This window comes from Anomaloglossus baeobatrachus, chromosome 11, assembly GCF_048569485.1.
Source record: "Anomaloglossus baeobatrachus isolate aAnoBae1 chromosome 11, aAnoBae1.hap1, whole genome shotgun sequence".
Lineage (NCBI taxonomy): Eukaryota > Metazoa > Chordata > Amphibia > Anura > Aromobatidae > Anomaloglossus > Anomaloglossus baeobatrachus.
The window spans coordinates 119,527,742-119,671,920 of NC_134363.1; the positions used below are offsets into that span (position 1 = coordinate 119,527,742).

The window sequence follows — 144,179 nt, forward strand, 5'->3', positions numbered from 1 at the left end:
CCAGTGCAAGCCCCCCAAACGTGCATCGCCCCCTGCCCAGTGCGAATCCCTCCAAACGTACAGCGTCGCCCCCTGCCCAGTGCAAACCCCCCCAAACGTACAGCATCACCCCTGCCCAGTGCGAGCTCCCCCAAACGTGCAGCGTCGCCCCCTGCCCAGTGTGAACCCCCAAACGCACAGCATCACCCCTGCCCAGTGCGAGCCCCCCCAAACGTGCAGCGTCGCCCCCTGCCCAGTGTGAACCCCCAAACGCACAGCATCACCCCTGCCCAGTGCGAGCCCCCCCCCCCCAACGTGCAATATCTCCTCCTGCAAGCACCCCTCCCCAATCATGCAGCGTTGCCTCCTGCAAGCACCGACAAACATGCAACGTCACCCACTGCCCTGTACCCCATTCCTTATGGAAGCCTCCACTGCACCGTGCTCACAGCTTCAGTACATTGCCCGTGAGATATACACGACCTGCAGCCCCCAGTAGTGACAGGAAACACTTTTTTTTTTTTTTCTGCCCCCAAAATACAGTGTAAAACCCCAGATTTATAACTAATGAGTAAAAGCTGATTTCCCACCTCAGGGTCAGGATCCGTCCACTCTGCAGGAGGCCGAGCACTGCTGCTTCCCACTCACAGATCTGCACGGAGGAGGCCCCGCCCCTCCTGGTGATGTTGTTCCCTCAAGAAATCATCTCCTCTGTAGACGCTGCGCTGCCGCCTCTGCGCTGCGGCCCTGACTTTCGGGTTGCAGTGTGATCAGCTGACCTGGTCACATTACAGCCGTGTCTCTGACCGGGAAGTCAGCTCCGGCGGTCAGGACAATGGATTAGGACCCGGCCGGCGCGCTGCAGTTTCTTGACTTGACAGCTGCTCTCAGAGAATGGACAGTTTGGTTTTTTTTACCTCTGTATTACGTCCAGTATTGGTGAGTTTTTTACCTCAGTAAAGTCTACATGCACACCTTAAGTATTTGGTCTGTTTTTTCAGTATTAAGGCCCCGTGCACACATTGAATATTTGGTGAGGTTTTTTCTTACCTCAGTATTAAAGGGAACCTGTCATCAGGAATTTGGCTTTCAACCTAAACGTTTCCCCCTCTGCAGCTCGTGGGCTGCATTCTAGGAAGGTTTTTGTACTTTTTGTGCCCCTTTTTAAAGCAAAATAAACACTTTATAAACTTGTACCTTTCTGTTTGAAAATCTTGTTAATTTTCCATGGGGGCGGGCCGTGTGGCGTCCGTTGCTGTAGCTTACGCCGTCCCCCATGCTCCAAATCATGCCTCATAACGCCGCCCACTGCGCCGAGGTCCCGTGCACGCCGGGACACCTAGTGACGTGGTCGCAGGCACGAGAGTATGGGCGGCGCTGTGATTGCATCGCAAGTGCGCGACCATACTCTCGTGTGCGCGCTCTCCCCTCTGTACGTCGCTCAGATCCTCTGCTTCTCCTGTGCTCCGCTCCTCCCATCTATTTCCTGCTGCAGGGTACGATGGGAAGGAGGTGACGTCGGGCCGGCGCAGAACGCTGGAGGCAGTGGGGAAAGGGCGGGCACGAGAGTATGGGCGGGCACTTGCGATGCAATCACAGCGCCGCCCATATTCTCGTGCATGCGACCACGTCACTAGGTGTCCCGGCGTGCACGGGACCTCGGCGCAGTGGGCGGCGTTATGAGGCATGATTTGGAGCATGGGGGACGGCGTAAGCTACAGCAACGGACGCCACACGGCCCGCCCCCATGGATGATTTACAAGATTTTCAAACAGAAAGGTACAAGTTTATAAAGTGTTTATTTTGGTTTAAAAAGGGGCACAAAAAGTACAAAAACCTTCCTAGAATGCAGCCCACGAGCTGCAGAGGGGGAAACGTTTAGGTTGAAAGCCAAATTCCTGATGACAGGTTCCCTTTAAGGCCACGTGCAGATGTTCAGTATTTGGTGAGCTTTTTACTCAGTATTAAGGCCAGGTGCAGATGTTCTGTATTTGGTGAGCTTTTTACCTCAGTATTAAGGCCACGAGCAGACGTTTAGTATTTGGTGAGCTTTTTACCACATTATTAAGGCCACGTGTACATGTTCAGTGTTTGAGGTTTTTTTTTTTTTTACCTCAGTATTAAGGCCTCATGCACTCATTGAATATTTGATGAGGTTTTTTTACCTCAGTATTAAGGCCACGTACCGATGTTCAGTATTTGGTGAGTTTGTTACCTCAGTATTAAGGCCAGGTGCAGATGTTCTGTATTTGGTGAGCTTTTTACCTCAGTATTAAGGCCAGGTGCAGATGTTCGGTATCTGGTGAGCTTTTTACCTCAGTATTAAGGCCAGGTGCAGATGTTCGGTATCTGGTGAGCTTTTTACCTCAGTATTAAGGCCAGGTGCAGATGTTCTGTATTTGGTGAGCTTTTTACCTCAGTATTAAGGCCAGGTGCAGATGTTCGGTATTTGGTGAGCTTTTTACCTTAGTATTAAAGCCATGTGCACACATTGAATATTTGGTGAGGGTTTTTGCTTACCTCAGTATTAAGGCCACGTGTACATGTTCAGTATTGGTGAGGTTTTTTTACCTCCAGTATTAAGGCCACGAGCAGACGTTTAGTATTTGGTGAGCTTTTTACCACATTATTAAGGCCACGTGCACATGTTCAGTGTTTGAGGTTTTTTTTTTTTTTACCTCAGTATTAAGGCCTCATGCACTCATTGAATATTTGATGAGGTTTTTTTACCTCAGTATTAAGGCCACGTGCCGATGTTCAGTATATGGTGAGTTTGTTACCTCAGTATTAAGGCCATGTGCACACATTAAATATTTGGTGAGGTTTTTTTTTGTACCTCAGAATTACGACCATGTGCACACGCAGGGGCGTAACTACCGCGGTCGCAGCGGTCGCCATTGCAACCGGGCCCGGGCGGTTTGGGGCCCGCAGCCGCCCAGCAGATCAGTAGTCAGCTCCTTTCTGTGAGAGGGGAGCTGCGCTGTTCTGCCGCATACCACGCGGCGCGGGGCCCGCTATATAACCCGGTCACCGCCGCTGAAACCGGGCCCCCCTGTCTGGTGTCAGCGGTGGCGTCACTGCACTCCCGTCACCTCACGCTGCTTTGATATTGCATAGAGCGACGCCGGCGTCGCTCTATGCACATCAGTCTTCCCCCGTGCCTGCGTGGTGACGTCACTCCTGTACGACTGTGTGTGGTGAGAGCACAGGAGGACGCCGACCGGAGCCACGGGGGAACGAGGACAGAAGTGACGACGAGCAGCAATGAAACAAGTAGAGGACAGAGGTGAGGTGGAAGGAAAAGATATGTGAGTACTTGTTTTTTTTGTTTTTTTTTTTAATAAATCAGTGAGTGCACGGGGAGGCTGGCTGCAGGACACATGGAGTCCTTGGGGGGGCTTGGCTGCATCACACATGGAGGCCGTGGGACAGCTGGCTGCATGACACATGGAGGCCGTGCGAGAGCTGGCTTCATGACACATGGATGCCCTGGGGGGGGGGGGGGCTTGCTGCATGACATATGGAGTCCTTGGGGGGTGGCTGGCTGCATGACACATGGAAGTCTGGAGCCAAGTGTCTGCATCATTATCTTGTACCCCGAGTGTCAGTGTCATTATCCCGTACCCTAAGTGGCGGTGTACGTGGAGGGGGGGCCCCGGTCCAAATTTTGCACCAGGGCCCATCAAACTGTAGTTACGCAACTATGCACACGTTTAGTATTTGAGCTTTTTAGGCCATGTGCGCACGCTGCGTTTTTCGCAGCATTTTTGCGCGATTTTCGGGTACGTTTTTGGTCTAAAAACTGCATGACTTTGCTTCTCCAGCAAAGTCTATAAGTTTTCATTTTTGCTGTCCGCACAGTGCATTTTGTATTAGGCTAAGTTCACACTTCAGTTGTTTTGCATCAGTTACAATCCGTCGCCTTGGGGAATTACGGTATCCTGCAAAATATTTTGCAGGAATCCAGTATTTCCCCATAGACTTCTATTAGTGACGGATTGCGACTGATGACACTGCGTTGCATCCGCTGCGTCGCGGTCCGTCGTTTTTGACTGACCGCCGAGCGGGGAGCAACGCAGAATGTAACGTTTTTCGGGCCGTCAAAATAAGCGTGCCCCGCAGGAATCCGTTGCCATCCGCAAGCTTGTAATGTATGTCTATGGTGCTGGATTCCGTCGTAATCCGTCTTACGACGGAATCCAGCTCAGGATTCCGTCATGCTGTACTGAGCATGCCCAGCATGTTTGGCACACCCCCTGGGCTGTCCCAAACACAAACGGATCATGACTGATCCGTCAAAAAACGGACGCATAACGGATGTAACGGACGCAACGGATTAGTTTTTTCACAGGATTCCTGTGAAAGGAATCCTGTAAAAAACACATCCGTTGCATCAGTTGACATCTTGAAAACGACTGATCCGTTGCTGACGGACCTGACGGATTTAAAACAACTGAAGTGTGAACTTAGCCTTAAGTGCGTTTTTGTGGTGACCACAAAGATGCAATATGTCAATTATTTCTGCATTTTTTCCAGCGTTTTTCACCCATGCAATGCATTGGAAAAAACGCAGCAAAAAACACAAACTCATGTGGTTTTTTTTGGTGTGTTTTTATCGCGGGTGCGTTATTGTGCGTTTTTTGTGGCCAAAAACGCTGCATCTTTGTGGTCACAAAAAAAACACAGTGTGCGCACATAGCCTTACCAAAGTATTAAGGCCACGTGCACACATTGAGTATTTGGTGAGCTTTTACCTTAGCATTAAGGCCATGTGCACGCGTGTAGTATTTGGTGAGCTTTTACCTCAGTAGTAAGGCCATGTGCACACGTTTAGTGTTTGGTGAGCTTTTACCTCAGTATTAAAGCCACGTGCACACATTTAGTATTTGGTGAGCTTTTACCTCAGTATTAGGCCCCTTTCACACGTCAGTGATTCTGGTACGTTTGTGCTTTTTTTTAAACGTACCAGAATCACTGACATACGCAGACCCATTATAAGGAATGGGTCTGCTCACACGTCAGTAATTTTTCACTGCACGTGTCTCCGTGCGGCGTACCCGCGTGTGCGTGATTGCCGCACGGAGACATGTCCATTTTTTTCTGGCATCACTGATGTCCCACGGACCACGCAGTGGTGTGATCCGTGAGACACGTGCCAGAAAAAAACGTGCTTTTAAAATAAAAAACATTTTTACTCACCCGGCTTCAGCGGCGCTCTCTGCAGCCCGTACAGCTTGCTGCTTCTGAGCCGGCTCATTACTGTCGCGCATATTCATGATGCGCGACACAGCCGACCCGGAAGCAGTTGCTGTGGGGGTCAGCGCCGGCCGGATGCTGCACCGCGGGAGCGTTCAGCACCATGGAGAGCGGGAGTGGGCACAGGTGAGTTGATTTCTAAGTGCAATCACGGGCCACGGAGAACGGAGCCCGGATTGCACTTAGACAACCCACGTGTGCCGTAATTCACGGCACACGGAGGGACATGTGCGTGTTTTATACGCCAGTGAAAAACGTCAGTGTTTTTCACTGACGTGTGAAACGGGCCTAAAGGCCACGTGCACATGTCCAGTATTTGCTGAGTTTTTTTTACCTACAGGATTTGTAGCCAAAACCGTGAGAGAGTAGAAAATACAGAAGTGGTGGTGATGTGTTTCTAGTATACTTTTCTTCTGCTTGTCCAACTCCTGGTTTTGGCAACAAATACTGAGGTAAAAAAACTCACCAAATATTCACTGTGTACACGAGGCCTTACAAATACTGAGTTAAAAAACCTCATCAAGTGCTCAACGTGTGCACGTGGCCTAATACTGAGGTAAAATACTGACCAAATATGCAGCGTGTGTGCATGGTCATACAGTCAGACTAATGACACCCAACAAGTGGTAATGGTCATTGTTGTTTCAAGAAATTTGCATAAATCCACAGTATGGGCAAATATTAGAAATACTGTATTATATATTATCAGATAAATATGCTTCTTTCTCCACATATCAACCACTTCTTCCATTATCCCTGCTTATTCTGAAGTATAACTCAAACCAAAATGATTTCAAAACAGTGAATTGTCAGGTTACAGCGCTTTTTAGAATTTATGAAGAACAAAGGGGAAGAAGTGAGCAGAACTCAGCATAGACACACAAAGTTGTGCTACAGTTTCAAGCCACTGTTATACATCAGTGCTGTATTCACAGCCACACAGTTCAGTACTGCTGTGTAATATCCCCCTATTCTGCTGTGTAATGTCCCCCATGCTGCTGTGTAATATCCCTCATTGAGCTGTATAATATCCCCCATGCTGCAGTGTAATATCCCCCATTCGGCTGTATATTGTCCCCCCCTGCTGCTGTATAATGTCCTTCACGCTACTGTATAATATTCGCCATTCTGCTGCATGTGTCCCATGCTATGAAAATTTCAAAAAACTTCCATGAGCAAATAACAGGCATGAAATTGCTCCCAAGAGTCAAAACACCATATGATAAAATGTAAAAAAAATTCTATCTTTTATTAGAAAACCATTTTTTAAAAAATATAAATATTACGATATCTAACATTATAATTTCTGGGAACAAAAAAATGCTTAAAAAGACAGGATTATTCGACAAAGGCAGATATCAGAGGGACCACTAAAGGCTATAATTAAATATCCATCAAATGATGACGAAAAAAATGAACAAGGTGCCAGAAAAATAATTAAATGCAGGGCATTTCTATTATTAAAGTTCCATTAGCAGATATCTATTTAATAGTAAGGTGCATAGTGCTAAAAAAGAAATGCTGCAGCAGAGACAGCAAAGAGGAAGTACTTAGAGAGGGATATTAAATACCTAGAATTAGGGTCCGTGGAACTCGTCAGCCTTCAGCCCGACGCGCATTTCATCTTGCGATAGACTTTCTCAGGTTGGGGGTAGTGAAGCGAATGAGTGTGGGTTGTAGAAAAAACAGCTATTTATGCAAGAGAAAGTGTAGATCCGGCGCGGATGAATTTCTAATTTGCAGCCTGGAAATAGCTGGATATGGTGGCGCACAAGTCATGTGACCAGTCTCCGTATCATGTGACTTCCGGCCGTCGGTTGTGGAACGCAATCACAACTACTGTTCAGGAAGAGACGGTGGTCAATGCCTGATGCCCAATATGCTTGTGGCTGCAGAAGTCAACAAGGAGGTAACACACCTGTGCACACATCCAGATGTGCAACTGGGAATTATGTCTAATGCAAAAGGTTTTTCAAGGACGGATAAAGCAAAAAAAAAATGCACTAACATTAGTAATGCGATGTCATACAAAAAAAAAGTATGAACAGAAAAACTGTATGTAATACAGTGAAAAAGAAAAGAAAATATGAAAAATATAAAAATATGTATAAATGAGGTGAATGCTAGATGTGTAGAACAATATGTGGGGAAAAGCAATCATAAAATGTCTATGAGAAGAATGAAATATTATACATGAAATACAGTATGACAAAAAAATGGTAGAGTAAAAGAGGACCGTAGGAAGAAAAATGTGTAAAAGGTCAGTGTATGTAAAGAAGTGCCAAAGAAGTGTGTAAAGTGTAATTCATGCAAAATAATGAGTGTATGAATATATGCAACAAATGGATGAAAGTGCAAAAAAAGTGTGTAGTATGTGATATGTGATATGTGAGCGTATGAGCTTTCAGGAACATGAATACTGTAATAAACTTGATGAAATTGAAAAATAATAATAAACCCCCAGCAGTAAAATATATATGTACAGTATATATGCAATTAAAGAATTAAAGTGCAAAAATGTATAGTATGTGACGTGTGTGCGGATGAGCTTGCAGGAACATGAATACTGTAATAAAATTGATGAAATTGAAAAATAATAATAAATCCCCAGCAGTAAAATATATATGTACAATATATATGCAATTAAAGAATTAAAGTGCAAAAATGTATAGTATGTGAGATGTGTACGGATGAGCTTGCATGAACATGAACACTGTGATATACCGTATTTTTTGCACTATAAGACTCACTTTTTTCCCCCCAAATGTTGGGGGAAAGTGTGGGGTACGTCTTATAGTCTGAATGTTGGGCATGACTGCGGGGAATGAGGGTGCTGAGGTGGAGCGGGTCATCGGGGGCATGGGCAGGCTGTAGCAGCGCCTGCCGTGACCATGTGCGCCCGCTCATTTCATATGCACACCCAACATCTCACCCACCATCTATCACGCTGAAGCCGGCGCTGACAGGTGGGTGGTTGATGCGCGCATTCTAAACAGCCGGCCCACATGATCACCCCTGGCAACTACAGCCTGGAGTGATCATGTGTAAATAAACGTTCATACTCATCTTTCCTCGCTCCACGCAGCATCGCTCCTCCTCCCGTTTGTGCCAGCAGCAGCGCCGCTGACCTGTGTAGAGCCGTCCACGATCCCTGCAGCATCGCTCATCCTCCTGTCTGCCGGCCGCGGCTGTGTAGAGACTAGTGGTGCGCAACGCGGAGCGCTTCCATCTCTAGGCTTTGTGTACCGGCGCCCCAGGTATTACCGCTGACTTCTGTTAGCCGCTCACCCGGCGATTACCTTTAAGCTTCTAGGTACAGGGCGTATATCCGGTCATCACCGCATGCCTACCCATCGCTTCCACCCGCAGGCTTTGTTTACCAGGCGTCCAAGGTATTATTCCTGACCTTCAGTGTTAGCCGTTCATCCGGCGATTATTTTTAGGTCACCTGACACAGGGCGCATATTTGGTCACTTTTGTCTGTTTACCCACTGTACTACCTCTGTGTACTGGCTCTATTTTCTATTTATAACCACATCATTGTGTCATATGGAAATGCAAAATTCCATTTTTTTAATATATTTGTCTTAATAAAAATTACCTTTTAACTTTTTCACCTTTAAAACTCCTTTGTCCTCCTTTGTTTCGATGGGGGTGTATATAGCAGGATGCGGCCATATGCCAGGATGGGGTATATAGCAGGATGCGGCCATATGCCAGGATGGGGTATATAGCAGGATGCGGCCATATGCCAGGATGGGGTATATAGCAGGATGCGGCCATATGCTAGGATGGGGTATATAGCAGGATGGGGCCATATGCTAGGATGGGGTATATAGCAGGATGGGGCCATATGCTAGGATGGGGTATATAGCAGGATGGGGGTATATAGCAGGATGCCCGCCATATGCCAGGATGGCGGTATATAGCAGAATGCTGCCATATGGCAGGATCGGGTATATAACAGGATGCGGCCATATGCCAGGATGGCAGTATGTAGCAGGATGCGGCCATATGCCAGGATGGGGTATATAGCAGGATGCGGCCATATGCCAGGATGGGCCATATAGCATGATGCGGCCATATAGCATTATGGGGGTATATAGCAGGATGGGGTTATATAGCAGGATGGGGTTATATAGCAGGATGCGGCCATATGCCAGGATGGGGGTATATAGCAGGATGCGGCCATATGCCAGGATGGGGTATATAGAAGGATGCGGCCATATGCCAGGATAGGGGTATATAGCAGGATGCGGCCATATACCAGAATGGGGGTATATAGCAGGATGCGGCCATGTGCCAGGATGGGGTATATAGCAGGATGCGGCCATATGCCAGGATGGGGTATATAGCAGGATGCGGCCATATTCCAGGATGGGGTATATAGCAGGATGCAGCCATATGCTAGGATGGGGTATATAGCAGGATGGGGCCATATGCTAGGATGGAGTATATAGCAGGATGGGGCCATATGCTAGGATGGGGTATATAGCAGGATGGGGGTATATAGCAGGATGCCCGCCATATGCCAGGATGGCGGTATATAGCAGGATGCGGCCATATGCCAGGATGGGGTATATAACAGGATGCGGCCATATGCCAGGATGGCAGTATGTAGCAGGGTGCGGCCATATGCCAGGATGGCAGTATGTAGCAGGATGCGGCCATATGCCAGGATGGGGTATATAGCAGGATGCGGCCATATGCCAGGACGGCTGAATGTAGCAGGATGCGGCCATATGCCAGGATGGGGTATATAGCAGGATGCGGCCATATGCCAGGATGGCAGTATGTAGCAGGATGCGGCCATATGCCAGGATGGCAGTATGTAGCAGGATGCGGCCATATGCCAGGATGGGGTATATAGAAGGATGCGGCCATATGCCAGGATGGGGTATATAGAAGGATGCGGCCATATGCCAGGATGGGGGTATATATCAGGATGCGGCCATATGCCAGGATGGGGTATATAGCAGGATGCGGCCATATGCCAGGATGGGGTATATAGAAGGATGCGGCCATATGCCAGGATGGCAGTATGTAGCAGGATGCGGCCATATGCCAGGATGGGGTATATAGCAGGATGCGGCCATATGCCAGGATGGGGTATATAGAAGGATGCGGCCATATGCCAGGATGGCAGTATGTAGCAGGATGCGGCCATATGCCAGGATGGGGTATATAGCAGGATGCGGCCATATGCCAGGATGGCAGTATGTAGCAGGATGCGGCCATATGCCAGGATGGGGTATATAGAAGGATTCGGCCATATGCCAGGATGGCAGTATGTAGCAGGATGCGGCCATATGCCAGGATGGGGTATATAGCAGGATGCGGCCATATGCCAGGATGGCAGTATGTAGCAGGATGCGGCCATATGCCAGGATGGGGTATATAGAAGGATTCGGCCATATGCCAGGATGGCAGTATGTAGCAGGATGCGGCCATATGCCAGGATGGGGTATATAGCAGGATGCGGCCATATGCCAGGATGGGGTATATAGAAGGATGCGGCCATATGCCAGGATGGCAGTATGTAGCAGGATGCGGCCATATGCCAGGATGGGGTATATAGCAGGATGCGGCCATATGCCAGGATGGGGTATATAGAAGGATGCGGCCATATGCCAGGATGGCAGTATGTAGCAGGATGCGGCCATATGCCAGGATGGCAGTATGTAGCAGGATGCGGCCATATGCCAGGATGGCAGTATGTAGCAGGATGCGGCCATATGCCAGGATGGGGTATATAGCAGGATGCGGCCATATGCCAGGATGGCAGTATGTAGCAGGATGCGGCCATATGCCAGGATGGGGTATATAGCAGGATGCGGCCATATGCCAGGATGGCAGTATGTAGCAGGATGCGGCCATATGCCAGGATGGCAGTATGTAGCAGGATGCGGCCATATGCCAGGATGGGGTATATAGCAGGATGCGGCCATATGCCAGGATGGGCCATATAGCATGATGCGGCCATATAGCATTATGGGGGTATATAGCAGGATGGGGTTATATAGCAGGATGCGGCCATATGCCAGGATGGGGTATATAGAAGGATGCGGCCATATGCCAGGATGGGGGTGTATATCAGGATGAGGCCATACACCAGGATGGGGTATATAGCAGGATGTGGCCATATGCCAGGATAGGGGTATATAGCAGGATGCGGCCATATACCAGAATGGGGGTATATAGCAGGATGCGGCCATATGCCAGGATGGGGTATATAGCAGGATGCGGCCATATGCCAGGATGGGGTATATAGCAGGATGCGGCCATATGCCAGGATGGGGTATATAGCAGGATGCGGCCATATGCTAGGATGGGGTATATAGCAGGATGGGGCCATATGCTAGGATGGAGTATATAGCAGGATGGGGCCATATGCTAGGATGGGGTATATAGCAGGATGGGGGTATATAGCAGGATGCCCGCCATATGCCAGGATGGCGGTATATAGCAGGATGCTGCCATATGCCAGGATGGGGTATATAACAGGATGCGGCCATATGCCAGGATGGCAGTATGTAGCAGGATGCGGCCATATGCCAGGATGGGGTATATAGCAGGATGCGGCCATATGCCAGGATGGGCCATATAGCATGATGCGGCCATATAGCATTATGGGGGTATATAGCAGGATGGGGTTATATAGCAGGATGCGGCCATATGCCAGGATGGGGGTATATAGCAGGATGCGGCCATATGCCAGGATGGGGTATATAGAAGGATGCGGCCATATGCCAGGATGGGGGTGTATAGCAGGATGAGGCCATACACCAGGATGGGGTATATAGCAGGATGCGGCCATATGCCAGGATAGGGGTATATAGCAGGATGCGGCCATATGCGAGGATGGGGGTATATAGCAGGATGCGGCCATATGCCAGGATTGGGGTATATAGCAGGATGTGGCCATATGCCAGGATGGGGGTATATAGCAGGATGCAGCCATATGCCAGGATGGGGGTATATAGCAAGATGCGGCCATATGCCAGGATGGGGGTATATAGCAAGATGCGGCCATATGCCAGGATGGGGGTATATAGCAGGATGCGGCCATATGCCAGGATGGGGGTATATAGCAGGATGCGGCCATATGCCAGGATGGGGGTATATAGCAGGATGCGGCCATATACCAGGATGGGGGTATATAGCAGGATGCGGCCATATGCCAGGATGGGGGTATATACAGTGCTGGCCAAAAGTATTGGCACCCCTGCAATTCTGTCAGAGAATACTCAGTTTCTTCCTGAAAATGATTGCAATCACAAATTCTTTGGTATTATTATCTTCATTTATTTTGCTTGCAATGAAAACACACAAAAGAGAATGAAACAAAAATCAACTTGTTAATCATTTCACACAAAACTCCAAAAATGGGCCAGACAAAAGTATTGGCACCCTTAGCCTAATACTTAGTTGCACAACCTTTAGCCAAAATAACTGCAAACAACCTCTTCCGGTAGCCATGAATGAGTTTCTTACAATGCTCTGCTGGAATTTTAGACCATTTTTCTTTGGCAAACTGCTCCAGGTCCCTGAGATTTGAAGGGTGCCTTCTTCAAACTGCCATTTTGAGATCTCTCCACAGGTGTTCTATGGGATTCAGGTCTGGACTCATTGCTGGCCACTTTAGTAGTCTCCAGTGCTTTCTCTCAAACCATTTTCTAGTGCTTTTTGAAGTGTGTTTTGGGTCATTGTCCTGCTGGAAGACCCATGACCTCTGAGGGAGACCCAGCTTTCTCACACTGGGCTCTACATTATGCTGCAAAATTTGTTGGTAGTCTTCAGACTTCATAATGCCATGCACTCGGTCAAGCAGCACAGTGCCAGAGGCAGCAAAGCAAACCCAAAACATCAGGGAACCTCCACCATGTTTGACTGTAGGGACCGTGTTCTTTTCTTTGAATGCCTCTTTTTTTTTTTTTTTTTTTTCCTTTAAACTCTATGTTGATGATTTTTCATCTGACCAGAGAACATTCAACATCCAACTTGGCTTTATGACAATTTTTTTTTTTTTTTTTCATTGAAGACAAATTAAATGAAGATAATAGTACCAAAGAATTTGTGATTGCAATCATTTTCAGGAAGAAACTGAGTATTCTCTGACAGAATTCAGGGGTGCCAATACTTTTGGCCAGCACTGTAGCAGGATGCAGCCATATGCCAGAATGGGGGTATATAGCAGGATGCGGCCATATGCCAGGATGGGGGTTGTTACGCTCACCGAGGGGCGGCGAGCATCCGGGGGTGGACCCACTGGACCGTGCACCGGACTCCCTTGAGAAAGCGACCAGCAGCGAACCCCTATACAGGGACTGTGTGGTGCCTCCCCAAAGGGCCTAAATGCACGGCAGCCAGGAACCGGTAGCAGTAGTCTCTTTAAGGCCAGGTATAGCACAGGTGTGACGTCCACAACAGGTAGAACACGGGTATGGCACAGGTGACGTCCACAGCAGGTATAGCACAGGTGACGTCCACAGCAGGTATGGCACAGGTGACGTCCACAGCAGGTATGGCACAGGTGGCACTATGGCGAGACAAAGAATTAGGAACAAGTAGCTGGTGCGCAGATACAAGCAATAGTACACAAGGGGCCTGGATACTAGCAATGGACTATTAGGAGCGTTGCTCGGGCGCCTTCTGTTGGGGAAGGCGAACTTAAATGCCCTTTTGGTAACAGGTGACCTCTGAGGTCACTTCCAGGTAATGGGACGCTACCACTTTAAGAAAAGGGGTGTGGCCTCACGCGTAGCCTAAGATCACTTACTGCAGATCTGTTTGTGGCCAGGAGGCAGGAAGAGGCTGCAGCAGCTTTTAGAGCAGAGCGTATGACCCGGGAGTGAGTAGGAAGCACAGCAGGACCTGAATCAAGAGCAGAGCCTGCAGAGCCATGGGACAGGTAAGAGGAAGGACGTCGCTGCCAGAGGCTGGGACCGGGAGTGCACATGGGAGCCATGCTGGTGCTGGGCAGATGAAAGGAAAAGCGCCCCCTCGGAATCTGGTGGGACCGGGCGCTACAGGGGTATATAGCAGGATGGGGGTATATAGCAGGATGTGGCAATATACCAGGATGGGGTATATAGCAGGATGGGAGCACATACCAGGATGGCAGTATATAGCAGGATGGGGGCTATACCAGGATGAGGGACATATATATATATATATATATATATATATATATATATATATATATATATATATATATATATATATATATATATATATATATATATATATATATATATATAAGGCAGGAGGATCATATACAAGGCAGAAGGGTCATTTCCAGGATGGGGTACCTTAGTAGAGAATTTGGGGACATTACCCCCATAAGGCCCTGTGTGCACTTGCCGGTTTTTGCCGCGGATTTCCCGCGGATTTACTGCATGTTTTGCTGCAGAAAATTTTCATAACATTTCTGCAGTGATTCCCCAGCAAATCCTATGGGAAAACAAGCTGTGCGCACTATGCGGATTTTGACAGCTGCATATTTTGCCGTGGGATTCCCGCAGCAAAAACAATTGCATGTCACTTCTTTTCCCAGATGGCTGCGCCATTTCACTCCATTGACTGTAATGTAATCGTGAAATTCCGCAGGGAATAACGCAGGTAGAAAATTCTGTGCAGTTCATTGCGTTTTCCTGCGTTATTCCCTGTGGTATTTTGCTTTTTCGGGACATAATGTTCATCACTGCCCTGCGTTTTGCAGGGAAGTGATGTCATTATGACAGGAAGAGGAAGCTGAGCCGAGAGTAAACACACACATATCAAACACAGACATATAGAAAACACACACATGACACTCACACACACAGACATATAGAATACACATAGAAATGAAACGTACATATAAAAAAAAACAACAAACGTGGTTTACGCTGTATTTTTTCCGTCCAGCTGAGGTAAACACACAGCAGCGGCCCGGTATTCTCAGGCTGGGGAGGGCGAGGGCAATGGTTAATGCTACCCTCCTCCCGCAGCTGAGAATATCAGCCACAGCTGCCCCGGGACTGTCGCATCCATTATGCGACAGTCCCGGAGTGTCCCCGGCTCTTCCAGATTGCCGTGATGCGGTGGCAATCCAGGTAATAAGGAGTTAAATGGCAGCAGATCGCTGCCATTTAAGTCCAGGCTTAATCATGGCAGTGTCTATGAGACAGCTTTCGTGATTAACCCGTAAGTAAAGTGAATAAACACACACACACCGAAAAATCCTTTTTTTTAAACAAAAGACAAAAAGCCCCTCTTTCACCCCTTTATTAACCCCTCCAACACACAGCTCCTGCGAAAATCCACCGAGGTCCCACGACGCTTGCATCCAGCTGCGACTGACACACTGTACTGAATGCAGCCTTGTAACGAGCCTGCAGAGGTAACTACAGGACATTTCTTACGGTCGGTAATGTGAACACACCACTGACCGTGAGAACTGCAGCGTGTCCTCACAGGGACTCTATCTAATGATTATCTATCTATCTATCTCTCTATCTATCCATTATCTATCTATTTCTCTATCTATCTATATCAGAAGGAAATTACCTATTTTTTTTCTTCCAATGTGCTTTATTGCATTAAATGCATTAAAACACATGTTCCAACCCGCGGAAAAAACGCACCGAAACCGCACCAAAACGCAATAAAACGCATGCGGATTTCGGTGCGGTTTTTTCCCGCGGGTTCGGTAATCTTTCAGTGTCTGCGGAATTTTCTTAAGAAAATTACTTTTTCCAGTGCACACAGGGCCTAACCGTGTCAGCAGCAGATCCTCGCCCCCTAACAGTGTGTCATGACCACATTTTTTGCTTAAAATATTATTTTCCTATTTTCCTCCTCTGAAACCAGGGTGCGTCTTATAGTCCGAAAAATACGGTATGTGATTAAAAAAAAAAAAAAAAATTAACAATAATAGATGCCCACCACTCGAATAATAATAAAGTAATGGATGAAGAAAAAGTCCAAGAAAATAAGGAAAAAACAAAAATCCAGAGGGAGGTGTCCTGTTGATAATATACGGTAGGTGATGCAAATCCATATGCAGAAAAGTGTCCCATGTAATAATGAAAAAATATGTCAGATAGTCCTTATTCTGGATAATTCTGTAATGCATAGTGATGAGATCCCCTTTCTTCAATCATGGACCTTCTCATAAAAGAAATGTATTTTTCTTTTTTAGGACGCTCAAGATTCAGCATACTCCTCAACCCCTCACTGACTACCAAACACCAGATAACAGCGGCACAAGCGTGGAGTATTAAGTATAAACTATGTAAAGAAAATATTAAAAACAAAATTAAAATATGTACAAATATAAAAACAACCACCCCTCACCCCATGAACACAGTTATTGTACTAGGGAAGTCCCATTATGGAAAATTAAAAAAATGCACTAAAGCCAAAATTTTCATTTAAGACAAAAGGATTGATCATGTTGATTCTATAGATCCATTTACTCTCTATACGTGCCAGAATTTTGGCTAGGTTGCCTCCTCTAGTACTCAAACAAACCTGATCAATTGCCATAACCTTTAGTAAGCTTGAATTGCATTGGTGATGATGGAAAAAGTGTCTACCAAGAGTGGGAAGTGTCCTCAGTGGCTTTTCCTTAGTCAATGTCCCTAATATGTTCGCGGATCCGTATCCTAAGTTGCCTCGTGGTCATTCCTATATAAATTTTCTCGCAGGGGCATTTGGCCCATTAAATAACGCCCTTTGATGTGCAATTTAGAAGATGTTGTATTTCAAAGGTTCGAGAGTGGTCAACATTATGGAAATTCTTACTCTTAATCATACTGGGACAGGTCTAACAGTGTCCAGAAGGGTAAAAGCCCTTAACAGATAGCCAGTTAGCCTGAGATTCTTTCTTGTTTAGGGTTAAAATGGCTATGGATCAAGATGTCCCTTAGGTTTCTGGATCTCCGAGCTGTCATTATTGATGGAATAGTCTGGTAAACTTTGTTTATACAAAAGATCATTTCTTTGTGAATTCTTGGTCCACAAATATTCTTGCCTAATGCACTTGTGACCTTAACTTCTCTCTCTAACTCTAGAATATAGGTCTTTAGAGTGTTTCTCAAAAGATGACTTGGTAGAGCAGATCCTTCTTGCTCTGAGGAACTGACTAGTGGATATGCTGTACTTCTAATAGTAGAAGGTAAGTGTGAAGAATTGGCCTGCAACAATGAATTGGCCGTTTCCTTTCTAAAAATTTCAGTAGAAATGTCACCATTGTCGCAAATGTTTATTTTAATGTTGAGGAAATCAATGCTTTTGCCATATTTATGACAATTTTACATTGATATTGTAGTGTTCAACTGGGCCATTAGACTGTCAAGCTCATGAATTGTACCCTCCAATACAAAGAGCATGTAATCAATATACCTCATCCATTGTTGTGCTTTTTTTCATTTAAGGTATGGGTTCACTGATGAAGATCTCAAGTTCCCAAGCACTAATGAAAAGGTTTGCATACGAAAAGGTGCACACCGCCCCCATCACGGTCCCTTGCGTCTGGAGGTAAATTTGTTTATGAAAACAGAAACGTGTGTTAAAATAAATTCTAGCCATGTCAATAATAGTGTGGCCATTTTGGCATCCAAATTACTATTGCGGAGTAACCAAGCAGTAGCCGAGAGGCCATCGTGATGCCTTATGGAGGTATATAAAGCCTCAACATCTGCTGTAACTAAGATCATGTTATCTGGCAGATTGAGATGGTCCAGGCTTTGTAATGCTGCTGTGGAGTCTTTGATGTAAGAATGTAGGGTTGAAAACCAAAGGTTTTTTGACAATGATCTATTGTGTGACATATTTCACTCCATTCCAAAATGTGCAATAGTTCCACTTTGTACTGAGGTAGTGGATTACATGTTAATTTCTTATAACAGGTGTCACGAACAGCCGGGTGGGGGTCTCGCTGTTCACCAATTTGGACAATAAGTTAATGAGGCTGCTGAGCTACTAATGCCAAATGTCCGCACCGTCGCATTTACAATCATGATATTCTGCACAGACACCCCATGTGACTCAGGGAACATCATAGACTATGTTTTGATGGGAAAATTTAACCCCTCGCTTTAGTTACTCTTGAAAAAACATGCCTCCATTAAAGTCAATGGAGCTGCGAGCTATTAGATTATTATTAGGAGCTGTAATTGGTTGCTATAGGAAGAAAATAAATTGTTAGTATAAGAAGTTTGTGTGAGGTAATAAGATGTCGGTGGAGACACGGATGGAGAGAGAGACAGAAAGAGATAGAGAGACCGACAGTGGAAGAGGCAGACAGAGGCAGACAGACAGACAGACAGAGAAGGGGAACGTGACAGACTGGGAACGATGTACCTAGGATTTCACTGTGTTGAGCACCTTTGCTGGCTGCCGGCAGTGTTTTCTCTGGCTGGTCTCCTCAAGATCAGTGATTGTTTTGTCTTGCAGAACTGGAACAATACAGACCTGGAACGAGACAGACAGAGAGAGACTAATACAGAGACAGACAGAGAGACTGATACAGACAGACAGAGACTATGAGAGAGACCGTTACTATCCCAGGCGACGCCCGGGTACTACAGCTATTGTGTGTATATGTATATGTGTATATATATATATATATATATATATATATATATATATATATATATATATATATATATATATATATATATTATAATATACAGCAATCATTTTGCATAGAGCAGAATAGAGCATTTCTATTTCAAATAGAGCAGAAGATAAGAGATGGTAAATTTTATATAATTCCAGACAGTGGACACACGAACCGCTCACCACAATGGAAGTCAGTCATATTAATTCCACCAGATGAGTATCCTTGGTCCCAGCACGGTTCATGGCAGCCAGCCGTATATAGACAAGAAGCAAGCAGGGGAAGGATTCATCTTAGACTCTAAGGATTTGAATAAAAGGCATTTCTTTATTTCAGCTTGTTAAACCTAATGAAGGCGTACTGCCGAAACGTGTAGTTTTTTTTTTCTTCATCTACCATCTGTCAGTGTTATCAGCCGGTGTCATTATACTTTTTTTATATATATATATATATATATATATATATATATATATATATATATATATATATATATATTCTTTATCGCTCCTAATTGGGAGACCCAGACAATTGGGTGTATAGCTACTGCCTCCGGAGGCCACACAAAGTATTACACTTAAAAGTGTAAGGCCCCTCCCCTTCTGGCTATACACCCTCCCGTGGGATCACGGGCTCCTCAGTTTTCATGCTTTGTGCGAAGGAGGCACACATACACGCATAGCTTCACTGTTTAGTCAGCAGCAGCTGCTGACTATGTCGGATGGACGAAAAGAGGGCCCATACTAGGGCCCCCAGCATGCTCCCTTCTCACCCCACTTTTTGTCGGCGGTGTTTGTTAAGGTTGAGGTACCCATTGCGGGTACGGAGGCTGGAGCCCACATGCTGCATCCTTCCCCATCCCCCTTAGGGCTCTGGGTGAAGTGGGATTTTATCGGTCTCCAGGCACTGAGACCGTGCTCCATCCACAGCCCCTGAGAACCTGCTGGAATGGAGCTGAGTATCGTCAGGGACAGGCCCTGCTACGTCAAGGTACTCTGTGTCCCCGTACATATCGCGCGCACACCGCAGCGTTGCTGGGTGTGTTAGTGCGCCGGGGACAACAGCGCTGCTGCGCTGGTGCCATTCCTATCTGCAGCTTTGCTGAGAGGGGACACGTATTTGGAACTGCCGCGCGGCCGCTGCTGTCAGTTTTTTCGCTGCGGCGCGGCTGGGACTTGTGGTGCGCCGGGGACTTCCGCGCTGGCCGTGCATATATCACGGCCGCGCTTATTACTCGAGTCCCCGGCTTCTGCGGCCTAGTTTCGTTTCGTTCCCGCCCCCAGGCCTGCCAGTCAGGGGAAGGGCGGGACGCTATTCAGAACGTCAGCGCAGAGGGCTGGAGTCTGCTTTGCATACTCCAGCCCTCACACTGGGTACAGTGGGACGCCAGTTTCCCGCACTTTGTTTGAGGCACGCCCACGGTCCGCCCCTCTTCACAGGACGCCGGCAGCCATTCCTGATCTGCAGTCTGAGCTGGAGAGAGGAGACTGGGAGACCCAGACACGGGATTCTGGTGCCCACACACCCGCTTTTCAGCGGGCGGTAAGCTGCCCTCAAGGGCTGACCCCCACTGGTGCTGAAGTGTATATTGTATTTTATGCTTGCAGCTTTACATTGCACTGTACGGTCGCAGGGGCTTCTCTGCTATATACCCTCCTAGATTTCTCAGAGGACACAACAGCATGTCGACCGCAAAAAGCAAAGGTGCCAAGGCACAGGCTTTCTATGCTGCTTGTACCGCATGTGGGGCTGTTCTACCGGCAGGTTCCACTGACCCCCACTGTGTGCAGTGCTCGGCCCCTGTGGCACTTGCTCGGCCGGGGCCTCTGCTGGAGGTGACCCAGGCAGAACCTCCTGTGAATACTGTCCAGGTGACAGGGACGGAGTTTGCAGTCTTTGCTGACAGATTGTCTGTGACTATGACTAAAATTCTTGAAACATTGCAGTCTAGACCAGTAGCTCAGGCCATGGACTCTGTTAACTCATTGCTCCCTGGTCCCCCTCAGTTGGAACAGTTCCGGGATCCGGGGGTGTCTCTTGCATCCCAGGGTGATGGCTCTGACACGGACGACAGTCCCAGACAGCCTAAACGAGCTCGCTATGAGCGGCCCTCGACTTCATCACACTGGTCAGGGTCCCAGCAGGAGGACTCTCTGTATGATGAGGCGGAGATAGCTGGTCAGGATTCTGATCCTGAGACCGCTCTCAATTTGGATACTCCTGATGGTGACGCCATAGTGAATGATCTTATAGCGTCCATCAATAAAATGCTGGACATTTCTCCACCTGCTCTTCCTGTGGAGGAGACAGCTTCACAGCAGGAGAAATTCCATTTCAGGTATCCCAAGCGTAAATTAAGTGTATTTCTGGACCACTCGGACTTTAGAGAGGCAATCCAGAAACACCACGCTTATCCGGATAAGCGTTTTTCCAAACGGCTTAAGGATACACGTTATCCTTTTCCCCCGGACGTGGTCAAAGGTTGGACCCAGTGTCCCAAGGTGGATCCTCCAATCTCCAGGCTTGCAGCTAGATCCTTAGTTGCAGTGGAAGATGGGGCGGCACTTAAAGATGCCACTGACAGGCAGATGGAGCTCTGGTTGAAATCCATCTATGAAGCTATCGGCGCGTCGTTTGCTCCAGCATTCGCAGCCGTATGGGCACTCCAAGCTATTTCAGCTGGCCTTACACAGATTGACACGGTCACACGTACATCTGCTCCGCAGGTGGCACCCTTAACCTCTCAAATGTCTGCATTTGCGTCTTACGCGATTAATGCTGTCCTAGACTCTACGAGCCGTACGGCAGTGGCATCCGCCAACTCCGTAGTTTTACGCAGAGCCTTGTGGTTAAGAGAATGGAAGGCAGATTCTGCTTCCAAAAAGTGTTTAACCAGTTTGCCATTTTCTCGTGACCGACTGTTTGGGGAGCGCTTAGATGAAATCATTAAACACTCCAAGGGTAAAGATTCATCTTTACCTCAGCCCAGACAAAATAAACCCCAACAGAGGAGGGGACAGTCGGGGTTTCGGTCCTTTCGAGGCTCAGGCAGGTCCCAATTCTCCTCGTCCAAAAGGACTCAAAAGGATCAGAGGAGCTCAGATTCTTGGCGGACTCAGTCACGCCCAAAAAAGACAGCCGGAAGACCCGCTACCAAGGCGGCTTCCTCATGACTTTCGGCCTCCTCTCTCCGCATCCTCGGTCGGTGGCAGGCTCTCCCGCTTTGGCGACATTTGGCTGCCACAGGTCACAGACCGTTGGGTGAGAGACATTCTGTCTCACGGGTACAGGATAGAGTTCAGCTCTCGTCCTCCAACTCGCTTCTTCAGAACTTCTCCACCTCCCGACCGAGCCGATGCTCTGCGGCTAGCGGTGTCCACTCTAAAAGCGGAAGGAGTGGTGACCCCCGTTCCTCTTCAGGAACAAGGTCACGGTTTTTACTCCAACTTGTTTGTGGTGCCAAAAAAGGACGGGTCATTCCGTCCCGTTCTGGATCTAAAACTGCTCAACAAGCACGTAAAAACCAGGCGGTTCCGAATGGAATCCCTTCGCTCCGTCATCGCCTCAATGTCTCAAGGAGATTTCCTAGCATCTATAGACATCAAGGATGCCTATCTCCACGTGCCGATTGCTTCAGAGCACCAGCGTTTTCTACGCTTTGTTATAGGAGACGAACACCTTCAGTTCGTAGCTCTGCCTTTCGGGCTGGCGACAGCCCCACGGGTCTTCACCAAGGTCATGGCAGCAGTAGTAGCAGTCCTGCACTCTCAAGGTCACTCCGTGATCCCGTATTTGGACGATCTACTTGTCAAGGCACCCTCTCAAGAGGCATGCCAGCACAGCCTGAACGTTGCGCTGGAGACTCTCCAGAGTTTCGGGTGGATCATCAACTTTTCAAAGTCAAATCTGACTCCGACCCAATCGCTAACATACCTTGGCATGGAGTTCCATACTCTCTCAGCGATAGTGAAGCTTCCGCTGGACAAACAGCGTTCACTACAGACAGGGGTGCAATCTCTCCTTCAAGGCCAGTCTCACCCCTTGAGACGCCTCATGCACTTCCTAGGGAAGATGGTAGCAGCAATGGAAGCAGTCCCTTTCGCGCAGTTTCATTTCCGTCCACTACAATGGGACATTCTCCGCCAATGGGACGGGAAGTCGACGTCCCTCGACAGAGACGTCTCCCTTTCTCAGGCGGCCAAGGAATCTCTTCGGTGGTGGCTTCTTCCCACCGTCTTGTCGAAAGGAAAGTCCTTTCTACCCCCATCCTGGGAGGTAGTCACGACAGACGCGAGTCTATCAGGGTGGGGAGCAGTGTTTCTCCACCACAGGGCTCAAGGGACGTGGACTCAGGAAGAGTCCACTCTTCAGATCAATGTTCTAGAAATCAGAGCAGTGTATCTTGCCCTACAAGCCTTCCAGCAGTGGCTGGAAGGCAAGCAGATCCGAATTCAGTCGGACAACTCCACAGCGGTAGCGTACATCAACCACCAAGGCGGAACACGCAGTCGGCAAGCCTTCCAGGAAGTCCGACGGATTCTGACGTGGGTGGAAGACACGGCTTCCACCATATCCGCAGTTCACATCCCAGGCGTGGAAAACTGGGAAGCAGACTTCCTCAGTCGCCAGGGTATGGACGCAGGGGAATGGTCCCTTCACCCGGACGTGTTTCAGGAGATCTGTCGCCGCTGGGGGATGCCGGACGTCGACCTGATGGCGTCACGGCACAACAACAAGGTCCCGACTTTCATGGCACGGTCTCACGATCACCGAGCTCTGGCGGCAGACGCCTTAGTTCAAGATTGGTCGCAATTCCGGCTACCTTATGTGTTCCCGCCTCTGGCATTGTTACCCAGAGTGCTGCGCAAGATCAGGGCCGACTGCCGTCGCGCCATCCTCGTCGCTCCAGACTGGCCGAGGAGATCGTGGTACCCAGATCTCTGGCACCTCACGGTAGGCCAACCATGGGCACTACCAGAACGACCAGACTTGCTATCTCAAGGGCCGTTTTTCCACCTGAATTCTGCGGCCCTGAACCTGACTGTGTGGCCATTGAGTCCTGGATCCTAGCGTCTTCAGGATTATCTCGGGAGGTTATTACCACCATGAGACAGGCTAGAAAACCATCCTCCGCCAAGATCTACCTCAGGACGTGGAAGATATTCTTATCTTTGTGCGCTGCTCAGGGAGTTTCTCCCTGGCCTTTTGCATTGCCTACTTTTCTTTCCTTCCTGCAATCCGGGTTGGAAAAAGGTTTGTCGCTCAGTTCCCTTAAAGGACAAGTCTCAGCGCTATCTGTATTTTTTCAGAAACGCCTAGCACGACTTACTCAGGTACGCACGTTCCTGCAAGGAGTTTGTCATATCGTCCCTCCTTACAAGCGGCCGTTAGAGCCCTGGGATCTGAACAAGGTTCTAATTGCCCTCCAGAAGCCGCCTTTCGAGCCTATGAAGGATGTTTCCCTTTCTCGTCTTTCACAGAAAGTGGCCTTTCTAGTTGCGGTCACGTCTCTTCGGAGAGTGTCCGAGCTAGCGGCGCTCTCATGCAAATCTCCCTTCCTAGTGTTTCACCAGGACAAGGTGGTTCTACGTCCGATTCCTGAGTTTCTCCCTAAGGTGGTATCCCCCTTTCATCTCAATCAGGATGTCACATTACCTTCCTTGTGTCCTCATCCAGTTCATCAATTTGAGAAAGGTTTGCATTTGTTGGATCTGGTCAGAGCACTCAGAATCTACATTTCCCGCACGGCGCCCTTACGCCGTTCGGATGCACTCTTTGTCCTTGTCGCTGGTCAGCGTAAAGGGTCGCAAGCTTCCAAATCCACCCTGGCTCGGTGGATCAAGGAACCAATTCTTGAAGCCTACCGTTCTGCGGGGCTTCCGGTTCCTTCAGGGCTGAAGGCCCATTCTACCAGAGCCGTGGGTGCGTCCTGGGCTTTACGGCACCAGGCTACGGCTCAGCAGGTGTGCCAGGCAGCTACCTGGTCGAGTCTGCACACCTTTACCAAGCATTATCAGGTGCATACCTACGCTTCGGCGGACGCCAGCCTAGGTAGACAAGTCCTTCAGGCGGCGGTTGCCCACCTGTAGGACAGGGCTGTTTGACAGCCCTATCACGAGGTATTCTTTTACCCACCCAGGGACTGCTTTTGGACGTCCCAATTGTCTGGGTCTCCCAATTAGGAGCGATAAAGAAGAAGGGAATTTTGTTTACTTACCGTAAATTCCTTTTCTTCTAGCTCCAATTGGGAGACCCAGCACCCGCCCTGTTTTCTTAGGGATTTTTGTTTTTTTCGGGTACACATGTTGTTCATGTTGAATAGTTTCAGTTCTCCGATGTTTCTTCGGATTGAATTTGTCTTTAAAACTGTTATTGGCTTTCCTCCTTCTTGCTTTTGCACTAAAACTGAGGAGCCCGTGATCCCACGGGAGGGTGTATAGCCAGAAGGGGAGGGGCCTTACACTTTTAAGTGTAATACTTTGTGTGGCCTCCGGAGGCAGTAGCTATACACCCAATTGTCTGGGTCTCCCAATTGGAGCTAGAAGAAAAGGAATTTACGGTAAGTAAACAAAATTCCCTTCTTTTAACAAGTTGAAATAAAGCAATGCCTTTTATGATCTGTTTTTATTGAATTTTCACAACAAAACAAACAGCCTTGTAAAAAATAGTAAGAAAGTAGTAAAATAGAAGAGAGAAGATTAAATGGACAATTTGCATGTATGGTCCCACTCCGGATCGACCCATCCTATATCCTCCATTACATATAGTGACTAAAATGCTAATCAAGATCTTATCATTTACTCTACAATAACATTGCTCTCTATATGACCAATTCCAAAATATTTCGAATTCACTATCTTACTCTAATTTGAAACTATGCTATTTTCCTATTGTTCGGTCTGGGGAGGATCATAAGCTTTGCCCCCTTGTTAACAGAATGTCTTCTGCCTGGCGAGGACAAGAGTGAAGATCGAAAAAAAGTGTACGTGATAGTAGGGGGTAAGCTTTGCGTCCACGGTGTAGGGTAATGAAGTTCCAGAGGGGATTTGATTACTGAGGATGTGTATGAGGCAGAACAGGGAGAAGTGAGATGTTCTAGTGTAAGAGGAAAAAGTACCAAGAGAGAGAAGGAAGGGAAAAGAAAGAGAACAAAGAAGAAAACAATATATATAGGAGAAAGGGAGAGGGAAGAAAAACACGCACAAAAAAAAAAAAAAAAAGGGGGGAGGTGGAGTGCGTGGTTTGGAGGGGGCTATATGAAGACGGGGAGATTAGGGGAGAGGGGTAGAGAGGGGGAGAGAGAGGTGATGGGGTTAAGGGTAGATGTGACTTGCCCTTAGATTCTCCTTTACTGAGGCAGTAACCTCGAGAAGTCCTGAGTTTCCTTAAACATGATCCAAGGTTGCTAAATCCGGGTGTAGGTGTCAGTAGTGTCATTGGCTATTTTAGAAAGTTCTTCCATTAGGGCTATGTGTGAGAATTCTTTAAACCAGTCCCCAACAGGTGGCGTCTCCGTCCTCCGCCAGTATCTGGGAATTACTGATCTAGCTGCAATCAGGCAAAACCTGAGGAGATCTCTTTTTTGTGCCCCGATGGAGCCTGGCAGCATAGAGAGAATCGCCACCTGAGGGATAGGTCTGACCTGGGTTCCTGTAATTCTCGTGTAGGCCCCGAATACCGCGTCCCAGAAGGGTTTGAGTTTATCGCATTTCCACCATATGTGGGACATTGTCCCCTTTCCAATTCCACAGCGCCAGCATTTATCCGGAACTGAAGGAAATAGCTTGTGAATTTTGGTAGGGCAGAGGTACCACCGTGCCAGAATCTTGTAATTCTTTTCCTGAGCAAATCCTGCCACCGACATTTTATGTGTAAAGAGGAAAGCTTTTTGTCTGTCCCCTTTGAAAACGTAGTTCCCAATTCCCTTTCCCATGCCTGGACATAGTCCGGGTCCGGGTGATCAGGCTGTCCGTTAAGGTGTTTATATATCACTGAGATCAGATGGGGGGGTGGTGAATCCCTTAGGAACAAACCTTCAAACGCTGTTGGCGACGTCAGGTGAGGGTGTTGGCCCTCGGCCCTCCATTTCCCCAAAAAGGACCGCAGCTGTACATACTGCAACCAAGAGAGTTTCATGGGAGAATTCCTTGCCTCTAACTGTTCTCACGTGGGGATATGTGTCCTGTAGTAAGTGAGCCACTCGAAGATCAGAGTTTTGTTCCAACGAAGGAACCTCTCCACCCCCAACGCAGGAGGAAACTCCGGGTTGTTGAAGATAGGGGTCAATGGGCTGAGGGGTTTAGTCAGCCTGCTGTTTGTTCTCAAACTATCCCACAACGACAACGTTGCCTTCACCAAAACCCCCTTGGGTTCAATATGTATCTTATCCCGTTGTCCCACCCATGGGAGGTTCTTCAGAGGTGTCTGTGTGCAATTTTGCTCCAGTTCCACTCACTGTATTGCGTCTGTCTGGAAGTGCCAGTCAAACAATCTGAGCAACACAGACGCCTGGTGATAAGGTCGTAGATTTGGCAAAACCGCCCCCCCCCTCTTGCTTGTGTCTAGTACGGGTGAGGAACTTTATTGTGGGTTTTGCTTGCTTCCATATAAATTTTGTAAGAGCGGATTTCATGGTTTTAAAAAAGCTTATTGGAGGGTTGATGGGTACAGCCTGGAATACATGTAAGAATCTTGGGAGGATGTCCATTTTAAAGGTGTTAATTCTTCCAAACCAAGATAGAGGTTTTTTATTATATGTGTTGAGGTTCCTAAGGGTCTTGTCTAATAGGGTTTGGTAATTTAGTGTGTACAGTTTACTGAGGTCGGAAGGTATCTGAATTCCCAGGTACTTTAATGAGTGTGCCTACCACTTGAATGGGAAGTTGTTTTGGGATCTTTGGACTTCCGACGCTGGCAATGAAATGTTTAGGGCTTCCGTTTTTTTGTAGTTGACCTTGAAGTTACTGAGGTCCCCATAACGTTCAAATTCCATCATAATTGAGGGGAAGGTGATATGGGGTTCTGAGATATATAGCAACAAGTCATCTGCATAAAGGGCCGTTTTGTATTGTTTCCCAGCCACACTTAGACCCCGCACACTGGGGTTCTTCCTGATAGCCATTGCTAAATGTTCCATAACAGTGGCATAGATCAATGGGGATAGCGGGCATCCCTGTCTAGTACCATTGTGGATCTGGAATGGGGTTGAGAGGGAGCCATTAGCTTTCATCCGTGCTGTAGGGCCGTTGTAGAGGGCCATTATTTTAGTTAAGAAACCTCCCCTCAGTCCAATCTGTTTAACGCCTTAACGACCGCGGGCAGTAAAATTACGTCCTAAATGTCATAATGTTACTGCCCGCGGTCCTCCGGCGGCAGCATGCCGCGATCGGCGCACATCTCAGCTGATTTTCACAGCTGAGATGTGTGCCTGCTAGGCACGAGCCGAATCGTTATCTGCTCGTGCCGATTAACCCCTTAAATGGCGCTGTCAATATGTGACAGCGCCATTATAAGCGCGATCGCGGTAAACTTTTACTTACCGCCCGATACCGGAAGTCACGTGACGTGATCACGTGACTTCCGATAGTTGTCATGGTAGCACAGGGTAATGTGATCACTCCTGTACTACACATGACTTGCTTTCACTTTCGCTGTGCCAGCGGCACAGCAAAAGAGAAAGAGAGTGTATCTGCTGTTTACAGCTGTGTAGCTGTGATCAGCAGATACTGCAGAGCGATCGGATTGCTGATCGCAATAGTCCCCTAAAGGGACTAGTAAAGTAAAAAAAAAAGTAAATTTTTTTTAAAAAATTAAAAAAAAACAAAAAAACCTAAAAGTTCAAATCACCCCCCATTCACCCCATTGAAAATTAAAGGGTTAAAAAAATAAATATACACACTTTCGGTATCGCCGCATTCAGAAACGCCCGATCTATCAAAATATAAAATCAATTAATCTGATCAGTATACGGCGTAGCGTCAAAAAAATTCCAAACGTCAAAACAACGTTTTTTTGTGGCCACAACTTTTGCGCAAAATGCAATAAGAGGCGATCAAAACGTAGCATCTGTGCAAAAATGGTACCGTTAAAAACGTCAGCTCGAGACACAAAAAATAAGCCATCACTGAGCCATAGATCCCGAAAAATGAGAATGCTACGGGTCACGGAATATGGCGTAAAACGTGCGCCACTTTTTTCGGAGAAACTTCCGATTTTTTTTTAACCCCTTATATAAAAGTAAACCTATACATGTTTGGTGTCTACGAACTCGCACTGACCTGAGGCATCACACCCACACATCAGTTTTACCATATAGTGAACACAGTGAATAAAATATCTCAAAAACCTTAGTGCTATCGCACTTTTTTTGCAATTTTTCTGCATTTGTAACTTTCTTTATCGTTCCTTTGGGAGACCCAGACCATGGGTCTTTAGCTTCTGCCTCCGGAGGACACAAAGTACTACACTTAAAAGTGTAGCTCCTCCCTCTGAGCTTATACACCCCCTGGTGAGCAGACCCAGCCAGTTTATCGCTTTGTGTTCAGGAGGCATACATCCACACATGCATTCTCATATGATTTTTTCCTTTTGGAACGAGATTGAAGAAGTGCGGGTCCACGTCTGGACCCCCGGCATGTCCCTTCTCACCCCACTGTGTCGGCGGTGTTGTAAGGTTGATTTCCTAGGCTGGAGCCTTACATGCCGTGCTCCTTCACCATCCCTCCTGGGCTATGGCTTGAAGTAGGAGCCAGCACGGTCTCCATGCTTGGCAGGAGACCGGTCTCCATCCGCAGCCCTTCAGGACCTTGCTGGACTGGAGCACTCATCCCCAGGGACCTGGCCCTGCGTCTCAGCAGCTAAGTACCTGAGACGTTTATATTTCAGGGTCCCTGTACTTTATTGTTGGGGGCGAGTGTGCTTATTGTGTTTACTAACATTTCCGGCGGCTTCTCTGGCTGTCGCCTGAGAACCGCGCCGATGGTGCCTGTGCGTCGGCCGCGCCGCTCAAATTTAGGCCCCGGCTTCGCCGGAGGCCTAGTTTCTGTTTCACTGCCCTCGGATGTCACTCATGCAGAGGGACAGGCTCGGCTCCTCCGGCGGCCGTTCTGTACAGGGGAGGGACACTCCCTACTGCAGTGTGTGTCCCCTCCCCTGTAGGTCCCTATGGCCCTCCAGATCCCGCTGCTCAAGGGGTCCGGGCTTCGGGATCTGGAGGGCACACAACACCGCTCTGCACAGCACAGCGGTCTGGTAAGCCACAACCGGCTCTGGTTGTGGACCTCTGTATATACTCTCTGGGGTTCATTCTCTGGCAGAGCCCCCACTCCAGCAGCATGTCTCACACGAGGAGCAAGGCTCCAAAGCTTTACTCTGTATGCGCTGCATGTAAGCTCCTGCTGCCTGAACCGAGCACCTATCCACATTGTGATGCCTGCTCTACCTTGGCGGTGCCACAGCCTGGAGTCTCTCTCCCAGTGGTCTCTCAGGCTGCTCCTGCTCCTGTGGCTGAGCCCCCGGCTTGGGTAGAATCCTTTTGTAATACTATTGTATGTTCTGAGGATCTCGATAGCGTTAGGGCAATGACAACCAGAGACGAGTTCTTGGTACAAAGATGTTTATAATATGTAACCACGATAGGTACACAAAACGGAACAAACACAGTAGAACAATAACACACGAAATACCTTCCCGGATCGGAGCGAAGGGAATTCCCGGGGCCACGCACCGGACTCCCCCAGGGAGACCACCAAGAGCGAACCCCTATACAGGGACTGTCTGGCAATCACCCCGGAAGGCCTAAATGCGCAGCAGCCGGGACACAAGGGGCAAAAGGTAAAGTCCAGAAGTGTCCGTACGGGATGATAGTCCAGAGTGGTTACGAACCAGAAGGAACCGGGCAAAAGTGCTGACCAAAGACGGCAGACGGAGTCCGGGCACAGCTGGATGAAACCGGGTAAGGTCCAGAGTCGGCGTCGGTGGTCTTTCAGGAGGATCCAAAAGTCAATCAGGAAATAGGAGCAGCAAAGCAGGAGCACACAGCAAGCAGTATACTCAGGCACTGGACTAGGCTTAGAGGCGGCCTTTTAAGCAGCTAGACAGGAAGTAGGGCAACAGAACAGTAAACTCCATGTTAACCGAGGGCAAGCTCTTTCAAAAGAGAACTGGAAATCCCGGAAACCTGACACCTTTTCTAGGTCTATCACCCAGTCTTTTGCCGACTCCATGGGACTTCTGTCCAGGACTTTGCTGAATATGCATCAGCCCCCCTCACAGGGTGCCTCTGCTGCTAGGGCTCTCTCAGGACCGGAGCTCACAGAGGATTCATCATCAGGTCCCAGACCCCGTCCTCCTAAGAAGAGACGTAGGGTTCCCTCTCCCTCCTCCTCCCGCGGCTCTGATTCATGAGCGGACTCGCAGGATGAGGAGGATGCCTTTACAGGAGGCTCGGAGGCTAACTCCATGTACCCCATTGATCTGTCCGAAAGTGACTCAGATCTTAGTGACTTGATTGCTTCCATTAATTCTGTACTGGATCTCAATCCGCCAGTATCAGAGGAGCAACCCTCTCTGGCAGAAAAGCACCAGTTTACCTCGCCTAAGAGGGCAAAAAGTGTGTTCTTTAACTACTCCAGTTTTCAGGCCGCTGTGTCCAAGCCCAGGGCCTGTCCTGACAAACGCTTCCCAAAGCGTGGTTCTGATGACCGTTTTCCCTTTCCACCTGAGGTGGTCAAGGAGTGGGCTCAGTCCCCAAAGGTAGACCCCCCCGGTGTCTAGGCTCTCAGCCCGGACCGTTGTGTCGGTGGCTGATGGCACCTCACTTAAGGATTCCACTGACCGTCAGATTGACCTTCTGGCCAAGTCCGTATATGAAGCGGCGGGGGCCTCGTTTTCCCCGACTTTTGCAGCAGTGTGGGCTCTCAAAGCCATCTCTGCTTCTCTAGAGGAGATGCATTCCCTCACCAGGGAATCTATGCCCGAAATGGTTGCCTTGACTTCCCAAGCTTCAGCTTTTTCATCCTATGCCATGTCTGCCATGCTGGAGGCTTCTCACCGCACTGCGGTGGCTTCGGCTAATTCCCTCGCTATCCGCAGGATCTTGTGGCTTCGAGAGTGGAAGGCAGATGCTTCTTCAAAGAAGTACCTTGCTGGGCTCCCTTTTGCTGGGTCCCGGCTGTTCGGGAACAGCTGGATGAAATTATTAAGGAAGCTACTGGCGGGAAGAGTACTTCCATGCCACAAACCAAAGCCAGGAAACCTGCCCAGGGTAGGAATCAGTCGAGGTTTCGCTCCTTTCGTTCCTCCTACTGGTCGTCCTCTAAGCCCTCGGCCTCGTCCACTAACTCAGCCAAGGACTAGAAATCCAACTGGCGCCCAAAAGCGCGTCCACAGAAGACCGCAGGAGGTGCTGCCACTAAGGCAGCCTCCTCGTGACTATCTGCCCACTCCAGCAACGTCCTTAGTCGGTGGCAGGCTTTCCCACTTTGGCGACGCTTGGTTTCAACACGTCTCCGATCAGTGGGTGAGAGATATCATCACCCACGGCTACAGGATAGAATTCTCTTCCAGACCGCCAAACAGATTTTTTTCTCTCAACTCCCCCTTGCTCCAAGGCCGCCGCCTTCTCACAGGCCGTGGCATCCTTGCAGGCCAACGGAGTAATTGTACCGGTTCCCGCCCGGGAACGGTTCAGAGGTTTCTACTCAAATCTCTTCCTAGTCCCCAAAAAGGATGGTACATTCCGGCCCATCCTGGATCTCAAGCTTCTCAACAAGCATGTTCAGGTGCGGCACTTCCGCATGGAGTCTCTGCGATCAGTCATTGCCTCAATGACCCAAGGGGATTTCCTGGCATCCATCGACATCAGAGATGCCTATCTGCATGTGCCAATTGCAGTTTCACACCAGCGTTGGCTACGTTTTGCAATCGGAGAAGATCATTTCCAATTTGTGGCTCTCCCCTTCGGGTTGGCCACAGCCCCTCGGGTATTCACCAAGGTCATGTCAGCAGTGATTGCGGTTCTGCACCTACAGGGGTTGGCAGTGATTCCTCACCTGGACGACCTTCTAGTCAAGGCTTCATCCAGCGCAGACTGTCAGCGGAGTGTCTCGCTCACTCTCGCCACTCTAGCCCAATTCGGGTGGCTGGTCAATCTGCCCAAATCCACTCTGACACTGACCCAGAGTCTCACGTACCTAGGGATGCAGTTCGAGACTTTGCCGGCACTTGTGAAGTTGCCCTTAGTCAAACAGCAGTCCCTCCAACTGGCAGTGCGCTCTCTGCTGAGGCCCCGCCGTTATACCCTCAGGCGTCTGATGCAGGTGCTGGGTCAAATGGTGGCGTCAATGGAAGCTGTCCCCTTTGCCCAGTTCTATCTGCGCCCCCTGCAGCTGGACATTCTCCGCTGTTGGGACAAGCGGCCTTCCTCCTTACACAGGTTAGTGGCTCTGTCGCCACAGACCAGGAGCTCTCTTCAGTGGTGGCTTAGGCCCCTCTCTCTGTCCCAGGGGCGCTCCTTCCTGGCCCCGTCCTGGGTGATCCTCACCACGGATGCCAGTCTATCCGGCTGGGGAGCGGTATGTCTCCACCACAGAGCACAGGGCACTTGGACTCCGTCCGAGTCAGTTCTTTCAATCAATGTGCTGGAAACCAGAGCCGTGCTTCTAGCTCTCCTAGCTTTTCACCACCTGTTGGCGGGCAGGCACATTCGAGTCCAGTCAGACAACGCGACAGCGGTTGCCTACATCAATCACCAAGGCGGGACACGCAGCCGCCTGGCAATGTTGGAGGTACAACGCATCCTTCAATGGGTGGAGGACTCCAAGTCCACTATATCCGCAGTCCACATCCCAGGCGTGGAAAACTGGGAGGCAGATTATCTCAGCCGTCAAACCGTGGACGGTGGCGAGTGGTCCCTGCACCCGGCAGTGTTTCAGTCAATCTGCCGCAAATGGGGCACTCCGGACGTGGACCTAATGGCATCCCGTCACAACAACAAAGTTCCTGTTTACGTGGCTCGCTCCCACGATCCTCAGGCATTCGCCGCGGACGCTCTGGTTCTAGACTGGTCCCAGTTTCGTCTGTCCTACGTGTTTCCCCCTCTAGCCCTCTTGCCCAGAGTCCTGCGCAAGATCAGAATGGAGGGCCCTCGAGTCATCCTCATTGCACCGGACTGGCCCAGGCGAGCTTGGTATCCAGACCTGCTCCATCTGTCCGTAGAGATGCCGTGGCATCTCCTGGACCGTCCAGACCTACTCTCGCAAGGTCCGTTTTTCCGCCTGAATTCTGCGGCTCTCAAATTGACGGCGTGGCTCTTGAGTCCTGGATTTTGACGGCTTCTGGTATTCCTCCTGAAGTCATCTCCACTATGACTCGGGCCCGTAAGTCTTCTTCCGCTAAGATCTATCACAAGACTTGGAGAATTTTCCTGTCCTGTTGTCGCTCTATCGACCATCCTCCTTGGCCTTTCTCCTTGCCGACCCTTCTGTCTTTTCTACAGTCCGGTCTGCAGCTAGGCCTGTCCCTCAACTCTCTCAAGGGACAAGTCTCAGCTCTGTCAGTTCTGTTCCAGCGCCGTCTCGCTCGGCTGGCTCAGGTCCGCACCTTCATGCAGGGCGCGTCTCACATCATTCCGCCTTACCGGCGGCCCTTAGATCCCTGGGACCTTAATTTGGTTCTCACGGTTCTGCAGAAACCTCCCTTTGAGCCTCTTAGGGAAGTTTCCTTGTATCGTCTTTCACAGAAAGTGGCCTTTCTGGTGGCCATAACTTCCCTCAGGAGAGTCTCTGATTTGGCTGCGCTCTCTTCGGAGTCACCTTTTTTGGTTTTTCATCAAGACAAGGTGGTTCTCCGTCCGACTCCGGACTTTCTTCCTAAGGTGGTCTCTCCTTTCCACCTTAACCAGGACATTACCCTACCTTCCTTTTGTCCGGCTCCTGTTCATCGCTTTGAAAAAGCGCTGCATACTCTGGATCTGGTGCGTGCTCTCTGGATCTATGTGTCTCGCACCGCTGCACTTAGGCGGTGCACTTCTCTTTTCGTGCTAACCACAGGTCGGCGCAAGGGCCTCTCTGCTTCTAAGCTTACCTTAGCCCGTTGGATTAGATCGACCATTTCGGACGCCTACCAGAGTACTCAGGTGCCTCCCCCGCCGGGGATCAAGGCACACTCGACCAGAGCTGTCGGTGCCTCTTGGGCTTTTAGGCACCAGGCTACGGCTCAACAAGTCTGTCAGGCTGCCACTTGGACTAGCCTGCATACCTTTTCGAAGCACTACCAAGTACATGCTCATGCTTCGGCAGATGCGAGCTTGGGCAGACGCATCCTTCAGGCGGCTGTCGCCCATTTGTGAAGTTAGGTTCTGCCTACTTCTTAGTTTTTTTCTGTTTATTTCCCACCCAGGGACTGCTTTGGAACGTCCCATGGTCTGGGTCTCCCAAAGGAACGATAAAGAAAAAGAGAATTTTGTTTACTTACCGTAAATTCTTTTTCTTATAGTTCCGTATTGGGAGACCCAGCACCCTCCCTGTTGCCTGTTGGCAATTTTCTTGTTCCGCGTGTTCTCACCGGCTGTTGTCGTGGACAGAGTCTCCGGTTGTTCCGGCTCTTGCTCTGTTCTACTTGTGGGTGGCTATTCTCCTTCAGCTTTTGCACTAAACTGGCTGGGTCTGCTCACCAGGGGGTGTATAAGCTCAGAGGGAGGAGCTACACTTTTAAGTGTAGTACTTTGTGTGTCCTCCGGAGGCAGAAGCTAAACACCCATGGTCTGGGTCTCCCAATACGGAACTATAAGAAAAAGAATTTACGGTAAGTAAACAAAATTCTCTTTTTTTTTGCTGTTTTCCAGTACATTATATGGTAAAACTGATGGTTTCATTTAAAAGTACAGCTCGTTCCGCAAAAAATGAGCCCTCACATGACCATATTGACTGAAAAATAAAAAAGTTACGTCTCTCAGAAAAAGAATGGCGAAAAAAAAAACGGAAAGCAAAAAATCGTCCGGTCTTGAAGGGGTTAAGGGCCGCCTCCATAAAACCCCAGTGTACGCGGTCAAAGGCCGCCTCGGCATCTATTGATAATAGGCCCACTCCACCCGGGCACGCCCCCGCCCCAGCGATTAACGAGATAGTCTTACTCACATTGTCCCTTGCCTCGTGTCCCTGTATAAATCCCACCTGGTCCGAGTGTATTATGTCTGGAAGTATCGGTGACAGTCTATTGGTTAGTAGTTTTGCAAAGATTTTGATGTCTACGTTAATCAACGAGATTGGGCGATAGTTTGAGACCATCGTGGGGTCTTTCTCTGGTTTGGGTATTACGACTACGTGGGCCTCCAATGATTATGGGGCAAACCCGTTGGTATATGTGACTGAGTTAAACACCTTTGTCATAAAGGGTGTAAGTTTGTCTCTAAAAATTTTAAAAAATAATGGGGAAAACCCGTCTGGTCCAGGGCTCTTTCCGCTAGGTGTATTATTGAGAGCTTCCTCTACCTCCGCCTCAGTGAACTGTTCCTCAAGCTGTGCTGATACTTTGTCCCCTATTACCGGGAGGGCTGTGTCTATTATGTATTCTTCTTCCCGCCTTTGAAATTCCTGGGGATCCAGGTCTGAGAATTTTCCTTTGATATTGTATAAGTTGGAGTAAAATGTTTTCATTATGTCTAGGATTTCTACAGGGTTGTGTTCCTCTGTCCCATTTGGGTGCCTTATTCGGGGGATGTATTTAGTCTGTATATGGGGATGTAGGAGGCGTGACATTGGGCGACCACATTTAACCGAATAGTTGTAAAGGGTCTTTTTGAACTGATTTTTGAATCTAAGGTAACTGAGATTTAAAATGGATTTCAGTTCATCTCTGCATTTAGTGAGTTCTATCAGTGTTTCTGAAGATGGTGTACCCTTGTGATGAGTTTCTAATATTTGAATTTGGGCCAGGAGGTTCCTCACCTTAGCCTCTTTAGCCTTTTTGATGCGTGATCCCTGTATTTTATAAAAGTGCCTTTCAGGACACATTTCAGAGCCTCCCACTTAATGGGGTATGGTGTGCTGTCCCAAGCATGTACTGAAAGGAATGAGCCAATTGAGTCTCCAATATCCGCCACGCACGTGGGATCCCAAAGCAAAGTGTTGTTGAGTCTCCAACTCCAGTTCTGCTCAGGTCTATCCGGTGGGGACAGTTTCAGAAAAATTGGTGTGTGGTCTGACCACACGAAATTGTCGATGGAGGGGCTGGGTTGCCATTTGAGAGCGTGGTAACTTATTAGAAAAAAGTCAATTCTACTATATGAATTGTGGGGGTTTGAGAAAAATGTATAATCTTTTCCCTGGGGGTTCATTATCCTCCAGATGTCTACCAACTGCAGTCTATGTATTTCTTTTTTCAACGCCCGCAGGGACCCTTCCGGGACAGCGCTCCTCCCCGATGTGGTGTCCACCCTCGGGTTCAATGTTAGGTTGAAGTCTCCTCCTATCACCACCACCCCCTCAGAAAACCTGGTTAAGGTTTTCAGGAAGGAACCGCACGCTATTGCTTGATTCTGACTCGGCGAGTACCATCCCGCCACTGTGTAAAGAGTTGAGTCGATTCTGATTTTTATCATAATGAATCTGCCATCGGGGTCTATAATTGAGTCAACTACTGAGTGACCCAGGTTTTTATGAATCGCTATGGAGACCTTCCTGGAACGCGATTCCGAGTTGGAACTGTGGAACCATTCGGTAAACTATCTATCTTTGATGTTAGGGACATGACCCGTTTTAAAGTGTGTTTCCTCTAGGATGAGTATCTGGATCTTTTGTTTATGCACGCCATATAGAACCTGTGATCGTTTCTGCGGGGTGTTGAAGCCTCGAATGTTAATGGATCTGAAGTTTAGAGATGCCATGTTCTCCAGTCACTGTCGTGTCAAGACTTTGTAGGGCCTGTGTATCTACTGATGTGTATTGGTAACTGGGGAACAAGGGTAGGATGGGGAGAGGAGAAGGGGGTGGAATAGAGAAGGAGAAAAAAAAAGGGGGGGGGTAGGGGAAGAAAGAGAAGAGGGTGGTTGATAGGGAAGTGGAAAAAAAAGAGCTCAGAGTTTTTAAAGAATCAGGAAGAATAGGGTATTGAAGTAGGAGGTAGTAGGGCGTCCCCTAAAGGAGGGGTACCCCCAGAGTCAGAGGGTATGGGGGAAGTAGTTTTCCTACTGTACCGCATCCAGCGAGGTCAAACTCCCCCTGTTAGTAGCGAGCTTTCCACCGAGGAGATCTCCCCCCAGACCGACAGAACCACAATCTGAAACTCAAAACATATCAACAGTTATCTCATAACCACCGCTCTGGGTAAAGTCATGATATCATAAACAACAAAAAAAGATTTTTAAATAGTGTATCGAACACTCTGCGTAGAGAGGCAATCGCCCCACATTTTTCCCATTCCCCCCCCCCCCACCTCTTCCTCAATTTTTTCAAGTGACTACCACTGTCTCTAAGGCGGCGGACTTAACTGCCCCTATGATGGTCTTCTCGTCTTTGATCACACTATTTGCACTCCTCCCTCCATCTCCGCCTCAGATAAGACAGTCTCATCAGTTTCTTCGGGGGGAGAAATAATGGGTGTCCCTGTGAACGAAAAACTGGTAATGACTTGGAAAGCGATGACCTCTCAGCGCGCAACTCCAATCTCAGTGATCATCCCCCCTCCTTCTGGGGTCCCGCCTTCTCTGAGGAAGCGGCGGTGCTGGGTGTGGGGGTCCCCCTCCCAAAAGGCCTGAGGGCAGCTGGGGCCAGTCCGTGACCTCCACCGGCGGAAGGCGTAAAGCTGCAGTAAAGGCGTTGATTCCTCTGGGATGGCTGAGGGTGTGGACTACCATCTTGTCAGACCCTTAGGCGGAACGGGAATCCACACGTGTATGGCATGTTGTGTCGCCAGAGGACGTCCAAAAGAGGTCTCAGCGCCTTCCGTTTTTGCAGTGTCCATCTTGATAAGTCTGGGAGTATTTGAAGTTGTGTATCTTGATGACGAATGGTTCCAGAGGCACGGGCCCGTGCCCTTATGGCATCTTTTAGCTGATAGCGATGAACTCTGCAGATCACGTCTCTGGGGTAGGCTGGATCCATTGATTTGGGTCCTAAGGCCCTGTGAACTCGATCTAGTTCAAGTTTGGTATCCAGAGGAACCTGTAGGAGTGAGTTGAATAAATGACGTGTTGTTTTGTCCAGCTCACCCGGTTCAATAGACTCTGGGAGGCCTCGTATCCTTATATTATTTCGTCTTCCTCTGTTTTCTGCATCATCCATTTGATCAGCTAGGTAGTGCAGTTGGTAAGAATGGATTGACAGGTCAGAGGAGTGGGTGTTCAATGTTTGTGACATAGATGTAGTTGCCTCCACGGCGGTCACTCTCTCCCCCACGTTCTGTATATCATCTTTCAGGGCCACCAGTTCAGCTTTATATGCATTTTCTAATCGGGTAACATAGCTCTCCATTTCCTCCCTTGATGGCATATTTTTGATTCTGTTGCTTAAGTCCCGAAGATCTTTGAGGGCTGCCTTCCTCAAGGACCTGTGGCCTTCATTCCCTTGCTGTAGCATCTGATCCTGGGTTCCCTGTGGGGTGTCAGCGCCTCCCCAGGGGGAGCCTGTATTTTGAGAGTGGGCTTCCTTCCCCTGTTCCAGGGTCCCTGTCTCCTGAGACTGAGCTATATGCTGTGAGTCATGGGCTGGGGTTGCCTCTGTATGTGGTGAAGCTACGGTCTGGAGGCCCTCCATCTGCTCCACTATGGGGGGTGGCTGCTGTCCCATCCTATCAGCCTCATTATGTTTTTGTGGGTCCTGTCTGTGTCCACTTGCCTGCTGTTTTGGAGAGGTGTCTGGGATTATCTTTTCCACTGGTGCCCCTGCCTGCAGCATGCCCCGGGCGCCGCTTATCTCTCCACACCGCTCCTGAGGTCCTCCCTCCACCTCCGCCTGTGCTGCCAGCTATGGTGTTCCTCCTGCTTCCACCGCGGCACCATCTTGGCCTCGTGGTGTGGGTCCCAGTCCACCCCCTCCTCCTCTGACCTGCATTTGAATCGTTGCCTGCTCGCCTCCCACCAGTTCTGTTGCTCCTCCGCTGTTCTCTCCAGGGGTGAGTGTGTCTGCTGGCGGTTCCCTCTGCTCCGCACCGCCGCCTGCCTGCGACGCCATTACAGGCCCTGGTCCCCGCTGCTCCGTCTGGCCCGCTCCCGACATGAAGCGGGATATGTCCTGGGACAGGGGCTCCACGGTGCCTATCGCGCTGGAGGGTGCTCATTTCTTCTTTCTAGCACCCATGGAGGTCATTTCTGGTCGTGGTACTCTGGAATATTGTGTTTCTGTCGGCCTGGGCTGGGAGCTAGAGAGACGTGTGTCTTTACTCCTCCATAGCCAAGCCACGCCCCCCCAAGAAATGCCTTTTATTCAAATCCTTGGAGTCTGAGCTGGATCCTTACCCTGCTTGCTTCTTAAATTTTATATATTCCATCCAAAAATAGACAGTGTTTATAATATATACAAGATGTTAAAAATGGGATCAATACAAATACAGTGTAGACAATTACATAAAAATCAAAGGGATAAACATGAAACTTACTAAACTTGTGCCGTAGATGTGTCGTCTAAAAATTGATGGAGCTAGGGTCTCCAGAATAAGATGCAAACAGGCAGCACCACCACATTGGTATGCCCTCAAGTACTGACCAAGGTGAAAAATGAGCTTCTGACCTAAGTTCACCCTCCCATCTGTGACCTCATTTTACAATATCTTGTAGGCTGTGCCGAGGACTTCCGAAAAATTAGATAATTCTAGTTTTCGCATATCTGTGCCCCTGGGCCACACAGGTGAGAGATATTAGCGTCATATTTTATATCTCGATTTTTTTCATTCGCATGAATACCAAACACAATGCATCTAGCATGATTTTATTGGCCAAAGCCCATTTGTCGGGATACCAGCAATCACTTAGCAAAGCCAAACGGTGCTCCGTGTTCAGCGGTTCACTGGGATTCCAGCAACATACTTTTCATTTTTCTAGCATTAACGTGTCCCCTAAAAACTGGGTTAATAGCTTTTCTACTTAAAAGAACAAATGAGCGTTTTTGTTTGTACATATCTGGATTCAGTTGTTCCATCCCGCTTGTCGTAAATACCAAAACTCTCAGGCCGATCAGATAGTGTCATCATGGCGATCTGTGCTAGTGCTAGGGTGGGGGGTGGTATAAGGGACCGTAAGAGTTTTAACATGACACCTCCCCCTTTATGAGGTAGCATGGGAGATTGATTTGCCAACAGTCTCCCAAGCCTACCTCGCTGGCATTCCCCTCCTGGGACAGCCCGTAAGCGTTGCCATGTTCGCTTCCCTTCTTGTGTTGAATGGTAAAATCATACTGCTGTAGAGCCAAGCTCCACCGCAGTAGCTTACCATTGTCGCCAGCCACCCGTTGCAGCCAGCTGAAACAGTTGTGGTCTGTTACTATGGTGAAGTTGCATCCATATAGGTAGGGCTGCAGTTTCTGCAGTGCCCACACTATAGCGAGGCACTCCTCCACAGTGGTGTAGGCCACGTCCCGGGGTAAGAGCTTGCAGCTGAGAAACACCACCGGGTGCTCTTCCCCCTCCCCATTTTACCTGGCTGAGTACTGCACCTAGTCCAAATGCACTGGCATCTGTCTGAACTATGAACCGTCGGGTGAAGTCCGGGGCTTGTAGGATTGGGGAACTGGTGAGGGCAGCTTTCAACGCTCTGAAGGAGCGCTCACAGTCATCTGTCGAGGTGACTACTTGCAGTAGCTTCTTTTTGGTGAGGTCCATCAACGGTTTAGCATGGGCACTATAATTAGGAACGAACTTCATATAGTACCCTGCTTTACCCAAGATGGACATAACCTGCTTATTTGACTTGGGGGTAGGCCAGGAGGTGATGGCATCAACCTTTCCTGGCTTTGGTTTCAGAGTTCTGCCATCCACTTGTTGTCCGAGGTATTGCACCTCTGTCATGCCGATCTGTCACTTCCCTGGCTTTACATTCAGACCAGCTCTCTGGATCCACCTGAGCACCTGTTCCAGGTGCCCCGGGTGTTCCTGCCAAGTGGGACTAAAGATAGCAATGTCATCCAGGTAAGCGACGGCAAACCCTCCTAGTCCCTCGAGCAGCTAGTCGACCAATTGCTGGAAAGTGGCAGGAGCATTTCTCATGCCAAAGGGCATGACAAGAGATTCATACAGCCCGAATGGGGTGATGAAGGTGGACCTTTCTTGTGCTTTCTTGGACATAGGAATCTGCCAGTACTCTCGACTCTGGTCCATGACTGTCAGGTACCGAGCCCCAGCTAAGCAATATAGCAGCTCATCGATGCGTGGCATTGGGTATGCGTCAGGTGCTGTAATGGCATTTAGCCTCCTGTAGTGCACACAAAACCAGGTCGTCTGGTCCTTTTTTGAAACCACCAGTAATGCGATGTCATACAAAAAAAAAGTATGAACAGAAAAACTGTATGCAATACAGTGAAAAAGAAAAGAAAATATGAAAAATAGTATAAAAATATGTATAAATGAGGTGAATGCTAGATGTGTAGAACAATATGTGGGGAACAGCAATCATAAAATGTCTATGAGAAGAATGAAATATTATACATGAAATACAGTATGACTAAAAATGAGAGTAAAAGAGGACCGTAGGAAGAAAAATGTGTAAAAGGTCAGTGTATGTAAAGAAGTGCCAAAGAAGTGTGTAAAGTGTAATTCATGCAAAATAAAGAGTGTATGAATATATGCAACAAATGGATGAAAGTGCAAAAAAAGTGTGTAGTATGTGATATGGGAGCGTATGAGCTTGCAGGAACATGAATACTGTAATAAAATTGATGAAATTGAAAAATAATAATAAATCCCCAGCAGTAAAATATATATGTACAATATATATGCAATTAAAGCATTAAAGTGCAAAAATGTATAGTATGTGAGATGTGTACGGATGAGCTTGCATGAACATGAATACTGTGATATACTGTATTTTTTGGACTATAAGACGCACTTTTTTCCCCCCAAATGTTGGGGGAAATTGGGGGGTGCGTCTTATAGTCTAAATGTAGGAAACGACTGCGGGGAATGAGGGTGCTGAGGTGGAGCGGGTCATCGGGGGCATGGGCAGGCTGTAGCTGCGCCTGGTGTGACCACGTGCGCTCATTTCATATGCACGCCCATCATCTCACCCACCATCTCTCAGCGCTGAAGCCAGCGCTGACAGGTGCGTGGGGGATGCGCGCATACTAAACAGCTGGCCCGCATGATCACCCCTGGCAACTACAGCCTGGAGTGATCATGTGTAAATAAACGTTCATACTCACCTTTCCTCGCTCCATGCAGCATCGCTCCTCCTCCCGTTTGTGCCAGCAGCAGCGCCGCTGACCTGTGTAGAGCCGTCCACGATCCCTGCAGCATCGCTCGTCCTCCTGTTTGCCGGCCGCGACTGTGTAGAGACTAGTGGTGCGCACAGCGATGACATTATCACTGTGTGCACGTGTCCACATAGCCGTGGCCGGTACAGACAGGAGGACGAGCGGTGCTGCAGGGATCATGGCCGGCTCTACACAGGTCAGCGGCGCTGCTGCTGGCACAAACAGGAGGAGGAGCGATGCTGTGTGGAGCGAGGAAAGGTGAGTATGAACGTTAATTTTTTTCTGTGCCACAGGATGCGACCGTACACCTGGATGGGGTATATAGCAGGATGCGGCCATATACCAGAATGGGGGTATATAGCAGGATGCGGCCATATGCCAGGATGGGGTATATAGCAGGATGCGGCAACATGCCAGGATGCGGTATATAGCAGGATGCGGCCATATGCCAGGTTGGGGTATATAGCAGGATGCGGCCATATGCTAGGATGTGGTATATAGCAGGATGGGGCCATATGCTAGGATAGGGTATATAGCAGGATGCAGCCATATGCTAGGATGGGGTATATAGCAGGATGGGGGTATATAGCAGGATGCGGCCATATGCCAGCATGGCAGTATGTAGCAGGATGCGGCCATATGCCAGGATGGGGTATATAGCAGGATGCGGCCATATGCCAGAATGGGGTATATAGCATGATGCGGCCATATGCCAGGATGGGGGTATATAGCAGGATGCGGCCATATGCCAGGATGGGGGTATATTGCAGGATGCGGCCATATGCCAGGATCGGGGTATATTGCAGGATGCGGCCATATGCCAGGATGGGGGTATATACAGTGCTGGCCAAAAGTATTGGCACCCCTGCAATTCTGTCAGAGAATACTCAGTTTCTTCCTGAAAATGATTGCAATCACAAATTCTTTGGTATTATTATCTTCATTTATTTTGCTTGCAATGAAAACACACAAAAGAGAATGAAACAAAAATCAACTTGTTGATCATTTCACACAAAACTCCAAAAATGGGCCAGACAAAAGTATTGGCACCTTTAGCCAAAATAACTGCGAACAACCTCTTCCGGTAACCATGAATGAGTTTCTTACAATGCTCTGCTGGAATTTTAGACCATTCTTCTTTGGCAAACTGCTCCAGGTCCCTGAGATTTGAAGGGTGCCTTCTCCAAACTGCCATTTTGAGATCTCTCCACAGGTGTTCTATGGGATTCAGGTCTGGACTCATTGCTGGCCACTTTAGTAGTCTCCAGTGCTTTCTCTCAAACCATTTTCTAGTGCTTTTTGAAGTGTGTTTTGGGTCAATGTCCTGCTGGAAGACCCATGACCTATGAGGGAGACCCAGCTTTCTCACACTGGGCTCTACATTATGCTGCAAAATTTGTTGGAAGTCTTCAGACTTCATAATGCCATGCACTCGGTCAACCAGCCCAGTGCCAGAGACAGCAAAGCAACCCCAAAACATCAGGGAACCTCCACCATGTTTGACTGTAGGGACCGTGTTCTTTTCTTTGAATGCCTCTTTTTTTTTTTTTTCCCTGTAAACTCTATGTTGATGGCTATTTCATCTGACCAGAGAACATTCTTCCAAAACATTTTAGGCTTTCCCAGGTAAGTTTTGGCAAACTCCAGCCTGGCTTTTTTATGTCTCGGGGTAAGAAGTGGGGTCTTCCTGGGTATCCTGCCATACAGTCCCTTTTCATTCAGACGCCGATAGTACGGGTTGACACTGTTGTACCCTCGGACTGCAGGGCAGCTTGAACTTGTTTGGATGTTAGTCGAGCTTCTTTATTCACCATCCGCACAATCTTGCGTTGAAATCTCTCGTCAATTTTTCTTTTCCTTCCACATCTAGGGAGGTTAGCCACAGTGCCATGGGCTTTACACTTCTTGATGACACTGCGCACCGTAGACACAGGAACTTTCAGGTCTTGGGAGATGGACTTGTAGCCTTGAGATTGCTCATGCTTCCTCACAATTTGGATTCTCAAGTCCTCAGACAGTTCCTTGGTCTTCTTTCTTTTCTCCATGCTCAATGTGGTACACACAAGGACACAGAACAGAGGTTGAGTCAACTTTAATCCATATCAACTGGCTGCAAGTGTGATTTAGTTATTGCCAACACCTGTTAGGTGCCACAGGTAAGTTACAGGTTCTGTTAATTACACAAATTAGAGAAGCATCACATGATTTTTCAAACAGTGCCAATACTTTTGTCCACCCCCTTTTTATGTTTAGTGTGGAATTCTATCCAATTTGGCTTTATGACAATTTTTTTTTCCATTGAAGACAAATTAAATGAAGATAATAATACCAAAGAATTTGTGATTGCAATCATTTTCAGGAAGAAACTGAGTATTCTCTGACAGAATTCAGGGGTGCCAATACTTTTGGCCAGCACTGTAGCAGTATGCAGCAATATGCCAGGATGGGGGTATATAGCAGGATGCAGCCATATGCCAGGATAAGGGTATATAGCAGGATGCGACAATATGCCAGGATGGGGGTATATAGCAGGATGCGGCCATATACCAGGATGGGGTATATAGAAGGATGGGAGCACATACCAGGATGGCAGTATATAGCAGGATGGGGGGTATACCAGGATGAGGGACATATATATACAAGGCAGGAGGATCATATACAAGGCAGGAGGATCATTTCCAGGATGGGGTACCTTAGTAGAGAATTTGGGGACATTACCCCCATAAGGCCCTGTGCGCACTTGCCGGTTTTTGCTGCGGATTTCCTGCGGATTTGCTGCATGTTTTGCTGCAGAAAATGTTCATAACATCTCTGCAGTGATTCACCAGAAAACCCTATGGGAAAAAAAGTTGTGCGCACTATGCGGATTTTGACAGCTGCATGTTTTGCTGCGGGATTCCCGCAGCAAAAACAATTGCATGTCACTTCTTTTCCGCAGGTAGCTGCGCCATTTCACTCCATTGACTGTAATGTAATCATGAAATCCCGCAGGGAATAACGCAGGTAGCAAATTCTGTGCAGTTCATTGCGCTTTCCTGCGTTATTCCCTGCGGTATTTCGCGTTTTTGGGACATAATGTTCATCACTGCCCTGCGTTTTGCAGGGAAGTGATGTCATTATGACAGGAAGAGGAAGCTGAGCCGAGAGTAAACACACACATATCCGACACAGACATATAGAAAACACAAGAAATATCAAAAAACTGACCCGCACATCCAACAAATGTGAACAGGTGCTAACTGAAAAAACATAGTAACTATAAATGCAAACAGTTGCACACTGAAAAAGCCAAAAATGTACTAGGGAAAATATGGCACTGCATTACTGCAAAAGAGAGATATTTAGTTTATGTATTGGCCAATGCATGTAAGCCCGGAAACCAAATGGCAAGGTATATCTCTGTAATCTGGGAACGTTAGGTTCCCGGATTACAGAGATATACCTTGCTGTTTGGTTTCCGGGCTAACATGCATTGGCTATTACATAAACGAACTATCTTTCTTTATCGTTCCTTTGGGAGACCCAGACCATGGGTGTTTAGCTTCTGCCTCCGGAGGACACACAAAGTACTACACTTAAAAGTGTAGCTCCCCCCTCTGAGCTTATACACCCCCTGGTGAGCCAGTCCCAGCCAGTTTATCGCTTTGTGTTCAGGAGGCATACATCCACACATGCATTCTCATCTGATTTGTTTGCTTTTTGGAAAGAGTTTGAAGAAAAGCGGGTCCATGTCTGGACTCCCGGCATGTCCCTTCTCACCCAACTGTGTCGGCGGTGTTGTAAGGTTGATTTCCAAGGCTGGAGCCTTACATGCCGCGCTCCTTCACCATCCCTCCTGGGCTCTGGCTTGAAGTGGGAGCCAGCACGGTCTCCATGCCTGGCAGGAGTCCGGTCTCCATCCACAGCCCCTTGAGGATTCTGTTGGACCGGAGCACTCATCCCCATGGACCTGGCCCTGCGTCTCAGCAGCTAAGTACCTGAGACTTTTATGTGTTGGGGGTCCCTGCTCTTTATTGTATGGGGAGAGTATGCTGAATGTGTTTATTTTGACATTTCCGGCGAGTTCTCTAGCTTTTGCCCGAGAACCGCGCCGATGGTGCCTGCGCGTCGGCCTCGCCGCTTAAATTTAGGCCCCGGCTTCGCCGGAGGCCTAGTTTCGTTTTCCTGCCCTCGCATGTCACTCATGCAGAGGGACAGGCACGGCTCCGCCCGGCGGCCGTTCTACACAGTGGAGGGACACTCCCCACTGCTGAGGCGTCCCTCCTCCCCTGCAGGTCTCTATGGCCCTCCAGTTCCCGCTCTCCCCCCTCAGTCCCGCCCCCTCTCTTCGCTCCGGCGGCCATTTCTCAGGCAGAGTTCACTCTGCGCTGGGACATCCGGCACTCTGCATCTCTGCTGAGGTGCTGTGCATTGGGGGACCGGGCTTTGGGATCTGGAGGGCACACAACACCGCTTCCTGCGGTCTGGTAAGCCACAGCCGGTCTCCGGTTGTGGACCTCTGTTTATTCTCCCTGGGGTTCATTCTCTGCAAAGCCCCCACTCCAGCAGCATGTCTCACACAAGGAGCAAGGCTCCAAAGCTTTACTCTGTATGCACTGCATGTAAGCTCCTGCTGCCTGAGCCGAGCACTTATCCACATTGTGATGTTTGCTCTAACTTGGCGGTGCCACAGCCTGGAGTCTCACCCCCAGTGGTCTCTCAGGCTGCTGCTGCACCTGTGGCTGAACCCCCGGCCTGGGTAGAGTCCTTTTTCTAGGTCCATATCCCAGTCATTTGCTGAGTCCATGGGACTTTTGTCCAGGACTTTGATGAATATGCATCAGCCCTCCTCACAGGGTGCCTCTAATACTCCTGCCAGAGGCTTCCTATCCTCTGACCTCCGTCCATCGGAGCTCACAGAGGATTCATCATCTGGTCCCAGACCCCGTCCTTCTAAGAGAAGGCGCAGGGTTTCCTCCCCCTCCTCATCCCGTGGCTCTGACTCAAGAGCTGACTCGCAAGATGAGGAGGATGCCCTCACGGGGGGCTCGGAGGCTATGTACCCCATCGATTTCTCTGAGGGTGACTCAGACCTTAGTGACTTGATTGCTTCTATTAATTCTGTACTGGATCTCAATCCGCCAGTCTCAGAGGAGCAACCTTCTTTGGCAGAAAAGCATCAGTTTACCTCGCCTAAGAGAGTAAAGAGTGTGTTCTTTAACCACTCCAGTTTTCAGACCACTGTGACCAAACCCAGGGCCTGCCCTGACAAACGCTTTCCAAAGCGTGGTTCTGATGACCGGTTCCCATTTCCACCTGAGGTGGTCAAGGAGTGGTCTCACTCCCCAAAGGTAGACCCTCCGGTGTCTAGGCTTTCAGCCCGGACCGTTGTGTCGGTGGCTAACGGCACCTCACTTAAGGATTCCACTGACCGTCAGATTGACCTTCTGGCCAAATCTGTGTATGAAGCTGCGGGGGCTGCGTTTTCCCCGACTTTTGCAGCAGTGTGGGCTCTCAAGGCCATCTCTGCTTCTCTAGAGGAGATGCATTCCCTCACCAAGGAATCTATGCCCGAGATGGTTACCTTAACTTCTCAGGCTTCAGCTTTTTCATCTTATGCCATGTCTGCCATGCTAGAGGCTGCTCACCGCACTGCGGTGGCTTCAGCTAATTCCCTTGTTATCCGCAGGATCTTGTGGCTTCGAGAGTGGAAGGCAGATGCTTCTTCCAAGAAGTTTCTTGCTGGGCTTCCTTTTGCTGGTTCCCGGCTGTTCGGTGAAAAGCTGGATGAAATCATTAAGGAAGCTACTGGCGGGAAGAGTACTTCCATGCCACAAACCAAGACCAGGAAACCCGCCCAGGGTAGGAATCAATCAAGGTTTCGTTCCTTTCGTTCCACCAACTGGTCGTCCTCTAAAGGCCACTTTACACACAGAGATAAATCTTTGGCAGATCTGTGGTTGCAGTGAAATCATGGACATATTGTTCCATTTGTACACAGCCACAAACCTGGCACTGATTGTCCACAATTTCACTGCAACCACAGATCTGCCAAAGATTTATCTCTGTGTGTGACAGGGCCTTAAGCCTTCCGCCTCGTCCGCTAACTCAGCTAAGGATCCGAAATCCAACTGGCGCCCAAAAGCGCGTCCGCAGAAAACCGCAGGAGGTTCTGCCACTAAGGCAGCCTCCTCCTGACTCTGCCCACTCCAGCAACGTCCTTAGTTGGTGGCAGGCTCTCCCACTTTGGCGACGCTTGGTTAAAGTAAGTCTCCGATCAGTGGGTGAGGGATATCATATCTCACGGGAACGGTTCAGAGGTTTTTACTCAAACCTCTTCCTAGTTCCCAAAAAGGACGGTACCTTCCGGCCCATCCTGGATTTCAAGCTTGTCAACAAGCATGTTCGGGTGCGGTATTTTCGCATGGAGTCTCTGCGATCAGTCATTGCCTCTATGACCCAAGGGGATTTCCTGGCGTCCATCGACATCAGAGATGCCTATCTACATGTGCCAATTGCAGTTTCACACCAGTGTTGGTTACGTTTTGCGATAGGAGAGGATCATTTCCAATTTGTGGCTCTCCCCTTCGGGTTAGCCACGGCCCCTCGGGTATTCACCAGGGTCATGGCAGCAGTGATTGTGGTCCTGCACCTCCAGGGGTTGGCAGTGCTTCCTTATCTGGACGACCTTCTGGTCAAGGCTCCATCCAGCGCAGACTGTCAGCGGAGTGTCTCGCTCACTCTCGCCACTCTAGCCCAATTCGGGTGGCTTGTCAATCTTCACAAATCCACTCTGACTCCGACCCAGAGTCTCACGTACCTAGGGATGCAGTTCGAGACTTTGCCGGCACTTGTAAAGTTGCCCTTAAACAACCAGCAGTCGCTCCAGCTAGCGGTGCGCTCTCTGCTGCGGCCCCGCTGTTATCCCCTCAGGCGCCTGATGCAGGTTCTGGGTCAAATGGTGTCGTCCATGGAGGCTGTTACCTTTGCTCAGTTCCATCTGCGCCCTCTGCAGCTGGACATTCTCCACTGTTGGGACAAGCGGCCTTCCTCCTTACACAGCTTAGTGGCTCTGTCGCCACGGACCAGGAGCTCTCTTTAGTGGTGGCTTCGGCCCCTCTTCCTGTCCCAGGGGCGCTCTTTTCTGACCCCGTCCTGGGTGATTCTCACCACGGATGCCAGTCTTTCCGGCTGGGGAGCGGTATATCTCCACCACAAAGCACAGGGCACTTGGACTCCGTCCGAGTCAGCCCTTTCAATCAATGTGCTGGAGACCAGAGCCGTGCTTCTAGCTCTCCTAGCTTTTCACCACCTGTTGGCGGGCAGGCACATTCGGGTCCAGACAGACAACGCGACAGCGGTTGCCTACATCAATCACCAAGGCGGGACACGCAGCCGCCTGGCAATGATGGAGGTACAACGCATCCTTCAATGGGCGGAGGACTCCAAGTCCACCATATCCGCAGTCCACATCCCAGGCGTGGACAACTGGGAGGCAGATTATCTCAGCCGTCAATCCGTGGACGGTGGCGAGTGGTCCCTGCACCCGGCAGTGTTTCAGTCAATCTGCCGCAAATGGGGCACTCCGGACGTGGACCTAATGGCAACAAGGTTCCTGTTTACGTGGCTCGCTCCCACGATCCTCAGGCCTTCGCCGCGGACGCTCTGGTTCAAGACTGGTCCCAGTTTCGTCTGTCCTACGTGTTTCCCCCTCTAGCTCTCTTGCCCAGAGTCCTGCGCAAGATCAGAATGGAGGGCCGTCGAGTCATCCTCATTGCACCGGACTGGCCCAGGCGAGCTTGGTATCCGGACCTGCTCCAACTGTCCGTAGAGATGCCGTGGCATCTTCCGGACCGTCCAGACCTTCTCTCGCAAGGTCCGTTTTTCCGCCCGAATTCTGCGGCCCTCAAATTGACGGCGTGGCTCTTGAGTCCTGGATTTTGACGGCTTCTGGTATTCCTCCTGAAGTCATCTCCACTATGACTCGGGCCCGTAAGTCTTCCTCGGCCAAGATCTATCACAGGACTTGGAAAATTTTCCTGTCCTGGTGTCGCTCTTCCGACCATCCTGCTTGGCCATTCTCCTTGCTGACCCTTCTGTCTTTTTTACAGTCTGGTCTGCAGCTAGGACTGTCCCTCAACTCTCTCAAGGGACAAGTCTCAGCTCTGTCAGTGCTGTTCCAGCGGCATCTCGCCCGGCTGGCTCAGGTCCGCACCTTCATGCAAGGCGCGTCTCACATCATTCCGCCTTATCGGCGGCCCTTGGATCCCTGGGACCTTAACTTGGTCCTCACGGTATTGCAGAAACCCCCTTTTGAGCCCCTTAGGGAGGTTTCTTTGTATCGTCTTTCTCAAAAAGTGGCCTTTCTAATTGCCATAACTTCTCTCAGGAGAGTCTCTGATTTGGCTGCGCTCTCCTCGGAGTCACCTTTTTTGTTTTTTCACCAGGACAAGGTGGTTCTCTGTCCGACTCCGGACTTTATTCCTAAGGTGGTCTCTCCCTTTCACCTTAACCAGGACATTTCCTTGCCTTCCTTCTGTCCGGCCCCTGTTCATCGCTTTGAAAAAGCGCTGCATACTCTAGATCTGGTGCGTGCTCTCCGGATCTATGTGTCTCGCACCGCTGCACTTAGGCGGTGCACTTCTCTTTTTGTGCTAACCACAGGGCGGCGCAAGGGTCTCCCTGCTTCTAAGCCGACCTTGGCCCGTTGGATTAGATCGACCATTTCGGACGCCTACCAGTGTACTCAGGTGCCTCCCCCGCCAGGGATCAAAGCACACTCGACCAGAGCTGTCTGTGCCTCCAAGGCCACTTGGACTAGCCTGTATACCTTTTCGAAGCACTACCAAGTGCATGCTCATGCTTCGGCAGATGCGAGCTTGGGCAGACGCATCCTTCAGGCGGCTGTCGCCCACTTGTGAAGTTAGGTTCCGCCTACTTCTTAGTTTTTTCTGTTTATTTCCCACCCAGGGACTGCTTTGGAACGTCCCATGGTCTGGGTCTCCCAAAGGAACGATAAAGAAAAAGAGAATTTTGTTTACTTACCGTAAATTCTTTTTTTTATAGTTCCGTATTGGGAGACCCAGCTCCCACCCTGTTGCCTGTTGGCAATTTTCTTTTTCCGTGTGTTATCACCGGCTGTTGTCGTGGACAGAGTCTCCGGTTGTTCCGGTTCTTGCTCGGTTCTACCTGTGGGTGGCTATTCTCCTTCAGCTTTTGCACTAAACTGGCTGGGACTGGCTCACCAGGGGGTGTATAAGCTCAGAGGGAGGAGCTACACTTTTAAGTGTAGTACTTTGTGTGTCCTCCGGAGGCAGAAGCTAAACACCCATGGTCTGGGTCTCCCAATACGGAACTATAAGAAAAAGAATTTACGGTAAGTAAACAAACTTCTCTTTTTCTTTTGCAGTAATGCAGTGCCATATTTTCCCTTGTACATTTTTGGCTTTTTCAGTGTGCAACTGTTTGCATTTATAATATATAGAAAACACACACATCACACTCTCACACACAGACATATAGAATACACATAGAAATGAAACGTACATATATATATAAAAAAAAACAAAAACGTGGGCTCCGCTGTATTTTTACCGTCAGCCGAGGTAAATACACAGCAGCGGCCCGGTATTCTCAGGCTGGGGAGGGCGAGGGCAATGGTTAATGCCACTCCCCTCCCGCAGCTGAGAATATCAGCCACAGCTGCCCCGGGACTGTCACATCCATTATGCGACAGTCCTGGAGTGTCCCCGGCTCTTCCAGATTGCCGTGATGCGGTGGCAATCCAGGTAAGAAGGAGTTAAATGGCAGCAGATCGCTGCCATTTAAGTCCAGGCTTAATCATGGCAGTGTCTATGAGACAGCTTTCGTGATTAACCCGTAAGTAAAGTGAATAAACACACACACACCGAAAAATCCTTTTTTTAAATAAAAGACAAAAAGCCCCTCTTTCACCCCTTTATTAACCCCTCCAACACACAGCTCCTGCGAAAATCCACCGAGGTCCCACGACGCTTGCATCCAGCTGCGACTGACACACTGTACTGAATGCAGCCTCATAACGAGCCTGCAGAAGTAGCTACAGGACATTTCTCACGGTCGGTAATGTGAACTCACCACTGATCGTGAGAACTGCAGCGTTTCCTCACAGGGACTCTATCTAATGATTATCTATCTATCCATTATCTATCTATTTCTCTATCTATATCAGAAAGAAATTACCTTTTTTTTTTATTCTTTCAATGTGCTTTATTGCATTAAATGCATTAAAACACATGTACCAACCCGCAAAAAAAACGCACCGAAATCCGCGTTTTATTGCGTTTTGGTGTGGTTTCGGTGCGTTTTTTTTGTGGGTTTTTTTTCCGCGGGTGCGGTAATCTTTCAGTGCCTGCGGAATTTCTTTGGCGCTCCATTGGGAGACCCAGACAATTGGGTGTATAGCTATGCCTCCGGAGGCCACACAAAGTATTACACTAAAAGTGTAAAGCCCCTCCCCTTCAGCCTATACACCCCCCGTGCTGCTACGGGCTCATCAGTTTTTATGCTTTGTGCGAAGGAGGTCAGACATCCACGCATAGCTCCACAGCTTAGTCACCAGCAGCTGCTGACTATGTCGGATGGAAGAAAAGAGGGCCCATGACAGGGCCCCCAGCATGCTCCCTTCTCACCCCACTCTTGTCGGCGGTGTTGTTAAGGTCGAGGTATCCATTGCGGGTACGGAGGCTGGAGCCCACATGCTGCTTTCCTTCCCCATCCCTCAATTAGGGCTCTGGGTGAAGTGGGATCCCATCGGTCTCCAGGCACAGGAGACCGTGCTCCATCCACAGCTCCTGAGGACCCTGCTGGATAGGAGCCGAGTATCGTTCAGGGACATGGCCCTGCTACTTGGAGGTACTCTGTGTCCCCGTGGGGACTGCGCACAGCAACACTCCAGCATTGCTGGGTGTGCTAGTGCACCGGGGACAGCAGCGCTGACTGCGTTTGTGCCACTATACACTCAGCGTCGCTGAGTGTGTTTGTGTAGGGGGACTGCCGCGCTGACCGCCGCTGCCATGAGATAACTGCGGCGCGGCTGGGACTGTTAGTGCACCGGGGACTTCCGCGCCGACCGCGCTTATACGGCGGCCGCGCTTATTACTCGAGTCCCCGGCTTCTGCGGCCTAGTCTCTCTTTCTTCCCGCCCCCAGCCCTGCCAGTCAGGGGAAGGGCGGGACGCTGTACAGGACGGCAGCACTGAGGGCTGGAGCATGCTTTGCATACTCCACCCCCCTCACTCTGCACAGTGGGGCACCAGTTCCCGCACTTTTCTGGGTCACGCCCACGGCTCCCTCCTCTCCTCAGGACGCCGGCAGCCATTCCTCTCAGCTCTGCTAACGCTGGAGAGGAGAGACAAGCTCAGGGAGACCCAGGCAGGAATTCTGGTGCCCACACAAACGCTTTGCGCGGGCGGTAAGCAGCACCTGTGGTGCTGGCCCCACTAGTGCAGTAGTGTACATATAGATTATATCCTTATATGCTATACTTTACACTGTATGGTGCACAATTGATTTTAGGCTATATCCCCTCCTGTATTGCTCAGAGGAGACAACAGCATGTCGTCCACAAATAGCAAGGGTGACAAAGCACAGACTTACTATGCTGCCTGTGCAGCATGTACGGCTATACTGCCGGCAGGTTCCACTGACCCTCATTGTGTGCAATGCTCGGCCCCTGTGGCACTTTCTCAGCCGGAGCCTCTGCTAAGGGTGACCCAGGGAGATCCACCTGTTAACACTGTCCAGGTGACAGGGACGGAGTTTGCAGTTTTTACTGAAAGACTTTCTGAGACTATGGCTAAGATATTAGAAGCCTTGCAGTCCAGGCCGGCATCTCAAGCCAGGGGCACTGTGGAATCATTGCCCCCTGGTCCCCCTCAGTTGGAACAGCAATGTCCTCCCGGGGTGTCTCATGGATCCCAGGGTGAGGTCTCTGACACGGACCGCAGCCCCAGACCGATTAAGCGAGCTCGCTATGATATCCCCTCGACATCATCACAATGCTCAGGGTCTCAGCGAGAGGACTCTCTGTATGATGAAGCGGAGGTAGCTGATCAGGATTCTGATCCTGAAGCCGCTCTCAACCTTGATACTTCTGATGGGGACGCCATAGTGAATGATCTCATTGCGTCCATCAATGAAATGTTGGATATTTCTCCCTCAGCTCCTCCAGTGGAGGAGTCAGCTTCTCAGCAGGAGAAATTCCGTTTCAGGTTTCCCAAGCGTACAAAGAGTATGTTTCTGGACCACTCTGACTTCAGAGAGGCAGTCCAGAAACACCGAGCTTGTCCAGATAAGCGTTTTTCCAAGCGCCTTATGGATACACGTTACCCTTTCCCCCCTGACGTGGTCAAGGGCTGGACTCAGTGTCCCAAGGTGGATCCTCCAATCTCCAGACTTGCGGCTAGATCCATAGTTGCAGTGGAAGATGGAGCTTCACTCAAGGATGCCACTGACAGACAGATGGAGCTCTGGTTGAAATCCATCTATGAAGCTATCGGCGCGTCTTTTGCTCCAGCATTCGCAGCCGTATGGGCACTCCAAGCTATCTCAGCTGGTCAGGCGCAAATTGACGCACTCACACGTACGTCTGCGCCGCAGGTGGCGTCCATAACCTCTCAAACGTCGGCATTTGCGTCCTACGCTATCAATGCTGTCCTGGACTCTGCGAGCCGTGCGGCGGTTGCAGCCGACAATTCGGTGGCAATACGCAGGGCCTTGTGGCTGCGGGAATGGAAGGCAGATTCGGCTTCCAAAAAGTGCTTAACTGGATTGCCATTTTCTGGCGACCGTTTGTTTGGTGAGAGATTGGATGAAATCATCAAACAATCCAAGGGAAAGGAAACATCCTTACCCCAGGCCAAACCAAAAACACCCCAACAGAGGAGGGGACAGTCGAGGTTTCGGTCCTTTCGGGGTGCGGGCAGGTCCCAATTCTCCTCGTCCAAAAGGCCTCAGGAGGATCAGAGGAACTCCGACGCATGGCGGTCTAAATCACGCCCTAAAAAGACCGCCGGAGGTGCCGCTACCAAGGCGACTTCCTCATGACTTGCGGCCTCCTCACACCGCATCCTCGGTCGGTGGCAGGCTCTCCCGCTTTTGCGACATCTGGCTGCCACAAGTAAAAGACCGTTGGGTGAGAGACATTCTGTCTCACGGTTACAGGATAGAGTTCAGCTCTCGTCCTCCGACTCGATTCTTCAGAACATCTCCGCCTCCCGAGCGAGCCGAGGCTCTTCTACAGGCGGTGGGCATTCTGAAGGCAGAAGGAGTGGTGGTCCCGGTTCCTCTTCAGCAACAGGGTCACGGTTTCTACTCCAACCTGTTTGTGGTTCCAAAGAAGGACGGGTCCTTCCGTCCTGTTTTGGACCTAAAACTGCTCAACAAACACGCAAGGACCAGGCGGTTCCGGATGGAATCCCTCCGCTCCGTCATCGCCTCAATGTCCCAAGGAGATTTCCTAGCATCGATCGATATCAAGGATGCTTATCTCCACGTACCAATTGCTCCAGAGCATCAGCGCTTCTTGCGCTTCGCCATAGCAAACGAACACCTTCAGTTCGCGGCACTGCCGTTCGGCCTGGCGACAGCCCCAAGGGTTTTCACCAAGGTCATGGCTACAGTAGTTGCGGTCCTACACTCTCAGGGTCACTCAGTGATACCTTACTTAGACGATCTGCTGGTCAAGGCACCCTCTCAGGAGGCATGCCAACACAGCCTCAACGTTACTCTGGAGATTCTCCAGAGTTTCGGGTGGATCATCAATTTTCCAAAGTCAAATCTGACACCGGTCCAATCGCTGACATATCTTGGCATGGAGTTTCATACTCTTCCAGCAATAGTGAAGCTTTCGCTGGACAAACAGCGTTCACTACAGACAGGGGTGCAATCTCTCCTTCAAGGTCGGTCACACCCCTTGAGGCGCCTCATGCACTTCCTGGGGAAGATGGTGGCAGCAATGGAAGCAGTCCCTTTCGCGCAGTTTCACCTACGTCCTCTTCAATGGGACATCCTACGCAAGTGGGACAGGAGGCCGACGTCCCTGGACAGGCACGTCTCCCTCTCTCAAGCAACCAAAGCTTCCCTTCGGTGGTGGCTTCTTCCCACCTCATTATCGAACGGGAAATCCTTCCTACCCCCATCCTGGGCGGTGGTCACGACATACGCGAGCCTGTCAGGGTGGGGAGCAGTTTTTCTCCACCACAGGGCTCAGGGTACGTGGACTCAGCAAGAGTCCTCACTTCAGATCAATGTTCTGGAGATCAGGGCAGTGTATCTTGCCCTAAAAGCGTTCCAGCAGTGGCTGGAAGGCAAGCAGATCCGAATTCAGTCGGACAACTCCACAGCGGTGGCTTACATCAACCACCAAGGTGGGACACGCAGTCGGCAAGCGTTCCAGGAAGTCCGGCGGATTCTGCTGTGGGTGGAAGACACAGCATCCACCATATCCGCAGTTCACATCCCGGGCGTAGAAAACTGGGAAGCAGATTTTCTCAGTCGCCAGGGCATGGACGCAGGGGAATGGTCCCTTCACCCGGACGTGTTTCAGGAGATCTGTTGCCGCTGGGGTATGCCGGACGTCGACCTAATGGCATCACGGCACAACAACAAGGTGTTACGCTCACCGAGGAGCGGCGAACGTCCGGAGGTGGACCCACTGGACCGTGCACCGGACTCCCCTGAGAAGACGGCCAGCAGCGAACCCCTATACAGGGACTGTGCGGCGCCTCCCCAGAAGGCCTAAATGCACGGCAGCCAGGGACCGGAGGTAGGAGTCTCTGTACGGCCAGGCGTGGCTCGGGTACGATGTCCGCGGCAGGTGGAACACGGAAGTGGCACCGGAGATGTTTCACAGCAGGTGACGTCCACAGCCGGTACGGTACAGATAGTGTCCACGGCAGGTATGGCACGGTGACGTCCACGGTAGGAATGGGTGGTGACGTCCACAGCCGGTACGGTACAGATAGTGTCCACGGCAGGTATGGCACGGTGACGTCCACGGTAGGAATGGGTGGTGACGTCCACAGCCGGAATGGTATAGATGGCACTACGGTGAGACACAGGATTAGAATCAGGTAACAAATGTATGGATCATAAACAATAGCATAGACAGATTAGGACACTGGCAATGCACTAATAGAGGCGTTGCTCGGGCGCCTGCTGCCGGGGGAAGTGAACTTAAATACCTATTAGGCAGCAGGTGACCTCTGAGATCACTTCCAGGATTTGGGGCATGCCACTTTAAGAAAGGGGGCGTGGCCTCGCACGCAGCCTAGAATCACCTACAGCAATTCTGTGTGAGGAGGAAACTGCAGCAGGCCTTGGAGTGGGAGCAACGTCTGCAGAGCCCTGGGGCCGGTAAGTGGAAGGCCTTCTCTGCCTGGGAGTGGGGGCAGGAGTGCATGTGGGAGCCATGCTGGGACTGGGCAGATGTGAGGGAGAGCTCCCCCCCCGGGGTCTGGTGGGACCAGGCGTTACAGTACCCCCCCCCTGAAGCCCCCTCCTCCTCAGGAAGCTCCGGAGGAGACGAGGAGCATCCACGTCCTCCGCAGGTACCCACGTCCTCTCCTCAGGACCGAACCCCTTCCAGTCCACCAGATAATAGGTTTTACCTCGGACCTCCTTAGCCGCAAGGATGGCTTTTACCTCATAGACGTCATCATCACCAACAGGAGGAGGCGAGACCCCAGGATCACCATGGAAACGACTCAGGACCACCGGCTTGAGGAGGGACACATGGAAGGAGTTCGGGATGCGAAGTGTCGACGGCAGCTTCAACTTGTAGGACACCTCATTGATCCGTCGGAGCACTTCAAAGGGACCAATGAAGCGGGGACCCAGCTTGTAAGACGGCTGTTTCAGGCGGACATACTTGGACGAGAGCCAGACTTTATCTCCGGGTCGGAAGAAAGGAACATCCAGACGTTTTTTGTCAGCGTGTTTCTTCATGCGGACAGAGGACCGTTCCAGAGCCGACTTGGTCTCAGCCCAGACGGCGGAGAAGGACCTCACGAGGTCATCAGCTGCAGGGTTGCCTGAGGAACTTGTCACAGGACACGGCACTTTGGGTCGCTGTCCATACACCACCTGGAACGGAGATTTAGCAGAGGACTCACTGTCATGGTTGTTATAGGAGAACTCGGCCCACGGAAGCAGTTTGACCCAGTCGCTGTGGTGTTCGTCCACGAAGTGGCGGAGATAGTTAGTCAGGATTTGGTTAATGCGCTCCACTTGCCCCTTGGACTGAGGGTGGTAGGCAGAGGAAAAGTCCAATTCCACATCCATCATCTTGCAGACTGCTCTCCAGAACCGAGCGGTGAACTGGACCCCTCTGTCGGACACGATATGGAGAGGCAAGCCATGAAGCCGGAAGATGTGTTGGATGAAGTAGTCAGCAAGAACCGGAGCGGACGGTAGCCCGGAGAGTGGTGTGAAGTGGGCCATCTTGGAGAACCGGTCCACTACCACCCAGATGACTGTGCAGCCAGACGATTTTGGCAGGTCCGTGATGAAATCCATGCCGATATGTTGCCATGGAGCGGATGGTACAGGTAAAGGAAGCAAAGGGCCCGCCGGAAGGGTCTTCGGGACCTTGTTCCGGGCACAGGAGGAACAGGATGAACAAAAGTCCTGGACGTCTTGACGTAACCCTGGCCACCAGTAATATCGGGATATCAATTGCAGAGATTTCTTTTGACCCACGTGACCTGCTATTCGGGAAGAGTGTCCCCACCGGAGTACACGTTCTCTATCGACCTCAGCAACAAACGTCTTACCGGGACGAAGGTGATGCATGCCGACTGGAGCCGCCATTAGTTTGGAAGGTTCAATGATGTGCCGAGGTTCATCCTCCTGATCCTCGGACAGGAATGATCGAGACAGCGCATCGGCTTTCAGGTTCTTCTCGGCTGGACGGAAATGCAGAACGAAATCAAAGCGGGCAAAGAATAATGACCATCGGGCCTGTCGGGGGTTTAGCCTGCGGGCTGTCTGAAGATATGCCAGATTCTTGTGGTCAGTATAGATGGTAACTGGATGCAATGACCCTTCCAGCAGGTATCACCATTCCTCCAGAGCCAGCTTGACTGCCAGCAACTCACGGTCTCCGATTGAGTAGTTTCGTTCTGCTGGGGAGAAAGCCTTAGAAAAGAAGCCGCAGGTTACTGTCTTACCCTCTGACGTTTTCTGTGTAAGGACCGCACCGGCTCCGGATGAGGAGGCATCTACCTCAAGGATAAACGGCTGGTTAATGTCGGGTCTGTGTAAGGCTGGAGCAGAAGCAAAGGCACGTTTAAGGGACAGGAACGATTCTTCAGCTTCCGGTGTCCATTTCTTCGGGTTCTCCCCTTTGCGAGTGAGAGAGGATATGGGGCGCACCAGAGACGAGAAGTGTGGAATGAATTGCCGGTAATAGTTGGCGAATCCCAGGAATCGCTGGATAGCCTTCAGCCCTTCCGGACGGGGCCATTTCAGTACGGCTGAAACCTTGTCAGGATCCATCTTCAGGCCGGTATCCGAGACTATGTGGCCAAGGAAGGGTAACGAGGTCTGCTCAAACAGGCATTTCTCGAGTTTGGCGTAAAGGCGATTCTCTCTCAATCTCCACAGGACCAGACGGACATGTCTTCGATGGGTATGCAAGTCCGGAGAGAAGATAAGGATGTCATCTAAATACACAACTACGCAGGTGTAGAGAAGATCACGGAAGACGTCGTTCACAAATTCCTGGAAGACCGCCGGTGCGTTACTGAGCCTGAAGGGCATCACTCGGTATTCATAGTGCCCATCACGAGTGTTGAACGCGGTCTTCCATTCGTCTCCCGACCGAATGCGAACCAGATTGTACGCACCCCGGAGATCTAGTTTGGAAAAGATCTTGGCACCTCGGAAACGGTCAAACAGTTCCGGTATAAGGGGTAGCGGATACCTGTTTTTCACCGTGATCTTATTCAATCCGCGGCAGTCAATGCAGGGCCGTAGACCCCCATCCTTTTTTCCCACAAAGAAGAATCCCGCTCCGGCGGGAGAGGAGGATTTTCGGATGAAGCCTCGTGCTAAATTCTCCTTTATATAGTCAGACATGGCTTGGGTCTCTTCTCGCGACAGTGGGTAGATGCGCCCACGAGGAGGGGTTGTACCTGGGAGCAGGTCGATGGGACAATCGTAGGGTCTGTGTGGCGGCAACGTCTCAGCTTCCTTTTTGTCAAAGACATCGGAAAAGGACCAGTAGGCGGGAGGTAACCCGGGAAGGTTGACCGGTTTGACTGGTGGGTGCGGAGGATGCACTGGTGTCAGGCAGTGATTGTGGCAAGAAGCACCCCATTGCAGGATGTCTCCGGAATCCCAGTCGAGCACAGGCTTGTGTGACCGAAGCCAGGGTATTCCCAGAAGAAGAGCATGTGCCATGCCAGGGAGCACATGGAAGGCGATTGTCTCCGAGTGTAGCAACCCCACTTGCATTGTACAGTTCTCTGTGATGAACCGGATGGGTTCGGAAAGCGGTTTTCCATCTACGGAAGACAGACTGATGGGGGAAGCAAGACATCGGACGGGAATCTGGTGTAGATCCACCACGGACTGCTGGATAAAGTTCCCGGCGGAGCCAGAATCCAGGAAACGCATGTACTGACAACTGGATGGAGCCGCAGGACAGGGATACGGGCACCTGGAGAAAAGGAGAGGACTTGGCGTGACCTAGGGTGGCCTCTCCGATGGACCCTAGGCTCTGTAGTTTCGCGGCTTTACTGGACAGTCCTGAATCAGATGTTTGGCACTTCCGCAGTAAAAGCACTCTCCTGCCATTCTCCGATTCCTCTGTCGCAGTCTGGACTCAGTGACGCGGTCGACCTCCATGGGCTCGTGCGGAGCAGTAGGCCTGGTGGAGGGAAGTGACATCGGCCTTTGGAAGGTGGGCGCAAGGCGCGGGGTTCTTCTTGTCCGGGTGACCTCTCTGGAACGCTCTTGGAAGCGGAGATCAATACGGGTAGCCAGAGAGATCAGCTCTTCCAGGGTGGTAGGTACATCCCGGCCGGCCAGTTCATCCTTGATTTTTCCGGATAACCCTTCCCAAAAGGCAGCTACCAAGGCGTCATTGTTCCAGTTGAGCTCGGAGGACAGAGTGCGGAACTCGATTGCATACTGTCCCACGGTGAGATTCCCCTGGTGGATTCTCATGAGTGAAGAGGCAGTAGATGAGAGACGGCCTGGCTCATCGAACACCTTACGGAAGGTGGTCAGAAAGACGGGCAGGACTTGGACGGTCGGGTCATTCTTTTCCCAGAGCGGATTCATCCAAGCCAGAGCCTGACCAGTCAGATGAGACATGATAAATGCGATTTTCGAGCGATCGGTCGCTTGCTGCAGCGGCGACAGCTCAAAGTGCAGGGAGCACTGGTTTAAGAAACCGCGACACAAACGGGGATCCCCTCCATACATGGGTGGGGAGGCCAGGCGAGAAGGAGACATGTATGTCGATAATCCTGCAGAGTCGGGAGTTGTAGAGGAGGCCGGATTCTGCAGGGCATTTAGACGGGAATCCACGGCCGCCATATCTTCAGCCATGCGTCTCTGGGCCTCATGCTGGCGGGACAGTTCCTGCAGTAGTTCACTCAACTGGGAGCTGTCGGAGGATACGGAGGTTTGCATGGATGCCAGACGGGATTCCACAGACTTTATGTAAGCCACGAACCTTGCTTGGGTCTCACGTTGGCGGGAGAGCTCCTGTTGCAGGTCATTCAGCGGGTTAACCGTGATCCCGGCGGAGTCCATGGCCCGAGCAAACTGTTACGCTCACCGAGGAGCGGCGAACGTCCGGAGGTGGACCCACTGGACCGTGCACCGGACTCCCCTGAGAAGACGGCCAGCAGCGAACCCCTATACAGGGACTGTGCGGCGCCTCCCCAGAAGGCCTAAATGCACGGCAGCCAGGGACCGGAGGTAGGAGTCTCTGTACGGCCAGGCGTGGCTCGGGTACGATGTCCGCGGCAGGCGGAACACGGAAGTGGCACCGGAGATGTTTCACAGCAGGTGACGTCCACAGCCGGTACGGTACAGATAGTGTCCACGGCAGGTATGGCACGGTGACGTCCACGGTAGGAATGGGTGGTGACGTCCACAGCCGGTACGGTACAGATAGTGTCCACGGCAGGTATGGCACGGTGACGTCCACGGTAGGAATGGGTGGTGACGTCCACAGCCGGAATGGTATAGATGGCACTACGGTGAGACACAGGATTAGAATCAGGTAACAAATGTACGGATCATAAACAATAGCATAGACAGATTAGGACACTGGCAATGCACTAATAGAGGCGTTGCTCGGGCGCCTGCTGCCGGGGGAAGTGAACTTAAATACCTATTAGGCAGCAGGTGACCTCTGAGATCACTTCCAGGATTTGGGGCATGCCACTTTAAGAAAGGGGGCGTGGCCTCGCACGCAGCCTAGAATCACCTACAGCAATTCTGTGTGAGGAGGAAACTGCAGCAGGCCTTGGAGTGGGAGCAACGTCTGCAGAGCCCTGGGGCCGGTAAGTGGAAGGCCTTCTCTGCCTGGGAGTGGGGGCAGGAGTGCATGTGGGAGCCATGCTGGGACTGGGCAGATGTGAGGGAGAGCTCCCCCCCCGGGGTCTGGTGGGACCAGGCGTTACACAAGGTCCCAACATTCATGGCTCGATCTCAAGATCACAGAGCTCTGGCGGCAGACGCCTTAGTTCAGGATTGGTCGCAGTTTCAGCTTCCTTATGTGTTTCCTCCTCTGGCACTGTTGCCCAGAGTGTTACGCAAGATCAGGGCCGACTGCCGCCGCGCCATCCTCGTCGCTCCAGACTGGCCGAGGAGGTCGTGGTACCCGGATCTGTGGCATCTCACGGTCGGTCAACCGTGGGCACTGCCAGATCGACCAGATTTGCTGTCTCAAGGGCCGTTTTTCCATCTGAATTCTGCGGCCCTCAACCTGACTGTGTGGCCATTGAGTCCTGGATCCTAGCGTCTTCGGGATTATCTCAAGAGGTCATTGCCACTATGAGACAGGCTAGGAAACCAACGTCCGCCAAGATCTACCACAGGACGTGGAAAATATTCCTGTCGTGGTGCTCTGCTCAGGGGTTTTCTCCCTGGCCTTTTGCCTTGCCCACTTTTCTGTCCTTTCTTCAATCCGGATTGGAAAAGGGTTTGTCGCTTGGCTCCCTTAAGGGACAAGTCTCTGCGCTCTCTGTGTTTTTTCAGAAGCGCCTGGCCAGACTCCCACAGGTACGTACGTTCCTGCAGGGGGTTTGTCACATCGTCCCTCCTTACAAGCGTCCGTTATAACCCTGGGATCTGAACAGGGTGCTGATGGTTCTTCAGAAACCACCGTTCGAGCCAATGAGGGATATTTCGCTCGCACGCCTTTCGCAGAAAGTGGTTTTTCTAGTAGCAGTCACCTCACTTCGGAGAGTGTCTGAGTTGGCAGCGTTATCATGCAAAGCTCCTTTCCTGGTGTTTCACCAGGACAAGGTGGTTCTGCGTCCGGTTCCGGAATTCCTCCCTAAGGTGGTATCCCCTTTTCATCTCAATCAGGACATCTCCTTACCCTCGTTTTGTCCTCATCCAGTTCACCAATATGAAAAGGATTTGCACTTGTTAGATCTGGTGAGAGCACTCAGACTCTATATTTCTCGTACGGCGCCCCTGCGCCGCTCGGATGCACTCTTTGTCCTTGTCGCTGGCCAGCGTAAAGGGACACAAGCTTCCAAATCAACCCTGGCTCGGTGGATTAAGGAACCAATTCTCGAAGCTTACCGTTCCTCGGGGCTTCCGGTTCCCTCAGGACTGAAGGCCCATTCTACTAGGGCCGTGGGAGCGTCCTGGGCCTTGCGACACCAGGCTACGGCTCAGCAGGTGTGTCAGGCAGCTACCTGGTCGAGCCTGCACACTTTCACGAAACACTATCAAGTGCATACCTATGCTTCGGCAGATGCCAGCCTAGGTAGGCAAGTCCTTCAGGCGGCAGTGGCCCACCTGTAGGACGGAGCCGTTACGGCTCTATTATGAGGTATTATTTACCCACCCAGGGACTGCTTTTGGACGTCCCAATTGTCTGGGTCTCCCAATGGAGCGCCAAAGAAGAAGGGAATTTTGTTTACTTACCGTAAATTCCTTTTCTTCTAGCTCCAATTGGGAGACCCAGCACCCGCCCCTGTTTTTTGTGTACACATGTTGTTCATGTTAAATGGTTTCAGTTCTCCGATATTCCTTCGGATTGAATTTACTTTAAACCAGTTATAATTTTTCCTCCTTCTGGCTTTTGCACCAAAACTGATGAGCCCGTAGCAGCACGGGGGGTGTATAGGCTGAAGGGGAGGGGCTTTACACTTTTAGTGTAATACTTTGTGTGGCCTCCGGAGGCATAGCTATACACCCAATTGTCTGGGTCTCCCAATTGGAGCTAGAAGAAAAGGAATTTACGGTAAGTAAACAAAATTCCCTTCTTTCTTAAGAAAATTCCTTTTTACAGTGCACACAGGGCCTAACAGTGTCAGCAGCAGATCCTCGCCCCCTAACAGTGTGTCATGACCACATTTTTTGCTTAAAATATTATTTTCCTATTTTCCTCCTCTGAATCCAGGGTGCGTCTTATAGTCCGAAAAATACGGTATGTAAAAAAATTAACAATAATAGATGCCCACCACTCTAATAATAATAAAGTAATGGATGAAGAAAAAATCCAAGAAAATAAGGAAAAAACAAAAATCCAGAGGGAGGTGTCCTGTTGATAATATACGGTAGGTGATGCAAATCCATATGCAGAAAAGTGTCCCATGTAATAATGAAAAAATATGTCAGATAGTCCTTATTCTGGATAATTCTGTAATGCATAGTGATGAGATCCCCTTTCTTCAATCATGGACCTTCTCATAAAAGAAATGTATTTTTCTTTTTTAGGACGCTCAAGATTCAGCATACTCCTCAACCCCTCACGGACTACCGAACACCAGATAACAGCGGCACAAGCGTGGAGTATTAAGTATAAACTATGTAAAGAAAATATTAAAAACAAAATTAAAATATGTACAAATATAAAAACAACCACCCCTCACCCCATGAACACAGTTATTGTACTAGGGAAGTCCCATTACGGAAAATTAAAAAAATGCACTAAAGCCAAAATTTTCATTTAAGACAAAAGGATTGATCATGTTGATTCTATAGATCCATTTGCTCTCTATACGTGCCAGAATTTTGGCCAGGTTGCCTCCTCTAGTACTCAAACAAACCTGATCAATTGCCATAACCTTTAGTAAGCTTGAATTGAATTGGTGATGATGGAAAAAGTGTCTACCAAGAGTGGGAAGTGTCCTCAGTGGCTTTTCCTTAGTCAATGTCCCTAATATGTTCGCGGATCCGTATCCTAAGTTGCCTCGTGGTCATTCCTATATAAATTTTCTCGCAGGGGCATTTGGCCCAATAAATAACGCCCTTTGATGTGCAATTTAGAAGATGTTGTATTTCAAAGGTTCGAGAGTGGTCAACATTATGGAAATTCTTACTCTTAATCATACTGGGACAGGTCTAACAGTGTCCACAAGGGCCCTTAACAGATAGCCAGTTAGCCTGAGATTCTCTTTCTTGTTTAGGGTTAAAATGGCTATGGATCAAGATGTCCCTTAGGTTTCTGGATCTCCGAGCTGTCATTATTGATGGAATAGTCTGGTAAACTTTGTTTACACCAAAGATCATTTCTTTGTGAATTCTTGGCCCGCAAATATTCTTGCCTAATGCACTTGTGACCTTAACCTCTCTCTCTAACTCTAGAGGTCTTTAGAGTGTTTCTCAAAAGTTGATTTGGTAGAGCAGATCCTTCTTGCTCTGAGGAACTGACTAGTGGATATGCTGTACTTCTAATAGTAGAAGGTAAGTGTGAAGAATTGACCTGCAACAATGAATTGGCCGTTTCCTTTCTAAAAATTTCAGTAGAAATGTCACCATTGTCGCAAATGTTTATTTTAATGGTGAGGAAATCAATGCTTTTGCCATATTTATGACAATTTTACATTGATATTGTAGTGTTCAACTGGGCCATTAGACTGTCAAGCTCATGAATTGTACCCTCCTATACAAAGAGCATGTAATCAATATACCTCATCCATTGTTGTGCTTTTTTTCATTTAATGTATGGGTTCACTGATGAAGATCTCAAGTTCCCAAGCACTAATGAAAAGGTTTGCATACGAAAAGGTGCACACCGCCCCCATCACGGTCCCTTGCGTCTGGAGGAAAATTTGTTTATGAAAACAGAAACGTGTGTTAAAATAAATTCTAGCCATGTCAATAATAGTGTGGCCATTTTGGGATCCAAATTACTATTGCGGAGTAACCAAGCAGTAGCCGAAAGGCCATCGTAATGCCTTATGGAGGTATATAAAGCCTCAACATCTGCTGTAACTAAGATCATGTTATCTGGCAGATTGAGATGGTCCAGTCTTTGTAATGCTGCTGTGGTGTCTTTGATGTAAGAATGTAGGGTTGAAAACCAAAGGTTTTTTGACAATGATCTATTGTGTGACATATTTCACTCCATTCCAAAATGTGCAATAGTTCCACTTTGTACTGAGGTAGTGGATTACATGTTAATTTCTTATAACAGGTGTCACGAACAGCCGGGTGGGGGTCTCGCTGTTCACCAATTTGGACAATAAGTAAATGAGGCTGCTGAGCTACTAATGCCAAATGTCCGCACCGTCGCATTTACAATCACGATATTCTGCACAGACACCCCATGTGACTCAGGGAACATCATAGACTATGTTTTGATGGGAAAATTTAACCCCTCGCTTTAGTTACTCTTGAAAAAACATGCCTCCATTAAAGTCAATGGAGCTGCGAGCTATTAGGTTATTATTAGGAGCTGTAATTGGTTGCTATAGGAAGAAAATAAATTGTTAGTATAAGAAGTTTGTGTGAGGTAATAAGATGTCGGTGGAGACACGGATGGAGAGAGAGACAGAAAGAGATAGACCGACAGTCAAAGAGACAGACAGACAGACAGAGAAAGGGAACGGGGCAGACTGGGAACGGGACAGACTGGGAACGGGACAGACTGGGAACGGGACAGACGGGGAACGATGTACCTAGGATTTCACTGTGTTGAGCACCTTTGCTGGCTGCCGGCAATGTTTTCTCTGGCTGGTTTCCCAAAGATCAGTGATTGTTTTGTATTGCAGAACTGGAACAATACAGACCTGGAACGAGGCAGACCGAGAGAGAGAGAGACTAAGACTGATACAGACAAACAGAGACTGTGAGAGAGACAGTTACTATCCCGGGCGACACCCGGGTACTACAGCTAGTGTGTGTGTATAATATATATAATCTCACGACACGATACCCTTACTGATCTCACCCCAATAATTCTACACAACAATCATTTTGCATAGAGCAGAATAGAGCATTTCTCTGACGCCTCATTGGGGGACACAGGACCATGGGTGTTATGCTGCCTATCCATAGGAGGACACTAAGTGGATGCAAAAGCATAGCTCCTCCTTTGCAGTATACACCCCCTGGCCGGGACAGGCAGTCCCAGTTTTAGCTTAGTGTCTATAGGAGGCACTTCCTTTCAAGGTTTGTTATTTTTTGAGGGCGACGGTTTCCTTTTGGGACCGATGTCCCACTACCATCAACGGGCGGGAACGTGAAGTGTTGCCTACACGTACCCCCTCCCGCGACGCTGGATCCTGGGCTGGACGACGGGTTCCATAGACACCGATTTTCTAAAGCCCAGGGCAGAGGCACAATTCCTCAGCCCCTCTTTGCAAGCTCTGAGTTGAATATGGCACCGTTGTGACCGGATACAGCAAGCTGACTCTGCTATTGTCACTGCCTGGATTGAAGCAGTGTTTAAGGTGAGATCCCCCCTGACTGGTTTCCCAGACAAAGGGAGAAAAGGCTGTGCAGGAAAGGCTCCCAGGGCTGAATATACAGTATTTTTTATGAGAAAGTCCCTGGCTAATGCAAGGAAGAGAGCCCCAGGAATCCTGAACACACAATGTTAACTTTTCCCTAGCTTGCTGGCTGGAGGAGGGGGGGGGGAGTCCCTCCTGTTTGCAAACTCCTGCACAGATAATTTCCCGGTGGCAGGGGGGAGGGGGTGGCTAGAGAATCACAGAGCTCAGGGACTCACGCTGTTTATTATCTGCTCTGTTTATTTGATCTAGCAGAAAAGCCGGCTGATAACCACCAGTGACATGCTGTGTGCTGACTAGAGGGAGAGGGAGGAAAACTATCAGAAGCTCCTTTCCCGCCGTTTTTTAAAACCCACAGCGGGGGGGGGCACACTGACTACTTCTTCGCGCTCTTTTAACGCTAAGCCCCGCCCCCTCCCCCGCGGCTGCGATAAGTTCCCCCCCTAGGAAAGCGTGGGAAGATCTCCAGCCATCGGCTGATTCTGGTAAGGTGCTTCTCACTGTAGCTCTGCTGAGCATTGCTCCCCCTCCTGGCATACTCCTATCAGGAACATTCAGAATTCAAAAGGCACTAAGAGGGCTAAGGCTCACATAGTCTATTATTCAGCCTGCACTGCCTGCCACGTTGAGCTACCACGTAAACACACCTCTTCTCTCTGTGAGTCCTGTGCCCCTATAGCCCTCCAAGACCCCCTGCCACCACTGCCGCAACCGTCAGCCCAGAGCCTAGGGCTCCCAGCCCACCGGAATGGGCACAGTTTCTGTCCCAATCCATGGAAAAACTGTCACAGAACCTGGTGCTGGCTATGCAATGTCGTCCTCCACACTGCTCCAGTGGGCTCTCCCTCGGGAGCACACAGGGCAGGCTCTCCCACACGCTCCACGGCTTCTGAAGAGCTGGAGGAGGGAGAATGCTGTTTGTACCAGGAGCATTCCTTGGTTTCATCCTCCCCAGATGATCAAACTCCAATAGACTCCCTTATAGCAGCAATCAACCAAACTCTGCATGTGGAGGATCCCCCATCCACTACCACTGACCATGCGGTCTCCTTTAAGAGGGCAAGGAAACCCCAAAAGGTTTTCGCTGATCACCCTGAGTTTCAGGATATACTCACAAAGCAAAGGGAGAAGCCTGACAGGCGCTTCGGTAACCGAAAACTCATGGAGTCCCGGTACCCTTTTGCCTCACCTGCCCCTAAGGGCTGGGCCGATCCGCCCTCGGTCGACCCCCCGGTCTCCCGCCTTACCACAAAGACGCTCCTGACTTTACCCGATGGTTCCTCCATCAAGGACCCGACAGACAGGTGGAGCACCTCGCCCGCTCTGCTTTTGAGGCTGCGGGTTCCTCCCTCTCGCCCTGCTTTGCCTCTGTGTGGGTCGCAAAGGCGATCTCGGTCTGGGCAGAATCCCTTAACACTTCGCTTGAGGATTCCCAGTTCACTCATACCTTCACAGAGGTGACAGCTCAAATTGCCACTGCGGCGGAGTACCTCATTCAGGCCTCCATGGACGCTGCTACCTGCGCAGCATTTGCCGCCTCAAATACCATAGCCATCCATAGAGCTCTCTGGCTCCGACAATAGCGAGCGGGGCCTCCCCTTTTTTCCAGACCGATTGTTTGGCGAACGTCTGGACAAGCTCATTTCTGACGCCACGGGAGGAAAGAGTACCTCCCTCCCCCAGCTGAAGTCCAGGACGTCCTTCACCAGACGTCCACAGTCCTCCGTTCCGCTCCTTTCGGAACTCATTTGGTTGGTCGACACCCCGTGCTGTCCACGCCACCAGCCGCGGACTACGCAGGGACTGACCTTCTCAGCTCTCCCCGAAACCTACTTCGTCATGGCAGGCTAGACTGAAACAGTCCAGGACTAGGGATACTCGGCCACGACGTTTTCCCCCCTCGTGACTCCTTCGGCGCCCCGGAAGACACACTCATTGTAGGAGGTAGACTGCGGCTCTTTCAACACATCTGGGCTCCCGCCTCAGATGATAAATGGGTGCGAGACCTTGTGTCTTCCGGTTACCACATAGAATTTCGGACCCGACCCCCGAGTCGGTTCTAACAGCAGGAGTGATAATACCTGTCCCAGACGATGAGAAGTTCGGAGGTTTTTATTCCAACTTCTTTGTGGTCCCCAAAATGATGGGTCAGTTCGACCCATCCTGGACCTCAAACACCTAAACAAGCATGTGCACGTACGGAGATTCAGAATGGAGTCCCTAAGGTCCATTATTGCATCCATGGTCGAAGGGGAATTCCTCGCATCCATAGACATCAAGGACGCGTACCTGCACATACCCATCGCCCCAGATCATCAAAAGTTCCTCCGCTTTGCAATTCAGGACTCACACTTTCAATTCGTAGCTCTACCCTTCGGCCTTGCCACCGCACTAAGGGTCTTCACCAAAGTCATGGCGGCCGCCATGAGCGTCCTTCACGCCAGGGGAGTGGTCGTTCTCCCTTACTTGGACGACCTCCTCATCAAGGCCCCCCTCCTTCCGCGACTGCTCAACCAGCGTACAGATCACTGTGGACACCCTATCCCGCTTAGGGTGGCTAGTGAATCTGGACAAATCATCCCCGGTCCCATCACGATCCATCACCTTTCTGGGCATGTCCCTGGACACCCGTCGGGGCTTGATCCTTCTCCCTCAGGACAAGGCGATCGCTCTTCAACGAGCGGTATGCTGCCTTCTACGTCCTCCGTCTCGCTCCATTCGATTCAGCATGAAAGTGCCCGGCAGGATAGTGGCGGCTATGGAAGCAGTACCCTTTGCTCAACTGCACCTCCGCCCACTGCAGCTAGCCCTTCTAGCGGCCTGGGACAAGAGCCCCTTCTCCCTGGACAGACCTCTTCACCTGACGCCTTCAGTCAGGTACGCACTCCGCTGGTGGCTTCGGTCGTCATCCCTATCGAAGGGGAGATCCTTTCTCCCAGTGAACTGGCTGGTCCTGACCACGGACGCCAGCCTCCTAGGCTGGGGAGCAGTGTACCGGCACAACACTGCTCAAGGACGTTGGACGCCCCAGGAGTCTTCCCTACCCATAAACACCCTGGAACTCTGCGATCTTCCTCGTGCTCAGAGCGTTCTGCCCTCTGCTAGCGGGTCGTCAGATTCGAGTCCACTCGGATAATGCGACAGCTGTAGCCTATATCAATCGGCAGGGGGGCACCCGCAGCAAAGCGGCTTATCTCGAGGCCCACATGATCCTCAGCTGGGCCGAATCGACGGGATCAGTGATATCAGCGGTACACATACCGGGGGTAGAGAACTGGGCAGCAGACTTTCTAAGTCGCCAAGGCCTAGCCGCCGGAGAATGGTTTCTCCACCCAGATGTGTTTCTACACATCTGCACTCGCTGGGGCACACCAGACGTGGACCTAATGGCCTCAAGGTTGAATGCAAAGGTACCCGCGTTCATAGCCAGGTCACGCGACCTGCAGTCCATCGGCGCGGATGCTCTAGTCTGCTCCTGGCACCACTTCCGCCTGCCTTACATATTTCCACCTCTACCTCTGCTGCCGCGGGTGATCGGGAAGATCAAGGCAGAGGGAGTCCCGGTGATACTGATAGCACCGGACTGGCCCAGGCGCGCCTGGTACGCCGAATTAGTACAAATGCTCACAGACGCACCGTGGCGCCTTCCAGACATCCCAGACTTGCTGACCCAAGGGCCCATTTCCCATCAGAACTCCAGAGTCCTGAAGCTGACGGCATGGCCATTGAGACCTGGGTATTAACAAGAGCGGGATTCTCCCCCGCGGTTATTTTCACCATGATCAGCACCCGAAAGCCTGCTTCATCCCGCATTTACCACCGTACGTGGAAAATCTTCCTTTCATGGTGCAGAGAAACTAACGTCCAGCCTATGCCTCTGGCCATCCCCAGAATTCTCGATTTTCTACAGTCTGGCTTGCAAGCGGGGTTGGCTCTCAGTTCCCTTAAAGGGCAGGTCTCAGCGCTCTCAATCTTCTACCAATGCCGCCTGGCTCAAAAACCGCAAGTCAAGACCTTCCTCCAGGGCATTTTCCATCTAGTTCCCCCGTACAAACGGCCGCTGGACCCATGGGACCTCAACCTTGTTCTGGATGGTCTCCAGAGGTCTCCCTTTGAACCCCTCAAGGAATCCTCCCTTGCATTTCTGTCCTGGAAGGTAACATTATTGGTGGCAATTACGCCCATCAGACGGGTTTTGGAGCTAGCAGCACTCTCTTGCCGCGAGCCTTTCCTGATCTTTCACCAGGACAAGGTGGTTCTGCACCCCCTTCCGGATTTCTTTCTAAACGTTCTTACCCCGTTTCATTTGAACAAGGACATTGTTCTGCCTTCATTTTGTCCACACCCAGTTCATAGGGTGGAAAGGTCTCTGCATTCGTTAGACCTCGTCAGAGCTCTTAGATATTACATATCCAGGACAGCCCCCTTTAGGAAAATGGACTCTTTGTTCGTCATTCCTGAGGGGCCTAAGAAGGGACAGGCAGCTTCAAAGGCGACTCTGGCTCACTGGATTCGCTCTGCGATCCAGGAAGTCTACCACCTGCAACTCAAGCCCATTCCTAGTGGGTGCGGGCTCATTCCACGCGAGCAGTTGGCGCTTCGTGGGCCATTCGGCATCAGGCTTCAGTGGAACAGGTGTCTAAGGCTGCTACCTGGTCTAGCCTACATACGTTTTCAAAGCATTACAGAGTCCATACCCAGGTTTCAAGTGAGGCAAATCTGGGTAGGAAAATTCTGCAAACTCCAGTAGAGCACCTCTCTCAGTAGGCGCTCCAGGCTGTCTGTGACTGGTTCCTAGTCCTTGGGTTGTGTTGTCTTCTTTTCTGTTTCCCACCCATGGACTGCTTTAGGACGTCCCATGGTCCTGTGTCCCCCAATGAGGCGTCAGAGAAAAACGGATTTTTGTGTACTCACCGTAAAATCGTTTTCTCTTAGCCATCATTGGGGGACACAGCACCCACCCTGTTGCCCTGCGGGGCCTTGGTTCTCTCAGTACCTTATTTGGTTTTGACTCTTCTTTTCTCATGTTCCTCTGTTGAAAAGTTTTTTACTGCTTTTTTCTCCTACTGCTTGTGTACTAAAACTGAGACTGCCTGGCCCGGCCAGGGGGTGTATACTGCAGAGGAGGAGCTATGCTTTTGCATCTACTTAGTGTCCTCCTATGGATAGGCAGCATAACACCCATGGTCCTGTGTCCCCCAATGATGGCTAAGAGAAAACGATTTTACGGTGAGTACACAAAAATCCATTTTTCTATTTCAAATAGAGCAGAAGAAAAGAGATGGTAAATTTTATATAATTGTAGACAGTGGACACACGAACCGCTCACCACAATGGAAGTCAGCCAGATTAATTCCACCAGATGAGTATCCTCGGTTCCAGCACGGTTCATGGCAGCCAGCCGTTTATAGACAAGAAGCAAGCGGGGGAAGGATTCATCTCAGTCTCCAAGGATTTGAATAAAAGGCATTTCTTTATTTCAGCTTGTTAAACCTAATCAAGGCGTACTGCCGAAACGCGTACTTTTGTTTTCTTCACCTACCATCTGTCAGTGTTATCAGCCGGTGTCATACTTTTTTTTTTTTTTATATATATATATATATATATATATATATATTCTTTTTAACAAGTTGAAATAAAGAAATGCCTTTTATTCAAATCCTTGGAGTCTGAGCTGGATCCTTACCCTGGTTGCTTCTTAAATTGTATATATTCCATCCAAAAATAGACAGTGTTTATAATATATACAAGATGTTACAAAGGGGAACAATACAAATACAGTGTAGACAATTACATAAAAATCAGAGGGATAAACATGAAACTTACTAAACTCGTGCCGTAGATGAGTCGTCTAAAAATTGATGGAGCTAGGGTCTCCAGAATAAGATTCAAACAGGCAGCACCACCACATTGGTATGCCCTCCAGTACTGACCAAGGTGAAAAATGAGCTTCTGACCTAAGTTCACCCTCCCATCTGTGACCTCATTTTACAATATCTTGTAGGCTGTGCCGAGGACTTCCGAAAAAATAGATAATTCTAGTTTTCGCATATCTGTGCCCCTGGGCTACACAGGTGAGAGATATTAGCGTCATATTTTATAGCTCGATTTTTTTTTTTCATTCGCATGAATACCAAACACAACGCATCTAGCATGATTTTATTGGCCAAAGCCCATTTGTCGGGATACCAGCAATCACTTAGCAAAGCCAGACGGTGCTCCGTGTTCAGCGGTTCACTGGGATTCCAGCAACATACTTTTCATTTTTCTAGCATTAACGTGTCACCTAAAAACTGGGTTAATAGCTTTTCTACTTAAAAGAACAAATTAGCGTTTTTGTGTGTACATACAGTTAGGTCCAGAAATATTTGGACAGTGACACAATTTTCGCGAGTTGGGCTCTGCATGACACCACGTTGGATTTGAAATGAAATCTCGACAACAGAATTCAAGTGCAGATTGTAACGTTTAATTTGAAGGTTTGAACAAAAATATCTGATAGAAATTGTAGGAATTATACACATTTCTTTACAAACACTCCACATTTTAGGAGGTCAAAAGTAATTGGACAAATAAACCAAACCCAAACAAAATATTTTTATTTTCAATATTTTGTTGCGAATCCTTTGGAGGCAATCACTGCCTTAAGTCTGGAACCCATGGACATCACCAAACGCTGGGTTTCCTCCTTCTTAATGCTTTGCCAGGCCTTTACAGCCGCAGCCTTCAGGTCTTGCTTGTTTGTGGGTCTTTCCGTCTTAAGTCTGGATTTGAGCAAGTGAAATGCATGCTCAATTGGGTTAAGATCTGGTGATTGACTTGGCCATTGCAGAATGTTCCACTTTTTTGCACTCATGAACTCCTGGGTAGCTTTGACTGTATGCTTGGGGTCATTGTCCATCTGTACTATGAAGCGCCGTCCGATCAACTTTGCGGCATTTGGCTGAATCTGGGCTGAAAGTATATCCCGGTACACTTCAGAATTCATCCGGCTACTCTTGTCTGCTGTTATGTCATCAATAAACACAAGTGACCCAGTGCCATTGAAAGCCATGCATGGCCATGCCATCACGTTGCCTCCACCATGTTTTACAGAGGATGTGGTGTGCCTTGGATCATGTGCCATTCCCTTTCTTCTCCAAACTTTTTTCTTCCCATCATTCTGGTACAGGTTGATCTTTGTCTCATCTGTCCATAGAATACTTTTCCAGAACTGAGCTGGCTTCATGAGGTGTTTTTCAGCAAATTTAACTCTGGCCTGTCTATTTTTGGAATTGATGAATGGTTTGCATCTAGATGTGAACCCTTTGTATTTACTTTCATGGAGTCTTCTCTTTACTGTTGACTTAGAGACAGATACACCTACTTCACTGAGAGTGTTCTGGACTTCAGTTGATGTTGTGAACGGGTTCTTCTTCACCAAAGAAAGTATGCGGCGATCATCCACCACCGTTGTCATCCGTGGACGCCCAGGCCTTTTTGAGTTCCCAAGCTCACCAGTCAATTCCTTTTTTCTCAGAATGTACCCGACTGTTGATTTTGCTACTCCAAGCATGTCTTCTATCTCTCTGATGGATTTTTTCTTTTTTTTCAGCCTCAGAATGTTCTGTTTCACCTCAATTGAGAGTTCCTTAGACCGCATGTTGTCTGGTCACAGCAACAGCTTCCAAATGCAAAACCACATACCTGTAATCAACCCCAGACCTTTTAACTACTTCATTGATTACCGGTTAACGAGGGAGACACCTTCAGAGTTAATTGCAGCCCTTAGAGTCCCTTGTCCAATTACTTTTGGTCCCTTGAAAAAGAGGAGGCTATGCATTACAGAGCTATGATTCCTAAACCCTTTCTCCGATTTGGATGTGAAAACTCTCATATTGCAGCTGGGAGTGTGCACTTTCAGCCCATATTATATATATAATTGTATTTCTGAACATGTTTTTGTAAACAGCTAAAATAACAAAACTTGTGTCACTGTCCAAATATTTCTGGACCTAACTGTTTTTGGATTCAGTTGTTCCATCCCGCTTGTCGTAAATACCAAAACTCTCAGGCCAATCAGATAGTGTTGTCATGGTGATCTGTGCTAGTGCTGGGGTGGGGGGTGGTATAAGGGACCATAAGAGTTTTAACATGACACCTCCCCCTTTTTGAGGCAGCATGGGAGATTGATTTGCCAACAGTCTCCCAAGCCTACCTCGCTGGCATTCCCCTCCTGGGACAGCCCGTAAGCGTTGCCATGTTCGCTTCCCTTCTTGTGTTGAATGGTAAAATCATACTGCTGTAGAGCCAAGCTCCACCGCAGTAGCTTACCATTGTTGCCGGCCACCCGTTGCAGCCAGCTGAAACAGTTGTGGTCTGTTACTATGGTGAAGTTGCATCCAGATAGGTAGGGCTGCAGTTTCTGCAGTGCCCACACTATAGCGAGGCACTCCTCCACAGTGGTGTAGGCCACGTCCCGGGGTAAGAGCTTGCAGCTGAGAAACACCACCGGGTGCTCTTCCCCCTCCCCATTTTACCTGGCTGAGTACTGCACCTAGCCCAAATGCACTGGCGTCTGTCTGAACTATGAACCGTCGAGTGAAGTCCGGGTCTTGTAGGATTGGGGAACTGGTGAGGGCAGCTTTCAATGCTCTGAAGGACCGCTCACAGTCAACTGTCCAGGTGACTACTTGCAGTAGCTTCTTTTTGGTGAGGTCCATCAACGGCTTAGCATGGGCAGTATAATTAGGAACGAACTTCATATAGTACCCTCCTTTACCCAAGATGGACATAACCTGCTTATTTGACTTGGGGGTAGGCCAGGAGGTGATGGCATCAACCTTCCCTGGCTCTGGTTTCAGAGTTCTGCCACCCACTTGGTGTCCGAGGTACTGCACCTCTGTCATGCCGATCTGTCACTTCCCTGGCTTTACATTCAGACCAGCTCTCTGGATCCACCTGAGCACCTGTTCCAGGTGCCCCGGGTGTTCGGGCCAAGTGGGACTAAAGATAGCAATGTCATCCAGGTAAGAAACTGAAAACCCTCCTAGTCCCTCGAGCAGCTGGTCGACCAATTGCTGGAAAGTGGCAGGAGCATTTCTCATGCCAAAGGGCATGACAAGAGATTCATACAGCCCGAATGGGGTGATGAAGGTGGACCTTTCTTGTGCTTCCTTGGACATAGGAATCTGCCAGTACCCTCGACTCTGGTCCATGATTGTCAGGTACCGAGCCCCAGCTAAGCAATCTAGCAGCTCATCGATGCGTGGCATTGGGTATGCGTCAGGTGCTGTAATGGCATTTAGCCTCCTGTAGTCCACACAAAACCAGGTCGTCTGGTCCTTTTTTGAAGCCACAACTATCGGCGAGGCCTATGCACTTTTTTACCTCAGGATCTTCCCAAGGGCTAGCATTTCATCTATCTCCCTTTTTATGTCCTTTTGTACCTCTAGGGAGACACGGTATGGGGATTGACGGACTGGGGAATGATTTCCTGTGTTCACCTGGTGGATGGCTACCAACGTCTTCCCAGGGACATTCGTGAAGATCGTCATATAGGGCAGGAATACCTCTCACAGCTGGGACCTCTGGTCCATGGATAGCTGTGGGTTGAATGCCGCCTCTTCAATAGACCCTCCATCCCAGGCCAATGCGAGCAAGTCTACCAAGACTTCGCTTTCGCCTTCCTTGGGAAGGCTACACACAGGAAGGGCGAAGATTTCCCATTCATGATGAGCTTTCATCATGTTGACATGGAAGACCTTTTGCCTCTTCCTGGCGTGGTCAATGGTGACCACATAGTTTACGTCATTGACGCGCTGATGCACAAGGTATGGACCCTCCCAGGCCGCCTAAAGCTTGTTCTGGGTCATTGGGACTAGGACCCACACCTTCTGATCCACATCGTACACCCACTCCCGAGCGTGTTGGTCGTACCACAGTTTCTGGCTGGCTTGGGCCTGCACTAGCGGCATCATTGACTGCATTTTGTCACGGAGCCGCATGACATACTCCACAATGGACACTTCTGGGGAGTTCAGTTCCTCTTTCCAGGATTCCCATACCAGACCAAGAGGCCCCCGGACTCGTCTGCCATACAGGAGCTCGAAGGAGGAGAACCCCGTTGAGGCCTGTGGTACCTCTCGGTAAGCAAACCGCAGGCGTGGGAGGTACCGCTCCCAGTCGCGTCCATGTGACTCAACCAGCATCTAAAGCATCTGCTTAAGGGTACCATTAAATCGCTCACACAAACCATTGGTCTGAGGGTGATAGGACCTTGATACCAGATGCTGCAGCTGCATTTTCTTACAGAGAGCCTCCATTAAACGATACATGAACTGAGTAAGCATCTACCTGGGATATCCTACTCAGGAAAAATAGTCAAGATGGCATCTGCCACCTTATCGGCCCTAATTGAGGACAAAGCCACAGTCTCCGGATACCAGGTAGCATAGTCTACTACAGTAAGGATGAAACATTTTCCAGAACTGCTGGGGACAGCCGGAGGCCCAACAATGTCCAGAGTGACCCTCTAGAAAGGCTCCTCTATCACCGGCAAAGAGATCAGGGGAGCCTCGAGAGCAGGCCCTGACTTTCACACTCTTTGACACGTGATACAGGAGCAGCATTTGTTGGCAACATCTGTCCCCATTTTGGGCCAATAGAAGTGGTAAGACAGCCGAGCCTTGGTTTTGCTGACCCCCAAGTGTCAGGCGAGTGCGATCTCATGGGCAATCCGCAGCAACTCACCCCTATAGGGGCAGAGCACCACCAGCTATTTTTCCCTCAGCCACTCCTGTTGGGGGTTACAGGGAACAGTCTCCCGGTACAACCTCCCCTGATCCCAGAATACCCTCTCCTTATCGGTCTTGGACTACCTCTTGAAGCTCATCAAGAGAATGCCAAGAGTGTGCAAAGCAGTAATCAAAGCAAAGGGTGGCTACTTTGAAGAACCTAGAATATAAGACATATTTTCAGTTGTTTCACACTTTTTTAAGTATTTCTTTCCCCTTGTTAATTCATAGTTTTGATGCCTTCAATGTGAATCTACAATTTTCAGAGTCATAAAAATAAAGAAAACTCTTTGAATGAGAAGGTGTGTCCAAACTTTTGGTCAGTACTGTATATATCACCAATTCCCGCTAATGGAATATACTGTATATATACCACGATACCCTTACTGCTAGCACCCCAATAATTTTACACAACAATAATTATGCTGCGACCACTGAACTTTCCACAGGTAGTTTGGATACCCATTACAGATAGCAAAAGGCTCTTCGGGTTCGGATTCGTAAATAGAGCAGGTGGAACGAGCTGTTAAATTTTATACATTGAAACCAAAAATAGGCAGTGTTTATAAAATATACAAATTGTTACAAAGGGGAACAATACAAATACAGTGTAGACCATTACATAAAAATAAAAGGGATAAACTTGAAACTTACTAAACTTGTGCCATAGATGTGACGTCCTAATTTATGGAGGGAGGGTCTCCAGAATAAGATGCAAATGGGCAGCACCACCACATAGGTATGCCCTCCAGTACTGACCAAGGCAAAAAATGAGCTTCTGACTTTTATGACCTGCTGAGGACTTCCGAAAAATTAGATAATTCTAGTTTTTGGATATCTTTTCCCGCGGGCCACACAGGTGAGAGATATTGGCGTCATATTTTATATCTCGATTTTTCATTCGCATAGATACCAAACACAACGCATCTATCATGATTTTATTGGCCAATACCCATTTGTTGGGATACCAGCGATCACTTAGCAAAGCCAAACAGTGCTCCGTGTTCAGTGCTTCACTGGGATTCTGTCAATATGCTTTTCATTTTTCTAGCATTAACGTGGCACCTAAAAACTGGGTTAATAGCTTTTCTACTTAAAAGAACAAAGGAGCGTTTTTGTGTGTACAGATTTGGCTTCAGTTGTTCCATCCCCCTTGTCGTAAATACCAAAACTCTAAGGCCGATCAGATAGTGTCATCATAGGGATTTGTGCTGGGGTGGGGGGTGGTATAAGGGACCTTAAGAGTTTTAACATGACAACAGGTGTCATCATTAAGCAGTTTGTTGGCCTGCCTAATGCACCTATCATGTGGCCGAATTACAAGGTTACCACCTTTTGTCAGCAGGCTTGAAGACCATATCATTCAAGCTTTGCAATTCCTTTAGAGCTTCCCTTTCATTTTTATCCAAGTTGAGAATCCACAATGGTTTTTGTGCAATATTCTTAATCAACTGGGATACCACTCTAGTAAAAATATCAACTGCCGGGCAGACGTTGAGGTAAGGAAAGGTTTTGGATTTCTGAAATAATCTTGTAGGAAAATGACTAACCTCATTGGGTGAGCTGTTCTCTTCCAGAAGAGATTGCAGAGTGCCAAGTGCATCAAGTTCCTCCTTTTGTAGTGAAATCATCATGTGATTTGAAGTGTAATTTCTTCAGAATGATTTTTCTGGCAAAATAAATGCACATCCTTTATGGTCAAAAACAGATCTAGGGAGCGAGCAGGAGAAAATGAAAGTCCCTTACACAATAAATTATTTTGAGTTGGGCTCAGCAGGTACGATGACAAATTTATTACCTTCTGCTCTCTGGAAACTTTATTCCTTCCCATGTTGCTGGTACCAGGAATTTGCTTCCTTTTTCCTGTTAGTCTTGTATTGGGGCCATTGTAACCATTTCTCTCCTGATCACTAATGGAGGTATTGCTTTCATTCGTGGATAAGGCGGACCTGACTGAACAATGTCTGTTCTGTGAGTCTTTTCTCATCGGTTTCCTAAATTGTCAGCAATATATTCTGTTATTGTCATAATCAGTCATGTCTCGAGTAAATTTTTTCATTTTATTTTGGTTTATTTCTTTCTCCCATTTCTTAAGGTCTTGTTCAATTTCATTAATATGGTTATCAAGAGTTTCCTTGTTCATGTCGTTTGCTAAAGAAGATTCAATTTTAGCAATTTCCTCATCAATATTTTGCAGCATCCTGTTATGTTCATTAATTATTTGAATAAAAGTAAAAGAACAAGTAGAAGCCGCCTCTTTCCATCTCTGTAATAAATCTTCATTATCTAAGTTAAAAGTAGGAAACAATTGTATTCGTAAACCTCTGGGTATGATCTTACGTGTTAAATAATTGTCGAGAGATGTTACGGTCCACCACATCTTGTTTTTTTTTTTTTTTTTAAAAGTGTATTTTTGTATGTTTTTATAGTTTCCCTATTTACAAGTGATATTTCATTGTAGTCAGGGGAAGCTCGCTGTCTAAAGATTTCTGAGGCCTTAAGCGGGCTTTACACGCTATAATATATCTAACGATGTGTCGGCGGGGTCACGTCGTAAGTGACGCACATCCGGCATCGTTAGTGATATTGTAATGTGTGACCCCTACGTGCGATCATGATTGTACGTTAAAACATTGATCGCATACACGTCGTTCAATTTCTAAAAATTGAACGTCCGGTTCAATGTTCCCGAGGCAGCACACGTCGCTCCGTGTGACACCTCGGGAACGATGAACTGCAGCTTACCTGTTTCCCGCAGTACCCGCCGGCTATGCAGAAGGAAGGAGGAGGGCGGGATGTTTACTTCCCGCTCATCTCCACCCCTCCGCTTCTATTGGCCGGCCGCTGTGTGATGTCGCTGTGACGCCGAACGTCCCTCCCACTTTAGGAAGTGGATGTTCGCCGCCCACAGCGAGGTCGTCCGGCAGGTAAGTACGTGTGACGGGGGTTAATCATTTGTGCGACACGGGCAACAAATTACCCGTGCCGCACATACGATGGGGGCGTGTGCAATCGCATACGAGATCGCATATGTGATTGCAACGTGTAAAGCAGCCTTAAGTTTTCCAAATTTGTTCCTTAGTTTTCATATACATCTTCAATTTCTATAGATATCGGGATATTCTGTTACAACAAACAAAGGAATATTAATGCTAAATCATAAAATCCCCTAATAAGGTGCTCAAAAAACACTATCAAAATTTCAAAAACCTCCCATGAACAAATAACAGGCATGAAATTACTCATAAGAGTCAAAACACCATACGAAAAATGTAAAAAAAAAAAAAAATCTTTTATTAGAAAAATATTTTAAAAATATAAATATTATGATACTTTATAATTTCTGGGAACAAAAAAATGCTTAAAAATATAGGGATATTCCACAAAGGCATATGACGAGGGGAATAAATACCAGAGGGACCACTAAAGGTTATAATTAAATAGCCATCAAATGACAATGAAAAAATAAACAAAGTACCAATAAAAGAATTAAATTCACTGCATTTCTATTATTAAAGTTCCAATAGCAGATTTTGATCTAATAGTAAGGTGTATAGTGCTCAAGAAGAAATGCTGCAACAGAGACTGCAAAGATGAAGTAGTTAGAGAGGGATATTAAATACCTAGGAATAGGGTTCATGGAGCTCGTCAGCCTGATGCGCGTTTCGTATTGCGTTAGACTTCCTCGGGGGATGGGATAGTGAAGCGAATAAGTGTCGGTTGTAGAAAACCAGCTATTTATGCATGAGAAAGTGTAGAACCGGCGCCGATGAATTTCTAATTTGCCGCCTGGACATAGCTGAATATGGCGGCGTACAAGTCATGTGACCAGTCCCTGTATCATGTGACTTTCGGTCGTGGAACGCAAGCACAGCCACTGTTCAGGAAGACACTGTGGTCAGTGCCTGATGCCCGATATGCTGGCGGCTAAGGAAGTCAACAAGGGGGTAACACACACCTGTGCGCACATCCGGATGTGGAAGTGGGAATTATGTCTAATGCAAAAGGTTTTCAAGGACGGATAAAAAAAAATACACTAACATTAGTAATGCGATGTTATACAAAAAAATTATGAATGCAGAAACTGTATGAAATACAGTGAAAAAAAATATACGAAAAATAGTATAAAAAAAATGTATGAATGAGGTGAATGTGTAGAACAATATGTGGGGAAAAAGCAATTATAAAATGTGTATGAGAAGAATTAAATATTATACATGAAATACAGCATGACAAAAAAATGGAAGAGTAATGGCGGACATTAGAAAGAAAAATGTGTAAGAGTGTCAGTGTATGTAAAGAAGTGCCAAAGAAGTGTGTGAAGTGTAATTCATGCAAAATATTGAGTGTATGAATATATGCGACAAATGGATGAAAGTGCAAAAAAGTGTGTAGTATGTGACGTGTGTGTGGATGAGCTTGCAGGAACATGAATACTGTAATAAAATTGATGAAATTGAAAAATAAACAATAATCCCAACCACAAGGATATATATGTATATATGCAATTAAAGGATTAAAGTGCAAAGATGTATAGTATGTTAGATGTGTACGGATGAGCTTACATGAACACTGTGATGTATGTGTTAAAAAATTAACTAATAGATCCCCACCACTGGAATAATAATAAAGTATTGGATGAATGTATTCAAGAAAAAAATACAAGCAAATAAGAAAAAAATTAAAAGTCCATGCTGCTGTGTAATATCCCTATTATGCTGTATGTCACCCATGCTGTAGTGTAATATCCCTCATTTTGCTATGTAATATCCCTCATTCTGCTATTTAACCCCTTCACGACCGCGGGCAGTAAAATTACGTCCTATTTTAACGTGACTTAACGACCAGGGACGTAATTTTACTGCCTAAACTTCATTTGATTGCCGTGGCCATAGCAACGGCTTTCAAATGATGTCCCCTGCTGTTTCTTACAGCAGGGGACCTTTGCTTGACCCCAGGGGGGGTGGCATCGCCACCCCCCATAGGCGATCGATGTGATTGGCTGTTCAAATCGGAACCGCCAATCACATTGATCACGCTGTTTTCGGCAAAAAAAAATGCCAAAAATGGTGTGATCCTGTAAAATCCAGCTAGGACCGGGGCTGCAGCAGCTCCGATCATTGGCTGGAAGCAAGCAGACACCGTGGCCCCCCCCTGCAGCACTGATTGGAGCGATCGTGCTATGACGCGCAATCGCTCCAATCAGTGTGCAGTGGGGCGGTCTGATCTGCCGGTGGCCGCCCTCCCCAGGCCTGTGCTGGTCTGGGGACCCTCCCCCAACATGTCTGCAGCGTGCAGCACTGGCTGGTACTAGTGGTACCACGCCACCGCTGCTGCCGCTGCTGTCACAGAGCAGGAGCAGGAGCGGTGAGTATTGTGCTCACCTTGCAGCCCCTGCGCGCTTCCGTAATGGCCCCTGCTCGTGCCCCCCTGCGATCTGCCCCCCCGACATCCCGATCTGCCCCCCCGACATCCCGATCTGTCCCCCCGACATCCCAATCTGCCCCCCGCCATCTCTATTCTGCAGCTCCTCCGGTATCTCCCTCCTCCTTTGCTCTCCTTGCAGCCCCTGCGCGCTCTTGTGATTGCTCCTGCGCGCTCCCGTAATGGCCCCTGCCCGTGCCCCCCTGCGATCTGCCCCCCCGACATCCCGATCTGCACCCCCCCCGACATCCCGATCTGCCCCCCGCCATCTCTATTCTGCAGCTCCTCCGGTATCCCTCCTCCTCTGCTCTCCTTGCAGCCCCTGCGCGCTCTTGTGATTTGCTCCTGCGCGCTCCCGTAATGGCCCCTGCTCGTGCCCCCCTGCGATCTGCCCCCCCGACATCCCGATCTGCCCCCCCGACATCCCGATCTGCCCCCCCCCGACATCCCGATCTGCCCCCCCAACATCCTGATCTGCCCCCCGCCATCTCTATTCTGCAGCTCCTCCGGTATCTCCCTCCTCTGCTCTCCTTGCAGCCCCTGCGTGCTCTTGTGATTGCTCCTGCGCGCTCCCGTAATGGCCCCTGCCCGTGCCCCCCTGCGATCTGCCCCCCCCGACATCCCGATCTGCCCCCCGACATCCCAATCTGCCCCCCGACATCCCAATCTGCCGGCCTCCCCCGTGATCTCTATTCTGCAGCTCCTCCGGTATCTCCCTCCCCCTCTGCTCTCCCCCTCCCCCTCTGCTGTTCCCCTCTGCTGTCCCCCTCCCCCTCTGCCGTCCCCCCGACATCCTCTTACCTGTCTTCACCGGCCGATCACATCTGCCTCCATCGCTGGGTCCTTCTTCCTGGGTCTTCTGCTGAGCTGTCCAACTTCCTGCCTGCGGCTCCTGTACAGCTGTCTATCTCGCTTGCCTTCTGTTCCTCCTGCTACTCCTCTGGGTACTGTGAGTATAACTTTTTTTTTTCTTTTTTTCCTCTATCCCCTGTCCATTTTTACACCTCGTGCGTCCCGCCGAGCGCTGATTAGGGATGCAGATAACGTATCTGCATCCGTGGTCAGTTTTCGGCGGGACTTTTTTTTCCCCGTATCCACGACGCTTTTTGTATCGCATCAGTCCGTGCGTCCCGCCGAGCGCTGATCAGGGATGCACATAGCGGATCGGCATTCCTGCTCAATTGTTGTCATGACTTTTTTTTCCGTATCCCCGATGCTTTTTGTCACGCCAAAATTTGAGCAGGGATGCCGATCCGTTATGTGCATCCCTGATCAGCGCTCGGCGGGACGCACAGACTGATGCGATAAAAAAAGCGTCGGGGATACGGAAAAAAAAGTATCGCATCTGTCCGTGTGTCCCGCTGAGCGCGGATCAGCATCCCTGCTCAATTTTTGGCGTGACTTTTGTTTTTTTACCGTATCCCATCGCTTTTTGTATCTCATCCGACCGTGCCTCCTGCAGCGGCCATTCAGTGCACTGCGTCTGTGCGTTTGAAAAGTCAAATGGCGTTCCTTGTCTTCTGAGCCCCGCCATGCGCCCAAACAATTGATTTCAACCACATATGAGGTATCTGCGTACTCGGGAAAAATTGCACAATACGTTTTATGGTGCATTTTTTCCTGATACCGTTGTAAAAAGAAAAAAAAAAAGCTACCTTGTTGCTGCAAAAATTTAAAAAAAAATTAAATAATTTTCACGGTTCAACGTTATCAACTTTCAGTGGAGCCCCTGGGGATACAAGGGGCTCACTAAACATCTAGATAAATTCCTTGAGGGGTCTAGTTCCAAAATGGGGTAATTTGTGGGGGAGCTCCACTGTTTAGGCACCATAGGGGGGGGTCTAAAAACGTGACATGGCGTCCGCTAATGATTCCAACCAATTTTGCTGTCAAATGGTGCCCTTCTCTTCTGAGCCACGCCATGCGCCCAACAATTACTTTCCACCACATGTGAGGTATCTGCGTACTCAGGAGAAATTGCACAATACGTTTTATGGTGCATTTTTTTCCTGATACCCTTGTGAAAAAAAGCTACCTGGTTCAAGTAACAGTGCTGTGGTAAAACAAAAAAAAATTGTATTCATGGCTCAACATTATCGACTTCTGTGGAGCCCCTTGGGGCTCACCAAACATCTAGATAAACTCCTTGAGGGGTCTAGTTTCCAAAATGGGGTCACTTGTGGGGGAGCTCTACTGTTTAGGCACCTCAGGGGGTCTCCAAACGTGACATGGTATCCGCTAATGATTCAAACAAATTTTGCTGTCAAATGGTGCTCCTTCTCTTCTGAGCCCCGCCATGCGCCCAAACAATTACTTTCCACCACATATGAGGTATCGTCGTACTCAGGAAAAAATGCACTATAAATTTCATGGTGTATTTTTTCTTGATATCCTTGTGGAAAAAAAAGCTACTTAGTTGAAGCAACAGTTTTGTGGTAAAAAAAAAAAAAATCTTTTCACAGCTCAACTTTATAAACTTTTGTGAAGCCCCCAGGTGTTTAAAGTGCTCACCAAACATCTAGAAAAATTATTTGAGGGCTCTAGTTTCCAAAATGGGGTCACTTGTGGGGGAGCTCCATTGTTTAGGCACCTCAGGGGGTCTTCAAACCTGACATGGCGTCCGCTAATGAGTGCAGCTAATTTTGCGTTCAAAAATTCAAATGGCGCTCCTTCCCTTTCGAGCTCTGCCGTGTGCCCAAACATTTGATTTCCACCACATATGAGGTATCTGCGTACTCAGGAGAAAATGGACAATACATTTTATGTTGCATTTTTTCCCGATACCCTTGTGAAAAAAAAAGCTACCTAGTTGAAGCAACAGTTTTGTGGTAAAATATATATTTTTTTCTTTTCACGGCTCAACGTTATAAACTTCTGTGAGGCCCCCAGGTGTTCAAAGTGCTCACCAAACATCTAGAAAAATTATTTGAGGGCTCTAGTTTCCAAAATGGGGTCACTTGTGGGGGAGCTCCATTGTTTAGGCACCTCAGGGGGTCTTCAAACCCAACATGGCGTCCGCTAATGAGTGCAGCTAATTGTGCGTTCAAAAATTCAAATGGCGCTCCTTGCCTTTCGACCTCTGCCGTGCACCCAAACAATTGATTTCCACCACATATGGGGTATCCGCGTACTCAGGAGAAAATGCACAATAAATTGTAGGGTGCACTTTCTCTTTTCTCCCTTGTAAAAATGAAAATTTTATGGCTAAAGTAACATTTTTGTGTTAAAAAGTAAAATTTTCATTTTTTCCTTCCACATTGCTTTGGTTCCTGTGAAGCACCTAAAGGGTTAATAAACTTCTTGGATGTTGTTTTTAGCAGTGTGAGGGGTGCAGTTTTTAGAATGGGGTCACTTTTGGGTATTTTCTGTCACCTCGGCCTTTCAAAGTCACTTCAAATGTGATGTGGTCCCTAAAAAAATTATTTTGTAAATTTTGTTGGAAAAATTAGAAATTGCTGATGAACTTTGACCCCTTCTAACTTCCTAACGAAAAAAAAATTTCTTTCGAAAATTGCGCTGATGTAAAGTAGACAAGTGGGAAATGTTATTTCGTAACTATTTTGTGTGACATATCTCTCAGATTTATGGACATAAATTTTCAAAGTTTGAAAATTGCGAAATTTTCAACATTTTCGCACAATTTCCTAAATTTTCACAAATAAACGCAAAAAGTATCGGCCTAAATTTACAACTGACATGAAGTACAATATGTCACGAAAAAACAATCTCAGAATCGCCAGGATCCTTTGAAGCGTTCCAGAGTTATAACCTGTCAAAGTGACACTGGTCAGAATTGCAAAAAATGGCCCGGTCATTAGGGTGTTTTAGTGGCCGGGGTGAAGGGGTTAATATCCCCCATGCTGCTGTGTGATATCCCCTACGCTGCTATATAATGTCCCTCCCCCCTGCTGCTGTATAACGTCCTCCATGCTGCTGTGTAATATCCCCTATTCTGCTGTCCAATATCACCCATGTTGCTGTGTAATATCCCCCATACTGCTGTGTAATATCCTTGTCACAAGCTCCTTCTTCGATATCACACAATCAACAGAGCGAGAGATGGGTGAACAATCCAAAGAACATTTATTCCAAGCAAGTCAAAAGGTCCATAACATATTCCACCACACACAGGGTAAAATAGTCCAGGAACATGGATATAGTCCAGTAAGGGATAAATGTCCAAGTCTCTCTGGGGAGCCTCAGCTTCTCCCTCAGAGGATCAATCTTCCTGCTTGTCTCTTGTAGTTCTCAGGCAGAATGAATAATACCTCAGAGGTGGAGAGAGATTGGGTGGATCCCAGGCCCCCTCCCCCAGACTTAGGGACAAAAACCCGGTAGGTGGTGACTAACTTGCAAACAGGACAAATAATACATACAATGGACAGAGCACCACACCTAAAATACAAACCTACACAAAATGATACACAACCCCCCCATATCACTCTATCACTATCCCCCATTCTGCTGTATAATGTCCCCATGTTGTTGTGTAATATCCCCCATTCTGCTTTATGAGTCTCAAGAAAACCGCAAGATGAACATTAAATCATGGGTGATCTTGACATGTTTCGGACCAGTACATATAAACAAAAAGTCCGTAATTATAAATAACCTATACAGCCTATGATATCGGGTTTATATGTCAGACAAATACCTGAGTGAGAGAGGTTTGAGGGTGTGACCATTGTTAGGGATAGAAAACAGGTGTGAATAATATTAACTCAATGGACTGAAAATGTAAAAACAGAATGAAGTGGAATAAAGTAAAAAAAATGTATAATGAAATTCCTTATCCAGGAATGAAAAATAAAATAAAATGAAAAGAATGTGCAAAGTGTATGTGTATGATTTCATGATTAATCTGAAAGAAAGTAATAAGAAATATAGAAAATACTTTCAAATATTATGTAAAGAAGGGAGCCAAACTATGGATATGGACCATTTCTTGTCCAGGAGAAAACTAGGCCTATAGGATATGGGAAAAAAAGGTATTAAATTAAAATATGTTTCTGCGTTGTTATGATGGATCAAAAACTCCTGTTTTTAGACCTTAAGTTCTAGAGATTGTTTGTGCTTATGTAGAAAAAAGGAAAGGTTTATGACCTATTTAAAGATTTGAGGGCTATCAATAAAATGACAAAGTCCAACAGTTGTAATTATTTACTACAAAATTGTTATAAACAAATTCCCATAAATCAATGAATAATTACTCTACCTATATGCATTAATTTATATAAATTCTAGGGGGACCTGCAGGGTAAATAAAAAAATATATATATTATGGTGATATATTTCATCTGCAAAGTATAAATTGGATCATATCTGGTGGTAATTGGTTGCAGAATAAAACCCAAAAGGTATATTTAAATGATAAAACGCTAATCTTTACGAAAATTAAGGCCTAACGGTTGCCTGGTATCTAACTTAAGGATCCATTTGGCCTCTGCGTATAGTAAAGCTGCAAACCAGTCACTCCCTCTGGGTGGTCTGGTAACGTGTTCAATATCTGCCACCTTTAAGGAGGTGAAATCCCCATCATGTAAATCCTGAAAATGTTTAGTGAGCCCCAATGAGGAGCGTTTTTTCTGCATATTGCCTGCTGTAGTAATTGATGAATCTGAAGTGGTTCTAATGTGTTCTGATATGCATGTTATAAGAGATCTGGATGTACATCCTATATAATTTTTATTCTAGACTAGCTGTACTACTCGGCTTCGCCCGGGTTAATAACTGTCTCTCTGTTTCTCTCCCATTCTCTGTCTGTCTCCCCCTCTGTATAACTCTCTCTGACTCTGTCTATCTATTTGTCTATCTGTCTCTTTCCCTGTCTGTCTCTGACTGTCTCTGTCTCTTTCTCCGTCTGTCTAATTCTCTTTCCATGTCTGTCTATCTTTCCCTGTCTGTCTCGGTCTCTCTGTCACTTTCCCTGTCTGTCTCTTTCCCTGTCTGTCTCTTTCCCTCTCTTTCCCTGTCCGTCTCTTTCCCTCTTTCCCTCTGTCACTTTCCCTGTGTCTGTCTCTTTTTCTGTCTCTTTACCTGTCTTTGTCTGTCTCTTACCCTGTCTCTCTCTTTCCCTCTCTTTCCCTGTCTGTCTCTTTCCCTGACAGTCTGTCTCTTTGTGTCTGTCTCTTACACTGTCTGTGTCTGTTTCTTATCCTGTCTGTGTCTGTCTCTTTCCCTGGCTGCAGCATTGTGACACGCCAACATTCCATATAAAGGCATGGCTGCGCATTCTTCTGAAGTCTTGGCTGCACTGTGGCTCCCAGCTCCATTCGCTTTAATGGAAGCAGGTTTTTTGGTGAATAACTGTAAAGCGCGGGGTTAAAATTTCCCCTCAAAACATAGCCTATGACGCTTTCGGGGTCCAGAAGTGTGAGTGTGCAAAATTTTGTGGCTGTAGCTGCGACGGTGCAGATGCCAATCCCGGACATACACACACACATACACACACACATTCAGCTTTATATATTAGATCAGGCAAGAGGCTCTATATACTACACGTGATGATGAGCAGTTGATAAAAGAAGTGATTTTGAAAATTTCCTATTGGCTCCTGGAAACTGTTTCGTACTATGCATGTATTAGCATAGACCAGTCATGGCGAACCTTTTACAGGCCGAGTGCCCAAACTGTAGCCCTAAATCCATTTTTTTTCCTGAAGTGCCAACCAATCCTATTATGTAAATAATTGATTGTAATCTTACCTTTGCCGTCTTCTCTTCTCCTCAGCAGGGGGCATCACGCTCATGCCTGCTTACCACACATTGAAGCTGAGCCCCTGCCCTTTCCAGACACAGCAGTTGGATTGATCTTTCTGGAAAAAATTGCAGCAGATTAGACAGAGATTTTAGCATGGAATGCAATCAGATTTAACCCTGTAATCCACATCTACATTTCAAAGTCTGAACATCTTGAAATCCCATAAAGACGTACGAGTTGCTACCCTCCCCCTTCATTGTGTAGTTATGTCCCCCTTCCTGGTAAACATGTCCCCCATCCTGATATATATTTCCTACATTCTGGTATATTTGTCCACATCATGGCCCCATTCCTGGTAAATGTACCCCATTCCTGGTAAATGTACCCCATCGTTGCAAATGTACCCCATCATTGTAAATGTATCCCATCCTGGCATGTTCCCCCATGCTGTCAAATGACCCCATCCTGGTAAATGTACCTCATCCAGGCATGTTCCCTTATACTGGTAAATGTCCCCTTTCCTGGTAAATGTACCCCATCCTGATAAATGTCACCCTTCCTGCTAAATGTTCCTCATCCTGGCATGTTCATGTATGTTCCCCCTATCCTGGCATGTTTTCCCCCATCCTTTCATGTTTCCCCCCCATTCTGGTAAATGTATCCCCCATACTGGTAAATGTACCCCTTCCTGGCATGTTCCCTTTCCTGCTAAATGTACCCCATCCTTGCATGTTTCCCCCCATCCTTGCAGTCTTGTTTCCCCCCATCCTTGCAGTTTTGTTTCCCCCCATCCTTGCAGTCTTGTTTCCCCCCATCCTTGCAGTCTTGTTTCCCCCCATCCTTGCAGTCTTGTTTCCCCCCATCCTTGCAGTTTTGTTTCCCCCCATCCTTGCAGTCTTGTTTCCCCCCATCCCTGCAGTCTTGTTTCCCCCCCATCCCTGCAGTCATGTTTCCCCCCATCCTTGCAGCCATGTTTCCCCCATCTTTGCACGTTTCTCTCCATCTTTGCACGTTTCCCCCATCCTTGCAGCCATATTTGCCCCGTGCTCTCCATGTTTGCCCCGTGCTCTTCATGTTTGCTCCGTGCTGTTTGCTCCGGCTCTCCATGTTTGCCCCGTGCTCTCCATGTTTGCCCCGTGCTCTTCATGTTTGCCCCGTGCTCTCCATGTTTGCCCCGTGCTCTCCATGTTTGCCCCGTGCTCTCCATGTTTGCCCCGTGCTCTCCATGTTTGCCCCGTGCTCTCCATGTTTGCCCCGTGCTCTATATGCCCCGTGCTCTGTCTGTTGCCCAGTGCTCTGTTTATAAGCCCCGAGCTCTGTTTATATGCCCCGTGCTCCCATGTTTCCCCCGTGCGCTCCATGCCCCGTGCGCTCCATGCCCCGTGCTCTCCATGCCCCATGCTCTCCATGCCCCGTGCTCTCCATGCCCCGTGCTCTCCATGCCCCGTGCTCTCCATGCCCCGTGCTCTCCATGCCCCGTGCTCTCCATGCCCCGTGCTCTCCATGCCCCGTGCTCTGTTTATATACCCCGTGCTCTCCATGCCCCGTGCTCTGTTTATATACCCCGTGCTCTCCATGCCCCGTGCTCTGTTTATATACCCCGTGCTCTCCATATATGCCCCGTGCTCTCCATGCCCCGTGCTCTCCATGCCCCGTGCTCTGTTTATATACCCCGTGCTCTCCATGCCCCGTGCTCTGTTTAAATACCCCGTGCTCTCTATGCCCCGTGCTCTCCATATATACCCCGTGCTCTCCATGCCCCATGCTCTGTTTATATACCCCGTGCTCTCCATATATGCCCCGTGCTCTCCATGCCCCGTGCTCTCCATATATACCCCGTGCTCTCCATGCCCCGTGCTCTCCATATATGCCTCATGCTCTCCATGCCCCGTGCTCTCCATGCCCCGTGCTCTCCATATATACCCCGTGCTCTCCATATATGCCTCGTGCTCTCCATGCCCCGTGCTCTCCATATATACCCCGTGCTCTCCATATATACCCCGTGCTCTCCATGCCCTGTGCTCTGTTTATATACCCCGTGCTCTCCATATATACCCCGTGCTCTCCATGCCCCGTGCTCTGTTTATATACCCTGTGCTCTCCATGCCCCGTGCTCTCCATATATACCCCGTGCTCTCCATGCCCCGTGCTCTCCATGCCCCGTGCTCTCCATATATACCCCGTGCTCTCCATGCCCCGTGCTCTCCATGCCCCGTGCTCTCCATATATACCCCGTGCTCTCCATGCCCCGTGCTCTCCATATATACCCCGTGCTCTCCATGCCCCGTGCTCTGTTTATATACCCTGTGCTCTCCATGCCCCGTGCTCTCCATATATACCTCGTGCTCTCCATGCCCCGTGCTCTCCATGCCCCGTGCTCTCCATATATACCCCGTGCTCTCCATGCCCCGTGCTCTCCATATATACCCCGTGCTCTCCATATATACCCCGTGCTCTCCATGCCCCGTGCTCTCCATATATACCCCGTGCTCTCCATGCCCCGTGCTCTCCATATATGCCCCGTGCTCTCCATGCCCCGTGCTCTGTTTATATGCCCCGTGCTCTCCATGCCCCGTGCTCTCCATATATGCCCCGTGCTCTCCATGCCCCGTGCTCTCCATATATGCCTTGTGCTCTCCATGCCCCGTGCTCTCCATATTTGCCCCGTGCTCTCCATGCCCCGTGCTCTCCATGCCCCGTGCTCTGTTTATATGCCCCGTGCTCTGTTTATATGCCCCGTGCTCTCCATATATGCCCCGTGCTCTCCATATATGCCCCGTGCTCTCCATATATGCCCCGTGCTCTCCATGCCCCGTGCTCCCCATGTTTCCCCCGTGCTGGCACTGTCCCCACACCTTGGCACAGCCGCACACAGCTTAAAAAAAAAAAAAAAACACCTTCTAGCAGCAGCTCCACCGCGCGGCCACAACACCGGCGCCGCCTACTGAGTGACGCTCCTCCGTCTCCTAGGCAACAAGCCTGCGGCCCAGGAGAGGAGGAGTGTCAGAGGGAGGAAAGATGTCTCCTCTGTTAAACACCACGTTGAGCTGCCGGCGCGATCATATCGTCAGTTCAATGTGGCTCAGTGTGGCAACAGCGCGCGTGCCAACACAAAGGGCTCTGCGTGCCCAGTGTGGCACGCGTGCCATAGGTTCGCCATCACTGGCATAGACCATATCGCTGTGACCCGCATCAATGGGAGCCTGTAGTGCTCAACCATGTTTTGCTGGGTTTCACAGCTGTGTATAAGGTAGGTGATATGCTGTTACCTTAATATTTAGCTTTTTTAGCCACAATATTGACACCTCGTGAGAGGATATGATTTAATTCTCTATCCTGCTGGAAGAGAGGAATGTATTGTAAAAAAAAATTTTGATGTTGAAAAAATCCTGGCTATATGGGGTGTAAAAAGATGACACGTTCAGTATAAGTATTATTCTTAGATTTATCCCTCAGTAGATCATCACGTGATCTAGTTCTAGAGATGCTTAGTGCTCTATTCAAAGAATAATCGGTATACCCTCTCCTCTTCAACCTGCTCCTGATGTTCTTGGCTTCTGTGGAAAAGGAGGTTTCAGAGGAACATAGCCTCTTGGCCCTGAGGAATTCGCCTACCGGTAAATTGAGTAGAGTGTGTGGAGTGTGACAACTGTCCGCATGTAAGGGGTACTTATCACATAGCGAGATCGCTAGAGATCTGGTTTATTTTTTGCTCGTTGGTCTCCCGCTGTGCAGCACACATCGGCGTGTTTGACGGCAGGAGACCAACGAGCACCGACTCTGTGTAAGCTGCGTATGCTGGTAACCAGGGTAAAAAAGCGGTTTGCTTGATTACCCGATATTTACCCTGGTTACCAGCGTACACCGCTTAGCGCTGGCTCCTTGCACAAATAGCCAAGGTAAATATCGGGTAACTAAGCAAAGCGACGCACCAGCGATCCTGACCAGGTCATATTGTGATCAGAATCGCTGGTATGTTGTTTAGTGAGACGGTACCCTACGGTGGTGTTTCCACTGATCTCTTTCCTGTACAGAGTTGTCTCGATATCGCCTGTATTGGAATTACCTGATAGTTGTATGTCAAGAAAAGGGGCAGAATGGGTAAAATATATTAACTGAAAACCGCAGATTCAAGTTATTGTTGTTCAGATATGTGCTCAATGATTTGATAAACTCCTGTGGAGTGATATCTGTTTAATGATCACAGATAAATATCTGGTCATTTATGTACCTAGCGTACCATCGGATGTGTGTGAGGAATGGATTGTTTGCGGTATGTATGTATTGTTCTTCCCAGTATGCCATGTATAAGTTTGCTAGAGCGCATGACAAACTAGCTCCCATAGGGCATCCTGTGATTTGTAAATAATATATTCCATTAAACTGGGAGAAATTATGTTTAAGTACCAGTTACTGTAAGAATAAATTCTTTATGGATGTCATCCAGGGTGCTATATTTATCTAGATGGAAAAATAGGGCTTGTAAAGCTTCTTCATAGGAAATACAGGGATAGAGTGAAACTACGTCGCTAGTAATCCAAAAGGAATGTTCAGTCCATTTCATCTCCCTAAGATTCTGGAGGAGGCTTTTTGTGTCCTTTATCTAAACGACGGTGCGCTTCATGAGCGGTTGTAAAATATTGTCTAACCAATCTGAAAGGTGGCTGGCTAGCGATCCCGTGCTAGCAACAATGGGTCTTAACGGAGGGGGGAAGGTGTCTTTGTGAACTTTGGGTAGACTTTGAAAGATGGGGCAAATAGGAGTATCCACCATGAGGTATTCCTAGGTTTTCTTGTTTGGAATCCCCCAATCATAACCTTGTTGTAGAATATTCTATAATATGGTAGAAAAAATATTTGTTGGGTCCCCCATCAAACACCTATAGGTAGAGTGGTCATTTAGTATGGTGGTTATTTCTCTTTCATAAAGAGTTTTATCTAAGATGACCACTGATTCCCCCCCCCCCCCCCTAACCATCGGACCACGAGCACCCCTCGGATTTTGTGGCATAGGAAGACAGGTGAGCTGAACAATAATTTTTTAGGGGAAAAAAATGACCGGAGTGCTTCTTTAAAGGGAACCTGTCACCAGATTTAGTGACTATAAGCGGAGACCACCACTAGTGAACTCTTTTATATACAGCATTCTAACATGCTGTAGATAAGAGCCCAGGCCGCTGTGTAGAACATAAAAATAACTTTATAATAGTCACCTAAAGGCCGGTGTGGTGCAGACTGGTCGGATGGGTGTCTCCATTCACCTGTAGCGGCGCCTCCTCTTTCGACCATCTTTGTCCTCCTTTTGAATCCTGGGTGCATGATGCATCGTACGTCATCCACAGTAGCCGACATTGAGGTCCTGTGTAAGCGCACTACAATACTTTGATCTGCCCTACTCAGGGCAGATCAAAGGGCTTCTCAAAAAGTAACTAAACTTTTGGGAGAATTTTTTGTTTTATGCCCAATAATTCTGAGCAGATTGGTGAGGAATATGTTCTTGAAACTCCCCAAAATAGCTGAAAAGCTCTTTTAGAAGAGCACACACAGCACAGAGCGAATGCTGTAGAATGTAGTCCTGTCTCCTGAGCCGTGCACTTCTAAGGGGTCTTTTGAGCAATTTACGGGGGTCTCAGGACCCAGACCCACATAAATGTGCTCAGAATTAATGTACCTAAAACATAGAAGATATCTCCCAAAAATTAAGGTATTTTTTTAAATGTTTAACAGTACTATGGTTCCTGTATTGTCCGCAGTCTGATGATGGCTGGTAACAAATCCTGGTATCTCCTTATTATTGTTACATACATACTAGGAGCTGCAGTTTCATGCCAGACAATTTTATGTTGGGTTAGCTTTAGTTCTGGTGATGTAGTAGTGATTTGAGCATGATTTTGGTAATGTAGTCATGTACCAATGATGGTTCTGGTGATGTAGTAGTGATTTTAGCTTGGTTCTGATTATGCATTCATATACAGTTAGGTCCAGAAATATTTGGACAGTGACACAATTTTTAGCGAGTTGGGCTCTGAATGCCACCACATTGGATTTGAAATGAAATCTCTACAACAGAATTCAAGTGCAGATTGTAACGTTTAATTTGAAGGTTTGAACAAAAATATCTGATAGAAATTGTAGGAATTGTCACATTTCTTTACAAACACTCCACATTTTAGGAGGTCAAAAGTAATTGGACAAATAAACCAAACCCAAACAAAATATTTTTATTTTCAATATTTTGTTGCGAATCCTTTAGAGGCAATCACTGCCTTAACTCTGGAACCCATGGACATCACCAAACGCTGGGTTTCCTCCTTCTTAATGCTTTGCCAGGCCTTTACAGCCGCAGCCTTCAGGTCTTGCTTGTTTGTTGGTCTTTCCATCTTAAGTCTGGATTTGAGCAAGTGAAATGCATGCTCAATTGGGTTAAGATCTGGTGATTGACTTGGCCATTGCAGAATGTTCCACTTTTTTGCACTCATGAACTCCTGGGTAGCTTTAGCTGTATGCTTGGGGTCATTGTCCATCTGTACTATGAAGCGCCGTCCGATCAACTTTGCGGCATTTGGCTGAATCTGGGCTGAAAGTATATCCCGGTACACTTCAGAATTCATCCGGCTACTCTTGTCTGCTGTTATGTCATCAATAAACACAAGTGACCCAGTGCCATTGAAAGCCATGCATGCCCATGCCATCACGTTGCCTCCACCATGTTTTACAGAGGATGTGGTGTGCCTTGGATCATGTGCCGTTCCCTTTCTTCTCCAAACTTTTTTCTTCCCATCATTCTGGTACAGGTTGATCTTGGTCTCATCTGTCCATAGAATACTTTTCCAGAACTGAGCTGGCTTCATGAGGTGTTTTTAAGCAAATTTAACTCTGGCCTGTCTATTTTTGGAATTGATGAATGGTTTGCATCTAGATGTGAACCCTTTGTATTTACTTTCATGGAGTCTTCTCTTTACTGTTGACTTAGAGACAGATACACCTACCTCACTGAGAGTGTTCTGGACTTCAGTAGATGTTGTGAACGGGTTCTTCTTCACCAAAGAAAGTATGCGGCGATCATCCACCACTGTTGTCATCCGTGGACGCCCAGGCCTTTTTGAGTTCCCAAGCTCACCAGTCAATTCCTTTTTTCTCAGAATGTACCCGACTGTTGATTTTGCTACTCCAAGCATGTCTGCTATCTCTCTGATGGATTTTTTCTTTTTTTTTCAGCCTCAGGATGTTCTGCTTCACCTCAATTGAGAGTTCCTTAGACTGCATGTTGTCTGGTCACAGCAACAGCTTCCAAATGCAAAACCACACACCTGTAATCAACCCCAGACCTTTTAACTACTTCATTGATTACAGGTTAACGAGGGAGACGCCTTCAGAGTTAATTGCAGCCCTTAGAGTCCCTTGTCCAATTACTTTTGGTCCCTTGAAAAAGAGGAGGCTATGCATTACAGAGCTATGATTCCTAAACCCTTTCTCCGATTTGGATGTGAAAACTCTCATATTGCAGCTGGGAGTGTGCACTTTCAGCCCATATTATATATATAATTGTATTTCTGAACATGTTTTTGTAAACAGGTAAAATAACAAAACTTGTGTCACTGTCCAAATATTTCTGGACCTAACTGTACCAATGGCGGTTCTGGTAATGTAGCCGTGTGCAGATCGTGGTTCTGGTGATGTAGCAGTGTGCAGATGGTGGTTCTCGTGATGTAGTGATTTGAGGTTGGTTCTGGAGATGTTGTCATGTACAAATGGTTCTGATAATGTTATCATTATTTGAGGTTGGACTGTCGGCCGAGCCTGTCTATCTCCGGGTTCAGCCAACTGTAGTCTGTACAAGCGCCTTAACTACTTAATCTGAAGGGAATGTGAACGGTTTGGGTGTGTGCACACCATGGCCTTTACACATCTGTGGATCTATTGAGTTTTTCAGGAGGAGGACAGGTTAGGAAACACTGGCATCTTTTTTACATTGAAATTGTTTTAAGTACTAGTCAGCGACTTCTTGGTGGCAACAGCATGAAAAATGGTTCAAATACCTGTTTTAACCACTTGGTGTCTTTGAAAACCTGAAGCTGTTAAAATAAGCAAAATAAAACTGAACGTATGCGCATCAAGTGCAGATCTTCATTCCTATGGCGTTTAGCACTTTTTCAAGTGTGTTAGAGTAGTGTCTTAAATAGATGTCGCGTGCGCAAAATCATAATTTCTTTATCGTTCCTATGGGAGACCCAGACCATGGGTGTTTAACTTCTGCCTCCGGAGGACACACAAAGTACTACACTTAAAAGTGTAGCTCCTCCCTCTGAGTTTATACACCCCCCTGGAGAACCAGATCTAGCCAGTTTATCGCTTTGTGTTCAGGAGGCATACATCCACACATGCATTCTCATCTGATTTTTGATTTTTGGAAAGAGTTTGAAGAAAAGCGGGTCCAAGTCTGGACCCCCGGCATGTCCCTTCTCACCCCACTGTGTCGGTGGTGTTGTTAAGGTTGATTTCAAGGCTGGAGCCTTCCATGCCGCGCTCCTTCACCATCCCTCCTGGGCTCTGGCTTGAAGTGGGAGCCAGCACGGTTCTCCATGCTTGGCAGGAGACCGGTCTCCATCCGCAGCCCTTCAGGATTCTGCTGGACCGGAGCACTCATCCCCAGGGACTTGGAACCCTGCGTCTCAGCAAGCTAAGTACCTGAGACGTTTATATATTGGGGGTCCCTGTACTTTATTGTTGTGGGAGAGTGTGCTGATTGTGTTTTATGACATTTCCGGCGGGTTCTCTGGCTGTCGCCTGAGAACCGCGCCGATGGTGCCTGCGCGCCGGCCGCGCCGCTCAAATTTAGGCCCCGGCTTCGCCGGAGGCCTAGTTTCGGTTTCACTGCCCTCGCATGTCACTCATGCAGAGGGACAGGCTCGGCTCCGCCCGGCGGCCGTTCTGCACAGGGGAGGGACACTCCTCACTGCAGTGTATGTCCCCTCCCCTGTAGGTCTCTATGGCCCTCCGGATCCCGCTCCTCAAGCAAGTCCCGCCCCCTCTCTTCGCTCCGGCGGCCATTTTCTCAGCGTTCTCTCTGCATTGCAGCGCTGGTCTGCAGCATCTCTGCTGAGTTGCTGTGCTTGGTGGTCCGGGCTTCGGGATCTGGAGGGCAAACAACACCGCTCCAGCGGTCTGGTAAGCCACAACCGGTCTCCGGTTGTGGACCTCTGATTATACTCTCTGGGGTTCATTCTCTGGCAGATCCCCCACTCCAGCAGCATGTCTCACACGAGGAGCAAGGCTCCAAAGCTGTATTCAGTATGCACTGCATGTAAGCTCCTGCTGCCTGAACCGAGCATATTCCCACATTGTGATGCCTGCTCTAACCTGGCGGTGCCTCAGCCTGGAGTCTCACCCCCAGTGGTCTCTCAGGCTGCTCCTGCTACTGTGGCTGAACCCCCGGCTTGGGTAGAATCCTTTTCTAGGTCTATCTCCCAGTCTTTTGCCTACTCCATGGGACTTCTATCCAGGACTTTGCTGAACATGCATCAGCCCATTTCACAGGGTGCCTCTGCTGCTAGGGGTCTCTCAGGACCGGAGCTCACAGAGGATTCATCATCTGGTCCCAGACCCCGTCCTTCTAAGAAGAGACGCAGGGTTCCCTCTCCTTCCTCGTCCCACGGCTCTGATTCAGGAGCTGACTCGCAGGACGAGGAGGATGCCTTTACGGGGGGCTCGGAGGTTAACTCCATGTACCCCATTGATCTGTCCGAAAGTGACTCAGATGTTAGTGATTTGATTGCGTCCATTAATTCTGTACTGGATCTCAATCCGCCAGTATCAGAGGAACAACCCTCTCTGGCAGAAAAGCACCAGTTTACCTCGCCTAAGAGAGTAAAGAGTGTGTTCTTTAACCACTCCAGTTTTCAGGCCGCTGTGACCAAGCCCAGGGCCTGTCCTGACAAACACTTCCCAAAGCGTGGTTCTGATGACCGCTTTCCCTTTCTACCTGAGGTGGTCAAGGAGTGGGCTCATTCCCCAAAGGTAGACCCCCCGGTGTCTAGACTCTCAGCCCGGACCGTTGTATCGGTGGCTGATGGCACCTCTCTTAAGGATTACACTGACCGCCAGATTGACCTACTGGCCAAATCCGTATATGAAGCGGCGGGGGCCTCGTTCTCCCCGACTTTTGCAGCAGTGTGGGCTCTCAAAGCCATCTCTGCTTCTCTAGAGGGGATGCATTCCCTCGCCAGGGAATCTGTGCCCGAAATGGTTACCTTAACTTCCCAAGCTTCAGCTTTTTCATCCTATGCCATGTCTGCCATGCTCGAGGCTTCTCACCGCACTGCGGTGGCTTCGGCTAATTCCCTCGCTATCCGCAGGATCTTGTGGCTTCGAGAGTGGAAGGCAGATGCTTCTTCAAAGAAGTACCTTGCTGGACTCCCTTTTGCTGGGTCCCGGTTGTTCGGTGAACAGCTGGATGAAATCATTAAGGAAGCTACTGGCGGGAAGAGTACTTCCATGCCACAAACCAAAACCATGAAACCTATCCAGGGCAGGAATCAGTCGAGGTTTCGTTCCTTTCGTTCCTCAAACTGGTCGTCCTCTAAGCCCTCGGCCTCGTCCACTAACTCAGCCAAGGACCAGAAATCCAACTGGCGCCCAAAAGCGCGTCCACAAGAGACCGCAGGAGGTGCTGCCGCCAAGGCAGCCTCCTCGTGACTATCTGTCCGCGCCAGCAACGTCCTTAGTCGGTGGCAGGCTCTCCCACTTTGGCGACGCGTGATTTCAACACGTCTCCGATCAGTGGGTGAGGGATATCATCTCCCACGGCTACAGGATAGAATTCTCTTCCAGCCCGCCAAACAGATTTTTTCTGTCAACTCCCCCCTGCTCCAAGGCTGCCGCCTTCTCTCAGGCCGTGGCATCCTTGCAGGCCAACGGAGTAATTGTACCGGTTCCCGCACGGGAACGGTTCAGAGGTTTCTACTCAAATCTCTTTCTAGTCCCCAAAAAGGACGGTTCCTTCCGGCCCATCCTGGATCTCAAGCTTCTGAACAAGTATGTTCAGGTGCGGCATTTTCGCATGGAGTCTCTGCGATCAGTCATTGCCTCAATGACCCAAGGGGATTTCCTGGCATCCATCGACATCAGAGATGCCTATCTTCATGTGCCAATTGCAGTTTCACACCAGCGTTGGCTACATTTTGCAATCGGAGAGGAACATTTCCAATTCGTGGCTCTCCCCTTCGGGTTGGCCACAGCTCCTCGGGTATTCACCAAGGTCATGGCAGCAGTGATTGCGGTCCTGCACCTACAGGGGTTGGCAGTGATCTCTTACCTGGACGACCTTCTAGTCAAGGCTTCATCCAGCGTAGACTGTCAGCGGAGTGTCTCGCTCACTCTCGCCACTCTAGCCCAATTCGGGTGGCTTGTCAATCTTCCCAAATCCACCCTGACTCCGACCCAGAGTCTCACGTACCTAGGGATGCAGTTCGAGACACTGCCGGCACTTGTGAAGTTGCCCTTAGTCAAACAGCAGTCCCTCCAACTGGCGGTGCGCTCTCTGCTGAGGCCCCGCCGTTATTCCCTCCGGCGCCTGATGCAGGTGCTGGGTCAGATGGTGGCGTCAATGGAGGCTGTTCCCTTTGCCCAGTTCCATCTGCGTCCCCTGCAGCTGGACATTCTCCGCTGTTGGGACAAGCGGCCTTCCTCCTTGCACAGGTTAGTGGCTCTGTCGCCACAGACCAGGAGCTCTCTTCAGTGGTGGCTTCGGCCCCTCTCTCTGTCTCAGGGGCGCTCCTTTCTGGCCCCGTCCTGGGTGATCCTCACCACGGATGCCAGTCTATCCGGCTGGGGAGCGGTATGTCTCTGCCACCGAGCGCAGGGCACTTGGACTCCGTCCGAGTCAGCCCTTTCGATCAATGTGCTGGAAACCAGAGCCGTGCTTCTGGCTCTCCTACCTTTTCGCCATCTGCTGGCGGGCAGGCACATCCGAGTCCATTCAGACAACGCGACAGCGGTTGCCTACATCAATCACCAAGGCGGGACACGCAGCCGCCTGGCGGTATTGGAGGTACAACGCATCCTTCAATGGGCGGAGGACTCCAAGTCCACCAAATCCGCAGTCCACATTCCAGGCGTGGAAAACTGGGAGGCAGATTATCTCAGCCGTCAAACCGTGGACAGTGGCGAGTGGTCCCTGCACCCGGCAGTTTTTCAGTCAATCTGCCGCAAATGGGGCACTCCGGACGTGGACCTAATGGCATCCCGTCACAACAACAAAGTTCCCGTTTACGTGGCTCGCTCCCACGATCCTCAGGCATTCGCCGCGGACGCTCTGGTTCAAGACTGGTCCCAGTTTCGTCTGTCCTACGTGTTTCCCCATCTAGCTCTCTTGCCCAGAGTACTGCGCAAGATCAGAATGGAAGGCCGTCGAGTCATCCTCATTGCTCCGGACTGGCCCAGGCGAGCTTGGTACCCAGACCTGCTCCATCTGTCCGTAGAGGTGCCGTGGCATCTTCCGGACCGTCCAGACCTCTCACAAGGTCCGTTTTTCCGCCTGAATTATGCGGCTCTCAGATTGACGGCGTGACTCTTGAGTCCTGGATCTTGACGGCTTCTGGTATCCCTCCTGAAGTCATCTCCACTATGACTCGGGCCCGTAAGTCTTCCTCCGCCAAGATCTATCACAGGACTTGGAAACTTTTCCTGTCCTGGTGTCGCTCTTCCGGCCATCCTCCTTGGCCATTTTCCTTGCCGACCCTTCTGTCCTTTCTACAGTCCGGTCTGCAGCTGGGACTGTCCCTCAACTCTCTCAAGGGACAAGTCTCAGCTCTATCAGTGCTGTTCCAGCGGCGTCTCGCCCGGCTGGCTCAGGTCCGCACCTTCATGCAAGGCACGTCTCACATCATTCCGCCTTACCGGCGGCCCTTGGATCCCTGGGACCTCAATTTGGTTCTCACGGTTTTGCAGAAACCCCCCTTTTGAGCCTCTTAGGGAGGTTTCTTTGTTTCATCTTTCACAGAAAGTGGTCTTTCTAGTGGCCATAACTTCCCTCAGGAGAGTCTCCGATTTGGCTGCGCTCTCTTCGGAGTCACCTTTTTTGTTTTTTCATCAAGACAAGGTGGTTCTTCGTCCGACTCCGGACTTTCTTCCTAAGGTGGTCTCTCCTTTCCACCTTAACCAGGACATTACCCTACCTTCCTTTTGTCCGGCTCCTGTTCATCGCTTTGAAAAAGCGTTGCATACTCTGGATCTGGTGCGTGCTCTCCGGATCTATATGTCTCGCACCGCTGCTCTTAGGCGGTGCACTTCTCTTTTTGTGCTAACCACAGGTCGGCGCAAGGGCCTCTCTGCTTCTAAGCCGACCTTAGCCCGTTGGATTAGGTCGACCATTTCGGACGCCTACCAGTGTTCTCAGGTGCCTCCCCCGCCGGAGATCAAGGCACACTCGAGCCGTAGCCTGGTGCCTGAAAGCCCAAGAGGCACCGACAGCTCTGGTCAACAAGTCTGTCAGGCTGCCACTTGGACTAGCCTGCATACCTTTTCAAAGAACTACCAAGTGCATGCTCATGCTTCGGCAGATGCGAGCTTGGGCAGACGCATCCTTCAGGCGGCTGTCGCCCATTTGTGAAGTTAGGCTCCGCCTACTTCTTAGTTTTTCTGTTTATTCCCACCCATGGACTGCTTTGAGACGTCCCGTGGTCTGGGTCTCCCATAGGAACGATAAAGAAAAAGAGAATTTTGTTTACTTACCGTAAATTCTTTTTCTTATAGTTCCGTATTGGGAGACCCAGCTCCCTCCCTGTTGCCTGTTGGCAATTTCTTGTTCCGCGTGTTATCACCAGCTGTTGTCGTGGACAGAGTCTCTGGTTGTTCCGGTTCTTGCTCTGCTTTACTTGTGGGTGGCTATTCTCCTTCAGCTTTTGCACTAAACTGGCTAGATCTGGTTCTCCAGGGGGTGTATAAGCTCAGAGGGAGGAGCTACACTTTTAAGTGTAGTACTTTGTGTGTCCTCCGGAGGCAGAAGCTAAACACCCATGGTCTGGGTCTCCCAATACGGAACTATAAGAAAAAGAATTTACGGTAAGTAAACAAAATTCTCTTTTTTACGTAGTCAGTAAAGGGTGCGACCACAAAGTGTCTAGGGCAGCATGACGGCCAAATACAGCCCTGCCCATGCTACTGTGTAATATCCCCCTGTAAAATGTCTCCAATTTTGCTGAATAATATCTCCCATGCCGCTGTGTAATATCCCCCATTCTGCTTTGTAATATCCCCCATGTTGCTGTGTATTTTCTACCATTCTACAGTGTAATATCCCTCTATTCTGCTGTATAATGTCCCCCATGTTACTGTGTAATGTCCCCCATGCTGCGGTTTAATCTCCCCTCTGCTGCTGTGTAATATACCCCCATTCTGCTGTATAATGTCTCCTATTCTCCTCTGTCATGTTCCATTTGCTAATGTGTAATGTATCCAATGCTGCTGTATAATGTACCCAATGCTGCTGTGTAATTCACCTCCATGCTGCTGTATAATGTACCCAATGCTGTTGTGTAATATACCCCATTCTACTGTATATCCCCCATGCTGCAGTGTACTATCCCCCATTCTGCTGTGTAATGTCCCCCCTACTGCTGTGTAATGTTCTCCATCCTACTGTGTAATATCTGCCACTCTGCTGTGTGTCTCCCATGCTGCTGTGTAAAATCTCCGTTTTGCTGTGTAATATCCCTATGCTGCTGTGTAATATCCCCAATTATGCTGTGTAATATCTCCCATGCTGCTGTGTAAAATATCCCATGCTGCTGTGTACTATCCCCCATTCTTCTGTATAATATACCCCATGGTGTAGTATAATAAACCCTATTCTGCTGTCTTATGTTCCCCATTCTACTGTATAATGTCCTCCATGCTACTGTGTAATATCTGGCATTCTGCTTTATGTATCCAATGCTCCTATGTAATACCCCCATTCTTCTGTATAATGTCTCCCATGCTGCTGTGTAATACTGTGTACTTTTTGCTTTATAATATCTCCCATTCTGCTGTATGGTGTCCCCAAATATTTCTGTGTAATGTTCCCCATGCTACAGTGTAATATCCCCTATTCTGCTGTATAATATCCCACTGGTTCCTGTGTAATGTTCCAAAAGCTGCTATGTAATGTTCCCTTTGCTGATGTGTAATATCCCACTATTCTGCTGTATAATGTCTCCCATGTAGCTGTGTAATGTCCCACATGCTGTTGCGTAATGTTCCCCATGCTGCGGTGTAATCTCCCCTATGCTGCTGTGTAATATACCCCATTCTGCTTTATAATGTCTCCCATGCTCCTCTGTCATGTTCTCTATGCTGCTGTGTAATGTACCCCATGCTGCTGTGTAATATCCCTTATGCTGCTTTTTATTATGCCTCATTCTCCTGTACAATGTTTCCCATGCTTCTGTGTAATATCCCCCATTCTGCTGTATAACGTCCTCCATGCTACTTTTTATTATCCGCCATTCTGCAGTATGCCTCCCATCTTTCTGTGTAATATCCACATTCTGCTGTGTAATGTCTACCATGCTCTTGTTTAATATCCCCCATGCTGCTGTGTAACATCCCACATTCTGCTTTGTAATATCCCATTTTTTGCTGTATAATGTCCCCATGTTGCTCTGTAATGTTCCCTATGTTACTGTGTAATATACCCCAAATATGTTGTATAGTTTCCCCCCATGTTGCTCTGTAATGTCCCCCATGCTGCTTTGTAATGTCCCCATTCTGCTGTATAATGTCCCTTATGCTGCTGTGTAATATCCCCCATTCAACTGTATAATGTTCCCTATGTAGCTATGTAATATCCCCCCGTTCTGCTGTATAATGTCCTCCATGCTACTGTGTATTATCTGCCATTCTGCAGCATGCCTCCCATCTTCCTGAGTAATATCCCCATTCTGCTGTATGTAATGTTTCCCATGCTCTTATGTGATATTCCCCATGCTGCTGTGTAATATCCCCATTCCGCTGCATAATGTCACCCATGCGGCAGTATAATATCCCCCATTCTGCTTTTTAACCCCTTCACAAATTGGCCGATTTTTCGCTTTCCTTTTTTTTTTCCGCAATTCTTCTGAGAGACGTAACTTTTTTATTTTTCAGTCAATATGGTCATGTGAGGGCTCATTTTTTGTGGAACGAGCTGGACATTTAAATTAAACTGTAAGTTTTACCATACAGTGTACTGGAAAGCGGCACAAAAAATTCCAAATACAGAAAAATTGCAAAGAAGTGCGATAGCACTATTGTTTTTGAGATATATTTTATTCACTGTGTTCACTGTATGGTAAAACTGATGTGTGGGTGTGATGCCTCAGGTCAGTGCGAGTTTGTAGACACCAAACATGTATAGATTTACTTTTATATAAGGGGTTAAAAAAAATCGGAAGTTTTTCTGAATAAAGTGGCGCACGTTTTACGCCATATTCCGTGACTTGTAGCGTTTTAATTTTTCAGGATCTATGGCTCAGTGATGGCTTATTTTTTGCGCCTCGTTTTAAACGGTACCATTTTTGCGCAGATGCTACGTATTGATCGTCTGTTATTGCATTTTGCGCAAAAGTTGTGGCGACAAACGTCATTTTGGCGTTTAGAATTTTTTACCGTTACGCTGTTTACTGATCAGATTAATTGATTTTATATTTTGATCGGGCGTTTCTGAACGCGGCGATACCAAATATGTGTATACTTTTTATTTCTTTAACCCTTTAATTTTCAATGGGGCGAAAGGGGGGTGATTTGAACTTTTAGGGGTTTTTTTTTTTTTTTCTTTTATTTTTTTAAACTTTTTTTTTACCTTTTTTTATTTAACTAGTCCCCCTAGGGGGCTATAGCAATCAGCAATACGATCGCTCTGCACCATCCCCCATAATGCTGTGTAATGTTCTCCATGCTACTGTGTAATATCTGCCACTCTGCTGTATGTCTCCCATTCTGCTGTGTAAAATCTCCATTTTGCTGTGTAATATCTCCCATGCTGCTGTGTAATATATCCCATGCTGCTGTGTAAAATGCCCCATTCTGCTTTCTAATATCCCCCATTCTGGTGTATAACGTCTCCAATTTTGCTGTATAATGTCCTTCATGCTGCTATGTAAAATCCGGCATTCTGCTGTAACATGTCCCCCATGCTTCTATATAATGTCCGCAATGCTGCTGTGTACTATCCCCCATTCTTCTGTATAATATACCCCATGGTGCAGTATAATAAACCCTATCCTGCTGTCTTATGTTCCCCATTCTACTGTATAATGTCCTCCATGCTACTGTGTAATATCTGGCATTCTGCTGTATGTATCCCATGCTCCTATGTAATACCCCCATTCTTCTGTATAATGTATAATGTCTCCCATGCTGCTGTGTAATATATCCCACTTTTTTTGCTTTGTAATATCTCCCATTCTACTGTATGGTGTCCCCAAATATTTCTGTGTAATGTTCCCCATGCTACAGTGTAATATCCCCTATTCTGCTGTATAATATCCCCCTGGTTGCTGTGTAATGTTCGAAAAGCTGCTGTGTAATGTTCCCTTTTGCTGATATGTAATATCCCCTATTCTGCTGTATAATGTCTCCCATGTAGCTGTTTAATGTCCCACATGCTGTTGCGTAATGTTCCCCATGCTGCTGTGTAATATACTCCCATTCTGCTTTATAATGTCTCCCATGCTCCTCTATCATGTTCTCTATGCTGCTGTGTAATGTCCCTTATGCTTCTGTGTAATATCCCCCATTCTGCGGTATAACGTCCTCCATGCTACTTTTTATTATCCGCCATTCTGCAGCAATCCGATCGCTCTGCACTATCTGCTGATCACAGCTATACAGCTGTAAACAGCAGATACGGTCACTTCCTGCTTCACTGGCCTCCGGTAAAAGTGAAACTGAAAGTGGTTCATGTCTAGCATAGGAGTCATCACATGACCCTGTGCTACCATGACAACCACCGGAAGTCACGTGACATGTCACGTGACTTCCGGCATCGGGCGGTAAGTAAAACTTTACAGCGATCGCGTTTATAATGGAGCTGTCACATATTGACAGTGCCATTTCAGCGGTTAAACGGCACGAGCAGATAACGATTCTGCTCGTGCCTAGCAGGCACTCATCTCAGCTGTGAAAATCAGCTGAGATGTGCGCCGATCGCGGCATGCTGCCGCCGGCAGACCGTGGGCAGTAACGTTATGACTGCTAGGTTGTAGAATTACTGCCCGCGGTCGTTAAGGGGTTAATGTCCCCCACGCTGCCGTATAATTTCTCCTATCAGAGAAAGCTGTGGAGAAAAAGCGCACATAAGGTCTTATCCGATGATAAAGCAAATATAAGACAAAGGGACAGGCACTCACCTGTTATAGTTGTGACAGGCACAACTCCTTGAGAAGCAGAAGCAAATGAATTCAAATGATGTGGTAAGTTGCAGCCCCGATAAAGCCGTGGATAAAAAAAAAGGTAGGAAAAAAAGTCGGGTTTGATGCTGCGCTAAAAACCACAAATCCAAGTGTTGTAATAAATTATTTTCTTTATTTTCAATGGTCAACGCGTTTCAAAGGCATCTCCACCTTCTTCTTCAGGACAAAGAAACGAAAAGAACAGCCTAAAGTAGGCTGTTCTTTTCGTTTCTTTGTCCTGAAGAAGAAGGCGGAGATACCTTTGAAACGCGTTGACCATTGAAAATAAAGAAAATAATTTATTACAACACTTGGATTTGTGGTTTTTAGCGCAGCATCAAACCCGACTTTTTTTCTACCTTTGTATAATTTCTCCTGTTACTGCTGTATAATGTACCCAATGCTGCTGTGTAATATCCCCCATTCTGCTGTATAATAGCCCCATTGGTGCAGTGTACTTGTTTTCATTTTGCTGTGTTATGTCCCCCCTGCTGCTGTATAATGTCTTCCCTGTTTTTTTGTAATATATGCCATTCTGTTGTATGTCTCCTATGCTGCTGTATAATATCACCAGGCTGCAGTGTAATATCCCCCATTCTAATGTATAATGTCTTACATTTGGCTCTGTAATATACCCCATTCTGCTGTATAATATACACCATGGTGCAGTGTATTCTTTTCCATTCTGCTGTGTAATGTCTCCCTCTGCTGCTGTATAATGTCCTCCAAGATATTTTGTAATATCTGCCATTTTGCTGTATGTCTTCTATGCTGCTGTGTTCTATCCCCATGCTACTATGTAATATCTTCCATAATGCTGTGTAACATCCCCCGTTCTGCTATGTAATATTCCCCATTCTGCTTTGTAATATCCCCCATGTTGCTGTGTATTTTCTACCATGCTACAGTGTAATATCCCTCTATTCTGCTGTATAATGTTCCCCATGTTACTGTGTAATGTCCCCCATGCTGCGGTGTAATCTCCCCTCTGCTGCTGTGTATGATACCCCCATTCTGCTGTATAATGTCTCCTATTCTCCTCTGTCATGTTCCGTTTGCTAATGTGTAATGTATCCAATGCTGCTGTATAATGTACCCAATGCTGCTGTGTAATTCACCTCCATGCTGCTGTATAATGTACCCAATGCTGTTGTGTAATATACCCCATTCTACTGTATATCCCCCATGCTGCAGTGTACTATCCCCCATTCTGCTGTGTAATGTCCCCCCTACTGCTGTGTAATGTTCTCCATCCTACTGTGTAATATCTGCCACTCTGCTGTGTGTCTCCCATGCTGCTGTGTAAAATCTCCGTTTTGCTGTGTAATATCCCTATGCTGCTGTGTAATATCCCCAATTATGCTGTGTAATATCTCCCATGCTGCTGTGTAAAATATCCCATGCTGCTGTGTAATATGCCCTATTCTGCTTTCTAATATCCCCATTCTGGTGTATAACGTCTCCAATTTTGCTGTATAATGTCCTTCATGCTGCTGTGTAATATCCCCCATTCTGCTATGTAATATCCCCCATGCTGCTGTGTAATATCCCCATTCTGTTTTGTAATATCCGGCATTCTGCTGTAAAATGTCCCCCATGCTGCTATATAATGTCCGCAATGCTGCTGTGTACTATCCCCCATTCTTCTGTATAATATACCCCATGGTGTAGTATAATAAACCCTATTCTGCTGTCTTATGTTCCCCATTCTACTGTATAATGTCCTCCATGCTACTGTGTAATATCTGGCATTCTGCTGTATGTATCCAATGCTCCTCTGTAATACCCCCATTCTTCTGTATAATGTCTCACATGCTGCTGTGTAATACTGTGTACTTTTTTGCTTTATAATATCTCCCATTCTGCTGTATGGTGTCCCCAAATATTTCTGTGTAATGTTCCCCATGCTACAGTGTAATATCCCCTATTCTGCTGTATAATATCCCACTGGTTCCTGTGTAATGTTCCAAAAGCTGCTGTGTAATGTTCCCTTTGCTGATGTGTAATATCCCACTATTCTGCTGTATAATGTCTCCCATGTAGCTGTGTAATGTCCCACATGCTGTTGCGTAATGTTCCCCATGCTGCGGTGTAATCTCCCCTATGCTGCTGTGTAATATACCCCATTCTGCTTTATAATGTCTCCCATGCTCCTCTGTCATGTTCTCTATGCTGCTGTGTAATGTACCCCATGCTGCTGTGTAATATCCCTTATGCTGCTTTTTATTATGCCTCATTCTGCTGTACAATGTTTCCCATGCTTCTGTGTAATATCCCCCATTCTGCTGTATAACGTCCTCCATGCTACTTTTTATTATCCGCCATTCTGCAGTATGCCTCCCATCTTTCTGTGTAATATCCACATTCTGCTGTGTTATGTCTACCATGCTCTTGTTTAATATCCCCCATGCTGCTGTGTAACATCCCACATTCTGCTTTGTAATCTCCCATTTTTTGCTGTATAATGTCCCCATGTTGCTCTGTAATGTTCCCTATGTTACTGTGTAATATACCCCAAATATGTTGTATAGTTTCCCCCATGTTGCTCTGTAATGTCCCCCATGCTGCTTTGTAATGTCCCCATTCTGCTGTATAATGTCCCTTATGCTGCTGTGTAATATCCCCCATTCAACTGTATAATGTTCCCTATGTAGCTATGTAATATCCCCCCGTTCTGCTGTATAATGTCCTCCATGCTACTGTGTATTATCTGCCATTCTGCAGCATGCCTCCCATCTTCCTGAGTAATATCCCCATTCTGCTGTATGTAATGTTTCCCATGCTCTTATGTGATATTCCCCATGCTGCTGTGTAATATCCCCATTCCGCTGCATAATGTCACCCATGCGGCAGTATAATATCCCCCATTCTGCTTTTTAACCCCTTCACAAATTGGCCGATTTTTCGCTTTCCTTTTTTTTCCCGCAATTCTTCTGAGAGACGTAACTTTTTTATTTTTCAGTCAATATGGTCATGTGAGGGCTCATTTTTTGTGGAACGAGCTGGACATTTAAATTAAACTGTAAGTTTTACCATACAGTGTACTGGAAAGCGGCAAAAAAATTCCAAATACAGAAAAATTGCAAAGAAGTGCGATAGCACTATTGTTTTTGAGATATTTTATTCACTGTGTTCACTGTATGGTAAAACTGATGTGTGGGTGTGATGCCTCAGGTCAGTGCGAGTTTGTAGACACCAAACATGTATAGATTTACTTTTATATAAGGGGTTAAAAAAAATCGGAAGTTTTTCTGAATAAAGTGGCGCACGTTTTACGCCATATTCCGTGACTTGTAGCGTTTTAATTTTTCAGGATCTATGGCTCAGTGATGGCTTATTTTTTGCGCCTCGAGCTGATGTTTTAAACGGTACCATTTTTGCGCAGATGCTACGTTTTGATCGTCTGTTATTGCATTTTGCGCAAAAGTTGTGGCGACAAACGTCATTTTGGCGTTTAGAGTTTTTTGCCGTTACGCTGTTTACTGATCAGATTAATTGATTTTATATTTTGATCGGGCGTTTCTGAACGCGGCGATACCAAATATGTGTATACTTTTTATTTCTTTAACCCTTTAATTTTCAATGGGGCAAAAGGGGGGTGATTTCAACTTTTAGGGTTTTTTTTTTTTTTTTAATTTTTTTAAACTTTTTTTTTTTACCTTTTTTTATTTAACTAGTCCCCCTAGGGGGCTATAGCAATCAGCAATCCGATCGCTCTGCACCATCCCCCATAATGCTGTATAATGTTCTCCATGCTACTGTGTAATATCTGCCACTCTGCTGTATGTCTCCCATTCTGCTGTGTAAAATCTCCATTTTGCTGTGTAATATCTCCCATGCTGCTGTGTAATATATCCCATGCTGCTGTGTAAAATTCCCCATTCTGCTTTCTAATATCCCCCATTTTGGTGTATAACGTCTCCAATTTTGCTGTATAATGTCCTTCATGCTGCTATGTAAAATCCGGCATTCTGCTGTAACATGTCCCCCATGCTGCTATATAATGTCCGCAATGCTGCTGTGTACTATCCCCCATTCTTCTGTATAATATACCCCATGGTACAGTATAATAAACCCTATCCTGCTGTCTTATGTTCCCCATTCTACTGTATAATGTCCTCCATGCTACTGTGTAATATCTGGCATTCTGCTGTATGTATCACATGCTCCTAGGTATATACCCCCATTCTTCTGTATAATGTATAATGTTTCCCATGCTGCTGTGTAATATATCCCACTTTTTTTGCTTTGTAATATCTCCCATTCTACTGTATGGTGTCCCCAAATATTTCTGTGTAATGTTCCCCTATGCTACAGTGTAATATCCCCTATTCTGCTGTATAATATCCCCCTGGTTGCTGTGTAATGTTCGAAAAGCTGCTGTGTAATGTTCCCTTTTGCTGATATGTAATATCCCCTATTCTGCTGTATAATGTCTCCCATGTAGCTGTTTAATGTCCCACATGCTGTTGCGTAATATTCCCCATGCTGCTGTGTAATATACCCCCATTCTGCTTTATAATGTCTCCCATGCTCCTCTATCATGTTCTCTATGCTGCTGTGTAATGAACCCCATGCTGCTGTGTAATGTCCCTTATGCTTCTGTGTAATATCCCCCATTCTGCGGTATAACGTCCTCCATGCTACTTTTTATTATCCGCCATTCTGCAGCAATCCGATCGCTCTGCACTATCTGCTGATCACAGCTATACAGCTGTAAACAGCAGATATGGTCACTTCCTGCTTCACTGGCCTCCGGTAAAAGTGAAACTGAAAGTGGTTCATGTCTAGCATAGGAGTCATCACATGACCCTGTGCTACCATGACAACCACCGGAAGTCACGTGACATGTCACGTGACTTCCGGCATCGGGCGGTAAGTAAAACTTTACAGCGATCGCGTTTATAATGGAGCTGTCACATATTGACAGTGCCATTTCAGGGGTTAAACGGCACGAGCAGATAACGATTCTGCTCGTGCCTAGCAGGCACTCATCTCAGCTGTGAAAATCAGCTGAGATGTGCGCCGATCGCGGCATGCTGCCGCCGGCAGACCGTGGGCAGTAACGTTATGACTGCTAGGTTGTAGAATTACTGCCCGCGGTCGTTAAGGGGTTAATGTCCCCCACGCTGCCGTATAATTTCTCCTATCAGAGAAAGCTGTGGAGAAAAAGCGCACATAAGGTCTTATCCGAAGATAAAGCAAATATAAGAGAAAGGGACAGGCGCTCACCTGTTATAGTTGTGACAGGCACAACTCCTTGAGAAGCAGAAGCAAATGAATTCAAATGATGTGGTAAGTTGCAGCCCCGATAAAGCCGTGGATAAAAAAAAGGTAGGAAAAAAAGTCGGGTTTGATGCTGCGCTAAAAACCACAAATCCAAGTGTTGTAATAAATTATTTTCTTTATTTTCAATGGTCAACGCGTTTCAAAGGCATCTCCACCTTCTTCTTCAGGACAAAGAAACGAAAAGAACAGCCTAAAGTAGGCTGTTCTTTTCGTTTCTTTGTCCTGAAGAAGAAGGCGGAGATACCTTTGAAACGCGTTGACCATTGAAAATAAAGAAAATAATTTATTACAACACTTGGATTTGTGGTTTTTAGCGCAGCATCAAACCCGACTTTTTTTCTACCTTTGTATAATTTCTCCTGTTACTGCTGTATAATGTACCCAATGCTGCTGTGTAATATCCCCCATTCTGCTGTATAATAGCCCCATTGGTGCAGTGTACTTGTTTTCATTTTGCTGTGTTATGTCCCCCCTGCTGCTGTATAATGTCCTCCCTGTTTTTTTGTAATATATGCCATTCTGTTGTATGTCTCCTATGCTGCTGTATAATATCACCAGGCTGCAGTGTAATATCCCCCATTCTAATGTATAATGTCTTACATTTGGCTCTGTAATATACCCCATTCTGCTGTATAATATACGCCATGGTGCAGTGTATTCTTTTCCATTCTGCTGTGTAATGTCTCCCTCTGCTGCTGTATAATGTCCTCCAAGATATTTTGTAATATCTGCCATTTTGCTGTATGTCTTCTATGCTGCTGTGTTCTATCCCCATGCTACTATGTAATATCTTCCATAATGCTGTGTAACATCCCCCGTTCTGCTATGTAATATTCCCCATTCTGCTTTGTAATATCCCCCATGTTGCTGTGTATTTTCTACCATGCTACAGTGTAATATCCCTCTATTCTGCTGTATAATGTTCCCCATGTTACTGTGTAATGTCCCCCATGCTGCGGTGTAATCTCCCCTCTGCTGCTGTGTATGATACCCCCATTCTGCTGTATAATGTCTCCTATTCTCCTCTGTCATGTTCCGTTTGCTAATGTGTAATGTATCCAATGCTGCTGTATAATGTACCCAATGCTGCTGTGTAATTCACCTCCATGCTGCTGTATAATGTACCCAATGCTGTTGTGTAATATACCCCATTCTACTGTATATCCCCCATGCTGCAGTGTACTATCCCCCATTCTGCTGTGTAATGTCCCCCCTACTGCTGTGTAATGTTCTCCATCCTACTGTGTAATATCTGCCACTCTGCTGTGTGTCTCCCATGCTGCTGTGTAAAATCTCCGTTTTGCTGTGTAATATCCCTATGCTGCTGTGTAATATCCCCAATTATGCTGTGTAATATCTCCCATGCTGCTGTGTAAAATATCCCATGCTGCTGTGTAATATGCCCTATTCTGCTTTCTAATATCCCCATTCTGGTGTATAACGTCTCCAATTTTGCTGTATAATGTCCTTCATGCTGCTGTGTAATATCCCCCATTCTGCTGTATAATATACGCCATGGTGCAGTGTATTCTTTTCCATTCTGCTGTGTAATCTCTCCCTCTGCTGCTGTATAATGTCCTCCAAGGTATTTTGTAATATCTGCCATTTTGCTGTATGTCTTCTATGCTGCTGTGTTCTATCCCCATGCTACTATGTAATATCTTCCATAATGCTGTGTAACATCCCCCGTTCTGCTATGTAATATTCCCCATTCTGCTTTGTAATATCCCCCATGTTGCTGTGTATTTTCTACCATGCTACAGTGTAATATCCCTTTATTCTGATGTATAATGTCCCCCATGTTGCTGTGTAATCTCCCCTATGCTGCTGTGTACTTTCCTCCCATGCTGCTGTATAATGTACCCAATGCTAAGTTGTAATATCCCCCATTCTGCTGTGTAATGTCTGCCTTGAGGCTCCAATGTGAGGCTTTTTGGGGGACGGGCAGACAGAGGCTATAGTCGGGGGGTTGAGTGGCACGGGCAGGCAGAGGCTATAGTCTGGGGATTGCGGAGGAGGGGCAGGCAGAGGCTATTATCTAGAGATTGCAAGGAAGGGGCAGGCAGAGGCTATAGTCTGGGGATTGCGGCGGAGGGACAGGCAGAGGCTATAGTCTGGGGGAAGGGCAGGCATAGGATATAGTCGGGATTGTGGGATTGTGCCATTTTGCTGTATGTCTTCCATGCTGCTGTGTAATATCCCCAAGCTACTATGTAATATCTTCCATTATGCTGTGTAACATCCCCCGTTCTGCTGTGTAATGTCCCCCATGTTGCTCTGTAATGTTCCCCATGTTGCTGTCTAATATCCCCAATTCTGCTGTATATTGTCCTCCATGTTGCTGTGTAGCATCCCCCATTCTACTTTGTAATACCCCCCATTCTGCTGTATAATGTCTCCCATGTTGCTGAGTAATGTACCTCATTATATTTATATTGTCCCTTTGCTGCTGTGTAAATTACCTCATGCTGCTGTATAATCTACCCAATGCTGCTGTATAATATCCCCCTTGGTGTTTTGTAATATCCCCCATTCTGCTGTATAATATCCTCCATGCTACTGTGTATTATCTGCCATTCTGCTGTATGTCTTTGATGTTGCTGTGTAATATGCCCATTTTGCTGTGTAGTATTCCCATGCTGCTGTGTTATATCTCCCATTCTGCTTTGTAACATAGCCAATGCTGCTCTGTATTATCCCCCATTCTGCTATGTAATATCCCCAATTTTGCTGTATAATTTCTCCAATTTTGCTGTATAATAAACCCTTGCTGCTCTGTAATATCCCCATTCTGCTTTGTAATATACCACATTCTGCTGTGTTATGTTTCCCATGCTGCTGTGTAATATGCCCCATTCTGCTTTGTAATGTCTCAATGTTGCTTTATAATGTTCCCCATGTTGCTGTGTAATGTCCGCCACGTTATCTATATATATAATTGCCTTATTCGGTCTGTCTTGCTCCAAAATTAGTTATTACAGTGACAACCGTCGCATTGGCCGCTCAGCTAGGCTTGGCCACGCCCCCCCGCACACATTGCTCGCTTGGCCCGGCCATGCCCCCCACACACATTGGCCATGCCCTCCGCACACTGTGCCCGCTTGGCCACGCCCCCACACTGTGCCCGCTCGGCCACGCCCCCCACACGCTTTGCCCGCTCGTCCATGCCCCACACACACATTGGGCACCTATACACCTCCCCTCAGGACTACTCCACCTATTATACTTCTCCCCCCAGGACTGCTCCTCCAACACACACACACTGCACAAAACATACCTCCCCCCAAAACGCACACACACCCCTGTTATGAATGTCAGTTATTCTTTGGCTGCTGTGAGGCTCCCTCTTGTGGCCAGGAATGGTTTGGACCGAGACAAGGTGTGTTGAGCAATGGGCGTTTCCATTGCTAACTCTCTGCTTATTTAAACCCTGGTCTGATAGCAGGCTATGCCGGATGTCAGTTGTTCCTGCTTCATCCTGCTCCAGACCACATCTACCCCAGATAAGTGCTTGGCTCTTTATTTTTGTTTGGTTCTTTTTGTTCCTATCCAAGTTTGTCATTTGCCGTGGTTGTTTTCAGTTTATTTGCATGCAGGGATCTTCCCTCTCAGTTGCTTAGCTGGAAAGCTCCCTGCATGTATGTTTGGAGTATTGCTCCTATAAGTCCATGTGTTTGTTGCTTCTTGAATTTGTAATGGCTCCTGATTTCTGATCATTGGTATGACGAGCGCCTGGTATAGGACAGAGTTCAGATCTAGCGATCTGAGGGCATTTTTGTACTATCAGGTTGTTGGATTTTTGCAGGGTTTTTCTCTGGCCACCATGAGTCCCTTTCCTGTCCTGTCCTATTTAGTCAGTAGAGCCTCACCTTTTGCTAATCCTATATGTGTATTGTGTTTTCCTATATCACCGCAGTCTTTGAATGTGGGGGTCTTGCTATTCTTTATCTATTTTCTGAGGCAGAGTTATTCATCTATCCTTCCTTTAGGATAGCTAGTTCTCCGGCTGGGTTCGCGGTACACAGGATATTGGTTCACCCCTCGGCTACTTCTAGTTGTGATGATTAGTAAGGGGATGGTGGCCAGATTAGTTGCCAATGCTTTTGTCACCTTTTACCAATGATTTATGGTTGTCTTCCATGGTTCTGGATCATAACACACCCCACACACACACACACCCACACAAACCGCACAACACTCACAGCACCACATACACACAGTGCTCCAAAAACAACGCAACACACAAACAACACCGCTCTCTCACACCGCCACACCCAGACAACACCCAGAACATTTACAGCGCCCTTTACAAACACTTGGTAACTACACACAACAACATCTATATATATAACAAAAATCATACATTAACTACACAATAAATTCTAGAATACCCGATGCGTTAAAATTGGGCCACCTTCTAGTATTGTAATATTCCCCTACTGTGCCTTATAATTTCCCCCATGTTGCTGTGTAATATCCCCCATGCTGCTGTGTAATGTCTCTTATGCTGCAGTGTAATATACCCCATTCTGCTGTATAATGTCCCCCATGTTCCTCTGTAATCTTCCCCATGCTTCTGCATAATTTCTCCCATGCTGCTGTATAATATCCCCAATGCTGCAGTGAAAGATCCCCCATTCTGTTGTGTAATGTCCCCCCTACTGCTGTATACTGTCCTCCTTGCTACTGTGTAATATCTGTCATTCTGCTGTAGGACTCCCATGCTTTTGTGGAAAATCAACATTCTGCTGTGTAATATATCCCATGCTGTGGTTTTATATGCCCCATTCTGCTGTGTAATATCGCCCATTCTACTTTGTAATATCCCCCATTCTGCTGTATAATGTCTCCCCATGTTGCTATGTAATGTCCGCCATGTTACATTGTAATATACCCCTATTCTGCTGTATAATGTTCCCCATAATGCTGTGTAATATCCCACATTCTGCTGTATATTGTCCCCATTCTGATGTGTAAATTCCGCCCATGCTGCGGTATAATGTACTCAATACTAAGTTGTAATATCCTTCATTCTGCGGTGTAATGTCTCCCATGAGGCTCCAATGTGAGCATTTAAACAAAATTTGACCGGTGCAAAAGTATGGGCACCCCAACATAAAAGTGACATTAATATTTTGTAGATCCTCCTTTTGCAAACATCACAGCCTCTAGTCACTTCCTGTAGCTAATAATGAGTTCCTGGATCCTGGATGAAGGTATATTTGACCATTCCTGTTTACAAAACAATTCCAGTTCAGTTAAGTTTGATAGTCGCCGAGCATGGACAGCACGCTTCAAATCATCCCACAGATGTTTAATCATATTCAGGTCTGGGGACTGGGATGGCCATTCCAGAACATTGTAATTGTTCCTCTGCATGAATACCTGAGTAGATTTCGAGCGGTATTTTGGATCATTGTCTTGAAATATCCATCTCCTGCGTAACTTCAACTTCGTCACTGATTCTTGCACATTATTGTCAAGAATCTGCTGATACTGAGTTGAATCCATGTGACCCTCAACTTTAACAAGACACACAGCCCCAAAGCACGATGGAACCTCCACCAAATTTTACTGTGGGTAGCAAGTGCTTTTCTTGGAATGACGTGGTTTTTTGCCTCCATGCATAACGCCTTTTTGTATGACCAAAAAACTCAATCTTTGTTTCATCAGTCTACAGGACCTTCTTCCAAAATGTATCTGGCTTGTCCAAATGTGCTTTTGCATACCTTAGGCGACTCTGTTTGTGGCGTGCTTGCAGAAATGGCTTCTTTCGCATCACTCTCCCATACAGCTTCTCCTTGTGCAAAGTGCGCTGTATTGTTGACCGATGCACATTGACACCATCTGCAGCAAGATGATGCTGCAGGTCTTTGGAGGTGGTCTGTGGATTGTCCTTGACTGTTCTCACCATTGTTCTTCTCTGCCTTTCTGATATTTTTCTTGGCCTGCCACTTCTGGGTTTAACAAGAACTGTACCTGTGTTCTTCCATTTCCCTACTATGTTCCTCACAGTTGAAACTGACAGTTTAAATCTCTGAAACAACTTTTTGCATCCTTCCCCTGAACAACTATGTTGAATAATCTTTGTTTTCAGATCATTTGAGAGCTGTTTTGAGGAGCCCATGATGCCACTTCTCATAGGAGATTCAAATAGGAGAACAACTTGCAAGTGGCCACCTTAAATACCTTTTCTAATGATTGGATACACCTGCCTATTAAGTTCAAAGCTCAATGAGGTTACAAAACCAATTTAGTGCTTTAGTAAGTCAGTAAAAAAGTAGTTAGGAGTGTTGAAATCAAGAAATTGATAAGGGTGCCCATACTTTTGCACCGGTCAAATTTTGTTTAAATGCGGATTGCACATGTTCTGTTAGTACAATAAACCTCATTTCAATCCAGAAATATTACTCAGTCCATCAGTTATTAGATATATGAAACCGAAATAGCTGTTGCAAAAACCCAAATTGTTATAAAGAAAAAAGGTTAACATTAATAGGGGTGCCCAAACTTTTTCATATGACTGTAAAGTAGCATGGCGAGCGGCGTAGCCCGGTATGACATGGTGTCCACCGCTGTCTATGTGGCAGTGATGTGCTTGTGCTGGTCCTACAAGTTCTTTATAATAAAAAACACTATTCACGTTGATCTTGAGTGCCAAGTTTCTACAACTATTTGATACGGTTTGGGACCCTACTTGTGCACCACCCCAGAAGTGACGTGTGTATCAATGCATTAAGTATAGAGAGGGGGAAGGATTGGGAGCTCATTATCGAAAAAGAGCTAGCATGGGGATTCAGTATGAACAGGCGCAGTGTGAGGTCTCAGTATGGAAACGGGGCAGCATGGGTGGGCTCAGTATGGAGTGGAGCAATGTAGGGGACTCAGAATGAGACGTGAGGTACTGTAGGGGTGCTCAGCCTTAGGGCTGTTTTCCACTACATCGCTAGTAATCCAAAAGGAATGTTCAGTCCATTTCATCTCCTTAAGATTCTGGAGGATGCTTTTTGTGTCCTTTTATGTAAACGACGGTGCGCTTCATGAGCGGTTGTAAAATATTGTCCAACCAATCTGAAAGGTGGCTGGTTAGCGATCCCGTGCTAGCAACAATGGGTTTTAACGGAGGGGGGAAGATGTCCTTGTGAACTTTGGGTAGACTCTGAAAGATGGGGCAAATAGGAGTATCCACCATGAGGTATTCCTAGGTTTTCTTGTTTAGAATCCCCCAATCTTAACCTTGTTATAGAATATTCTGTAATTTGGTAGAAAAAATATTTGTTGGGTCCTCGTTCAAACGCCTTTAGGTAGAGTGGTCATTTAGTATGGTGGATATTTCTCTTTCATAAATAGTTTTATATAAAATGACCACTGATTCCCCCCCCCCCCCCCTGACCAGTGGACCACGAGCACCCCTCGGATTTTGTGGCATAGGAAGAAAGGTGAGCTGAACAATAATTTTTTAGGGGAAAAAAAATGACCGGAGTGCTTCTTTAAAGGGAACCTGTCACCAGATTTGGTGACTAAGCTGCGGCCACCGTTAGTGGGCTCTTATGTACAGCATTCTAACATGCTGTAGATAAGACCCCAGGCCGCTGTCTAGAACATAACAATCACCTTATAATACTCACCTAAAGGGCGATGCGGTGCAGAGTGGTCGGATGGGTTTCTCCGTTCTCCAATAGCGGCGCCTCTTCTTTCAACTATCTTTGTCCTCCTTCTTCTGAATCCTGGGTGCATGATGCATTCTACGTCATCCACAGTAGCCAGCATTGAGGTCCTGCGCAAGCGCACTACAATACTTTGATCTGCCCATCTCAGGGCAGATCAAAGTGCTCCTTAAAAAGTAACAAAACTTTTGGGAGAATTTTTTGTTTTATGCCCAATAATTCTGAGCAGATTGGTGAGGAATCTGTTCTTGAAACTCCCCAAAATAGCTGAAAATCTCTTTTAGAAGAGCACACACAGCACAGAGCGAATGCTGTAGAATGTAGTCCTGTCTCCTGAGCCGTGCACTTCTAAGGGGTCTTTTGAGCAATTTATGGGGGTCTCAGGACCCAGACCCACATAAATGTGCTCAGAATTAATGTACCTAAAACATAGAAGATATCTCCCAAAAATTAAGGTATTTTGTTAAATGTTTAACAGTACTATGGTTCCTGTATTGTACGCAGTCTGATGATGGCTGGTAACAAATCCTGGTATCTCCTTATTATTGTTACATACATACTAGGAGCTGCAGTTTCATGCCAGACAATTTTATGTTGGGTTAGCTTTAGTTCTGGTGACGTAGTAGTGATTTGAGCTTGATTTTGGTAATGTAGTCATATACCAATGATGGCTCTGGTGATGTAGTAGTGATTTTAGCTTGGTTCTGATTATGCATTCATATACCAATGGCGGTTCTGGTAATGTAGCAGCAGTGTGCAGATCGTGGTTCTGGTGATGTAGCAGTGTGCAGATGGTGGTTCTCGTAATGTAGTAGTGATTTGAAGTTGGTTCTGGAGATGTTGTCATATACAGATTGTGGTTCTGGTAATGTTATCGTGATTTGAGATTGGTTCTGGTGATGTATTTGTGTAGATGTAGCAATATTTAATTTATTAGATTTAATAGTAGATCATGATATCTCCCATACACTATAGATAGGTGTCCCATCATGCGGCTGGCAGTTATCCTGCCTGACTCTCCCATACACTATACACAGGTGTCCCATCATTTTGGCTGGCAGCTATCTCCCTGATTTTCACATACACAGGAGCGTTCACTTTGTTGAGTGGTCGTGTTCTCTATGAGACAGACGCTACTACACATCTCTGGCAGTGGCTCACCTCTTAGAGAGAAAAGGATTCACAGTCCAAAATTGGACCTGCTGGGTCATCACTCCTCTGACAATCAGACTGTCGGCCGAGCCTGTCTATCTCCGGGTTCAGCCAACTGTAGTCTGTGTATAAGCGCCTTAACTACTTAATCTGAAGGGAATGTGAATGGTTTGGGTGTGTGCACACCATGGCCTTTAAATATCTGTGAATCTATTGAGTTTTTCAGGAGGAGGGTAGGTTAGGAAATACTGGCATCTTTTTTAAATTGAAATTGTTTTAAGTACTAGTCAGCGACTTCTTGGTGGCAACAGCATGAAAAATGGTTCAAATACCTGTTTTAACCACTTGGTGTCTTTGAAAACCTGAAGCTGTTAAAATAAGCAAAATAAAACTGAACGTATGCGCAGCAAGTGCAGATCTTTATTCCTATGGCGTTTATCACTTTTTCAAGTGTGTTAGAGTGGTGTCTTAGATGTCGCGTGCACAAAATCATAATTTTACGTTGTCAGTAAAGGGTGCGACCACATAAAGTGTCTAGGGCAGCATGATGGCCAAATACAGCCCTGCCCATGCTACTGTGTAATATCCCCCATTCTGCTGTAAAATGTCTCCAATTTTGCTGAATAATATCTCCCATGCCGCTGTGTAATATCCCCCATGTTGCTGTGTATTTTCTACCATGCTACAGTGCAATATCCCTTTATTCTGATGTATAATGTCCCCCATGTTGCTGTGTAATGTCCCCCATGTTGCGGTGTAATGTCCCCTTGCTGCGGTGTAATCTTCCCTATGCTGCTGTGTAATATACCCCCATTCTGCTGTATAATGTCTCCCATTCTCCTCTGTCATGTTCCTTATGCTAATGTGTAATGTACCCAATGCTGCTGTATTATGTACCCATTGCTGCTGTGTAATTCACTTCCATGCTGCTGTATAATGTACCCAATGCTGTTGTGTAAGATACCCCATTCTACTGTATATCCCCCATGCTGCAGTGTACTATCCCCCATTCTGCTGTGTAATGCACCCCTACTGCTGTGTAATGTTCTCCATGCTACTGTGTAATATCTGCACTCTGCTGTATGTCTTCCATGCTGCTGTGTAAAATCTCCATTTTGCTGTGTAATATCCCCATAATCCTGTGTAATATCCTCAATTATGCTGTGTAATATCTCCCATGCTGCTGTGTAATATATTCCATGCCGCTGTGTAATATGCCCCATTCTGCTTTCTAATATCCCCCATACTGGTTTATAATGTCTCCAATTTTGCTGTATAATGTCCTTCATGCTGCTGTGTAATATCCCTCATTCTGCTATGTAATATCCCCCATGCTGCTGTGTAATATCCCCATTCTGTTTTGTAATATCCGACATTCTGCTGTAAAATGTCCCCCATGCTGCTATATAATGTCCGCAATGCTGCTGTGTACTATCCCCCATCCTTTTGTATAATATACCCCATGGTGCAGTATGATAAACCCTATTCTGCTGTTTTATGTTCCCCATTCTACTGTATAATGTCCTCCATGCTACTGTGTAATATCTGGCATTCTGCTGTATGTATCCCATGCTCCTATGTAATACCCCCATTCTTCTGTATAATGTCTCTCATGCTGCTGTGTAATGTATCCCACTTTTTGCTTTGTAATATCTCCCATTCTGCTGTATGGTGTCCCCAAATATTTGTGTAATGTTCCCCATGCTACAGTGGAATATCCCCCTATTCTGCTGTATAATATTCCACTGGTTCTTGTGTAATGTTCCAAAATCTGCTGTGTAATGTTTCCTTTGCTGATGTGTAATATCCCCTATTCTGCTGTATAATGTCTCCCATGTAGCTATGTAATGTCCCACATGCTGTTGCGTAATGTTCCCCATGCTGCGGTGTAATCTCCCCTATGCTGCGGTGTAATATACCCCCTTCTGCTTTATAATGTCTCCCATGCTCTTCTGTCATGTTCTCTATGCTGCTGTGTAATGTACCCCATGCTGCTGTGTAATGTCCCTTATGCTGCTTTTTAATATGCCTCATTCTGTTGTACAATGTTTCCCATGCTTCTGTGTAATATCCCCCATTCTGCTGTATAACGTCCTCCATGCTACTTGTTATTATCCACCATTCTGCAGCATGCCTCCCATCTTTCTGTGTAATATCCACATTCTGCTGTGTAATGTCTCCCATGCTCTTGTGCAATATCCCCCATGCTGCTGTGTAACATCCCACATTCTGCTTTGTAGTATCCCCCATTTTGCTGTATAATGTCCCCCATGTTGCTCTGTAATGTCCCCCATGCTGCTTTGTAATATCCCCATTCTGCTGTATAGTGTCCCTCATGCTGCTGTGTAATATCCCCCATTCAACTGTATAATGTTCCCCATGTAGCTATGTAATATCCCCCCGTTCTGTTGTATAATGTCCTCCATGCTACTGTGTATTATCTGCCATTCTGCAGCATGCCTCCCATCTTTCTGTGTAATATCTCCATTCTGCTGTATAATGTTTCCCATGCTCTTATGTGATATTCCTCATGCTGCTGTGTAATATCCCCATTCCGCTGCATAATGTCACCCATGCGGCAGTATAATATCCCCCATTCTGCTTTTTAACCCCTTCACGACTGGCCGATTTTTCGCTTTCCGTTTTTTTTCGCCCTTCTTCTTCTGAGACATGTAACTTTTTTATTTTTCAGTCAATATGGTCATGTGAGGGCTCATTCTTTGTGGAACGAGCTGTACTTCTAAATGAAATTATAAGTTTTACCATACAGTGTACTGGAAAATGGCAAAAAAATTCCAAATGCAGAAAAAGTGCACGATAGCACTATAGTTTTTGAGATATTTTATTCACTGTGTTCACTGTATGGTAAAACTGATATGGGCGTGTGATGCCTCAGGTCAGTGCGAGTTTGTAGACACCAAACATGTATAGGTTTACTTTTATATAAGGGGTTAAAAAAAAAATCGGAAGTTTTTCTGAAAAAAGTGGCGAACGTTTTATGCCATGTTCTGTGACCCGTAGCGTTCTCATTTTTCAGGATCTATGGCTCAGTGATAATGTACCCCATGGTACAGTATAATAAACCCTATTCTGCTGTCTTATGTCTTATGTTCCCCATTCTACTGTATAATGTCCTCCATGCTACTGTTTAATATCTGGCATTCTGCTGTATGTATCCCATGCTCCTATGTAATACCCCCATTCTTCTGTATAATGTATAATGTCTCCCATGCTGCTGTGTAATATATCCCACTTTTTGCTTTGTAATATCTCCCATTCTGCTGTATGGTGTCCCCAAATATTTCTGTGTAATGTTCCCCATGCTACAGTGTAATATCCCCTATTCTGCTGTATAATATTCCCCTGGTTGCTGTGTAATGTTCCAAAAGCTGCTGTGTAATGTTCCCTTTTGCTGATGTGTAATATCCCTTATTCTGCTGTATAATGTCTCCCATGTAGATGTGTAATGTTCCACATGCTGTTGCGTAATGTTCCCCCATGCTGTGGTGTAATCTCCCCTATGCTGCTGTGTAATATACCCCCATTCTGCTTTATAATGTCTCCCATGCTCCTCTGTCATGTTTTCTATGCTGCTGTGTAATGTACCCCATGCTGCTGTGTAATGTCACTTATGCTGCCTTTTAATATGCCTCATTCTGCTTTACAATGTTTCCCATGCTTCTGTGTAATATTTCCCATTTTGCGGTATAACGTCCTCCATGCTACTTTTTATTATCCGTATCCGCCATTCTGCAGCAATCCGATCGCTCTGCACCATCTGCTGATCACAGCTATACAGCTGTAAACAGCAGATACGATCACTTCCTGCTTCACTGGCCTCCGGTAAAAGTGAAACTGAAAGTGGTTCATGTCTAGCATAGGAGTCATCACGTGACCCTGTGCTACCATGACAACCACCGGAAGTCACGTGACATGTCACATGACTTCCGGCATTGGGCGGTAAGTAAAATTTTACAGCGATCGCGTTTATAATAGCGCTGTCACATATTGACAGCGCCATTTCAGGGGTTAAACGGCACGAGCAGATAACGATTCTGCTCGTGCCTAGCAGGCACTCATCTCAGCTGTGAAAATCAGCTGAGATGTGCGCCCGACCGCGGCATGCTGCCGCCGGCAGAACATGGGCAGTAACGTTATGACCGCTAGGACGTAAAATTACTGCCCGCAGTCGTTAAGGGGTTAATGTCCCCCATGCTGCCGTGCAATTTCTCCTGTTGCTGCTTTATAATGTACCCAATGCTGCTATGTAATATCCCCCATTCTGCTTGCCAATATCCCACATTCTGCTGTGTAATGTCCCCCATGTTGCTCTGTAATGTTCCCCATGTTGCTGTCTAATATCCCAATTCTGCTGTATATTGTCCTCCATGTTGCTATGTAACATCCCCCATTCTACTTTGTAATACCCCCCATTCTGCTGTATAATGTCTCCCATGTTGCTGAGTAATGTCCCCATTATATGTATATTGTGTATATTGTCCCTATACTGCTGTGTAATTTACCTCATGCTGCTGTATAATCTACCCAATTCTGCTGTATAATATCCCTATTTTGCTGTGTAATATTCCCTTTCTGCTTTGTAATATCCTCCATTCTGCTGTGTAATATCCTCCATGCTACTGTGTAATATCTGCCATTCTGCTGTATGTCTTTGATGCTGCAGTGTAATATGCCCATTTTGCTGTGTAGTATTCCCATGCTGCTGTGTGATATCTCCCATTCTGCTTTGTAACATAGCCAATGCTGCTCTGTATTATCCCCCATTCTGCTGTGTAATATCCCCAATTTTGCTGTATAATAAACCCTTGCTGCTCTGTAATATCCCCATTCTGCTTTGTAATATACCCCATTCTGCTGTGTTATGTCTCCCATGCTGCTGTGTAATATGCCCCATTCTGCTTTGTAATGTCTCAATGTGGCTTTATAATAATCCCCATGTTGCTGTGTAATGTCCGCCACGTTATCTATATATATAATTGCCTTATTCTGTCTGTCTTGCTCCAAAATGAGTTATTACAGTGACAACCGTCGCATTGGCCGCTCGGCTCGGCCCGGCCACGCCCCCCACATGCATTGGCCGTTTGTCTCCGCCCGGCCATGCCCCCCGCACGCATTGGCCGCTCGGCCCGGCCACGTCCCCCACACGCATTGGCCTTTTGGCTCGGCCTGGCCATGCCCCCCGCACACTGTGCCCGCTTGGCCACGCCCCCCACACACTGTGCCTGCTCGTCCATGCCCCCCACACACTGTGCCTGCTCGTCCATGCCCCCCACACACTTTGCCCACTCGTCCACGCCCCCACACGCTTTGCCCACTTGTCCACGCCCCCCTCACGCTTTTCCCGCTCGGCCACGCCCCCACACACACATTGGGCACCTATACATCTCCCCTCAGGACTACTCAACCTATTAGACACATCCCCTCAGGACTACTCCACCTATTATACTCCCCTTCCCAGGACTACTTCTCCTATTAGACTCCTCCCCCCAGGACTACTACACCTATTATACTCCTCCCCCCAGGACTACTCCTATTATACTCCTCACCTCCAGGGCTACTCCTCCTATTATCCTCCTCTCTCCCCAGGACTACTCCTCCTATTATACTCCTCTTCCCCCAGGACTGCTCCTCCTATTATCCTCCTCTCTCCCCAGAACTACTCCTCCTATTATACTCCTGTTCCCCCAGGACTGCTCCTACTATTATCCTCCTCTCTCCCCAGGACTACTCCTCCAACACACACACACTGCACAAAACATACCTCCCCCCAAAACGCACACACACCCCTGTTGTGAATGTCAGTTATTCTTTGGCTGCTGTGAGGCTCCCTCTTGTTGCCAGGAATGGTTTGGACAGAGACCAGGTGTGTTGAGCAATGGGTGTTTCCATTGCTAACTCTCTGCTTATTTAAACCCTGGTCTGATAGCAGGCTATGCCGGATGTCAGTTGTTCTTTGTTCACCAGCCTGCTTCATCCTGCTCCAGACCACATCTACCCCAGATAAGTGCTTGGCTCTTTATTTTTGTTTGGTTCTTTTTGTTCTTATCTGAGTTTGTCATTTGCTGTGGTTGTTTTCAGTTTATTTGCATGCAGGGATCTTCCCTCTCAGTTGCTTAGCTGGAAAGCTCCCTGCAGCTATGTTTGGAGTATTGCTCCTATAAGTCTATGTGTTTGTTGCTTCTTGAATTTGTAATGGCTCCTGATTTCTGTTCATTGGTATGACAAGAGCGCCTGGTATAGGACAGAGTTCAGATCTAGCGATCTGAGGGCTTTTTTGTACTAACAGGTTGTTGGATTTTTGCAGGGTTTTTCTCTGGCCACCATGAGTCCCTTTCCTGTCCTGTCCTATTTAGTCAGTAGGGCCTCACCTTTTGCTAATCCTATCATCTATCTGTGTATTGTGTTTTCCTATATCACCGCAGTCTTTGAATGTGGGGGGCTTGCTATTCTTTATCTATTTTCTGAGGCAGAGAGTTATTCATCTTTCCTTCCTTTAGGATAGCTAGTTCTCCGGCTGGGTTCGCGGTGCACAGGATGTTAGTTCACCCCTTGGCTACTTCTAGTTGTGATGGTTAGTAAGGGGATGGCGGCCAGATTAGTTGCCAATGCTCTTGTCACCTTTTACCAATGATTTATAGTTGTTTTCCATGGTTCCAAATCATAACACACCCCACACACACACACACACACAGCACCACACACCCACACAAACCGCACAACACTCACAGCACCACATACACACAGTGCTCTACAAACAACGCAACACACAAACAACACCGCTCTCTCACACCGCCACACCCAGACAACACCCAGAACATTTACAGCGCCCTTTACAAACACTTGGTAACTACACACAACAACATCTATATATATAACAAAAATCATACATTAACTACACAATAAATTCTAGAATACCCGATGCGTTAAAATCGGGCCACCTTCTAGTATTGTAATATTCCCCTACTGTGCCTTATAATATCCCCCATGCTGCTGTGTAATGTCCCTTATGCTGCAGTGTAATATACCCCATTCTGCTGTATAATGTCTCCCATGTTCCTCTGTAATCTTCCCCATGCTTCTGTGTAATTTCTCCCATGCTGCTGTATAATATCCCCAATGCTGCAGTGAACTATCCCCCATTCTTTTGTGTAATGTCCCCGCTACTGCTGTATAATGTCCTCCTTGCTACTGTGTAATATCTGTCATTCTGCTGTATGACTCCCATGCTTTTGTGGAAAATCAACATTCTGCTGTGTAATATATCCCATGCTGTGGTTTTATATGCCCCATTCTGCTGTGCAATATTGCCCATTCTACTTTGTAATATCCAGCATTCTGCTGTATAATGTCCCCCCATGTTGCTATGTAATATCCACCATGTTACATTGTAATATACCCCTATTCTGTTGTATAATGTCCCCCATAATGCTGTGTAATATTCCCCATTCTCCTTTGTAATATCCCACATTGTGCTGTATAATGTCCCACATGTTGCTTGGTAATATCCCCCATTTAGCTGTATATTGTCCCCATGCTGCTGTGTAATTTCCTCCCATGCTGCTGTATAATGTACTCAATACTAAGTTGTAATATCCTTCATTCTGCTGTGTAATGTCTCCCATGAGGCTCCAATGGGAGGTTTGTGGGGTAGGGGCAGGCAGAGGCTATAGTCTGGGGATTGCAGGGGAGGTGCAGGCAGAGGTTATAGTCTGGGGATTGTGAGGGAGGGGCAGGATTAGGCTATAGTCGGGATTGCGAGGAAGGTGCAGGTAAAGGCTTTAGTCTGGGGATTGCGGGGGAGGGGCAGGCATAGGATATAGTTGGGATTGCGAGGGAGGGGCAGGTAAAGGCTATAGTCTGGGGATTGCGGGGGAGGGGCAGGCAGAGGCTATAGTCTGGTGATTGCGGGGGAGGGACAGGCAGAGGCTAAAGACTAAGGATTAAGCGGTCTGTTATTGTAGTCTGGGGATTAGGGGGCCTATGACTCTAGACAGTGGTTGGGGAGCTGGGGCTGTTAGTATAGTCTTAGAGTTAGGGGGTCTTTTGCTGTAGGAGGGGTGTTTAGGGAGTCTATTGCTGTAGGAGGGAGGTTTATCGAGAGTATTGCTGTAGGAGGTGGGGTTTAGGGGGCCTATTGCTGTAGGAGGAGTGTTTAGGGTCCTATTGCTGTAGGAGGGAGGTTTAAGGGGCCTATTGCTGGGGGGGTTAGGGGGACTATTGCTGTAGAGGAAGGTTTACGGTGCCTATTGCTGTAGAGGCCGGTTTGAGGAGCCTATTGCTGTAGAAGGGGGCTTAGGGAACCTATTGGTGTAGATAGGGGGTTTAGCTTGCCTACTGCTGTAGAGGGGGGTTTAGGGGGTCTATTGCTGTAGATGGCAAGTTTGACTAGCCTATTGCTGTAGAGGGGGGATAAGGCATCTTATTGCTGTAGAGGAGGGTTTAGGGGTCCTATTGCTGTAGATGGCGGGTTTAGGGAGGCTTACAGAATGGGGAAAAGTGTAAGGACTCAGTATGTTGGGGTGCTCAGTATGGAGAGGGGTAGATGTAGAAACTTGGTACTCAAGATCAATGTGAACAGTGGTTTTTATTGTGAAGAACTTGTAGGACCAGCACAAGTACAGATATTTCGGTCAAAAGACCTTAATCAGTGCGTGCAGAGCGTCCTCAGAAAGTACAGTCATATGAAAACGTTTGGGCACCCCTATTAATGTTAACCTTTTTTCTTTATAACAATTTGGGGTTTTGCAACAGCTATTTCAGTTTCATATATCTAATAACTGATGGACTGAGTAGTATTTCTGGATTGAAATGAGGATTTTTGTACTAACAGAAAATGTGCAATCCGCATTTAAACAAAATTTGACCGGTGCAAAAGTATGGGCACCTCAACATAAAAGTGACATTAATATTTTGTAGATCCTCCTTTTGCAAAAATCACAGCCTCTAGTCGATTCCTGTAGCTTTTAATGAGTTCCTGGATGAAGGTATATTTGACCATTCCTGTTTACAAAACAATTCCAGTTCAGTTAAGTTTGATGGTCGCCGAGCATGGACAGTACGCTTCAAATCATCCCACAGATGTTCAATGATATTCAGGTCTGGGGACTGGGATGGCCATTCCAGAACATTGTAATTGTTCCTCTGCATGAATGCCTGAGTAGATTTCGAGCGGTGTTTTGGATCATTGTCTTGAAATATCCATCCCCTGCGTAACTTCAACTTCGTCACTGATTCTTGCACATTATTGTCAAGAATCTGCTGATACTGAGTTGAATCCATGTGACCCTCAACATTAAGAAGATTCCCGGTGCCAGCATTGGCCACACAGCCCCAAAGCATGATGGAACCTCCACCAAATTTTACTGTGGGTAGCAAGTGCTTTTCTTGGAATGACGTGGTTTTTTGCCTCCATGCATAACGCCTTTTTGTATGACCAAAAAACTCAATCTTTGTTTCATCAGTCTACAGGACCTTCTTCCAAAATGTAACTAGCTTGTCCAAATGTGCTTTTGCATACCTCAGGCGACTCTGTTTGTGGCGTGCTTGCAGAAATGGCTTCTTTCGCATCACTCTCCCATACAGCTTCTCCTTGTGCAAAGTGCGCTGTATTGTTGACCGATGCACATTGACACCATCTGCAGCAAGATGATGCTGCAGGTCTTTGGAGGTGGTCTGTGGATTGTCCTTGACTGTTCTCACCGTTGTTCTTCTCTGCCTTTCTGATATTTTTCTTGGCCTGCCACTTCTGGGTTTATCAAGAACTGTACCTGTGTTCTTCCATTTCCTTACTATGTTCCTCACAGTGGAAAGTGACAGTTTAAATCTCTGAAACAACTTTTTATATCCTTCCCCTGAACAACTATGTTGAATAATCTTTGTTTTCAGATCATTTGAGAGCTGTTTTGAGGAGCCCATGATGCCACTTCTCATAGGAGATTCAAATAGGAGAACAACTTGCAAGTGGCCACCTTAAATACCTTTTCTAATGATTGGATACACCTGCCTATTAAGTTCAAAGCTCAATAAGGTTAGAAAACCAATTTAGTGCTTTAGTAAGTCAGTAAAAAAGTAGTTAGGAGTGTTGAAATCAAGAAATTGATAAGGGTGCCCATACTTTTGCACCGGTCAAATTTTGTTTAAATGCGGATTGCACATGTTCTGTTAGTACAATAAACCTCATTTCAATCCAGAAATATTACTCAGTCCATCAGTTATTAGATATATGAAACCGAAATAGCTGTTGCAAAAACCCAAATTGTTATAAAGAAAAAAGGTTAACATTAATAGGGGTGCCTAAACTTTTTCATATGACTGTAAAGTAGCATGGCGAGCAGCGTAGCCCGGTATGACATGGTGTCCACCGCTGTCTATGTGGCAGTGATGTGCTTGTGCTGGTCCTACAAGTTCTTTATAATAAAAACCACTATTCACGTTGATCTTGAGTGCCAAGTTTCTACAACTATTTGATACGGTTTGGGACCCTACTTGTGCACCACCCCAGAAGTGACGTGTGTATCAATGCATTAAGTATAGAGAGGGGGAAGGATTGGGAGCTCATTATCGAAAAAGAGCTAGCATGGGGATTCAGTATGAACAGGCGCAGTGTGAGGTCTCAGTATGGAAACGGGGCAGCATGGGTGGGCTCAGTATGGAGTGGAGCAATGTAGGGGACTCAGAATGAGACGTGAGGTACTGTAGGGGTGCTCAGCCTTAGGGCTCTTTTCCACTACATCGCTAGTAATCCAAAAGGAATGTTCAGTCCATTTCATCTCCTTAAGATTCTGGAGGATGCTTTTTGTGTCCTTTTATGTAAACGACGGTGCGCTTCATGAGCGGTTGTAAAATATTGTCCAACCAATCTGAAAGGTGGCTGGTTAGCGATCCCGTGCTAGCAACAATGGGTTTTAACAGAGGGGGGAAGGTGTCCTTGTGAACTTTGGGTAGACTCTGAAAGATGGGGCAAATAGGAGTATCCACCATGAGGTATTCCTAGGTTTTCTTGTTTACAATCCCCCAATCTTAACCTTGTTGTAGAATATTCTGTAATTTGGTAGAAAAAATATTTGTTGGGTCCTCGTTCAAACGCCTTTAGGTAGAGTGGTCATTTAGTATGGTGGATATTTCTCTTTCATAAATAGTTTTATATAAAATGACCACTGATCCCCCCCCCCCCCTGACCAGCGGACCACGAGCACCCCTCGGATTTTGTGGCATAGGAAGAAAGGTGAGCTGAACAATAATTTTTTAGGGGAAAAAAATGACCGGAGTGCTTCTTTAAAGGGAACCTGTCACCAGATTTGGTGACTAAGCTGCGGCCACCCCTAGTGGGCTCTTATGTACAGCATTCTAACATGCTGTAGATAAGACCCCAGGCCGCTGTGTAGAACATAACAATCACCTTATAATACTCACCTAAAGGGCGATGTGGTGCAGAGTGGTCGGATGGGTTTCTCCGTTCTCCAATAGCGGCGCCTCTTCTTTCAACTATCTTTGTCCTCCTTCTTCTGAATCCTGGGTGCATGATGCATTCTACGTCATCCACAGTAGCCAGCATTGAGGTCCTGCGCAAGCGCACTACAATACTTTGATCTGCCCATCTCAGGGCAGATCAAAGTGCTCCTTAAAAAGTAACAAAACTTTTTGGAGAATTTTTTGTTTTATGCCCAATAATTCTGAGCAGATTGGTGAGGAATCTGTTCTTGAAACTCCCCAAAATAGCTGAAAAGCTCTTTTAGAAGAGCACACACAGCACAGAGCGAATGCTGTAGAATGTAGTCCTGTCTCCTGAGCCGTGCACTTCTAAGGGGTCTTTTGAGCAATTTACGGGGGACTCAGGACCCAGACCCACATAAATGTGCTCAGAATTAATGTACCTAAAACATAGAAGATATCTCCCAAAAATTAAGGTATTTTTTTAAATGTTTAACAGTACTATGGTTCCTGTATTGTACGCAGTCTGATGATGGCTGGTAACAAATCCTGGTATCTCCTTATTATTGTTACATACATACTAGGAGCTGCAGTTTCATGCCAGACAATTTTATGTTGGGTTAGCTTTAGTTCTAGTGACGTAGTAGTGATTTGAGCTTGATTTTGATAATGTAGTCATGTACCAATGATGGTTCTGGTGATGTAGTAGTGATTTTAGCTTGGTTCTGATTATGCTTTCATATACCAATGGCGGTTCTGGTAATTTAGCAGCAGTGTGCAGATCGTGGTTCTGGTGATGTAGCAGTGTGCAAATGGTGGTTCTCGTGACGTAGTAGTGATTTGAAGTTGGTTCTGGAGATGTTGTCATATACAGATTGTGGTTCTGGTAATGATATCGTGATTTGAGGTTGGTTCTGGTGATGTATTTGTGTAGATGTAGCAATATTTAATTTATTAGATTTAATAGTAGATCATTATATCTCCCATACACTATAGATAGGTGTCCCATCATGCGGCTGGCAGCTATCTCCCTGACTCTCCCATACACTATACACAGGTGTCCCATCATGTTGCTGGCAGCTGTCTCCCTGATTCTCACATACACAGGAGCGTTCACTTTGTTGAGTGGTCGTGTTCTCTATGAGACAGACGCTACTACACATCTCTCGCAGTGGCTCACCTCTTAGAGAGAAAAGGATTCACAGTCCAAAATTGGACCTGCTGGGTCATCACTCCTCTGACAATCAGACTGTCGGCCGAGCCTGTCTATCTCCGGGTTCAGCCAACTGTAGTCTGTGTATAAGCGCCTTAACTACTTAATCTGAAGGGAATGTGAACGGTTTGAGTGTGTGCACACCATGGCCTTTAAATATCTGTGAATCTATTGAGTTTTTCAGGAGGAGGGCAGGTTAGGAAACACTGGCATCTTTTTTAAATTGAAATTGTTTTAAGTAATAGTCAGCGACTTCTTGGTGGCAACAGCATGAAAAATGGTTCAAATACCTGTTTTAACCACTTGGTGTCTTTGAAAACCTGAAGCAGTTAAAATAAGCAAAAATAAAACTGAACGTATGTGCAGCAAGTGCAGATCTTTATTCCTATGGCGTTTAGCACTTTTTCAAGTGTGTTAGAGTGGTGTCTTAGATGTCGCGTGCACAAAATCATAATTTTACGTTGTCAGTAAAGGGTGCGACCACATAAAGTGTCTAGGGCAGCATGACGGCCAAATACAGCCCTGCCCATGCTACTGTGTAATATCCCCCATTCTGCTGTAAAATGTCTCCAATTTTGCTGAATAATATCTCCCATGCCGCTGTGTAATATCCCCCATTCTGCTTTGTAATATCCCCCATGTTGCTGTGTATTTTCTACCATGCTACAGTGTAATAACCCTTTATTCTGATGCATAATGTCCCGCATGTTGCTGTGTAATGTCCCCCATGCTGCGGTGTAATCTTCCTTAAGCTGCTGTGTAATCTACCCCCATTCTGCTGTATAATGTCTCCCATTCTCCTCTGTCATGTTCCCTATGCTAATGTGAAATCTACCCAATGCTGCTGTATAATGTACCCAATGCTGCTGTGTAATTCACCCCCATGCTGCTGTATAATGTACCCAATGCTGTTGTGTAATATACCCCATTCTACTGTATATCCCCCATGCTGCAGTGCACTATCCCCCATTCTGCTGTGTAAATGTCCCCCCTACTGCTGTGTAATGTTCTCCATGCTACTGTGTAATATCTGCACTCTGCGGTATGTCTCCCATGCTGCTGTGTAAAATCTCCATAATCCTGTGTAATATCCCCAATTATGCTGTGTAATATCTCCCATGCTGCTGTGTAATATATCCCATGCCGCTGTGTAATATGCCCCATTCTGCTTTCTAATATCCCCCATTCTGGTGTATAATGTCTCCAATTTTGCTGTATAATGTCCTTCATGCTGCTGTGTAATATCCCCCATTCTGCGATGTAATATACCCCATGCTGCTGTGTAATATCCCCATTCTGTTTTGTAATATCTGACATTCTGCTGTAAAATGTCCCCCATGCTGCTATATAATGTCCGCAATGCTGCTGTGTACTATCCCCCATCCTTCTGTATAATATACCCCATGGTGCAGTATGATAAACCCTATTCTGCTGTTTTATGTTCCCCATTCTACTGTATAATGTCCTCCATGCTACTGTATAATATCTGGCATTCTGCTGTATGTATCCCATGCTCCTATGTAATACCCCCATTCTTCTGTATAATGTCTCTCATGCTGCTGTGTAATGTATCCCACTTTTTGCTTTGTAATATCTCCCATTCTGCTGTATGGTGTCCCCAAATATTTGTGTAATGTTCCCCATGCTACAGTGGAATATCCCCTATTCTGCTGTATAATATTCCACTGGTTCTTGTGTAATGTTCCAAAAGCTGCTGTGTAATGTTCCCTTTGCTGATGTGTAATATCCCCTATTCTGCTGTATAATGTCTCCCATGTAGCTGTGTAATGTCCCACATGCTGTTGCGTAATGTTCCCCATGCTGCGGTGTAATCTCCCCTATGCTGCTGTGTAATATACCCCCCTTCTGCTTTATTATGTCTCCCATGCTCTTCTGTCATGTTCTCTATGCTGCTGTGTAATGTACCCCATGCTGCTGTGTAATGTCCCTTATGCTGCTTTTTAATATGCCTCATTCTGCTGTACAATTTTTTCCATGCTTCTGTGTAATATCCCCCATTCTGCTGTATAACGTCCTCCATGCTACTTTTTATTATCTGCCATTCTGCAGCATGCCTCCCATCTTTGTGTAATATCCACATTCTGCTGTGTAATGTCTCCCATGCTCTTGTGTAATATCCCCCATGCTGCTGTGTAACATCCCACATTCTGCTTTGTAGTATCCCCCATTTTGCTGTATAATGTCCCCCATGTTGCTCTGTAATGACCCCCATGCTGCTTTGTAATATCCCCATTCTGCTGTATAATGTCCATCATGCTGCTGTGTAATATCCCCCATTCAACTGTATAATGTTCCCCATGTAGCTATGTAATATCCCCCCGTTCTGCTGTATAATGTCCTCCATGCTACTGTGTATTATCTGCCATTCTGCAGCATGCCTCCCATCTTTCTGTGTAATATCTCTATTCTGCTGTATAATGTTTCCCATGCTCTTATGTGATATTCCCCATGCTGCTGTGTAATATCCCCATTCTGCTGCATAATGTCACCCATGCGGCAGTATAATATCCCCCATTCTGCTTTTTAACCCCTTCACGACTGGCGATTTTTCGCTTTCCATTTTTTTTGCCCTTCTTCTTCTGAGACACGTAACTTTTTTATTTTTCAGTCAATATGGTCATGTGAGGGCTCATTCTTTGCGGAACGAGCTGTACTTCTAAATGAAATTATACGTTTTACCATACAGTGTACTGGAAAACGGCAAAAAAATTCCAAATGCAGAAAAATTGCAAAAACGTGCGATAGCACTATAGTTTTTGAGATATTTTATTCACTGTGTTCACTGTATGGTAAAACTGATATGGGGGTGTGATGCCTCAGGTCAGTGCGAGTTTGTAGACACCAAACATGTATAGGTTTACTTTTATATAAGAGGTTAAAAAAAAATTGGAAGTTTTTCTGAAAGAAGTGGCGAACGTTTTATGCCATGTTCCGTGACCCGTAGTGTTCTCATTTTTCAGGATCTATGGCTCAGTGAAAATATACCCCATGGTGCAGTATAATAAACCCTATTCTGCTTTCTTATGTTCCCCATTCTACTGTATAATGTCCTCCATGCTACTGTGTAATATCTGGCATTCTGCTGTATGTATCCCATGCTCCTATGTAATACCCCTATTCTTCAGTATATTGTGTAATGTCTCCCATGCTGCTGTGTAATATATCCCACTTTTTGCTTTGTAATATCTCCCATTCTGCTGTATGGTGTCCCCAAATATTTCTGTGTAATGTTCCCCATGCTACAGTGTAATATCCCCTATTCTGCTGTATAATATTCCCCTGGTTGCTGTGTAATGTTCCAAAAGCTGCTGTGTAATGTTCCCTTTTGCTGATGTGTAATATCCCTTATTCTGCTGTATAATGTCTCCCATGTAGATGTGTAATGTCCCACATGCTGTTGCGTAATGTTCCCCATGCTGCGGTGTAATCTCCCCTATGCTGCTGTGTAATATACCCCCATTCTGCTTTATAATGTCTCCCATGCTCCTCTGTCATGTTTTCTATGCTGCTGTGTAATGTACCCCATGCTGCTGTGTAATGTCACTTATGCTGGTTTTTAATATGCCTCATTCTGCTTTACAATGTTTCCCATGCTTCTGTGTAATATCCCCCATTCTGCGGTATAACGTCCTCCATGCTACTTTTTATTATCCGTATCCGCCATTCTGCAGCAATCCAATCGCTCTGCACTATCTGCTGATCACAGCTATACAGCTGTAAACAGCAGATACGATCACTTCCTACTTCACTGGCCTCCGGTAAAAGTGAAACTGAAAGTGGTACATGTCTAGCATAGGAGTCATCACGTGACCCTGTGCTACCATGACAACCACCGGAAGTCACCTGACATGTCACGTGACTTCCGGCATCGGGCGGTAAGTAAAACTTTATAGCGATCGCATTTATAATAGCGCTGTCACATATTGACAGCGCCATTTCAGGGGTTAAACGGCACGAGCAGATAACGATTCTGCTCGTGCCTAGCAGGCACTCATCTCATGCCGCGCCCGACCGCGGCATGCTGCCGCCGGCAGACCATGGGCAGTAACGTTATGACCGCTAGGACGTAAAATTACTGCCCGAAGTCGTTAAGGGGTTAATGTCCCCCATGCTGCCGTGCAATTTCTCCTGTTGCTGCTGTATAATGTACCCAATGCTGCTATGTAATATCCCCCATTCTGCTTGCCAATATCCCACATTCTGCTGTGTAATGTCCCCCATGTTGCTCTGTAATGTTCCCCATGTTGCTGTCTAATATCCCAAGTCTGCTGTATATTGTCCTCCATGTTGCTGTGTAACATCCCCCATTCTACTTTGTAATACCCCCCATTCTGCTGTATAATGTCTCCCATGTTGCTGAGTAATGTCCCCATTATATGTATATTGTGTATATTGTCCCTATACTGCTGTGTAATTTACCTCATGCTGCTGTATAATCTACCCAATGCTGCTGTATAATATCCCCATTTTGCTGTGTAATATCCCCCTTGGTGCTGTGTAATATCCCCTTTCTGCTTTGTAATATCCCCCATTCTGCTGTGTACTATCCTCCATGCTACTGTGTAATATCTGCCATTCTGCTGTATGTCTTTGATGCTGCTGTGTAATATGCCCATTTTGCGGTGTAGTATTCCCATGCTGCTGTGTTATATCTCCCATTCTGCTTTGTAACATAGCCAATGCTGCTCTGTATTATCCCCCATTCTGCTGTGTAATATCCCCAATTTTGCTGTATAATTTCTCCAATTTTGCTGTATAATAAACCCTTGGTGCTCTGTAATATCCCCATTCTGCTATGTAATATACCCCATTCTGCTGTGTTGTCTCCCATGCTGCTGTGTAATATGCCCCATTCTGCTTTGTAATGTCTCAATGTTGCTTTATAATGTTCCCCATGTTGCTGTGTAATATCCGCCACGTTATCTATATATATAATTGCCTTATTCTGTCTGTCTTGCTCCAAAATGAGTTATTACAGTGACAACCGTCGCATTGGCCGCTCGGCTTGGTCCGGCCACGCCCCCCACATGCATTGGCCGTTAACCTCCGCCCGGCCATGCCCCCCGCACGCATTGGCTGCTCGGCCCGGCCACGCCCCCCACACGCATTGGCCTTTTGGCTCGTCCTGGCCATGCCCCCCGCACACTGTGCCCGCTTGGCCACGTCCCCCACACACTGTGCCTGCTCGTCCACACCCCCCACACACTTTGCCCACTCGTCCACGACCCCACACGCTTTGCCCACTCGTCTACGCCCCCTCACGCTTTTCCCGCTCGGCCACGCCCCGACATACATTGGGCACCTATACACCTCCCCTCAGGACTACTCAACCTATTAGACACTTCCCCTCAGGACTACTCCACCTATTATACTCCTCTTCCCAGGACTACTTCTCCTATTAGACTCCTCCCCCCAGGACTACTCCACCTATTATACTCCTCCTCCCAGGACTACTCCTATTATACTCCTCACCTCCAGGGCTACTCCTCCTATTATCCTCCTCTCTCCCCAGGACTACTCCTCCTATTATACTCCTGTTCCTCCAGGACTGCTCCTACTATTATCCTCCTCTCTCCCCAGGACTACTCCTCCAACACACATACTGCACAACACATACCTCCCCCCAAAACGCACACACACCGCTTTTGTGAATGTCAGTTATGCTTTGGCTACTGTGAGGCTCCCTCTTGTTGCCAGGAATGGTTTGGACAGAGGCCAGGTGTGTTGAGCAATGGGCGTTTCCATTGCTAACTCTCTGCTTATTTAAACCCTGGTCTGATAGCAGGCTATGCCGGATGTCAGTTGTTCTTTGTTCACCAGCCTGCTTCATCCTGCTCCAGACCACATCTACCCCAGATAAGTGCTTGGCTCTTTATTTTTGTTTGGTTCTTTTTGTTCTTATCTGAGTTTGTCATTTGCTGTGGTTGTTTTCAGTTTATTTGCATGCAGGGATCTTCCCTCTCAGTTGCTTAGCTGGAAAGCTCCCTGCAGCTATGTTTGGAGTATTGCTCCTATAAGTCTATGTATTTGTTGCTTCTTGAATTTGTAATGGCTCCTGATTTCTGTTCATTGGTATGACAAGAGCGCCTGGTATAGGACAGAGTTCAGATCTAGCGATCTGAGGGCTTTTTTGTACTATCAGGTTGTTGGATTTTTGCAGGGTTTTTCTCTGGCCACCATGAGTCCCTTTCCTGTCCTGTCCTATTTAGTCAGTGTGGCCTCACCTTTTGCTAATCCTATCATCTATCTGTGTATTGTGTTTTCCTATATCACCGCAGTCTTTGAATGTGGGGGGCTTGCTATTCTTTATCTATTTTCTGAGGCAGAGAGTTATTCATCTTTACTTCCTTTTAGGATAGCTAGTTCTCCGGCTGGGTTCGCGGTGCACAGGATGTTAGTTCACCCCTTGGCTACTTCTAGTTGTGATGGTTAGTAAGGGGATGGCGGCCAGATTAGTTGCCAATGCTCTTGTCACCTTTTACCAATGATTTTTAGTTGTCTTCCATGGTTCCAAATCATAACACACCCCACACACACACACACACCCCACACACAGCACCACACACACACACCCACACAAACCGCACAACACTCACAGCACCACATACACACAGTGCTCCACAAACAACGCAACACACAAACAACACCGCTCTCTCACACCGCCACACCCAGACAACACCCAGAACATTTACAGCGCCCTTTACAAAAACACTTGGTAACTACACACAACAATATCTATATATATAACAAAAATCATACATTAACTACACAATAAATTCTAGAATACCCGATGCGTTAAAATCGGGCCACCTTCTAGTATTGTAATATTCCCCTACTGTGCCTTATAATATCCCCCATGCTGCTGTGTAATGTCCCTTATGCTGC

The 144,179-nt window shown here is 47.5% G+C and overlaps 1 long non-coding RNA gene across 1 annotated transcript; it reads left to right on the forward strand.

Moving 5' to 3' along the window:
• Positions 1–17,324: 17,324 nt before the first annotated feature.
• On the forward strand, positions 17,325–66,356 carry LOC142256420 (uncharacterized). Its single transcript, XR_012727523.1, has 3 exons — positions 17,325–17,398; positions 17,658–17,760; positions 66,174–66,356. It is a non-coding gene; the product is annotated as an uncharacterized LOC142256420 (long non-coding RNA).
• The last annotated feature ends 77,823 nt before the right edge of the window (positions 66,357–144,179 follow it).